We start from the raw sequence: 138196 nt of genomic DNA, 5'->3' as shown, positions 1-138196 counted from the left end.
TGGGGCGGCCAAAACCCTGGAGCCGGCCCTGGACAGGATAATGGATGGAGATGTTTTGCTCGAACCAGCAGGTACAAGGTGTTGGGTGGTAACTAACTAATAGGGTAATACATAACTTGTTTGTATCAATATATAAAAGAGAAATCACAAGAGGGACATCTTTGTCTGGCCTAAGAGGCAGCAGAAAGTCCCGCTGCTAACTGAGCTAGTCCATTGTCACGGGCGTACATGCCCTGTAACCATTGAGCCAGGGCACTAGTACCGGTCTTCGTCAACAGTAAAGATGGCCGAGCGCCTTCACCACCGAACCGAGTCTGGTCTTACTGGGTAATATTACTGAGGTCTGCAGAGCTGGGTCAGCACACGGAGAGAACACACACACACACACCACCAACTGACAACCACCACAAGTGGATAAGTTACTCAAGCAATCTACCTCCAGCCATGAGGATGGCAGCAGAAAATTGTATCTGAAACTGATGGCAGCCTCTTGTGATACAGGCAAATCTCTCATCATGGGGGAGGAATCCTGAAAGAATTTAATCTAGTTGATTAAAAAAAAAAGGTTAATAATGATTAACAGGTGTGTGGTCTGCAGCCAGGTCCTGGGGTATGATATTCCTTCAGCTACGGCTTTTGCTAATGCCTTCACTTCAAGAAAAGCCCCACAACAGCCCAAGCAGCTCCACTTACTGAATAAAGGGATATTCAAGGGTAAGACAAAATACAATTTATTTATATGTAATATATATGTTTGTATATGTAATGTGCTACCTTTTGTGTGAGAGCGTGAGAGAGATCACAGCCTCCTATGGGACAGAACTGGAACAGCTCCCCTGGTTGACATAAACCCTACATGGCTAATGCCTAAGGGTGGTTCTCCTCTAGCAACAGCCCCTACCATTTGTGCTAAGTTCTAGTCTGAAGCTTCTGTGAAGTTCAGGGTAGTCATGCTGTACAACAAAGGGATGAATATAGCTGTAACAAATACATGATCATCAACAATATTTGTAGCTTTCTTCTCTATCTGTCTTATAGTTCCCAGGCCTTAGGAGGTGAATCTGATATGCTCCGCATCCCATCTTACCTGACCTGGTCACCAATAATTCCAAGACTTGTGCTCTAAAAACTGCTGTCTGCACCCCCCTGGAATAACCATACTGAACTAGGTGGTTATTGCATTGTTGAGCTCTGAGAATGTGCTCAGGTTTATGAAACATAAAAGACAATTGTGACACCCCCAGAAGATCTTACAACCTAAGGGCCAAATTCTGACTCCACTGAAGTCAAAGGTGTTACAGCAGCAGAGAACTGGCCCTTCAGAAGAGACAGTGAGAAGACAAGAGTGGTGGGATGGAAATGAGGATGCAATATTGTGCTGTTTAACATATTCCCCCTTCTAGGAACAAACATTAATGCTCTTCTGCCATGTACATTGGCCAAACCGGACAGTCTCTACGCAAAAGAATTAATGGACACAAATCTGACATCAGGAATCATAATACTCAAAAACCAGTGGGAGAACACTTTAACCTGTCTGGCCATTCTATGACAGACCTGCGGGTGGCTATCTTAAAACAGAAAAACTTCAAAAACAGACTCCAACGAGAGACTGCTGAGCTGGAATTGATATGCAAACTAGATACAATCAACTCAGGATTAAATAAGGACTGGGAATGGCTGAGCCATTACAAACATTGAATCTATCTCCCCTTGTAAGTATTTTCACACTTGCTTCTTATCAAACTGTCTGTACTGAGCTATCTTGATTATCACTTCAAAAGTTTTTTTCTCTTACTTAATTGGCCTCTCAGAGTTGGTAAGACAACTCCCACCTGTTCATGCTCTCTGTATGTGTGTATATATATCTCCTCAATATATGTTTCACTCTATATGCATCCGAAGAAGTGGGTTGTAGCCCACGAAAGCTTATGCTCTAATAAATTTGTTAGTCTCTAAGGTGCCACAAGTACTCCTGTTCTTTTTGCGGATACAGACTAACACGGCTGCTACTCTGAAACGTAAAATTGAGGAATGATGTATCATCATTGGCTATAAACACTTACAGCCCATACTGAAGATACTATGCAGGCTTCCTGGCCTTCAGAATGTCTTCTTCTCAATAGCTGCGTGTTTGTAATTTCAGAGCAGACTGCAATGATTTTCAATGAGACACATGCTCCTATGTCACTCAGGCACTTTTGAAACCCCCACCTGAAATGATTATTCTGCTATCTGTCCACAGTGTCTTTCTGTTGAGGGGCTCCTTAACCGAGGTCTGCCAGATTGTTTCCTTTCTCTACACTTGCCTCACTGCCGTCTGAGTCACTAGGCCATTTTAAGAGGAGAGCTTTTACTTGGAATATACTTTGAAGGCATCTGCCACAGCTGAAAAGTCTCTGGTCCATTATTAAATGCTTTGCCCTGTACAATTGGTTTCCTTTCCATTAAATTAAACATGTGATTATGTTCCCTTTCGACATTTCAAATCTCTAGAGGCACCTACCAATGGATATACCAGGAGCCTGAGAGGGTTCTGGATGTCAATGAAAGTGACAGTAAGCAAGGGGCTACTGTAACCTTAAGAGCATCATTGAAAATAGCAGAAAGAAAGGGGACATTCAGAGGCAGCAATGTCTAATGGTTAGAGCAGAGCTGGGCATTGCAAGAGCTGGATTCCAGTCTTGGAGCTGTCATTGATTTGCTATGTGACCTTGGGTAAGTTTCTTCCCTTCTGTATCTCTTACTTCATCTGGACAATAGAGCTGGTTGGAAAATATCAACCAAAATGGGTTAAATCATCTCTTATGTATGGAGGCTGAAAGTCTATGGTTGCTCTTTGTGTGTGGGGAAAATACAACAAAGTGCACAATATTTATTTATTTATTATATAGCTTTAAAAAGATTGATGGAAGGGAGGGAAAGAAAGGTGACACTGTCTCTTTAAGAGCATCGGTGAAAGTGTTGCTACTGGGAGCTGCTCTGCGAGACAGCCAGCTGGGAAAGTGCTGCTGATAAAGGGAAAGGAGCTAGCTCCAGATCCTTGCGCCTGATAGTGTGTGACAGGCACAGAGACAGGGATCGAGTCAGGAGCACAGTTATCACCCTGCACAAAGACTGGGAGAGGGAGACACAGAGAAACGTGTGGTAACCAAACAGCAGGGGGCAATTAGAAAGCAACGAGTCCTTCGTTCTCGTAGACACCAGGGAACAATATGGATCTTCCCCAAGGCACTCAGGTTTCATCTAATTGCTCAGAGAGAGGCTCTTTCTAAACCCACCTGTGCTGCTTCCAGATAGGAGAAGAGTTCTTGCTCTATTTGGAAATCCCAGAGATGTGATCACAAAGTCTTGTGCACTGTGCAGGGAAGAGCATCCTTGGCACTTAGGGAGTGAATGGTGTGTGTGCATCTCAGCTCGAGGCACTGGTAGCCTTAGATACTTGGATTACTAGGAGATCAGTGCCACCTGTAACTCAGAGGGCAGAGTAAGTAGTGCAGTTACTTTCAGAAGAAGCGTAAGGTTTGCCTGGCTCTGTTCTTAACCTCCCTCTTTCTACAATAAAATGGAGAGTGGAAGATTATCCAGCACACAACAGGCGCTGATCCGGGAGAGCTGGCAGAAAGTGAGTAGCAACCTCCTGCAGCATGGCATCGTCTTGTTTACCAGGTGAGTAACAGGCTGTTATAGCAACAGGAGGCATCTATAGCAGGGTAACTCATCCAGATATGGAGTAAGCACCTGTGGCACTTGCTAGCCTGTTTCTTAACCATCCTCTCTCCCTGACCACCATCCCTGAATTAAGCAGTGGAAGCTTTCCAATCCCTGATCAGAAACACTTTCTTCTCCTTGGCAATGATTTATTTTTTTCTGGCTTCATCTTATTGCTCCTTCTGTCCATTTGTTGTGATTTGCACCTTGGAGAGAACAGGATTATGAAGAAGCTTGTTTGCATTTAAATCTAGAAGTTTGTTAAAAGGAGAACAGGGAGAGTGTATGGGGTAGAAGACTGTGTATTTTTTTGTGCCTTTGCAATAATAACCCTCATTTGTTAGCAGAAAAGATATTTCTGTTGTTTAAAGAGCTGCTCACTCCTTGTGTATATGCTCAACTTTGTGGAGTGTTTCTAAGTGGCTTCCTAATTGTTTGTGACACTGCAGTCTTCAGACACAGACAGAGACCTGGCCACTGGGGAGAGGATCAACTAATTCCAGGTTCAATCCCAGCACAGAGGAAAAGGTGCATGGGAGAGAGCAGCTGAAAATCCAACTCGCTGCCTCTTCCAAGCAAATGAGCCCCTAAATTAGGGACTAGCGGAATGGAAGGAGATAGAAAAATACCTGAAAAGTCCTTTAAAATCATGGATCTAAAAAGTTCATGACGAGCTCCCAGCTTCTTCACAGCCTGTGCAGAATGGAGTGTTGCATCTGGGAAAAAAACACGGCCCAACAGAACTGAAGAGAGAAGCTATCTAAGGGGATGTTTAAAAGTTTTGTGAAAGGGGGGCGGATGTTGCAGCTGAATGTAAAGTATCTCAGATGAGGTTGATTGTAGGAGATTAGGGAGAAAGCAAATTGGCCATTGTGTGTGTCTGTCTGTGTGAATTGCCATACAACAGAGTCCCAGGAATGGCATTAATCCATTGCATCTTCCTGACCTCTTGTTCATTTCACCAGTATGTGAGTTATACAGGGACTCTAAGCTGAAAAAGTTGGTGGAAGGAGCCTAAATAGGAAGCCAGTGATGGTCTGTGAGCTAGGGGTTTATATGACCCTGCTCACTAGGGTATCTGGCTGCAGCATTCTGGGCCTTCCTGAAGTTGGTCGAGTTGGGATTCAGGACATTTATAAAATGGGGAATTGCAAGAGTTGAGATGGCAAACAGGCACAAATAAGGATTTCAGCCAAGACAGGGTCAGGCTAAGGATGAATTCCAGCAATGGCTTGGAGCTAATGCTAGGGAGCCATAAACCTACCAGTGAGGAATGGGGATTTGGGCTAGAGTAACAGAGGCTTTTTGTAGCCAGAGATGACCTGAACTATCCCAAATTATTAATCTTCCTTTCAGGACTCTATGCTTTTCACATGATTGGTGGTGAAGTCAGGTCACCCTTTGGGTGGTGCTGGTGGAGGCTGTTGGATGGATTGGTAGGGAGGGGTCATCCTCTTGGTGAAGGTGGAGTCACTTTATGAGGAGTGTGAAAAGTCTGGGGTTTCTCTTTCTGTTGCAGGTTGTTTGATCTGGACCCTGACTTGTTGCCCCTTTTCCAGTACAATTGCAAACAGTTCTCCAGCCCTCAGGAGTGCCTCTCATCGCCCGAGTTCCTGGATCACATTAGGAAGGTAAGGGATGAAGAGGCCAATGTGATCAGTGATGCACAGTATAGAGAAAATTCCCTGAATGGGAGAAGCCCTGAGTAGCAAATTCTGCACTGGGGGGCCAGGTCTCTCTTACGTCCATTTGCCATGAAATGTCAGGCAACTCACTCCCTGAAATACAGAGACATTAGTGAAGTTCTGCCAGGGGCAAATCCCCATATGTACAGCAATGAGGGCTGGGTGCCATGTGTCCTTACGCTCTCACCGCAGTTATTGATTCAATGAAAATCAAAGGACTGGGTTCCTATTCTGAAATGTGCATGTGAATTTCGTGCTGCTTAGATGATGGACTGACCACAGTAGAGACTGAAGGTTCTCTAGTTACCTACACACAGAACAGGGACAGTCCAAGCACTTAGATATCACAGTGATAGCATGATACAAAACCCTATCTAGAGAGAGAGGCCATGGGCAAAGTTCCTGCTGTAACTAAAGGGCAGGCGTCACCAGCGATCTCCTCCTGAAGGTTCTCTTGCTGCAGCAACAGAGCCTGAGAGTCCACAGCCCCTTAAGTTACCTATCATGGGACCCATCATGAGGGACAGTGTTATACACATTCACCTCATCCTCAGACATGGAGGATAGAGATGGGGAAATAAAATATCTATATATCATCTTGGAGGATCCTGGTGTGTTTAATGCAGCATAGCAGAATTCCTTCATTCAGCGCTGAAATACAGTCACCTCAGGGGTGGAACGCTGCAGCTATTTAGTGCAGTAGACACACTACAGTGCTACACAATGGTTTGTGACAGGAAATGAAGAAAAATTCCATATTCTACTGAAACTGAAAGGAAAAATTAGGGAGGCAGAATGTAATTATCCAGGTTGGAATTTGACCAACGCTTGCCAAAAGGGTCATGGGAGCTGTAATGGTCACTTGTGGTCACATCCTCAGCTTCAGTTCTCATCCAACAAGCTACATTTCCAGCATCACAGTGTCACAGAGAGAAGAGGGCCCCCTATTGAATCACCAACACCACTTGCCATACCACCTGCTGTCCTGCTTAGCTTGTGAGATCTGGTAGGATAACAGCCTCATAAGGTGAGTGGCCCTTGAGTTTGCCTTTGCCAGAAGAAGGAGATGACGTACACAGGTGGGGAGGGCTGTGGAAAACACTGTTTTTCAACAGAATACAGGTTTTCATCAGGCTCCGCGAAGTTCTGACCAAGCTCTTTAGCATAATGGAGCAGAACAGGCCTTCACTGTACAGCAGGCTAAGAATGGCTCCATGGCTGATGATTAGAAGGCTGTTTGGAAATTTTGTTCCCAGCAGATGTTCTCTGCTAATTCTATCCTCTCTGGATTTCCCCTGCAGGTGATGCTGGTGATAGATGCTGCTGTGACCCACCTGGAGAACTTGTCCTCTCTGGAAGAATATCTCTCCAACTTGGGCAAGAAACACCAGACAGTTGGTGTGAAGGTGGATTCTTTCTCGGTGAGGCATCTTCTCTCTTCATGCTACTTCTGCCACAGCATTCTCCCAGCTTCACCCATGGTGCCATCCTGATCCACCATGAATGGCAGTGTATGATTTCCTCATTGTGCCATGAAGCTGGGTTCTAGGACTTCTGCACATATGTTGCTGGGTTATTTAACTCTGTTGCTGGGCAAGAAAACTGGCAGCCCAACCCAGTCCCAGAATCTGAAGCACCTACAAGGTGACCATTGGCGTGCTCAGGGGGAGCAATCCCACATGCTTGCTCTTTAGGTGGACTTGCGCTAGCTTGAGTTGTATTCCCTGCTCTTTCTGCCCCGCATCCTAAGCTCGATGGGCAGAGTCTTGGGGTGCCATTTGCAAGGGAATGCAGCTACATCTCAGGCTGCATTTGCCTGGCACAGGGTTACTGAACCTCAGCCCAGGACATTGCCAGATGTGTGATCAGTTGTCCCAGCTCTCACCTTCCCTCCCTCTCCCAGGTAGTGAGGCTACCCCTATCCCTCATTTCAGACCGCAGCTTCCCCCCATCCTACCAATGAGCAGGAGCAGAAACACTAGATAAATGAATTGCGATTATGGAAAGCAACAGGCATGTTAACTTGAAGATGCATAGGCTTCGTTCCTTTACCTCTCCGAGTGTGATGTCTTGTGCCACTAGCAATAGTCCTTGGCAGACTGAGCTAGAATTCCCATTGCTTGGTGGATAATTATCCCGCTCTGGGGTTTGTTTCTAGCAGCCTGGATGAGGGAGGTTCTGTGGGGAGCCAGTGTGTTTATTCCATGTCAGATCAGCTATTTATACGGAGTCACCTGGACTGCCATGTCAGTAAAGAGGGTTGGGTTTGGGATGGTGTACCATGTAGTGGAGACTTCCCAGGGTAGGATGGGCTCTGACTATCCAGTTTAGTCTGATACGCTGTGATCTTTACCTGCTGCTGTAAATAGCTTCTCAGTTTTGCCTACCTACTTTCAGATGTCATCACCAGCCTCCCCTGGTGCTAAACTAGGGAAGAGTGCAGACTTCCTGCAACTGGGAGCTAAAGTAGATTAATAATCTTGCCTAGAGTCTCACCCCCACTCCTTTCTGCTGAAAAGCTTCATTCAGCACTGGATTGTGCTCCCTTCAGAAAGGAAGCTATGAGGGAGATCATTTGAGAGCACGAGGGGAGTGGGTACAAAGCAGCGTGGAGCAAGGGAAGTCGGCAGGGAGTGAATCAGCCCACAAGAAGAGGTGGGCGGGTGGCTTGGAGACATTTTGGAAAATTGTAGGAGGATTAGAGAGATGGGGAGGAAGCAGGAGTGGGGATGTGGCACCTGTTGGGTAGGAGCTAGAGAAGCTGTGTTGTCCTGTTCTGGGCAATGCAACAGGAAAGGCTCACAAAGGAGATGAATAAATTCAGCAGGAGAAAAACTGACGACATGGCTGTCCTGAGGCTTCTGACCTCTGATCCTGGTGCCTCTGTTTGGTTTGCAGGCAGTGGGAGAGTCCTTGCTGTTCATGCTGGAGAAATGCCTTGGTACTGCCTTCAGCCCGGACGTACGAGAGGCTTGGACCAGGCTGTATGGTGCCGTTGTGAAAGCCATGAGCCGTGGCTGGGATGCACGTAAAGAGGGGGAATAGACCTAGCAAGTTTGGGCTCTGGCTTTCCTGTTCCTAACCCAGCAGCAGCTCCGAGGAGAGCGTTGACTCTCCCTTCCAACCACACCCATTCCAGGGCCATCTCGGTAGCCCTCTCTGTCTTGCTTTGATATTACCCACATCTCTGACTATGATCCCCCCCCTTAATTACAATGAGCCCTTGCATCCACTTCCAGGGGGCAGGGTAGAGCTGGGCTCAGCACACAGAGATGGAATGAGCTTGTCACAAACTGAAGCTGCCTTCCCTCAAATTCCAATAAGTTTGTCTTTCCACCTAAATATTCTCCTGGAGTCATTGCAGGTCGGTTAATCCTTGCTCTTTATTCCCTCTGCATTTGCCCTAGAATAGATCCCAGGCCCTTCCTCATGTAAGGTTAATCACAGCTGTGTGTATTTCCTAGGGAGAGGCTGAGCAGTGTAGCTTTTTGAACGTGGAACTGGGTTAATCCCAGTGTAAGGCGGCTCTTACCAGGTCTGAGCTGCTAGCTGGCTGCATTTGGAGTGACTTGGCTGGCTGATTTAACCTGAAAGCCAGCTGAAATGCAGCAGCTACCAGTGCTTTTTAAAATGTCTTCCCCTAAAGTAAATTACATAAAGTAAGTACAAATACAGACTTTGTATTAGAATTAAAGTGACAGATGCAGCTTTCTCCTGGGAGCAGCTTCCAAAAATCATCCTGGTTCTTGGCCAAAGAGAATATAGCTGGAATTCTTCCCATTTACTGATCATTTACATATTTATAGCTTCCTGGGCCCTTAGGGATAACTCCTACCCATCACTGAAATGCAGGCACTCCTGGGGTGGAATAAGACGCCCGATTAACAGCATACAACAATGCTGTGCCCCACTTTAGGACAGGAATTGAGTAAGAACCAATATCCAATTGAAAATATGGGAGGAATGTTCAGGAGGTAGAATGTAATTACTTTAATTGGAATTTGACCTGAACCCCCGGAATAAGATCCTGACTCCTGTGAAAAGTGTCCCATGGGATTTTAAATGACCCCATGTGGCTAGGAACTCGGTTTTATGTCTTATCTGAGACATTGCTCCTCCAGAAGTACAGTGCACCCTGTTTGGGGTGTTGGTACTGACTGAGGGAAGAGCACATCCTACTGAACGTCCAGCACTGCTTCCTACAGGACCTGGATTTTCCATGCAGATCTCTCATCCGAGCACGGACTAGGTACGACTCACTGTTATGTTAATATAACTGCTACCCAGTGCCCTCGTGACCCTCACCTTGTAACAAGAGCTCACGTCTGTGGTTTTGGAGCAGCTCTGTGCCAGTCGGCCAGTTAGAGAATCCTCAGTTGCATATTCTAGGGAGGCTAGTATGGGTGTCCTGGATATGAAATGCTCACTGAGTTCACTGCATCTCTGATGGCTGCAGCTTCCTTTTATCCAGAGGGATCCTCCTCTTCTCTCCTTATAGGTTTTTGGGCTCCACTCTTCTTTCCCTCTTCTGCAGACTCTGACTACGGCACCAGATCTCCCCTCTTACTACTCTCTCTCTATGTAAGCCAAGCTGGGTGGATGTGATAGCTCTCCTCTAACCTGCAACTCCTGGCTAGTTAGGGAGGGGGAAGCTGGCCCTGGATCCAGGAGACCAGCGCTGGCTGTGCCTGTATATCCCGGGAAGGGAGAGTTAGGTGCTCCCCTGTGGAATTTTGAAAGGTGATCAGTGCATATCCAATACCTTCTCTGCTGCTGTAAACCTATGAGGTCAAAGACTTGTTTGTGCGTGCTGTGGCTGGGTGGGCAGCTGCGTGTGATGAATAGATGTGTGTGGGTATGAACGACCCCCTGTCCAGCTTTCATAGTCCCTCAAGCTCACCTGCTCTCTGCCATGTTTTGTGTAATTCCTAAGAGAAATAAAGCAGCTGTTTGTGTATGCCTCCTAGCCCTGTCTGGACTGTGTTAATAGACAGTTGTATAGCAACAATGCTAGTATTAAATCACACCTGCCAGGGACTGATACAAGGTGACCTGCAAAGGATTTTTTTAAAAACGAGTCTCTGCCTTTTTGGCTTATTTATGATTTCAACATAAAAGACCGGAAAGGTTGAAAAAGAGGAGTGGGCGAGGGAGGGTTTTGTTTTATTTCTGTGTGAATCTTGGAGATAGTGCGAATGTCAAGTCTGGCCTTGCCTGGCTTTGCTGGAGGACTGCTCAGTGGCCTCAGATGTCTATTGGGAACTTTTTCCCATGTCTCTTATTGGAAGGGGCACACAGGCTGTTGAATCTTTAACAAAAACGTCCTTTCTACTAATGGCTCGTTAACCGGTGATGTTAAATAGCCCCTAATGGGATCAAAATGTTCTGAGCAGTAGACCAGTAATCCCTTCCCCTCTCAATTGTTCATCTTCTCTCACTTCCGTGATCATGCCATTGCGCTAATTCTCCAGTTGTTATCAGCTGTGTCTACGCTGGGGAACTGAACCATTGCTAACTGAAGCAGTGGGATAGCCCTGCTGGAAGCACCTACTATGCAAAATATTCACGCTAGCTATGTTGCTTCGGGTTAAGGAATACTGTGGTTTTGCCCCATCTCCCTTTTATACTGTACCTAAGCTAAAGGCTAAAAAGGCTTTTTTTTCCCCTTTACAAGTCACCTCTTAGGCCTTGCATCATGCCTGAGATCTAGGTAGATTCTACAGGTATTATACCCATTTGATTATGGGGGAAACCGAGACATGGATGTCTTGAAGCAAACCCAGCCCTGCAGGCTTCTAACCTCGTGCTTTGACCACTCTATATGCACTTTGGAGACAGGCTAAAGGAGTGTTCAGGATTGGAGAGTGCAGCAAAACAGCTCATGTGTCCTAGACCAGAGAAGGGTCATCTCTGTAGCACACGCTGGCAGTCTTGAGGGTGTTATGGCTTTCCTGTCGGATTAACCCTTTATCATAGCAGCATTTTCCAGGCCACCAGTCACACCAATGCTCTAGCCAAAGAGGCTTTCTACCCTATTCTGCTATGCCCCCCAAGGCCAAGCCTTGGCTATGTCATTTTGCATCAGGCTGCATTATGTAATTTTTCAGCCCCAGCTGTGAGAGAGTTTTACATGCAAACGACTGTAATCAGTGGAGTGGTTTCTCTGAGTGACTGAGTGCTCTGAAGTGCAGAATAACAGTACCCTAAACAATCGTGTTAGTGTCGGATGACCCTTGTTGAGCTGCCTGTTCTGCTCAGAGAGAGGGAAGTGAGCGCTGGAGAGGTTGTGATTACAAACACTGTGCAGAGAGGGCTCTTGCTCCCGCTCTAGGCCTCAACACCTATGCTAAATCTTTAATGCTAACCTTTAAATGGAAGGAGACTGGGGGGAAAGACATTTCTCCGGGGGTCTGTCTCTCTCCCCCCAGAAATCGTCCATTCTGCGATGAAACACTTAAACAAAATAATTGCTGTTATTTAAGTAGGACCTACAGTTCGTGGCGGGTGGGAGAGAACGGGACTGGGCTGTAAAGTCATCCGAGGGAGCCAGTGTTAACTAACTTGTAATGAGAGTGACTCCACAGCAACCGCAAGAGCTGTGTTTAATTTCTTATTTCCTCTCCCCACAATCCCTGGGGAGGGATGAGGCAGTCAGGGACTGTCACCAACTTCCATGCTCCCCACTTGTGGTTTGCAAACAGTTCAGCCTGGTGACCTCTCCTTCCCGCATCTGTTTTTCTTTTGGCAGGGGCACCCCAAGAGCTTCATTCTCATAATATCCACTACCTCACCTGCCCAAACAATTCCTGATTCTACCTGTCCCCACCTGTCACTCATGTCCTATCTGTCATCCCTGAAAACCTTCCCCAAAGCCACATGTACTTTCTCATGGGGATGGGGTCACTTGCATCAGATCCTCACACTACCACCAGGCTTTCCTTGCCCTATGTGCACCTTCTCATATGACCTTCTGTACCACAGTTACCCCCTTGCCCCCAAACTTCCCCCCCTAGGCCAGATCTGTCTCCTGTCTGGTGCGCCAGACCTCTTTCCCTACACCCACTTCAGGGCTGGCCATGCACACTACCTGTATTCACAGTTGCCAACTTTCACGTGGTAAATAAGCACTCCGACTTCCACAATAAGCCAAAAATCAAGCTGAATCCTATTTCAAAACAAGGTCAAAACAAGCCAATCCCTAAGAACCCCAACCCTCTATTTGACTAGATCCCCTCGGTGTGCAGTCTGGAACTGATGGGCCCACTGTGCACCCCTGACTCTCTCCCCGCTTGCCCCCCCCGCCGGGATCCGCTTTAAAAAAAAGAATCAACAAGCTACAAGCCAACCAAGCTACAAGCCAAAAACTACCCAACAAGCAACTCACAAGCCAATTAAGCCAAAACTAAGCCCAATTTCTGCATTTTTTCCGTGGGTTTGGCATATCTGCCTGTATCCTGATGGTTGTGAGCTCCACCAGCCTCCCTCCTCCACGAGCTTTGCTCCTGAGAATGCCCATGCAATGGGCAGAGTGGGGCACTAACAACTTTACGGGCTAGATGCACAGCTGCTGTGTGTAGTCTCTGGAGTTCCACCCCCCCAGGTCTGTACAGCCTGGTTCTCGAGTCAAAGCTGCTCCCCATTGCTGGAGGCTCAGGGTAATTTGTCTCTATCCTGCCTGCTTTTTATTAAAATCCGGATGACAGGAGAAGCAGGAGCTCTGATTTCCATGGCAACAGTACCGTGAGCCTGCCAGGGCAGATGGCTGCCTGCAGCAGCACACAGCTCACTGGGTAACCCCTTCCCACTGCCCGGAGCGTGGCGAGGAGTCCCAAGGAGAGCGGCGTTGGATGAGCATTAGCATGAATAGAATAGTGCTGCAGCAGCAGCCAGAGGCCCCTGTGTGCTGGGCCTTGTGCACCGTCAGTGCTTTGGGGCACAGGAGGGCTCTTACTACATAAGATGGGGTGGAAAGGCGAGAAGCAAGAAAACCCTTTGCCTGCCACATTCAACACTCTGCTCCAAGCTGTCTCTGAATGGGAGAGCCGTTAAAGGGGAAAGGCTGCCTGGCCAGGACAGCCTGAAGGGAGATAAATGTATTAAAGCCTCTCAGGCTATTTTGACTCCTGGTGGTGGTGGTAGGGCTTAATTTTCACTCCTCTACTGTCATTTCAAAAGCAGTGGTGCAGGGGCCTGTACACCTAACATCAGGCCCCTGGTGTGATGCTCACGCAGCCCCCTCGCCTCCTGCAGCCCTGCGGGAAAACTGCCCTCCCAGCAGGCAATGCTGTGGTGCCTGCTCTGCCAGCTGTTGCTGCTCCCCTCTGCTGGATCGCAGGCAGATGAGCAGCTGGTGAGTGGAGGAGGTGGCTCTGGCGGAGAAGGAGGTGCAGGCTGAGAAGCAAGATAGGGTGGGGAAGGGAGCGCACACAAGTGTACCCACACAGTATGGGAGCAAGGCTGGTTCCAGCCGGCAGAGGGCAGAGGCTGGCTCTCAAGCCAGCTTACATGACCCAGTATTTACATGGAGCCCACTGCAGGCTGCATTACCTAAGGTTTTCCTTTGCATCCAGTTAGGCTGCTGCCTTCAGCCTTTTGCTAACTGCAGCTGCGGCTGCACTGGGCTCCAGGCTGAATCTGTATGGGTGGCAGATTGAGCAGCAGATCTTCCCTGCAGCCCTGCTCTGAAGGGAAATGTGACTGTGCCTAGCTGTCGCATCTGGCAGTATTCTATACGCCTTGTGCTGTCTCTCCTCCTCCCCTAGTCTGTCCATTTCCCCACCCCACTCCCCAGGCACATCTTTTTCACCATGGCCCCTCTCACCCATCGGCTCCCTCACCAAAAATGTTTTTACTCCAACCTGGTTCCTCTGTCTCCCGGAATGCCCAGTCACCTCCTCTCCTGAAGAGTGTGGAAAGGATGTGCACAGGGAGTGCTTCCAGTTTGACATAGTGGTAGAAGATCAGGCAAAGTGGGGAACTTTCCTCCCCTCTGGCTGGAGCAGCACAGCAGATCTGTGGAGCTCGTAGCAAGGTACTTCCACCCCAGGGTTTGGAACCAGCTGGGATGTGCCCATATACGTCACTGGTACCTCTCTGAAGCTGCTGTAGTGGTCTCCAGACCCTCAGCTGTCATGAAAAGAAAAAGTCTCTAGCTGCTTTGATTGTGATGAAAACTTCAAAAATGTGAATGGAGGGGCCCCAAAGTGGAGGTGAGTCTGCAGAGAATTGGGAGCAATAGCTTTGAGAGGTGGGAACTGCTCCACTCATCTAGGAGCTAGTTGCCCAGTGTTGATAATTTAAATGTTACCATTTAATTCACCACTGTCCTTCCTCGGGTAACAAAAGAGAAGGAGGGTCACAGATCGGCACAATTTGCGTTGGGGGATGGTTCTTTTTGGTGCTACAAGTCGGTGGTATTTGGGAGATAGCAATGATCCCCCACATGCACTGCCCCCCTGAAAAAGGGGGGTGGGGCCTTCAGTTCCACAGGGCTCCTGGGGCTTAGCACAAGCCCCAGGAGCCCCGTGGAGCTGAATGGCAATGTGGTCTCATTTTGAACATCTGCACAATCGACTGTGAGCAGCCTCCTCTTCTGGTGGCTTGCCAGGATGAGTCTCTACCTCCATTGGATCTTTACCTGACCCTGTCCCACACTCTGGGAAGTTCAGTATATTACAGGAAGGACCCAACTAATCCAGTCGAGGTCTTTCCTATGGAGATCACATTCCAACCCCTTGCAGCCTGAGTCTGAGGGAACAGGTGCTGGGTCAGTCCAGCCTGCAGCCCAGGCAGGAGTCCACGAGAAGGATCAGTTTATTTGACAGGACGGGAATGTGTCACTCAGTACTGGGTCAAACGGGCTGCCAGGAAGGGGAGCTGTTTTCCTGAGCACCTCATCTCTATTAAAGGGCAGTAAATTAAACCAAGGAGGAGGAGCCACGTCTTCTTGCAGTGAGTATCGTGGAGCACTCACTGCTGTGAGAGGCCGGAGAGCAAATGCAAGCTCTGGATTTAAAAATGGGCTGGCTTATGTTTATGCACCGTAACAGCAACCCTGTGTAGGCTCTCCCAGAGCCAATGTCCTTCACATCACACCTCCCTGTCTTTCCTGCTGCGTAGGTGAGTGTAATGCAGTGTAAACAGGTGCCATTTACTGCAGGCAACGACTGGGCGAAGTCATTTTATTCAAGGCACGGTCATAGCAATAAATAACAAGAAAGGTACAGAACTCTGGCACGTTCCGATAGTGTGACAGCCAAGGGAAAGTCAGACAAGGAGCCAGAGCTCCTCAAGGACACCATGCCACTCACAGGCACTTTGCTTCCATACCAGAGAAACAGCAAAAGAGAGAGAGGCGTTGAGGTTAGTTGATCAGGTGCTGATAGCATCAAACTGGCTCCAACAGGAGAGGCAGCATAAGGAACAATCCACCTTCCCACAGAACTGGGCCAGAACAACCAGTGGGTGGAGACAGCACAGGGTGAGTTTAGAGAGGGGCACAGGTGGATGGGGGTGGTGGTGATGGCCAAGGACTAGCTGGTTGGGGTGAGGTGGGTGGAGCTGTGCAGACACCACTGTATACATGGGGATGTAGGAGGTGGGGAATGGATGGGGGTGTATATGCAAAGGGACAGATGAGTGTTTGGCTGAATGGCTGCTAGGGGTGGGGGTTATCATGGGCTATGAGATACCAACAGTGCTCCAGGCACTGAGTCCAGGAGGGGTTTGTGATGTGGCCATGTGCACACAGACAATGGGAGGGTCACCCATCGCGCCAGCATCTCTGCTTTTGGAGCTCATTCCCCCCGCCCCCCCCTTCCAAATTTGCCATCCCAAGTCCCATGCTTGAGAGCTGCTGTCCGTGGCCTCAGTGCTACTATGACTTTTCACTGCCAATGTCCCATGCCACCCATCAGCATGCTCCCTCTGGCACCCGTGGGCATGACTGAGGGCTAATGTGACACAGGAGTGGTGCCTGGGAGGCTGAAGCCTGGCCCTGAGGAGCTGAGTCCCACCCCCCTTCAACCCTCCACTACCCTCAGGGGTGCAGACAGGCTGCCTGGCTTACTATACTCACCTTGTGCTCACTGGAGAACATTTTTTAGATCCTGAGCAGTAAACACTCCCCCTCCTGCCTGTGTCCTGGCCCCCGGGGGCCGAGCTGCCCCCCCTTCCCCCCCCCCCCCCCCCCCCCCCCCGCCAGCCTTTCTAAGGGGACCAGGCCCGCTCACTTTTGCTTGGATCCTCATTTGTGCACCAGCATCATCCCCACAGCCAGCCCAGCTCTGGGAATGGGGAGTGGTAACTGCCCTGCCCATGGGCCCAGAGCCCAGTTTCTACAAGAGGGTTGTGGCATCATGGCTGCTTTGGCAGCAGCAGAGGAGCCAATATATTTTTAAATTTCCTCACCCTTTGTTTTTAAGTCACGGTTTTATTTGTTGGCTGTGGTGACAGATGGGACTCTGTAATGTGTTCAGAGGGCAGCTCGCATGCCTGCCTCCCCCCCCCCCCCCCCCCCCCCCCCGCCCAGCAACTTGGAGCAAGTTGCTGGCAGGCCTGAATTCAGCCTGCAGCCACACAGCTCAGTGAATGGTCAGCTATATAGCTACCAGGTTTGGTGCTCATGTACTCTTGGGGGAATTCTGTGCCACTGTGTGTGTGCAGAATTCATGTCCCCAGGCAATTTTTTTTTTTTTTTTTTTTGCTTCCTTGCGGAAAAATGACTTTTTGATGGGGAAGCAAAGGGAAACCATAAGTCATTGCATGCCCATACACACACAGCAGTGCCGCTGGTTCAGCTGCTAGTCCCAGGCTGGGTCAGACCCACCCCCAGAAACCTACCCTGGCTGCAGGATGCTCTGCGCCCCCCCCCCCCCCCCCCCCCCCCCCCCCCCCCACCCCGCCGCCCACACCTGAACTCTCAGCCTGCCGAGCCTCACCCCCTGCATCTGGAGCCTCCCTGCACCCTGTTGCAACATCCCTCCATCCACCCCCCCACCCCTGCAGCCAGACCACCCCACACACACACACACTCAAACCCCCACCCTGACAAGCCCCCGCCCCTTGTGACAAGCTCGCAGCACCTGGCCCTTCCCCTGCAGCGTCCCATTGCCCCTGCACTTGGAACCCCTCCGCCCCAAAACAAGCCCCTGTGCATCGAGTTTCCGCCCCACCCCACGCATCCGGATTCCTCGCTGAGCCACCTGCAACCATATTGCCCCCATACAGAACCCTCTCAATCCACACCTGGAGCCCCCCCACACTAGGCGCCTGCTGGGCTGAGCGTGCCTGCCCACACCTTGTGTGCCGGGGGTTGGGGAGGAGGGCCCCAGAGTGTTTCTGGGGCAGGCCCGGCCCTTGTGCTGTGTCAGGGTCTGGAGCAGCCTCACCATTGAATCCATGTCATGGGGATAGGGTTCGGGGGGGGGGGGCGGTGTTGCAGGGTGAGCGCCCACCTCCATGCAGCCAGTGGCCTGTGCGCCCCACTGCCATGCTGGTGCTGCCACATTTATTATTGACACATAAAAATTTGCAGAATTTTGCAAAATTTTATTGTGCGCAGAATGTTTATTTTTTTGGTGCAGAATTCCCTCAAGAGTAAGCACTAGCTGACCCCTCCCTGAGGCGCGAACTGCAGCTGAACTGAGCCCCTGGCTGAACATCCTGCAACTTCAAATGGGTTGATGACTCTCTGCACAGGTGGAGCTTGAAGGTGACAACAACCTGCCAAGTGGCCCTACAGCGAACACCCCTCCCCTTGCTTGCAGCCTGCCATGCCAACAAGTATCCAAACATTTTGAGCATGCTTTGTGTCTCTCAGCCTTGGGCAGGTGGCTCCTCCATGCATGGCAGAAGGCGTGATGCCTGTCTCACTGGGGAAACAGCATGAGCTTGGGGTGGAGGTGAGGGGGCATAAGAAGTCACTGACCCTGGATTATAAGCTGCTGCAATTGGACAGAACCATGCTTTGGATGCTGGCATTAGCACTGGCGCAGTGTTGCTGGGTACCTGTTAAACAGTTGCAGCAGCCCATGCCCGAGGTGGCTGCATTTCTGAGATAGGTGGTGAGACTGGGCAGTATAAAAGTCCTCTACCACTGTCACTAGTCTGGAACTGACTTACCTTCCCCTAGCTCTTTGCCCAGTGCAGGTCATTCAGCAGCAGCAGCAGCTGCTGGGGGGAAAGAGGGGGGTGACCATCCAGCAGCGAAGTGACAGCAAGCTTTTGTTAGCCATCTTGGGAATTTCCAGCGTGAGGCTGCTCCGTGTTCTCAAGTCCAGGTGACGGGGGCAGAGGTTGTTCCAGCCCAGAGATTTCCCAGAAGGGTTCCCCAAAGGAGCTCATTTAATCACATGCATAAGCCCCTGCATGTATACCCCCCCCCCAACTCCCAGCTGCCTCCTTAATTAAGCCCTTGGAGCCTACATGCACCTCCGGGGGTCATGCTCAAAGAGTCGGCAGTCTGGCACATGCTGCTGTACAAAGAGTTAATGCTTCAGGGCACACAACTCTCCTTTTGCTGCTTGTTTTTCCATCCTGGCCTCAGCACTCTCCCCCTGGCGCCTACCCTCTCTCTTTCTCCCTTACCCTGTGCTATGGGGAGCCAGGTGACGGGCCCCACCTCTGACGCTGAACCAAGGCAAGGAGCCCCAAAGACAAAGACAGCATTCAGCAGTCACACGCACACAGCCACAAGCAGACATGGGGGGAAGGAACAGATGACACCCAGGCCTGGCGTCAGGGCCCAGCTGAAGGGCAACTCCCCTGCCCTGCTCCTTGGGGCAGCGAGTGAGCGCCCCACAACGCTACGGGTTTGGCATCTGCACTTGAGTCTGGTTGGTGCCTGTGGCAGCCAAGGAGCTACAGGCCTTTGCTTCTGCATTGGACACAGTCATTGGTGCTCTCTGGGCATTTTCCCTTGGCAGCAGGAGAACAAGCCGGTGCCCACCCCCCAATCTCCCAAAATATGTGGATAAAAAAGGTTCACAGCTACGTCTGCCCTGGCGCAATGGGGCCACCCACTCTCCTGCACCCCTCCTTCCCAAAGGGATGCTGAACCCGAGGGAAAGGTAGGGAAAGCAAAGAGGGGTGCCTGAGGTCTGTGGCGACTGACTCTGACTCCAGGAGAAGGGGAAGCCAGGAGTTGGCAGGCAGGCTACTGAGCACGAGATGCACTAGCAATCGGCTCCAGCTGCTCAGAGCTGGAGCACAGGATGGAAGCAGGAGGCCTCCTGGGGTCTCTCCCTCTGTTCAGTTCTGTCTCCACCACTGCACCCGAGACCCCAGTATTATCTGTGTGCATGAGCAGGAGGCCACCGCCCCAGCACTGGGGCTTGGGCTCTCGCAGGCCAGAAAAGCCGCTGCTCTTCAGCAGTGTTGGATCTGGTCCTGTTAGCGGCACTGGACCCTCGCCAGAGCCTGAGAGCTGGCGGCAGGGTTGACGTGGCAGCTCAGGAAGCTTGGGGCCTACAAGATGGAGTTCCCCCCCGGTTCTCAATACTTGATGTCGGTGTTTCTGTCCAGCTGGTGTTGCCGCTGCGAGCGGCCGCTCAGTGGTAATGGACCTGGTCCTCCAGCACGGGCCCGGTTCTGAATTCACCCTCCACAGTCTCCAGCTCCGTCTCAAAGCTCTCCAGGCCGCCCTCCTCGCTGTTCTCCACCGGCTCCAGCCGGTTGCCCATTGTGCCGTAGGACTGGTGAGCTGGGGAGGCAGCCGGCGTCAGGCCCAGCTCCGGCTCCTGCAGCACCGTGGCCACGAACATCTGGGGCACAAAGCACACAATGGGCTAGAGGCGAGGATCAGAAAGAAACCCCAGTCCCACTCAGAATCCAGGCTGGATGAAAGGCGGGATTTGATTGGCCAATGAGGCTAGGGTGTGTGAGTGTATTACCCTCCATTCACAAGAGCTGCGCACCAGGAGATGAGTGGCCATGCTGGGGTAGAGGCACGTCTGGGTCGCTGTGGGAGTCTCAGTGCAGTGCTCCTGGTCTCAGGCATTAGTGGTTCGTTGCATCAGAGTGTTTTGATGCTGCATGAAGCTGACTCCCGAAACGAGGCGTCTGGTGAGTGAGGCCAGGGAGGGGGCAGGCGGCGGGCGGGGGAGTGGATATACTCACATTTGAGTTAGGGGTTGAGGAGATGCTGCTTCTTTCCGTGTCGTTGAAGGCCCCTTCTGATTGCTCGGACATCTGCAGGCAGATGGCGGGAGAATACAAAGCAGTGAGGGAGGGAGGGAGGGATCAGTCCCCAAAGTGGTGGGGCAAACCCCAGGAACACACACTCCTACAGCCCTTTGAGCCCATGGGGTTGGAGAGGGAGGGATCATGTCTGCAGCCACTGAGAGCTAGGATTAACTGAGCTGACCACGCCCATCAGCGATACCTGCCCAGAGATAGACCCACAGCTCGTTTTACAGCTCACAGAGATGGGCTGGACACCAGCAGCTGGGGAACGCTGCAGCTGCCCCTCGGCTCTGAGCTCTCACAGCCTGGATTACAGGGGGCTGCTTGCCAGGAGACTGGGGTTTGCTGGGAAGTGCAGTGAGCTCTAACTTGCACCTAGTGGCAGAATGGAGTCAAAGCACTGGCACCTCTTACAACGCAGCATCTCCTAGTGCTGCCCATGGTGTGAGCGCTGACGGGGGAGGAGGGTGGGGCCCAGAGCCTATGATCTGGAGACAAGAAGGGCCACTTTCAGCTGGGCCACTGCAACTGCAGCACAGACACACCCAAAGCTGGTGATGGTGAATGGGCAGAGGGGAGATGCTCCAGACGCAACTAAATCCTCAGGCACCTCAGTGCATATTGGCCCCTGAGAGGCAAGACACAGACAAACAGGACAAAGAGACGATGAGTCAGGTCCTGGGACCAAAGTGGCTGCTTCCCTCTCTCACCTGGTAGCTGGAGGGCTTCCTTGGCTGCAGCTTCTTCAGACACAGGCCAAAGAAAGAGAAGAGGATGCAGGATAGAAGAACCACGAAGGTAAAGAGGGTGATGGGACGGATGGGACCTAGAGCAGAGAAAAACAGCCAGCCAGCATGGGAGTCTGCATCAGAGTCCACCAGCTTCACTTCCTACCAGCCACAAGAGCTTCTGAGTACCAGCCAAAATCTCTCCCACCTCTGGCTGAGGCCCCCCTAAGTACCAGCCGAGATCTCCCCCCATCTGGCTGAGCCCTCCCCCCACACGGTGAGTACAGTCGAGCTCTCACCAACATTACCCTTACCCCATTTCTTTTCTCCCTGTCTGCCCCATTCCCCCTCCTCCTGTTCCTGATGAGAAGGTGATGGTCACTAGCTGGATGCTTGTCCCCTGGAGAAGTGAGCTCTGATGCAGATAAGGTCTAGGCCGGAGGAGTCCCTGCCCTGAGTCCACCCTACCTAGACGCAAGACAGAGAAGAAGAGCAGCCAAAACATGCAGAGGATGGGTGCCACCACCACCTGGCTGACGGCCGCCGAGTGGATGCGCTGGTTCAGCTTGGTGGGGATGTACACGTAGTAAATGTTGTAGCGATCGACCATGTGCTTCAGCAGCATGTAGAGCAAACCTGGGCCAGGAGGATGAAAGAGGGTCAGGACAGGTGCCACTGTTGGACAAAGGGGGGTGAGGCGAGAGCACCACGGCTCGGAGAGGGGATGAGGGACTGGGTCAAGGAGAACAGTCCCTGGAATTGATGCCAGTGGTGATTGGGGATTTGGCAGCTGATCCCTGCTCACTTCTCTGTACCAGGGCTGGTTCTCCAGTCACTGCATGACAGTGTGTGTGTGTGTGTGAGGTGTTTCAGCAGGAGGCCAATGAGACCAGACAGAGCTGCCTTCTAATGATCATCTCACCTCCCAAGGGAGCAAACAGACTCTCCTGGCAACATGGGTGTGGGCGAGGCTGCTTCCAGCCCCGGGGCCAGGCCCAGAGGAGATGGTGAGACAGCTGAGGGCCGGGCTGGAAGCTCACAGGACTGGCACAGCCACTCACCAAAGGGGACGATGATGGGGCAGGTGATGCTGTAGGTCATGACGACAGCAAAGATGCAGCAGGTCCAGGCGTACTCCAGCCCGAACTGGAACTCATAGGCTTGGCTCTGAGGCACAACCAACAGCACAGTTACCCTGCTGCGTCCAGCCTAGTGCTATCGTGGGTGTTACAGCACTAGCTGGAGGCCTCAGGTGAGAGCGGGGCCCCTCGCACTAGGCACTATACATACGCATAGTGAAGACAGTTCCTCTCCCAGGGAGCTCGTACCCTACATGGACAGATGGAAGGCGGAGAAAGGACGTATTGCCCCCACACCACAGATGGGGAACTGAGGCACCGAGAGATGACAGGCCTTGTCCCAGTTCACCTAGGGAGTCTGTGGCAGAGCCAGGAACTGACCCCAGATCTCTCAGCCCATTGCCTTACCCCCGGCCCCATGCTCCCCAGCACCTCTTCCAGGGCCTGGCAGCAACTCCCAGTCCTTTATGCTTCCCTTCTTCCTTTATAAGCCACCCAGACAACATGGCGCAGCCATCGCCTGCTGACCATGGAAGGGATTCTCCTTCAGAGCCGGGCGCTGCTGCTCTTCACACAGCCAGTGGGGTCACTACTGAGCGACACGATGTACTCCCTTGCCCCGCTGCCTTCCCAGACCTGCACTGATTGCTTCCTCTGCACAGCTTACCCCTGGCAGCCACAGAGGGACTGGAACTAAAGCCAAGCCTCCTGCAGCAGCCTCCAGCCAAGAGCCTGTCCCCAGAGGCACTGGGACCAGAGCTAGGGTTGCCAACTTTCGAATCGCACAAAACCGAACACCTTAGCCCCGCCTCCTTCCCCAAGGCCCTGCTCCCCCGCTCACTACGTTCCCCCTCCCTTGGTGGCTCACTCTCTCCCCCCTCACTCACTTTCGCTGGGTTGGGGCAGGGGATTGGAGCTCTGTCTGGGGGTGCAGGCTCTGGGGTGGGGCCAGAAATGAGGGATACAGAGTGCGGGAGGGGGCTCCGGGCTGGGGCATGGTGTCGGGGTGTGGGAGGGGGTGAGGGCTCTAGCTGGGGGTGTGAGCTCTGGGGTGGAGCCATGGATGAGGGGTTTGGGGTGCAGGAGGGGGCTCCAGGCTGGGGGATGGGGCAGAGGGGTTCAGGATGTGGGAGGGGGCTCTGGGCTGGGGCAGGGGGTTGGGGTGCAAGGGGGTGAGGGCTCTGTCTGGGGGTGCAGGCTCTGGGGTGGGGCTGGGGATGAGAGGCTTGGGGTGCAGGAGGAGGCTCCGGGTTTGGAGGGGCTCAGGGTTGGGGCAGGGGGTTGGGGCATGGGCTTACCTCTGGCAGCTCCCTGGCAGCAGCTCAGCAGAGGGACTAAGGCAGGCTTCCTGTCTGTCCTGGCACTGCGCTGCGCCCCGGAAGCGGCCAGCAGGTCCGGCTCCTAGCCGGAGGTGCGGCAGGCGGCTCTGCACGCTGCTCTTGCCCACAGGCACCGCCCCCGCAGCTCCCATTGGCCGCAGTTCCCAGCCAATGGGAGTACGGAGCTGGTGCTCGGGGCAGGGGCAGTGTGTGGAGCCCTGTGGCCCTCCCCGCCTAGGAGACGGACCTAATGACTGCTTCCGGGGCGCAGCGTGGAGCCAGGACAGGTAGGGACTAGCCTGTCTTAGTGCTGCAGCACCGCCACACGGACTTTTAACGGCCCGGTCGACAGTGCTGACTGGAGTCGCCAGGGTCCCTTTACGACCGGGTGTTCCAGTCAAAAACCGGACACCTGGTCACCCTAATCAGAGTCCCACCTCCTGGAGCAGCTCTAGGCCACGGCCCTGTCCCCAGAGGCACTACGACCAGAGCCCCACCTCCTGAGTACAAGAAGTTGAGTTTCTGGCCAGGACAGTGGAGACAGGATCTGCGGGTCTGAGTTCCCAGGCAGGATGTGGCAGATGGGCATTGTGTGGGTGCGGGTGTGCAGGGAGAGGAGCCACATACTCGCTTGATGTGGAGCCGCTCTGGCTCAGACTTGGCGAAGCAGAGGCGGGTTGCATAGACGATGAGGCTGGGGATGCGCAGCAGCTCCATGGCTGTCCCAATCAGGCTGGACGTGATGACGTAGTTGACAAAAAAAGCGCCGTTATCAGGGAGGAAAACGCACCTGCCCCGAGAAACAACAAGGAGGGAAGAGAATGAGACGTGCCCCAAGCAGATGGCCAGAGAAGAGCTGTGCCAGGCTGGAGGCTGCAGGACTCATGCCCGAATCCCTCCAAGCTGCTGCCCAGCAGTGCAGGGGGTGACAGCTGCAGGATTGCTGGGTCCATGAGCTTGCACCCTTCTGCTCAGGGGATCACTCAGAAATGGGGGCCAAAACTAGGGACAGAGGAATTGCATTTTGCACTGTCGGTGTTTTTTGGTTGTAGTGTTTTGGGACAAACACTACAACCAAAAAACACCGACCGTGCAAAATGCAATTCCTCTGTCCCTATACACACCCAGCTGTGCATGCAGCTCCCCCTAATCTGCACGTGTACACACATCCCCACACAAACACGGCTCCACACATGTTCAGGGCCTGCCAGTACTCACTGGAACTTGATATTTGCCTCATCCAAGAAGTGAATGTCAAAGAGCCAGTGGAAGAAAAGATCTAAACTGGATGAGAGAAGGGAGAACAGAAGCTGGTTAGACATGTGTTATACAGACAAGAGAGAATATTATGGGCAAATAGGCAAGAGTCTTTCGCTCTCTTGCACGCACATGCAGAGAGCAGGAAAAAGTCTTGCAGCACACCTTTCCCCCACCCATCTCTGGACTTCCCTTTGGCACAGGGCCTGACCTCGGTGTGGAATGTGCCCAGCCTGTTTTGTTTTGGCATTGTGCGAATAACAACAATAATGATAATAATCAAGGCTGGTCTGGGAAGGAACAGCTGGTCCACATGGTGCAAATGCTGGAAAACACTGTTCTGTCAAAGGTGGCAATTACTGAAGGATCTGGTTACAAGACCTGGAACGCTCCACAGAAAGGGTTAAACCTACGATGGAGCCGTGTCAAAATCTTACTGGAGTGGCTGCTGCTCCTGCAGAGTGCTCTTGGCTTGATGCTTTGGTCCCTTTGCACATTTCCAGCTGCGCAAAGGGCCACTAGCTGCTTGGCAATTGCCCCAGCACAGCCAGAATCCCTAGGTGGCATAAAGCTGTTGGCATCAGGGATATGACTGAAGGGTCGCTATGCTCTGATCAGTCCCAGCCGATAGAACAACCCCTTGGTGCCACAGGCAGCTGAGGGCAAGTTAGGTCAGCCCCACGGCTTCTCTAAGTTGTGCTGGGAACCAAACTGGATCCCAGCCTGCTTCAGAATAAGGACATCCCAAAGGTGATTAAAACCACCTTTGCCCCCACCCCAGGATCCTGAATTGATCACAGCTTGGCTAGACCTGAGAACAAGGCTACATACACACCTGGCTAAGGAGTTCCTTTGCAGATCAGCTGAACAAGAGACGGGTTAATACCCAGGGTCACTTGATCTAGCTCAGACTCAGGAAGGAGGGGGCTGTGCAGCTGGGGGTCCTTGGGCTGAGGGGTCACCAGGGGAGAGTTTGGGGACAGGACGGTGACAGACAATGAATGTGCTGAGAGGGGAGGAGCGAGTGCTTTCTGGCTAAAGGGCTGGACAGTTGGGCCTCAGCAGGAGTCTGTGCAAGTGCAATAGCCTGTGAGTAGCTGTGCTGCTCTTGCCATTTCTGTTTGATACACACTATCAATACATTAGACCAGGAGATTCCCCAGAGGGAGATGGTCAGTTCTCTCTCAAAGACAAACTGGGCTACTCCACACCCCCTAAAGCTATCGATTGGCGTTGGCCAAGGAGCAACACCACAGAGAATGATAAATAACCAGCTATTGATCTGTACGATATTTTTCCTCTTTAAAGAGTTACTGCTCCAGGGGATGCTGTGCTGTGGCAGTCTTTCGGAGGAGATGTAACACGGATGCCCTCTGGAATACACATGGTTATTAAAGACACGATGGCACATTGCCCAAAAGTCAGGGAGTTAATCTTGGCATCCTGGTCAGTTGGGCCATGGGCAATTCCATGCTTCTTCCCTAATTTCCTGTTACGTTTCAAATGGATACAATACACTTCACGTTCTGCCATAACTGGTGTTTAGAATTGCTGAGTGCTAAGAGCTGCTGTGTTCCACTGCAGAGGCGGCTGCATTTCAGTGGTGGGTGAAGTGATCCCTGCACACACAGTCTCTGCAAAATGCTTTGGGGTTGATCCCTCAGGATGAAGAGCTCCAGGGACATGTATATAATTCCCAGTCTGCAGGTGAATGAGGAGGGCTGTGCACATGGGTTGTACCTGGTCAGCCCCAGCGAGGGCAGGATGATCACCATGAACACCAGAAAGAAGTAACACTTGTGCATCGTGACTTGATTTTCAATCGACCTACAGAAAAAGGAAAAGATCTTTATACATTTTGGAGACAGAAGAGGAGGGAGAGATGCTTGGGGCTTGGGTCCAGTTCTGCACCAGGGAATCAGACTGTCCTCAAGGGGACACTGCTCTGTTGGAGCAGAGCGCTAACTGGGGAAGGTGGGGATTCTCTCTCTAAACTATGCAGAGGCCGATATGGGGGAACAGGGTGTGGTGAAGCCATCTGGGGAGTCCCCCACCCTCCAAATCCCACTGTCTCTCTCCAATTCTCACCACTTCCCACAACAGTATTTGCAGCTGGAAATCTGACCGTAGCTCACAAGCTGCAATGGCCAGCTTTACCACTCCCCCACGAGTCATGGTTGGCTCACCAGCTCAGGACATTCAGCGCTGGAGACTGGAGGCACACATTTTGTGCCCAGGGAGAGAAGTGTGGCACTTGCAGGGGATGCCAATGGAAGGAGCATGGCTGGGGGACACTGGGTGGCTTGGGCCACCTGTAGGGGGTGCTGCTGAGTGGGACATTGTGAGGGGAGCAGAGAGGGAACGCAGCTGGACAACCACAGCTGGATTGCTGGTTGAGGCCATGGGGAGACATTAGTGCAGCCCGAGAGCAGGTTTAAAGCGAGAGGCATAGATAAAGGGAGAAGAGAGGGGACTACAGGAGGTTCATCAGGTGGGGCAGCTTTGACACCCCCTCCGGTAGCAGGTCAGTTTTTAAAAGGTGGGCGCCTGTACCTCCATCCCCACAGGCATGGGAACGACTGCACTGGGAGCCATTCAGCCTGACTTGTCCTGGAAATTTAGTGCCTGTTTGGAACGTAGCCGAGAGCACTGGAGTGGACTGAAGCATTTGTGTGTGCAGCTGCCAGGTGACTGCTGACCAACGGAGGCGGGAACAAACAGCACAGCACCTAGCACAGTAACCTGGCTAGTGCAGACATGGGCAGATGCAGTGGTCTCTCAGGGCACGGAACTGTCTCCTCAGGGAGGGACTGGCAGCCTGTTCAGTCCAGACTGGACAACACCCTGCGGAACAGAATGTAGGGACCAATCCCACCCTGACCCCTGCAGATGGACTAAATGGTACCTACTGGGGTTTTCATTCAAATCCAGATCCCGAGTGACTCCGAGGGGGCAGGCAGGCCCCAGGGTGAAAGGTCAGAGTGTAAAGGCCGTGAGTTACCTGGTCCAGTGTGACTCAAAGAAGGCGGAATAGTACACGACGAAGGGCAGGAACACAGAGAAGGCCCAGAGCAGCAGCGTGGGGAAGAACTGGGTGAGGACGGGATTCTGGGGAGAGGAGAGACCGGAAACAAGCTCAGGACCCTGCCTGGCTGGTGGCAGAGCCCCTGGGAGGCTCGCTCCACCGCTGGAGGGGCAGCAAGGCTGAGGACAGAAGGCTTTACTGGGACAGAGCAAGCACCCAGGCCCCCAGCTACAGCTCACAGGTTACTGCGGAGGAAGGGGCTGGATTAATGGCAGCTCTGGAGCAGCCCAGCACTTGGTGCAGTCTGTAATGGTCCCACCCCACCTCCTTTGCTTCGGCACACTCACAAAGCTGCCCTGCCCCATGGGCTCCCTATGTGTGAGGTTGTGTGTGCCCCTCCCAGGGTATGGGGTCACTGCCTGGGTTGGGGGGACACACAAAACCTCACAGAGAGACAGGACCCGAGGATGCCTCCATCAGGGACACGTGGCTGCCCACCATGTGGGCTCTCCCTTTCTCCCTGCCAAGAAGACACCCATCCCACTCGTGGAGAGTGCAGAGAAGAGGCATACCCTGCTCTCCTCGGGGGGCACAGAGATAGCTCACACCCTCCCCTCCTCAGGCAAGCTCGGAGATGGGTACCCCCTAGGTGGGTCCCTGAGTCCAGCAGGCAGAGCCCCGCAGGAATAAGCTACCTTGAGGCTCTCCACCGGCCGCGTCACGTTGAACATGTCTATGGTGTTGACGATGATGGCAGGTGTGGTGAGGAAGAAGAGGAGGATGAAGAGGCAGAAATTGAGGAGGACAAATCGCACCCACCATGACGTGCCATGGACAGATAAATTCTCCCTACAAGAGAACAGAGTATCCAGCAGGTGGAGCACAGGGAAGGGCACAGCGGTGCGGGTGGCTGGGGTATCCCTCCTGGTACCCGGCTGGGAAGGGGCTCTCCCCACTTCAGCAGCCTGACCCACTGGCTCCCATGCTCGCTCTGCCCTATACCTTCCCCCCCACATAGACCCCATCCTTTCTGATTATTCTAGGGCTTCTGCTTTTGGGGTTTCCTGCTATTAGTCCCCATCCCAACACATCTCAACACAACTGTCCCCTGCACTGTCCCACCTGGAACTGGGGGCATCGCCAGGGACCAGGAGAACCAGCACAATGGAATCTCTGTGCCCCCTGCAATGGGCTCTGGATTCACCAATGCCAGAGAAAGCCCGGGAGACTTCATTTTCCCCTCCCTTGCCTGGCCTAGCTGAGACTTGCAACCTCACTGCATTGGTGTCACTGCTCAGGCCCTGCAGAGGCAGATTCTCAGCCCTTAGCACTCCCAAAGGTCTGGGAGAATTAAAGCCTTGGATCCACCTTGTGCCCTGGTGCCCCCTCCATCCAGCTGTGTGGGGATTTACCAGATGATGTCACTGGGGGCAGGGGCATAGCGGACGCCCCAGCTGTGGGACTTTACCACCGTGGTGACGGAGGATTGCTGTGGGTGCCTGCGGCAGTGGATGCGGCTGTAATCCTTCAAAATCCTACAGGAGAGAGGAGGAAGAGAAGACCTTGGCTCATGGGACAGATTCCTACTCCCATATATGAGAAGAGCCGGGGAGGCGGGTGGGAGGGAGAAGGGGTTCAGGATCTCTGCCACCCTAAACGTTCTTCCCACAATCACAGGCTGTGGCCCTCAGCCATACTCAGATCATACTCTGCTGATATGATGGACAGAGTCCAGCTGAGACTAAACAACCATTTGGGTTTAGCTTACTGAAAATCAGAGTCCACACGGAACCATGGAAATACTCGGAGCGCCCCTTGATAGCCTCAAAGCACCAGGGCCACTGACAATCCCACCCCAGAGCTGGGATGGGCACCCCTGTTGGCTCTGAAGCAGGAACGGACTAACCATTCCTGATCCCAAACCCAGCAGGGGAAAGTGCTAGAGAAGCCAAAGCTGCTTGTTATTTTTATATTGACACCCCAGAGCTGTGTGAATTTCAGGTTGATTTTCCATGGGGAGGGGGTAATGTGTAAGCTGCCCAGAGGGCCGTTCTAGCTAGCAGGGCCTCGGCCCGGCTCTCGCTGAGGCCAGCACTCACACTGCTGTCATCCTCTCATCCTGGAAAGTGACGAAGGCTATGTCAAGACGCTTGAGCGAGATGCGGTTGCGCTCAGCATTGAACTCATCGGTCAGTTTCTCCTCCAGCTCCCCGTAGTACTGCTCAGCATCCACCTGCAGGGGAGAGGAAAGATCACTTTAAAAGGAGCTCTCCTCCCAGAGAGATGGGGACTGACATCCCAGCAGACCACTGGGGATGAAATCTGGGGGCTGCCACATCAACACCTGGACTGGCTGTTGGGGGGCAGTCATGGAGCAAGCTACCAGTGGGAATGAGAGGAGCTGGGTGCCTACGAGACATCAGCCAGTGAATGATGCAAGGGGCACATAGGGAGAGCTGGCCCTTACACTGTGTAACTGTCAGGTGAAAATGCACCTATGGATTTTAAACCTGACTCTATCCGGTTGTATCCCTCTCCCAACACCCTTCAGGTGTTCCCTGTCTTCTTAGGCCCCCATCCTGAATGGAGCTGTTCTGTGTGGGCGGAGTCTGTGGTGGTGCACACAGGGGTCTGCCAGTGAGGAGCAACTTGCAGGATCAGGGCCTTTGAGTGTGAGAGCCTATGTTTTTCTGTGGGCACATACAGCACCTAGCACAACGGGACCCCGATACTAATCGTGGCCTTTGTGTACTGGAGGAAGAGATATTAAGAAGTAGAGTTCAACAGCTGACAAATGCTAACCCAGGATGCACAGTTGCAGTGAGTCAGCTGTGGTGGGGAGGTGCCCGGGGTGGGTGTGAAAGTGAGAGTGACTGTACGTCATTCCAGTCTCTCCAGGCAGACACGCTGCTTGCAAAAGAACAACACTAAGATCTGTGTCAAGGAGACAGCTGTCTGGGTTGGAACAACAGCTGCAAGTGACGGTTTGTGCTTCTAGCGGGCAGTAGCAGGTGAGTGTTTCCTACATACACAATTCAGGTTCCGGTGAGTCAGCGTGGGTGCCTGATTCTGGGTTGTTTGTTGATCTGTGGAAACCTCCCTCTGGCCCTGAGGGTTCCCCTGGCCCATCTCAGCCAGTGTGAGATGCTGGAGCTCATTCTCCTGAGCCTCCATCCCCCAGTATGTATGGTGGGAAGGAGACTGGAGAGCAGCACCATTTAGTGGCTGTCACAGAAGCAGAGCAGTGCGGGGAGGGGAAGCTGTAAGAGAATCTCTGATCAGGTGCCTGGGGGTTGCTGGGGGCGAGTGTTATCCAGCCCCACCCCGCACCCCTCTGAGCTCTTACCTGTTCAAAGTTGCAGCTGCGGCAGCAGAAGATCCGGGCGCAGGGATGAGTTTTGATCATGATTTTCCCCTCTTTCTGTGCCTTGGTGGTGAAGTAAAGTCGTCCCTTCATCGCCTTGCGCCTGCCAGGAATGGGATCAGAGAAGACACTTCATGAGGCCTCCCAGAAAAGAGAGCTCCCCTAATTTGTTGGAAAGGAGCCTTTTTTCCATATACAGCCAGATGCTCCCTGTGTCTTCCATAACATGCCCCCTACAGCACACCAGGCCAGGAATACCCCAGACGTACCAATGTGGACAGGGACAGAGGGGGAAGCCCGATATGCCCATCCTGCTGGGCACGCTCCTCCTGGCATGGGAGCCTGGTGCCATGCTAACACTAGGAGGGGACAGTGCTCACTAGCACTAGAGAGACCTCAGGTACCCCAGGCACAGCCTGCCAGACAGGCAAGGCCACCAGGAACCTCAAATAAAGAAGCCACAAATGCTAAGGGAGGCCAAGGTATGAGATTTTCCCCTGCCATCACCTGGGACTCCTGAGGCCATGTGGACAATGTGAGTATGCTCCCCCAGCTTACAGGACAGTTCTTTTACAGGGTAAAGTAGATCCAGGCAGGATGATGGCTCCGGAGAGCCTGCAGAGGCAGTGTGCATGCAGACTCTTGAGCCCATCAGTGGGTGATGTGCAGGCACCATGGGATAGCTCCATGGGACTCCTAAGGAGTTCAAGGCCCCAGGGCCCCAGTGCAGACTCACCTCTCTCCATCCAGCTTCATCAGCTTGCGAACATCAAAGCAGAACTGGACATTGGTGACAGTACAGCTGGGATAGGCCTCGCTGCGGGGCACATACACAGACAGATATGTGAGACCCTCCTCCCCAGGAGACTGAAAAGACTCGCTTCTCCCAGCCCCACTGGCTCCTCATCCCCACCTCCACAAGGAAGGGAGAGCTGGGATTGCTGAGGGGGACAGCCTCCTGGCCCCAGGCACTTACCACCCCAGGAGGTGAGTCCTCCTGGGCAATGTTGGATGAGAAGAGGGAGGATGGCTGCATTTTCTGTACCTGCCTTTGCCATGGCAGCCAGCAGGGGGCAGAACCACCTTCTTCATTACCCGAGACCTTTGGCTGCCGGCAACATCACCTGCTTTCCACACTGATGTTCCTCTAATGTTTTCACCCCTCACCCAGACCATGGGCATCCCGACCTATCTCCCTCCAGTGAGTCGGCAAGAATCAACAGAACCAGGGGCAGGGAAGCTCATAGAGATGGGCACAGATCAAGCAGCTACCTGCGGTTCTACTCACTGAAAATGCTTGATGACAAGGGAGGAGTCTGTGATCTCCTTGGGAATCCGGGTGACCATCAGTGTCCGTGCGACCTGGGAGAGGAGAAGAGGAGCTGAGACAGAGGGATCGGGGAGCAGAACCATACTTTGTCTTGAATTCACAACACCCCCGGCTCTGCAGCACCTCACATTCTCCCTGGAAGGAAGGTCAGTATCATTTCTTCCATTGCACAGATGGAGAAAACTGATGCACAGAGACTTGTACAAGATCATCCTGTAAATTGGTGGCAATGCTGGGATCCGGGAGTCCTGATTCCCAGTCCCCAGCCAGTTCACTACAATCCCTCCAAGAGGTGGGAACAGAACCAGGAGTCCTGACTTCTAGTTCCAGGCTCTAATTACTCAAGCACACACCCTCCCAGTGCTGGGAATAGCCTCTGACCCCTAGGCCCCTGCTGTAACCACTAGACACTACCACCTCTTACACTGCTTGGACATGGGTTGAGCTCAGTCCCTCGATAGCAACACAAACAAGTTTCAACTTGATGGGGGCAGAAATGGTGCATAAGCTGAGGGTTTCTTTCATTTTAAGGAGAACGGGAGAAATTTGGCAGAAACCAACCTTCTCTTTCCCAGTTAACCCAACTCCAGGCCATTTGTAAAGATCTAGTGTATTCTAACTGTGGTTCCGTCAAAAGCACAGATGGCAAAGAACATGCAAAGTTGTGCAGGGTCTCCCCTTGGGTTGGGAGGGGCAGAAGAGGACTAGGGGCAGCTTACCTTCTCATCCTCCTTGTATTCGAGCTGGACAGAGTGATGAGCCATACAGAGGATGGTGATAATGAAATAGATGAGAGCGAAGATACTGTGCAGCCATAGGAGACGGTCTCTGTGCAAGAAAAAGGAAGAGATCTGCAACTTAACAAAGCAGCACCCCTATTGGAGATCAGTCAAACCCACTGCAGTCCCATCCTCCGCTCCACCTGGAGAGTAAGCTATCAGCCCATCATGGTGCAAACCAAAAGCACATAGCATCCAGGCTCATAGCTACTGCAGTCCCAGCCTCTTCCAGCACAAGGTGCTGTAAGGAATGGGTGCAGGAGGGCGAGCTGCTGGGAGTTCAGTTATTGCAGGCCTAGTTTCTTCCAATAGGGAACACCAGAGGGAATGCTGCAGGAGCACTAGCTGAGCTGCTGGAGGAATGAGGCAGGAGAAGTTGTAAACTCAAGCTGCTCCTGACCAAACCCATCCCAGCAGGAGGTGCCGTACTGAATGGTGTAGGAGTGCTGGCTGGGGAGGTGCTAGCTCCAAGCTACGGCAGTTCCAGCAGGAGGTGCTATAGTGCACGGCGTAGGAGTGCTGGCTCCCATCTCTTCTTGTACAGCTGTCTACGTCTGGCCATCAGGTGCTCACTCGTCTTTGCAGATCTTTATGAACCATGTAAAAGTAAACCCTGTCCCTGGTCCCAGGGGCCAGTCCCCACATTGCTGATGGCCTAACCCTGTGCCCCTGGCAGCCATCCCCACAAGCGGCAGAGAGTGCAGCTGCAAGGTGTGGGGGGAACGTACTGTGTTGGGACGTTGGTGATGGTCGTCCGGCCAAAGTGAGCTGGACTGCTTCCTGGAAGAGAAGAGGGGAAGCATGGAGGTTATGGGAGCGCCGCGCATCTCAAGAGGTTCAGGCCCAGAATACAAACAGCTCCCCTGTGACAGATGCCTGAGTCCCCTCCTGGCTCCTTCCTCTCTGCTGCTTCCCTGGGGTTTCTCCTGGCCTCCTCCTGCAAGCCCCAAAGCTTCTTTGGTCTCCTCCATTTCCTATACCCCACAGCTGGCCACCAACCCACACCCCGTGGGGCCAATCTCCCAGGCATGACCCCTTGCACTGGACCAATCTTCCAGGCACCACACCTTATTCAGAATTCCATCTTCCTGGCTAACTGACAGCATCATCGTTCCCCCATCCCGCTTGGTGCATGATGCCCACCCATGTGCTGTGGGGATGTGTGCTCTGCCACTGGGATCACCCAGTGGGCTTGGAGAATTACCTACCCAAGAGGTCCCCAGAGAAGTTGACAGGCAGAATGACGGCCACAGAGAGCACACAGACGATCATGACCAGCACCAGGATGTGGCGCTGGAAAGAGAGGTAGGTGGTGGCGTCGATTCCACACTTGCTCTGGAGCTCCTCATCCCTTACCGACACAGAGGCGGATGGTGTGTTAGTGCAGGTGATGTGAGATCGCCTCTCCCCGCTCAGGGGGCACGCCCCCTGCACTCTCCAGTGGAAAGCACCAGCCCCAAATACTGTAGGGCTCAAACTCAGGCCATCCCTCCTGACAGCAGATACGGGATTCAGGAGGGGAGTGCTCTGAGTCTCTCCCTGGAGGATGGCATTTTGGCACCTGTGGAATGGGACATCTGGGACGTCTAGAGGGTTGCAGACTGGTCCCCAAGGGAAGGGATGGGAGGGAGCCCCATCATTTGGGACATTTAACCTGGGCTTGGACAAAGCCCTGGAACATACACTGAAAGGAACAATCCTGCACTAGCCCCTGGAGGCACCTAACCGGACGGCCCCATTTCTAACTCCCACACAATAGGTTGTCCCTGACATTCCATGGACCGGATCCCTGGATGGACACAAGAAGGAATGGTGATCTCCCAGCATTTGGAGAGTCCAGCCAGTGAACCACCAACAAATCTGGATGCTTTTCTGAACTAGCCAACTCTGCTAAATGGGAGGTGGAAATCCCCTGGGTCTGGTCTCTCTCAGGGGAGTTCCAGCCCTTTCTGATCCCCACTGGCCATGAGAACAGACTTTTTGGGCAGTCCTTCACTCTTCTGGACCTGATCAGAACCAAGGGCACCACAAAAATGAGGGTGGGAGGGGAGAAGTCTGTCAAACTTTTTCTGAACTTCAGATATGTTGTGGGCCTCCTGAATGGCCCTCAAGATGGGAGGGGAGCACTCACCAGAACCAGGGCAGAGGGGAGATGGGACAGCACACAAGGGACAGCAGGGTGTAATGAACAAAAAGCCCGTATTCCCCTCCCCCTCCAGGGGAGGTGCTTTCTGATCAAGGAATGCAAAGCAGATACAGCAGCACTGGGATATTCACTGGTGATGGGTGGTACCCAGGTGGTGTCTTGGATACACAGAAAGGCAGAGAGAGGCCAAGTAGCTGCCATCCAATGCAGACAGGAAAGGACATGTACTTACTTCATTTGGTAGATGGAAATGAGCCAGGAGCAGAATCCCTGGAAGGGAAGATAAACAAGATCAGCTGGTTGAGAGCAAACCAAGGTACCAGAAATGGAGTGTGGCCTCAGAGTGCTTAACATTGTGGGGAACTGGGGACCAGCCGTGTCGTGACTGTGGCCAAGTGGGGCATTTGGGGGCTGGCCGCATGGCAACTATTGCTAAACTAACAGAGCTGCTGCTCTGCACTCAGTGACCAGCTCTGACAGCACAACTAGTGTCAACGAGGACAGAACACGGAGGTGATCACCTCTGTTTTTCTGAAAATGCCACGGGACCTTTAGCGTCCAGGTAGCAGCCAGCAGACGGACTGGAGAAGACGTTTGAGGAGCGCAGAGAGGAGCCAACAAATAAATGCACCAGGCCACATTCCTTCTGGGGGAAATCCATGGGCACTGCCTAGAATAAAGATGACTCTGGGGGGACATGATCACAGCCTACAGAAGCCGTCAGGGTGACAGTACAAGTGAATGAAGGGAATTATTAACGCTCTCAGGAGATGGCAGGACAAGGAGGGATGGCCCTGAAGTGATGGAAGGAAAAGTCTAAGCTGGAGATTAGGGAATTTGTCTTCACAGCAAGAGCAGCCACGGCAGAGGCTAGGACGGGGAAGCCCCATCACTGCAGAGATCCGAGAGCGGGTTTGAGAAGTACGGTAGGTGGGGATGACAGGGGCCTGAATCCTGCAGAATCCAAGGACAGACTCAAGCAGCTTTCCTTTCCACCAGCTGGCATGGCAGTCCTCAGCTCCAGGGCTCCTCTGAAGGACAGGCCCTTCGACAGCACAGCAGTCCCCTTCCCAGCACTGCACAAGGGCATTAGCCCTGGAGAGGAGCTTACCTCCCTGGGGCAATTCTCCCTCCGCAGGATACAGGCCACTCCCATGGGATTTCATTTGACTTGACCCCATGGAGGAAAGAGTCCTTCACACAGTGACTCCTGAAATGTACATGCCCCCTCCCCTCCCAATGACAAGTGAACAGGGTCACTAGTCAGAGGGAAACTGCCAGAAACAGGAGAATTCATGGTAAACGGCCAGGACCTGCTGTGGAGAAGAGGTGATGCCAGGAATGTCACCAGAGCCATGGCCAAAGCCACTTTAGGGGTTCATCTTTTTGTTAGCCAGAGCTTAAATTTTTCTGTATGACAAACATGCTGAGAGAGCGAGAGCAGGGCAATGGAGAGATGGAGGAGAGGGAATGAGAGAGAGAGAGACAGGCTGCATCTACCCTGGGAAATTTAGGAAAATCTTCCATGGAGGGAGTGTGACGGTGCACCCCATACGGCTTCATGGAAATATGCTTATTAATGTGTATATATATGACAATAACTGGAATATGTTTTATGCTACATATGCCATGTAACATATCTCTGTAAAGGTTATGATCTACTGAATCTATCATCCTATTTGTATGCATATGTCATTGTTGTATTTGAAGTTATGAATATTGACTGTGTACTTGCTTGATTCCTAAGTAGCCTTAGTAAACCATTTGGTCAGCTTCTTGAGAAAGGAATGCGCAAATTAAGTGCCCAATCAAGAAACACTTAAAGGACAATGAATCTTGGGTGCCACAAGTACTCCTGTTCTTTTTGCGGATACAGACTAACACGGCTGCTACTCTGAAACTTGGAAAGCTCCAATCCACATAAGAAGTTTACCTGAGGACGTTCAGGGTAGCATGTAAACAATGGCTGCTGTCTGTAAAAACTGAGTCATACATGGACATGTGACTTGCCCATGTGACTCCAAAACTCCATCTTGGAGCTGGACTTTGCATAGGAGAGAGGAGGGGGTCTCCACCCACAAGAGAAAGTCTACTTAAATCCCTGGGAGACCCCTCCATTTTGTCTTCAGCTGGCTAAAGAGAGAGCCTCTCCACCCCCAAGGATACCTGAAAGAAACTGAAACAAAGGACAGTAACTACAGGGGGTGTGAGTGATTGCTGGACCCAGACTAGAAGGAGACTAGTCTGTAAAAGGAAGCTTACTGGAATTCCTCTAAAGGTGAGGTTTTTATCTGTACTTAGTTTTCTTATTGTATTAGACTCAGACTTGCGTGTTTTATTTTATTTTACTTGGTAATTCACTTTGTTCTGTCTATTACTACTTGGAACCACTTAAATCCTACTTTCTGTATTTAATAAAATCACTTTTTACTTATTAATTAACCCAGAGTATGTATTAATACCTGGGGGGGGGGGCAAACAGCTGTGCATATCTCTCTATCAGTATTATAGAGGGCGAACAATTTATGAGTTTACCCTGTATAAGCTTTATACAGGGTAAAACGGATTTATTTGGGGTTTAAACCCCATTGGGAGTTGGGCATCTGAGTGTTAAAGACAGGAACACTTCTTAAGTTGCTTTCAGTTAAGTCTTCAGCTTCGGGGCACGTGCTTCAGACCCTGGGTCTGTGTTGGAGCAGACTGGCGTGTCTGGCTCAACAAGACAGGGTGCTGGAGTCCCAAGCTGGCAGGGAAAGCAGGGGCAGAAGTAGTCTTGGCACATTAGTTGGCAGCCCCCAGCGGGTTTCTGTGATCCAACCCGTCACAGGAAGTACTGACATAGACAGTACTCAGGAATTGCTACCACCATGTGGTCTAACCCTGTTGGGAACGGATCTAGAAAACACAATGGCAAAAGCACCATTGTGCTGTCTACTCTAGCACTCCCACTGCTGACACCAACAACAGCTCCCCTGGTGCTAGAGCAATGGTGGGGGGCAGATTTCCCAAGCATTGACACTCACTATAAGAGCACTACAAAAATGCCGCTTCCCAGGAAAACAAAGAGCAGCTCCTGGCTCCACCATTGGTTCATATTAAACAGGAAACTTCAGACTGGTGACCTAATCTAATTTTAAACCTGGGCTCCCTGTAGTAGAGAGAGCTCCTCTTTGCACAGGATGGAGCAAATTTCCCTCCCACATCCCACTGAGACTCACCACATCTTTGTTATCGACATCCGGCGGGCTGGTCTCCGACGGTGATTTCTCCTTCTCACTCTGCTCCCCGTAGAACAGCGACGTCAAGCTTTCGGGAAGAGGGAGGAGGAGAGAGAGGGCAAGAAAGGGGGCACAGGATGGAGAGAAGGGGAGAGAAAGAAGAGAGGGAATGAGGGAGAAGCCCAAGAGAGGGAGCAAGAAGGACAGGGAAAAAACCCAAGATTCTGATCAGACCCACTTCAAAGTGACATTTCCCCCCATAGCAAGCAACCCCTTTCTGAGAAATCAGCCAACCCAGAACAGCACTTGTACATTTCTAGCCCAGCAGCTGGGAGGGATTTTTCAGCTCAATAGCTGCATGGAGTCAGCTCTCATCAGACAGTTTGTTAAGATGGTGAATCAGCAGGTGGCAAAAGGATTCTATACATGCAGCAACTGCACACCAAGAACCTGCCACCCCCAACAGTTCCCCCAGGAAATAACTGCACCGCCCCTGCGAATGGCACAGATTCAGTTTCACGGGAACAGTGGTTACACACACACAGCCCTTGTCTAGGACATATTGAACTGTATTGATGCACACTGCATACAGGAGAAATGAGACACCAAGTCAGTCAATAATGATAATATTGTAATGAATATTACAGAATCAGACCTGTTTCACTGTGGGTCATAGTCCCTATAGTGCTGGCAGCTAATGGAGTGTCATCATTAGCTGTGGGGGGAGGGATAGCTCAGTGGTTTGAGCATTGGCCTGCTAAACCCAGGGTTGTGAGTTCAATCCTTGAGGGGGCCACTTAGGGATCTGGGGCAAAATCAGTATTTGGTATCAGTATTTCCTGCTAGTGAAGGCAGGGGGCTGGACTCGATGACCTTTCAAGGTCCCTTCCAGTTCTAGGAGATAGGATATCTCCATTAATTTACTTTTACTAGCTGAAGTGCTAGGGCTCTATGCTTTTGGAGTGGGAGCATCCCAATTCTCTCCTTGCTCATGCTGTTAAGTTCTGAATGGCCATGGATTTGTTATGATACAATAACACTCTGTCCTCTAGCTCCATTTGTTCAAGGTTCTCTTTATGGTTCACAAACACTGCTCACACTTCACAAAACCCATGTGAGGTCACTACCTTCAGGACAAGTTAAAGGAGGCTCCTCAGAACCAGGGGCAGTGCGGGGAAAATATTAACTATTCAACACTTCTCCCTGTACTGGCTCCTTTCCAGGAAAATCCCCTTTGGTTTACACTTGTGACTCCCTGGAAGTAATGAAGAGAGAATATCCCACCAGATCAAAGTAAAAACAAGATCCCACTAGCGCTTGAGGCTCCACTGTCTGGTTGTTTCCCCGCTTCTCTTCTGTTATCGCAGATACTTTGGTTAAAGAAGAGTTCCCCACTCTTTGCTCCAGCGCGGTCATAACTGCATGTTTGTGACATCATTATGGCAGTGTCTGCAACATCACTGATTCACCACCATGACATCACTTGCACTAGTCTGGTAGAAGAGGAAGAACTTGGGGAGCGACAAACTCTTAAAGGGACAGTGTCAAGTCATTTGTGCTGGAATTTAGATTGTGTGAGAAAAATGTTTTTCAAAACTTAATAATAAAATTACAATAATACAGTAATACCTAGCTCTTAGTGCTTTTCATCAGTAGATTTCAAAGCACTTTACAAATGAGGTGAATGTCAGTATCCTTATTAACAGCAAGGTTTCCATTAACTGAATGGAAACACATTTTTGTTTAGCTTTAAAGCCTTCCTGGCAGTTTGGGAAGCCACAAACCCAGCAGCCTTGGGCTAGTGCCTGGCGACTAGCAAGGGAAAGTGTCAAGAATGAGGAAGTGAAAGTGACCAGGCTAAAGTCACTGCCCAGGAGGAGTGAAATTCAGGGAGTAAAGCAAATAGGGGATCACTGGGGAAAAGTGACTTGGATTTTTACAGTTCTGTCAGTTTTAAACATGCCACGTGACATTCTAGTACCAGATTTTTAATCATGTCTGCTGTTTTAAATCTTGACTGTCCCTTTAATCTCTCCAACAAGTGAAAACATCACTGACACATTTCCAGATTTAGAACCAAAGCCGGCGCTTGAGAAAAATCAAAGAAAACCGAGGCTCAGAAGAGGATTCTGGAAAGAATTCCCTAGAGTCAGCCCCATACCTCTCAGAGACACCCTTCCCTACCCCCTCCAGAAATAACAGCCATGGGAAAGAAAGAGGAACTGCTGCAGGGGTGGGGAGCAGGATGGCTGTGAGGTGCTGAGGAACATGGCACCTGTCGGGAGGATGCCTGATATTTTGGTCTGGTTTCATGCTGCCAGTCAATGCAGGTTTGGACTTGTAAATGGGGAACAACATCTCTCAGAATCCCAACATTCTTTTAATCAATAACAAATATAGGGTCTGATTTTTTTTTTATTGTGTTGATCACATTTTTCTCTGAGTCCTGTCCTAATGCCCAGCTGGGTTCTAAACCCCTGGAAATCTGCAGGCCAGGAGAATGCTGATGTCCTCCTCCACCCAACCGGACTAGAGCACCAGGAGAACCTCAGTGCTGTACCAGAAACACGTAGCACTCTCTCCCCTCCTGCTGCCAGACCACACTCTGTGCTGAGGCAGTCTCCTGCCCCTTTGGTGGGAGATCTGGCTCCAACCCCTGTGGGAAAGCAGCTGCTGTTTCTCTTTCTTTCCCAGGAAGGCATTTTTCTTGTTACCAAAACCACATTCACCAGATCACCATTATCATTACTCGTAGGAATTCCATGTGCTTGGAGGGATTCGGCTGGTTCAGAAGTGGGGGAGAGGAGACAATTAGAAGTATCAGTAACCATCCAGGAGACTATATCATTCCCTGCTTATCCTCCCAGTTTTATCTCCCCAGTTGACTATCAACCGCTGGCCTGCAGCCCATTGCGCCTGCATTCCCCCCAAACGCTCATCCCCACTCAACTCCACCTCAGACTATGAGTAAGATAATGACAACAAGATGCCAGGTGCCATGAACCCCCCAATCATCACCTACCACCCACACCCTCCAGCTCTATTTCTAAACAACCTTCACCCCCACACCCTTCCATCCTCTCATCCCAAGCAACCCATCTCCCAAACCCACACCTACAAACTCCCCGTCTCTCCTCCTCTCTGGTCATATCATAGTACACAGATTTCATTCAGATACATGCTCTGCGCCCTTCTGACACTTGCGCCCTCTTTGCCAGAAGGCCAGAGCATTAAGCCACATGCCCGCATTTAGCTAGTTCCATAACCCTCAAGGACCCCTTTGCTGACGATAGATCCTTCTCCCATTTCCATCAGTAGCTGTTCTGCGACAGCGTTCAGCAGGCATCAGATCAGGTCCTTAGATCCTTGACATCCCTGGTCAGGACCTTTAGCCAAGGGATGGTGCAACTGCTGAGAGGGAGGTGGAGGATGGGGTCCCCTCACCGTTAGTGGCTGGTGTGTTAGCTCAATAATTGCTGCACATGCTAACGGACTCGTGAGCGGTTTGTTATTTAACCTTTTGGTGCAATGTTCCCTATTTCTTCCTGGTTTTCCAAGAAAGAAAAGAGGAAGGAACATGTTTCTTAGCTTTGAACCTACAAGTGAAAGCTAACGCAGCCCTGGCGCTGACTCTGATACACCCGCCAGTGTCACTCTAGAGAACCTGGCCCAGCCAGCGCACGGACAGCCCTGCCACTTCCACTGCTACAGAACTGAACTTGCCTTCAATCCGCCTGCAGCATGGAGACAGGAGAGAGCTCCAGAGCTTACCAGAAGCAGCATTTCCCCCCGAAACGTGTCCATATTATAAAACCCAGCAGCACAATGGGCACTAACTGGCCTCCATCTTGAAAGGCTCAGCGGAGAGGCTGACTGGGCCATGGAGGCTGAACTGCCCTCCCATCCCTAGCCAGTGTTCCTCCAGGGCAGGGATGAGGGAGCCTGTGAGAGAAGCTTGCCCTGCTGCCACCCATGCTGTGCCTCTCCGTGGGGATGAACTGAGATGCTCAGCCCTCACAGCTGCCAGTCTGGCACCGTCCAACAGCCCTGACATTGACTCTGCTGGGTTTGTTTTGGGATAAGGGCAGGGAATAGACACTGCACCTCCTCTCCCTGCTCTGTCACAAACACTTGGGGGGGGGGCGCTACCAGCCCCTAGGAAGGGAGCTCAGTCCTTACCTGTCATTATCCATCAGCAGGGCCAGGCGCCCATAGTCCCAAGCTGCTTTCCGAAGGCAGGAGAAGACCAGGAGGAGAAGCTGCAGCAGGAGAGAGAAAGCAAAGGGTTGATGTACCAGCCACCTGATTTCTAGAGGCCTCTCCATTCAGAGAGGCTGCCCTCCACAGGTGGGCCCAGTCATGACAGCAGAACCAGTCAAAGCTCCTCTCAAAGCCAAATTGAGGTCCTGCTCCAGTGACTCCGCTGCAACTGGCTCCTGGTGACTGCACTCACACACCCCAGCGGAGACCCACATAGTCCAGAGTACTACACTCCCACACCCATCCACACAAGGTGAATATACCCACACACAGGCACACAACCGAGGTGACCATACACACATAGAAAGGCAGAGACCCATATAGCCAGAGCAAGCCCCCCCTCATCTCTCTCTCTCTCTCTCTCACACACACACACACACACACACACACACACACACACACACACACACAAACACACACACACAGAACAAGAGCCACACACAAAGAAACTACCTCCCACCCTGTAGTCAGAGCTGTATGCCCAGCATTGTCACACAATACAACCCTTCCACACCTTCCCAGGCCCAGTTGTACACCCACCGTGGGCACAACACACACTGGAACCCACCCAGATGCCTACAGGCAGAATCGGATACCTGCTGCAGGCTCACATAACACACACACGTCCATGATTATGACATTCGTCTCTCCTCAGGGACTCCACCTGCACACACATGGCCTCGTTGGCACCAGCAAAATCAGGGCCCATAGTTCACCACCTGGCCAGCTCCATTAGCAAGAGCTGCAGTGGAGACAGGGCTCAGGCATTCTGACCACTGTGTCATCTGACCATGCTGAATAGGTGATATGGTGTCACACTTCAAAGTCCTGTGTGCGGTTCTAGTCACGCTGAGTCACTCCCACCCCTGAGGCCCACCTCTTTCCTTCCCCAGCTCACTTGAGGCACTGCCGAAAGACTGGGCAGACACTGGGAGCTGGGGACAGGGGGTAGGGCACCCTGGCACGGCCCCCTCCTCGCCTCACTCACCAGCCAGAGGATGAAGTTGATGGCGAGCACGGTGGGCACGCCGCCGAATGGCAGCCCCTGCAGGACCGTGCTCCGGGAGCGAGCGCTGAAGCACTGCTCCTCTGTGCTGTTCGCCAGTGGGTCCAGGAAGCTGAGGACATCCAGGGAGACGGGGCTGGCACCCCCGGGCGCAGGCTCAGCCAAGTACATGCTGTCCATCTTTGCCTCCACACAGACCCTGCAAAACACCTGGGCAGAGTCCATCAGGGGCAGGATGGAGTTGGGGAGAGGTGGAGCGTTAGCGGGCAGGAGTTCACAGCTACTGCAGTCCTGGCCTTCCCCAGCAGGTGGAGCTGGCTGTGAGCACAGCTATTAGAGCCCCAGCCTCTCTCAGGATGCGGCACCACAGAGAGGAGTGTAGGGCAGGTAGCTGTCAGAGTGAGCTCCTAGCTAGTGCAGTCCCAGCCTTGCCCAGCAGCTGGCGCTGTAGGGATCAGCACAGGAACACAGGATGGGAGAGCTCCCAGCTACACAATTCCCAGCCTCTCTCAGCAGGCGGTGCTGTAGGAAATGGGGCAGGGTTCTGCTGGTGGGCTGCTCACAACTTCTCCAGTCTTAGCCACTAACAGCAGGAGGTGCCATGGGGAATGGGACAGAGGGCTGGCTGCAGGGAAGCTCTCATCTGCTCCAAGCCCTGTCGCAGGGCTACACTCCATAAGACTACACACGATTGTTGTCATTTGGCTTTTCAGATGCCGTCTCATTTTTACTCATACCTGACCAAGGTCCCTCGCTGCCTTCCCCACTCAGTCCTGGCGGCTGGAATCAGTCACTGCCATCACGGTGCGGCCAGTGTGCAGGAGCGAGGCACTGAACCGTTCGCCTGAGCTGCTATGACTAAGAGAGACACTGATATTAGGAGAGGGGCAGACAGGGCTCTGCTCACCTTGTTCCCACACCACCTTAGTTTCACCTTTTGTGGCAACCCAATAAATTACACCTTGACCCCCCTCTACCAATACCCAGAATCTTTGACACTACAGATACGAAAGTCCTGTTGGATCCTCCAGTCCATCTTCTTGCCGGCATATGACTGTTCACTCCGGGATATTTCCTTGGCTTTACTACAGTCCAGGTGTCAATGTCCCAAGCAATGGGGCTCCCACTGCTTCCCCTGGGAGATGACGTGACAGCCTCACAGAACTCGCTGTTAGGAAATATTTATTGCTATTCACCTTCAATGACTTCAACCCTTTAGCAATCCCCTGCTCTCCTTGGGGCTTCCACCCTTCAAACACCTGTGAGCCGCTACCCACCACTAGGTCATTGCTTAGCCAAGCCAAACATACCAAGCTCTTGTAATCTTTCCTCATAAACCAGCCCCTCCATCTCTTTCATTGCTCTCCTCTGACATCCTCCCAACTTGCTGATATTTTTCTGGCCCTGAGGTGCCTGGGATTGATCTCATAGCAGCCATAGAGACAGAGTTCATTGCTTCCCTGCTCCTGGAGGCACTGTCAGAAACGGGGCAGAGGCACTGGCTGTAGGGTGACCAGATAGAAAGGGTGAAAAATCAGGACAGGGGGTGGGGGGTAACAGGTACCTATATAAGAAAAAGCCCCAAATATCAGAACTGTCCCTATAAAATTGGGACATCTGGTCACCCTAACTGGCAGTGGGGTTGCTCACAGCTACTCAAATCCTGGCCTTGCCCAGCACTTGTTTCCCTGCACTGCAAGCCCAGAATTATTTTTCCAAGTGTTCTCGCCTCAGGACTTGTCTTCACTAGGAAATGCTGTGTTAAAACAAAACGACACATTGCCAACCACAACTAACAGGTCAGCATGGACCTAGCTGTGGTTGGCAACGTGTGAGCTGCCTTTGCTCTTCACAATAGTGTTTAAACACAGGAAGGCTTCCTATTGCCAACAGGCCTCAACGGCCCTCCAGAAGTTGGGTCAGCTGGACTCCATCACATCAGACTTATCCAACAGTTGAGCTATTTTAGCATTGTTCTGACTCCATTCGTTTTCCCTGGTAACCAGAGGAGACCTCCTGGTCTGAGCCTCACAGCTAATCCCCAAAGCAGCTTTTTTGGAAAACAGGCACTGTGTTAGCAGCTCCCTGCAGGCACTGGTTTTCTGCCTATTTCCTCTGGCTCTGTCAATCTCGCTGTGATTTCACACTCTTTCCTTCTAAGCCCTCAGCTGATCCCAACTGCTCCTGGCCATTTACTGCATTTAATTAACCCAAGTTGCTCTATACCAGTGGCTCTCAACCTTTCCAGGCTACTGTTCCCCTTTCAGGAGTCGGATTTGTCTTGCGTACCCCAAGTTTCACCTCACTTAAAAACTACTTGCTTACAAAATCAGATATAAAAATACGAAAGTGTCACAGTGCGCTATTACTGAAAAACTGCTGACTTTCTCATTTTTACCATATACTTATAAAATAAATAAACTGGAATATAAACATTGTACTTACATTTCACTGTACAGTACATAGAGCAGTATAAACAAGCCATTGTCTGTATGAAATTTTCGTTTGTACTGACTTTGCTAGTGCTTTTTATGTAGCCTGTTGTAAAACTAGACAAATATCTAAATGAGTTGATGTACCCCCTGGAAGACTTCTCAGTGCCCTCAGGGGTACACGTACCCCCAGTTGAGAACCACTGCCCTATAACTCCCTCCTCAGCCTCTGTCAAGGCTACATTCTGACTCCCCATAAAAATGGACTTTGGGGTAGGAATTTCCCTCTGGTTTTCTACAGTAAAGACTGATGCCAAAAAATCTACTTCTCTGCCACACACCCATTCTCTTTAACTGCCCCCTCCCCTGCATGGCTTGCCAAAGCATGTCTCAGTGCAGCCTCGCTGCTGCTAACATACATGAAAGATGGGCTATTAATTACCTAGATAGTGACTGAGACCCAATGCGGCCCCTCCAAAAGGAAGGGGGGGTCCTTCCCCCACATGCCCTCCAGACCAAATGGACAGTCCTGATTCTGGCTGAGCCAGGGCTGGTTTTGATGGGCTCCTGAGACAGCTGAGTCCAGCCCTCCTCAGCCGGAGGGATGGAGTTTGTAAGAATATAGGCCCACATTAGATTTGGATTTAGCACTTGCGATAGGCCCACAGCATGTGCGCATAAAGAATGAAATCAAGAGAAAGAAAAAAGTTGTTTGCGTTAAACTCATAGTGACCCCAATAATACCAATGTCGTGTTATTTAAGGTTTGGGCTAAGCAACAGAAATAAAGAAAACACGGTTAACTTGGCACCAGGGGTAGTAAATCATTGGCTAGAAATGTTAGTTGGGGAAAAATATGGCAAAGTAAGATAAGGGGGAAAACCCTGAGGAGAGCAGAGTGCAGCCCTAAACTGCTTCATCTGATTCGAGCTAAGGTCCAGCAACGACATCTCTTGCTTGTTATAGTGTATAATGTTTGCTAGGGGTCCTTTGTCAGAGTTTTTCCTTATGCCTCGAGCCACACCATGATGGGAAGGTGTCTCCCAGGTCTGAACCTGTTGCATTTTGGCCAATGCTTATAAACTCTTTTGTTGCTAGGATAGGGAATACAGGTGTGTATATATATGCTTATAGTTGTATTTTGGTTGCAATGAACATCAAATGGCCTTTGGACTAATAGGAATGCCTGTGTGGAAACTGAGTCATGGTAAACCTTAATAAACATATTAGGAAAATTCTCAGTCTGGCGCCTGTTGTTTGGGCGGGGGGAGGGAAGAAATCTAGGAGGTACAGCATCTCCGACAAAAGGTAGGTGAGAAAACCAAGATGAGTAGCTTGTGTGAGTCACTTTTTGATCCTGTCCCAAGCTAGAGGATAGGAGAGTCTCTCAGTAATAACATCACGTTTCTACAGCCTCTTTCATCCTGAAAGTTCCCAAACTGCTCTTGCCCGACAGAGATCACTCACTCTTCCCTGAAATGCATCCACTTCTGAGGTGTAACATTTAACAGCACACAGCAACAGCACACAGCAAGTTGTGGAAGAACCACCCTGTATGCCAGGGATCTCAAATGTTTTCATTGCAAGGGCCATATCTTCATTGACAGACACCCATTCGCCATCACCCGGCCCCGCCTCCAGTCCCACCAGGGATCAGCTAACAGCTCTGAGGCAGCTACAGAGATTGCCTTAGTAGGAAAGCTGCATTAGAAAAGTGTTACATGTATTATTCACCTTTAAGAGTGTGACTTAGCAGCTAGAAACAAGGAGCAGCAGCCAGCACCAGTTTGGGGACCACTGTTGTCTGCTGCTGGAACTGCTGTGTAAATTCAGCGAGGCAGAATAGAATTACCCAAATTGGGCTCTGGGATTAAAATTCCTAGTTTTACTAAGTGCCATGAAATCTTTAGTGGGCACGGACAGCCAAGGCCGCAGCTTCATTTTTCATATAAAAGATGGCACCTCCATTGGCACAGTGCCATGCTTAGGGTGACCAGATGTCCCGATTTTATAGGGACAGTCCCGATTTTTGGGTCTTTTTCGTATATAGGCTCCTATTACCCCCCACCCCCTGTCCCGATTTTTCACATTTGCTATCTGGTCACCCTAGCCATGCTTCACAGAGGGTCAGGAGTGACCCGGGTAGAAGAGGGCTCTCTCCAAAGCTCCCATCTCTGCAATACCTGGAGGGGGAACAGTCTGCATCATTATTATTAAACAGAGAAGTGCTAGGGGCTACCTTAGCTAAAGGCAAACTAGGCAGCTGCCTAGGGGCAGGAGAGGCTGGGCTAAAGCTGAGTGGCACTGCGACCCCATGCGCCAGGGATGCAGTGATAAAGTGGGGGGCCAAGTGCCAGGTCACAGAACCACTCACTCAGATTTGGTCCAACCGGTCCCATCATGATGGAAGGGCAGCCAAGCAAAACCTGAATGGGTGGCACTGTGACCTGGCACTTGGCCCCCCACTTTCTCACTGCACCCCCCACTGACAAGTCTAACATGCCTCCCACCCCCAGCTGAGAACCTCTGTCCTAGAGGGCATGAGAGGGCAGCATGCTGAAGTTTTGCCTAGGGCAGCAGATCGGCTTGAGCAGCCTTTGGCAGTGCTACATAACTCAGCATACCAGGTAGTGCATAATGGCCTTTCTGTGCATTGGAGGAGTGGCAGCAGAGGGAACCAAGATTCCAGATTCAGCAACAGGTCAAATAATAAAAAATACTGTCTGGAGACAGAGGGGCCAGAGTCTCCCACCAGGAATCTGCTGCTCCAGAAATCAAGCACAGTGAAACCTGTATTTCTAGCCACCAGCTCTCCCTGACCACCTGTACGAAGGGCTAACAAAAATCTCAAGCCCTATGAGATTTGCAAGCTCCTCTGCATTAATGCACTCTGCAGCATGTGGCCGTGTACCTGACAAGTGTTCAGGCTCCCCCGTCCCATCCAGCTGTGCAAGTTACAATCAACCTTTTTTGGGTGGCTGAGGAGCAGAAGCTGCTTCAAGATCAGGGGGAACTTTTCTAAATGCGATGAATGTTAATTACAACTCTTAACTTGTTTCAATAGAGAGGGGGCTAAGGGGTGGATCTAGTGAGGGACCCCCAGAAGGCTATGGGGTACAGTGCTTAGTGAGAGGGTTGGGGGGTAGTGCTAAGCCAGGGGTCCCAAAGGATCCAAAGATGACAGTGCCCAGTGAGAGGGACCCAGGGATATGTGTGAGAACCAGTAAGAATTCTCTAAAGGCCTGTTTGTCGTGCCATGCTAAGTGGCCACCTGCCAACATGGATTCCCTATAGAATCATAGAAATGGAAGGGACCTCGAGAGGTCATATAGTCCAGTCCCCTTCACTGAGGCAGGACTAAGTAATATCTAGCCCATCCCTGACAGGTGTTTGTCTATCCTGTTCTTACAAATGTCCAAAGGCAGGGATTCTATAACCTCCTTAGGTAATTTGTTCCATGCATTAGGAAGTTTTTCCTAAAATTTAATCTAAATCGCTCTTGCTGCAATTTAACCCCATTACTTCTTGTCCTATCCTCAGTGCAGGAGAACAATATATCACCCTCCTCTTTAAAACAACCTTTTATGCACTTGAAGATTATCATGTCCCTCCTTAGCCTGCACTTCTCCAAACTTCAACAGACCCAATTTTTTCAATCTTCCCTCATAGGTCATGTTTTCTAGACCTTTAATCATATTTGTTGCTCTCATCTGGACTTTCTCCAGTTTGTCCGCACCAATCTGAAGTGTGGTGCTGAGAACTGGACACAATACTCCAGTTGAGTCCTTATCAGTGCTAAGCAGAGTGGAAGAATTACTTTTTGTGTCTGCTAATACTTCCCAGAATGATGTTTGCTTTTTCTGCAATAGTGTTATATTGTTGACTCATATTTAGTTTGTGATCCATGATAACCCACAGATCCTTTACTGCAGTACTCCTTCCTAGGCAGTCATTTCCCATTTTGTGTGTGTGGAATTGACTATTCCTTCTTAAGTCTAGTACATCACACTTGTCCTTATTGAATTTCATCCTATTTATTTCAGACCAATTCTCTAGTTTGTCAAGATCATTTTCAATTCTAATCCTGCCCTCCAAAGCACTTGCCAACCCCTCCCAGCCTGGTATCACACACAAACTTTATCAGTGTGCTCTCTTTGCCATTAACCAAATCATTTATAAAGATATTGAATAGAACCAGGTCCAGGAGAGATCCCAGCGAGACCCCATTCAATATGCCCTGTGAGTTTGACTGGGAACCATTGATAACTATTCTTTGAGTAGGATTTTCCAACCAGTTGTGCACCCACCTCATAGTAGGCTCGTCTATTTCCCTAATTTGCTTATCAGAAGCACGGTGGCTCTGAGCACATTTTAGGGTTGCTATTCAGCTGGTTCCCTCCTGTGCAACTCTCACTGGCTTGATGGTCACAAGAAGAATGACACAACATCCCCTTCCCCCTCCTGGCAGCAACAGGTGACATCTAGGGCCCAAGCCCAGTCCTGGAAACACAGGATCTGGTTTGGGTCTGTGGTTTTCTCCAGTATCAGTAGAGGGTGAAGTGGTGTCACTGCGGCACTGTGCTTAGTATCTGTGCATTCAGAGGCAAGGCCCTGGGATCCAACTAAACCTGCTGCTGTAGGGATGAGAGAGGATCTAGCCTAGAGAACAGGGCCTGATAGGGTTGGCAGGCTGTATGGAACCTTATGGGGTGCGCTATCGTGGTGCCGCAGCCTAAAGTCAATATGGTTCCACCCCCAATGCCACCTTTTAATGCCTCCAGTCACTGGTGTCTTGGCACCATGGGGCTGGACTTTGCAGCTTGTGGCATGCAGGGTCCTGCACTGTTTTAAAATGATGGCTCCGTAGGTAGCTCTGAGCACCTCATTCCATGAACACTGAGCATGTAGCCAGCACTGGCCACATCTACTGGCATCCTGCTCCTTTCCATGCCCCGTCTCTCCCTGAGAGATTGGGGAGAGGAAAGCCAGGGAGCAATGCTTGGATCTGGTGCAGCAAATCCTGGATCCCTAGGACAGGCTGACTGGGGCTCGGTTCTGTACCATGAACTGTTATTCTTAGTGAGGAGAAGGGAAGGTGCCTCACGACTGTTTTGCTGGGCACGCTTGTTCCCTACCTCCACCCCTCGTGATGTCGCACCCCTATCCGCTGCACCGGGCCATGCCAATTTCCCTGCAAACTGCTAGTCTCGTTTCAACCTTCCTGAAGTGTCCAGTGTGCTACAGCAATGTAACGTGCTGCAGATGTGCCAAGCACTAATATCCTGATTACTCTTAATGCTAGAGCCAGGTGAAATGCCCCTGAGTCTGTTCACAAGCAGTTTGGTAAACTGGGTCTCACTGCTGGTCAGTGTTGGTTTCATACCCTTCTTTTTATTTATATTGCAACCAAGATCAGGGCTCTGTTGTGTTAGGCACTGTACAAACACCCAATAAGAGACAGTCTCTGCCCCAGTGAGTTTACAGACTAAACAGACATGACAGACAAAGGGTGAAAGTGAAAACAGGGACGCAGAGAGAGATTAAGGTAACCCAGCAGCTCAACCAGGAATAGAACCAAGACTGCCCAAATCCCAGTCAAGTGTGCCACCCTCTAGACCACACTTCCCTCTGGAATTTGGCCTTATGTTATGGGTCTGATCCAAGCAACAATGAAGGTGAAAACCAAGACAACCAGCTGTGCTCAGCACTGTGCAACGAGGATGGGGCTTTCCTTGACCTGATGGACCTGTCCATGGGACTAAGCACATGCTTGATGCGTATGGTGCTCTACTCCCCTGGGACCAGATATGATTGGTTTTGCTACAAAACCAAATGAGAATCTCTCTGCAAACAAAATCTGCCTCTCTACAGGAGCAGCAACATGTTCTGATGGAAGAGCCTCAAAGAAAGTATGTGTATGTGTGCAAAACGCGTTGGCTTCCACCTTCAAACCTGGAACTCACCAAGCCTTAAGCAGTTTGGGGTTTGGTTGGGAAAAGTTCCTGTGGATCTAGTTAGCATGCTGACTCACGGGGACACGGAAAGTGCCCCAGAAGCTTCAGTCCCCAGGAGAGGTCAAGGATTCAGACCTTATATCTTATCCAACACAGTGCCACCTAGCACTATGTTGGGGTATTGTGTCCTGTACTCACCCCCACCTCCTCCTACTGGGTTACCCCCACTACTCCCTGCAGAACTGCATCTCCTACCATCACAGTGGGACAGTGGAGTCAGTACCAACTCAATGCCTGTGACTGAGTCACCCGCGCTGCTCCCTGCAGCACCTTGGGTTCTCCTTGGGTTCTCCAGTACTGACTTGGCCTGATCCTGCTTAAAATGTGAAGTCTGACAAGATCCCAGCCCAAGGTGGGATGGCTGCAGGCCATTAATTTGGCCTCCCATCAGGGGAGGTTCTATGTCATCTTCTTGGACTGGCAGGAATCTTTCCCAAGGCTGTGTCTACATGGCTGCCTCCCATTCCTTGCTTGTCTCCTCCTTCCCTTACCAAGTCAGGGTGAATGATACGGTGAGCCCCAGGGAGATGACAGAGGCTCTGGAAATGGGATTCCATGTGCATAGGATAAGTGGTCCCATGGAAAAGGAATGAGCAGGTGCATATGAGTGCGAGCAAGTTAAGCACTTTGAAAAGTGAACTGGGGACAAGGGAATTTACTGCAGCCCTCTTCTCAGCCTGCCAGTGCCCCAGCCCATTGGTCTCTAAGAGAAAAAAGCCCCCACAGAAGGCTGGCGAGGCATGAGTGGAGCAGATGAAGGCACAGGGCCAGTGAGGGTTAGGCACTTCCCTGTAGAGCTGCACTCAATCTGTTCATCTGCTGGGTGCATGTCTCCCTCCCTCCCTTCCCCAGGTAAACAACAGAACTGTCACCATCTGGCATTTTCAGCTGCTAAATAATTCATCTCCCTTTTGTTAACAAGGAGAGAAAGTCTCTGATGGATGGAGCTGCTGGATCTTTCGCAAATAAACAAGGAGGCTCCTAGCAACCTGCAACTCCTGTCCTACCTCTGACCCGCTTTCCTGGAGCTAGAGCCCATGACTGTTTCCATGGATCACTTGATCATTACCTGTTCTGTTCATTCCCTCTGAAGCGCCTGGCAGCGGCCGCTGAGCATGTCAGAAGACAGGATACTGGGCTAGATGGACCTTTAGTCTGACCCAGTATGGCTGTTCTTATGTTATATTCCTTATGAGCACTACTTACTCTTCCTGCCACAGGGGAGAGCCGGTGAGCAAAGGACACAGCTACTCGGGGGATGGGGGGATGCTGTCTTTTCCGACTAGGTGCCTGATGCTGCCCCCTTCCCCACTAGCTATCTAGAGAAGCAGATTATAGCTTTGCTGATCCTCGTCCAGCCAGGAGCAGATTCTTCCTGTACATGCTTCATTTCATTTCCCTCTAAGTTTTCCTATCCACATGCCTCCCAAAGGCAAACCTCCTGTGTGCCCCCCAAATTCAACTCCATGTATATCCCAAACCAACTCCTGCCCCAGCTCCCTGAGCTTAACTCTCTTTTTTATTGCTGCACTTTATAGATTGTAAGAAATTTTAGGAATAGAAAGAGAGCACCCCTGCCCAGCACCCAGGCCCTCCCTCTAGTTCAGCTCCATTCCACCCTCCTCCCATCCAGGCCCATGACCCTGCCCCTCTGCAACTCAATCGCAGCCCCAACTCAGCCTCATTACAATCCCTCCAGTCCCATCACACAGCCCAGAGCCCTGAGCTGGCTCCAGTGCATTATCCAGAACTTTTAAATCAACCTCAATCCCACCCTAGACATCTCCTTCTCCAGATACCAGTACACCAGGCACCTTTCCAGCTAAGGTGTTCCAAAACAAACATCCTGGTTTCCTTACAGTTAATGCTGCAGAAGTTATTAACACTGATGCAAACTACATAACTACAGGCATACTATGAGAATAACCAGCTGAAGGTAATTTACATAAATATTCTATGATTCTTGCTTCATACGTTTGGTCAGCAATATATTGTGGTAATTTCACCTTACACATTCCAATGACAACCTTAGCTCTGTCCTGCAAGACATGCTTATGAACTCTTTCAATGGAGAGGTCACTAATTATATACCTTATTTACAGAGTCATAATCATATTAACGATACATATGTTGAAAGGATTCTTAATTCTGACCCACAAAATGTTCTTAAGGTTACTACTGGAAAGCATAGGTTAATTTCCACGTCATTATCATTGTGAAATACTCTGGTATTCTAAAACACTGTGCTAACACCACAGTATGCAGCAGTATTGTGGGCCACGACTGCAGCATATTAAATCATTTCTTTATAAGGGAGAGCTGGGTTGAGTTAAATGCCTTTTAGACACTGATTTACCCCTTTCCAAGCTGTTCAGTTGAATAACACAAGTATAAATAACCAAGAAGAATACAGCTCTCTGTACCCCAAAACTAGCTTGCCCAACTTCCCTTAATAGGATAAAGGATTTTGGTTTAAACTCTTATCTCTTATTTTGGATGTGTTTAGGAGTCCGCCTCCCTAAATTTCCCCTGAAATGTTCAGCTGGATGCATGGTTATGCTTCCCTTCTGTTCTAAACTGTTGTGTAATATTGTTGTGTGCTGTAAAACAACTTGTGTGTTCTGTGCCAGAGGTGGCTGCATTTCAATGTTGTATGCAGGGATTACTGTGTACAGAGAATTTGTAAACGTCTTTGGGATGAAAGGCCACACAGATTATACTAAGAAGTGAGCATATTCTAATAGAACAAGCCAGAGACATGAAATCAGGAGACCAGGTTCTATTCCCAGCTGTGCCACTGACTCACTGTATGACCCTGGGCAAATCACTTCCCCACTCTGTGCCTCGGTTTCCCCATCTGTAAAATGGGGATAACTCTAATCTACAACGTGGGTTTGTGCCCTAATGTCTATAAAGTTCTTTGATAACCTTCTATTATTATTTATTATTTGTATTGTCATAGCACTTAGGAACCCCAACCAAGTAACAGGGCCCCCCATGCTAGGCGCTGTACAGACATGGACCAAAGACAATGGTCCCTGCCCCAGAGAGCTCACAATCTGCATGTCAGGCAGAGCACAACAGGTGGATGAAACAGCTGAATGAGCTGGGGGCGGGGGCTGGTTGATGAGGTTACAATAAAAAAGAGTTTAGCAGAAAAGCAAAAGTCACAGTGCGTTGCTTGCCTAACCAAGATGACAAGCGAGAGATCCTAAAGACGGCAAAGAAATATATACACAATAAAATAAGAAATTGTATCCAATTTATAGATAAATCTGTGACCTGCCCTGAGTTTTTCTCACTTAATACAGATATTTGTGTTTGGACAAAATGTTCCTCCTTCAGATCTTGTGTCCTTCCTACATTAATAACAACACGTTGTACAGGACATTGAGACCCTCCAAAGGAGGTCACTACAGCCAAGAAAAGAATTAAGTAAATTTACAGCTAGCATGGGTAGAATCATGCATAATTCATCATTCATTTGGCATATTTTGTTTTTTTCCTGTCTACAAACTGTCCATGAATGGCCTGCGATTCTCTTAGATGTGTTATTCAAAGTGATGTGCCAGACAATTTCTGCAAATTTCTGGACATGTTTGTTTCTGGTGTCTGACTGGATGAGCGTAACATGCAGAATCAGATGTCCCATTATAAATATGAAATTTGCTTTACGTGAACGTTGTCCTTTCTCTTGAACATCCCTGCCAGCAAACTCACTTGCTAGGGTATTCATGGAAAGTGAAATGCACAAAGACCATGAACACAGCAAAGCAAATCCTTTGTAAAATTCATATGAATAGTCAGCCACTTTGGGGGACAGTATTTGCCTAGAGCTGATCATAATCCTTATCTATGTCCCAGTGGGGCTTTCAGCTTTGTTTTGCAGATAAGAAAACAGAGGCACAAAGAGGCTAAGAGGGATTGGCTCATGGTGGTCACAGAGAGCCAACCGAAGACGTGGGATTAGAACCCAGCAGCCCTGATTCCCAGTTCTATGCTTTGGCTACTAGATCACACTGCTTCCTGAGCTACACTTTCCCTGCTCTCTTCTCCCCTCTGCCCTTCCTAGGTATGTGCTGGAGGAATTCTCTCCAGCTTGCAGGAGTGGAACGTGGGGAGAGATGTATTGTCAAATCAATACCCCTTAAACCCCCCCTCTCCCCACCCCCAAACTGGGAAGAGTTGATAAAGCTCAGACCTATGACTTTGTGTGATCAGTGGAAGGTCAGTGGTGACCCTAGAGGGGTAGGCAAGGAAAACTGAGCTGGTTACATTGACTCAGCACCACAGACAGGGATCAATAACAAGCTCAGGCTGGAACAGGTACGTCAATATCCCAGTGCTGAGCTCAGCACAAATGTGGGAGATGTGGCTTTACCAGAGGAGGGCACAGTGACCTCTAAAGTGCTTCAACTCAGTCTGGCAGGAAGGCGCAAACACACCATGCCCTGCCCAGGGCACTCCCAATTTCGCACTTGGGCAAAGGGGAGCGCAATGGGGGAACAGGATACCCAAAGCAGGACCCACTAAAACTACACTGTGGGGCTGGGGCAGTGGTGCAAGTAGAATTCATTTCTTACTGGTACGCTGCCACCAGTTAAAGGGGGGGGGCACGTGAGTGCCCCACATGACTCCTCATGTGACCCCACCGTGCTCCCAGCCCAGGGCCCCGCGCTCTCCACCTCCCCATGATCCATCCCACGTTACCTGGGGGGGGGCCTCTGTCCTCCTCCCACTGCGCCGGAGACTTCTGAACCGCAGGGCGCTCCGGAACCCCAGTGGCAAAAGAAGCAGAACCTCGGGTGGCACCACAACGGCAACTCCTCCAGCGCGGCTGTACCACTCCCAGCCCACCCCCCCCAGCCCTGTCCTCTGGTGGGGCTGCTGTACAGACCCCGGACAGGAGACACAGGCACGCAGCTGCGTGAAAGGGTTGGGGGTGGTACAGCCGCGCCGGAGGAGTTGCCAGCATGGGGCCGCCCGGCAGCCCCACATTATGCTCCTCCTGTGACTTTCTGGTGTGGTGTACTGGCTATAAATAGCTTACTGGTATGGCGTACCATACCGTACCACTCAACTTGCACCACTGGGCAGGGAGTAGAGTCTTTACTCATTCTGTCTCCCTATGAAGTTCACCCTCACTCACAGGCGCCAACTTTTGTTGGCGCCGGTGGGTGCTCGTGTTCCCCCCCCCGCCCCAGGCCCTGACCCGACTCCGCCCCCTCCCTGCCCCTATTGGACCCTCCCCAAATCCCCACCCTGACCCCGCCTCTTCCCTGAGCGCGCTGCGTTCCTCCTCCTCCCCCCTCCCTCCCAGCAGTTTCGCGGCGCAAGCACTGGGAGGGAGGGGACAGAAGCAGGATGCAGTGGCGCGCTCAGGGGAGGAGACGGAGGTGAGCTGGGGCGGGGAGGCGGGGCAGGGAGCTGCTGGTGGGTGCAGAGCACCCACCAATTTTTCCCCATGGGTGCTCCAGCCCCGGAGCACCCATGGAGTCGGCGCCTATGCCCTCACTCCTCGGGGTAAAGCCCTATCTTCAGTAGTGAGGGGAGGAAGCCCTATCTCCAGTGGCAAGGGGTGTGTATGTGTGAAGGGGCAAATCCCTCTGCTAGACGTTGAGGTGTGTGTGGGCAGAGGGAGGGAGCTGTGTATCCCTTGCAGAAGCTGGAGCTGCTCCACTCCAACATTTCCTTTGGCTTCAGCCCAGCTCCCTGTCTCCCACCTCTCCTGGGGCCCTGGCCCCTCCTGCAAGTTTCCCCCAGACATGCCCCCCTCCCCAATTCCTCAGCTGCCCCATTTCCCTACTTCAGACCAACTGCCTTCCCAACTGCCCTGGAGTTTTCCAGAATCTTCCTGATCCTTCCTCCTCTTAGTAATGGGACATCACTCCCCTCACAGCACTGCCCCAAGTGTTTGCCTGTTGTTTAAACCAGCTTTACCTTAGAAAAGAATATTTAAAGGGAAACACATTGCCCTTCCTTACAGCCCCCTTCCCCTCTCACGCCATCACCCACCACAAATCCATATTAAAAAATCAGGGCTGGCTAACACCCTCCCACCCCCATCCCATTTCCCGGCTCCCATCCTTCGTACAGAGTTGTCTTTTCAAATCACATATTCTGGCCCAGAACAACTGCTGTCCCTGAGGCCATTCAGGAAACAGGCCCTGGAGACTAAGGAGGGGAACAACCTATTCTGCCACAGAGGATCTGCTGAGGGTGCATCCTGTTGCTCTGGACTGAACAAGAAAAGTCAGGAGTGTAAAGATGAGGTAAAGAGCAAAGTTGAACATGGACAGTGAGTGGACGGCGCATGCTGTCCGGGATTTGGTTCCTGCAAAATAACAAAGCTGATCCCAAAACACAGGATGCAATGGATAGTGACTGTAATGTGATGTGTAAATGTATATAAAGGCAGGGGAATGTACTGAATGTGGGAATGTACTGAGAAGCTCTGATGTAAACCGCTGACAGCCCCAGAAGCTGACCTGGTGCCAGGGACACTATCCAATAAGCAATGCTATTGAGGAAGTGTGACATTCTATACCTTGGGGGAGCGTGCTGTAACCCCCATATTTCTCATTTTCATATAATCATGATCTTACATAGAAAGCATGCCTTGTAAGGTATCAGGGGAAAGGTTATGATCTCCTGAAAGTCATTTCTCTATCCATATATGTATATCATTAATGCATATGAAGTTATGAGAATTGTGTAGTATGGTTGTCACTAAAACATGCTGTAAGTCGGGGGAATCAGCCAGATATTAGCTCCCCAGAGGCAACAGCAAGGAAAGTAACCAACGCCCAGGCGGGGTGTCAAACAACCCATCAACAGCCATTGTCCAGCAAGGGAGCTACAATGCAATGACTCACCTGCATGAGGCCACACCAGGGGAATTGCTCAACCTTGCTTGGAGAGACTCACCTCTCCTGACTCTGAAGATGGAGGGGAGGAAAGCCAAGAGGGAGGAAAGGACATGATAAAAGGAAGAGACATTTGCCATGCTCTTCCTCTCTCTTCCTCTTTCTTCCTCCTACATCTACAGACACCACACCAAGCGACTGAAGCGCTGATCAAAGGGGAGAGCCTGGCTGAGGAGCAACCAGCCAGCCTCTGGTGAGAAGCATCTAAGTTTGTAAGGGCATTGAAAGTGTTAAAATCAGCTTAGAAAGCGTTTTGTTTTTATTTCATTTGACCAAATCTGACTTGTATGATTTGACTTATAATCACTATCTTTGTAGTTAATAAATCTGTTTGTTTATTCTACCTGAAGCAGTGTGTTTGGTTTGAAGCGTGTCAAAAACTCCCCTTGGGATAACAAACCTGGTACATATTAATTTCTTTGTTAAACTGATGAACTTACATAAGCTTGCAGCGTCTAGCAGGCATAACTGGACACTGCAAGGCGGAGGTTCCTAGGGTTGTGTCTGGGACCAGAGATATTGGCTAATGTCATTTGGTTGCACAATCCAAGGAGCAGTTTACATGCCAGAGGCTGTGCATGAACAGCCCAGGAGTGGGGGGTTCTCACAGCAGAGCAGGGTCAGGTTGTCTCCCAGAGTCAAGGATTGGAGTGACATAGCAGATCACCGGTCCAGATAACACCAGAGGGGAACATCACAGGAAGCCCCTTCAACCTCAGCTGCATGCTGCTCTTTGCCCCCAAGAACATCAACTCAGCACTAGGCAGTGTTTGGCATTCTGCTCATTTTCTTTCATGATCCAGGCATCACAGTGCCAAGGAGTGGTCAGGAGGGTAAATTTCTGCATTCCCAGCAGTGCCAGCTGGGTCTCCAGCAGAGGGAGTTACTGGTGCAAGAAAAGCTTCCTCCCATATTTTCCTACTCAACCTTACCAAGCCCCCCTACCCCCACCTCCCTGAGCCCACATCTTAGTGCTGGGATGGCAAGCTCCTTGAGACTGATATCCCAGAGTCTCTACCTCACTCTGATTATCCCTACTGGAATCTGTTTGGGAAACTTTTCCTTTGCTCACAGCCATTTGGAGTGGGCTTTAATCCCATCAGATCCCAGATGTGAGCAGAAAATCTGCCTCTCCATCAATGAGATCAGATCTGGGACCAATCACCAGGCCAGCAGATTCGGGAAATGAGCCTCCTCTCACATCCCATAGCCCCTACACAGTGTGAGCTTCTGTGACGTGAACATAGCCTATGGATCTAGTCATTACCTTGCTAATGGGCTAGGGAAATTAAGCCATGTGTGAAAATCACTACCTCCAAGTCCTGAAAAGAGATCAGACCCCAGTGATTTGGGATATGTTGCCTTCTGCATTAGGACTACATGGCATTCCTCTCTCAAAGAACTACACAGTGCCCATCAGACCCAGATTCCACATGCAACTGTCCCACCAAGAAATGCTTTGATTGAAATGGTGCCTATAGCCCCTGACCAGAGACCTAACACAAAACTACTAATGTCCTCTCCTGCTGTCCCCTATAATCAGGGGAGTCGGCCAGCAATCTGCAATCAAGAGACCCTGCTGGAATGTCTCTCTCAATTGTCTGAAGGGCTGGGGATCCCCCTGGGACCTTAGGATCACCAGGGGTCTGTTGTACACAGATACGGCCCCAGCTCCACCCTTGACTCAAATCTTCTATTTGCACCTACGGTCTCTAACCATGGTGCCTACCTCTCCTGTCTGGCAATCTGACCCTACCACCTTTCCAGCCTTGCTGCAGCTGCGCCTCTACCGACATCTTAGCCAGACCTTCCACTCCTCTCACTTCTGCTATGGCAGCTTCCTTCTCTATGGCCTCCCAAGACTCCAGCTCTCCAGACTCCAGCACCTGCACAGTGCTGCTACCACCTTCTCCAATGCACAAGGAGGAGCAGTCCCATTGCCTCCCTCTCACCGAGCACTGCTGGCTCCAGGAGCATTTCAGGGGATGATTCAAATCTGCCGTCTTTGTTTTTAAAAGCTCCAGGGCTATGGCTCAGAGGACCTCCAGGCCTGTCCCTCTTTTTACTCCCCTGCTCACTTTCTCTGTCATTCTACTACCAGGCTCCTCATTGTCCCTCTGTACAGTGCTACCAGGTTGGTGAGACAGCATTACCCTCTGCAGCTCCCAGAATCTGCAACAGCCTCCCCATATTTCTCCACCCGATCCATGGTCCACCTCTTTTCTCTCTGGCCTCTTAGCGTCACCCTGCCCTGCTGATTATTTGGTACCTAATTCCATAAGGTAGTTGGTCTGAAAGATACTGTGCAAAGGAACGTGGCATCAGTCCATTCTTCACAAGACCAGCCTGCCAGCTACACCTCTACCCCGAAATAACGCTGTCCTCGGGGGCCAAAAAATCTTACTGCGTTATATCGAACTTGTTTTGATCTGCCGGAGTGCGCAGCCCCTCCCCCCCGGAGCACTGCTTTACCGCGTTATATCCGAATTCGTGTTATATCGGGGTAGAGGTGTACTTCTCTCTGTCAACACAGGCCCTTGCATGTCTCTTGCTCTTAAACTTACTTCAGGGCAATGCTACCAATGTTACCATCTAACCGACAGGAAGAGGAACAGGTAATGTCACAGCTGGAGTGGATGCAACCAGGGACATGCAAACAGCTGTGCAAACCTGACCTCTTAAGTTGAGTCTGTTGTGTCCAGAACTATATTGTCAAAGTCCCAGCAGCAGGAAAAGTATCTTGCCATGTGGGAGCTGCAGTCTCAAACCCTTGCTGGTAGCAGCCTCCTTGGTGAGAAGGGAGAACAGCAAAATGAAAACCCAACGGAAAGGAGGTGGCATGAGAGGAGGGCTACAAACCTATTTAGACAAGTCAGCGAAAAACCTGCAGCCTGAGATCTTGCTGGGACCAGCCTCTGCTTTTCCAAAGGAGAGAGCAGGGTAAGAAGCACTCCATCTGACAGGAGCTCAGCCCATGCGGATCCCATACTGGAGTTAGTCACTCAGTGTGATCAAATCTCCTGAACCCAGCAGCAGGGAATGACAAGCACATTCCAGTTTACAAATGGGGGAAAATCATCCATTGTCTTCAGTGAAGTTACATCAGGAATGAGTTTGACCCATGGAGTTTAGTGCTGGTGAAAGGTGCCAGTTTGACAACCTGTAAGACTAAAGTTCCTCTGCTTATCCACATGGCACGACCAGGATGGCCAGTGGTATGGCATGGGGTCCCTGAACAGCCATCAGTGGCTAAATGAAACTGAAGCTCAAATAGTGCGGCAGGGAAGGGAGGAAATAATGGTGTTGAAATTTGTTTCCTCTCCTCTTTCACCTTTCCCTTCCTCCTATTGTCTTTTCATGGGTGTAGGCATACAAGGGGTGGGTGATGTGGCTATTTAGATCCAAACGGTGTGGCCAGTAAGGATTTTACTATGTGCAGCTCAGGATTACGGTCATCCAATCAGAACTGGTCCTTCAATCTTGACACAAACCTTTTTCTTGTGTGCAAACAAAAGGAAAGTATCAGCCTCTCTCTGAAGCCAAGCATCTCTGGATGTGAGGCTGTCCTCTCAGGCTACAGCTCAGGCCCCCTGGGGGGGGGGACGGAGGAGGGGTAAGGTGCAAGAGGGTTCCGTCTAGTCCTTGGAGATTAAAGAGGAGTCAGTTTCCTTTGCTGCTGAGGACTTGGCAAAACTCAAGAGCCAGTTTTACTGAGGACAAATAAAAGGGATGAAAGGGATGACTCCCTCTCTCCTCCACCCCATTGTATGATCAACTTCTGGAACTCACAGCCACAGGAAGGCAGAGTGTGAGATGCTGGATTGTTTTCTTCTAAAGGGCTGGATAATTTTGTGACCAATAACAACATTAAATGAGTGAGATAAATGATATTTTTCAAGTGCCCTACCATGGTGCTCAGGGCACCCACCTCATCAATGACAGCATGAGTTAACACTAGCACACACTGCCCTGTTGCACTGGAAATGAACGCCACAAATGTAGAGGGTCAGCTGCTGGAGAAAAGGGAGAAGGAAATGTGATAAATACAGGGCTGATCAGGCCAGACTGAAAACATTCTGAAGGGGAGAAAGAGGGTTCAGATTTGATTTTAGAAGTGTGAAGGGGAGGAGTGAGATGTGTGCAGAGGGAAGCAAGTCCCACTGGATGCAGCCCTCCACCAGCCATGGCCCAATTGCCTGTGACCCAAGCTGCCCCTCAGCCATTCCTGAAAGCTAGTTCTGGGGAGCCAAAGGAGGGGAACCAAGTCTCATGCTTTGCAGTGGAAACTGATCCCTCGTCAGACTCAAGACGAACCTCACCCATGACATCTCAGTTTAACTCTGCATAACTGGCCAAGAATGCCCAAGAGCTCTAGGGAGCTTTACAAACATTCACAAATTCAGGGGACTCACCCCATCTTTCAATCTGCAGAACAAATGAGAGACTCTCTTCCCCATGCACACGACAACTCCCACTTCCTGCTCAACCCCCCCAAATCCCTCAGGACCTCCCTCCAGTCACCCTCCCCCCCTCACTTACTTCTCCCAAGGTTTCATTCTGCAGCTCACCAAGGAGGGTGCTGTAGTTTGAGAATCACAGAAGGGGTGCAGAGGGGAGCAGGGACTGCTGTCTGCTTTCCCGTTACTGGCCAGCGCAGGCTGGAGCCGAAGTAGGAGGTTGATCAGAATCTTGCGCTGCTAATTTTGAAGATTCTGACCCCAAACCAATGCACAGACAGCTCCTCATCAGGGTCCCCCAATGGAAACAGCCCCACACTAGCAACCAACCAGAGGGCTGCCCCAATTTACGATTAAAAGATGCTTCTCAAAGGCACCACTGCCTCCAACCCCCATGCATGCACAGCCCTCATTTTAAATGGAGGGACAACAGGGGAAGCCTGAGTGATTTTCCTGCTCTCAAGAGAGGCATGTCAGGCCCATGTTTAGGAAACCCTGCTACAGAGTCACATGAACCCAGGGGCAGAGCCCCGAGATTTGCTTTCTGAAACCAACAAGCCACACAAAGGCAAAAGTCTCCTGTAATGTCACATACCGGCTGAGGTGGCTGGAAGGGGTCACACCGCGGGCTAGCGACGGAGTCACTCCGAGGACAGCAGCAGCTGCTTCTGGAGGGGTGGTGAAAGGTTTTGTCAATTCCTCCCTTCCCCCCACACCTCCTGCTAAACTTCCCACGAGCAGCCTGGGAGCTGGGAAACTCTCCTCCACGCAGCAGCTGTGGCCAGAAGTCTCTGGAGACGCAAGACGAGAGATGGGTCTCAGGACATTGGGGCCATTACGGCATGTGTGTGGGCTCTGATGCATGAAGAATTGGCAGCCTGCCCCTACTTCTCTCCTCCCTCCTGCATCTCTGGGGATGCCGGGGACGGCCCTGCACTGGCTGACAGAGGGGGGGTTGGATGGGCTAGATGTCTCAGGGCATCCTTCCCAGCTCTCATTTCTATGCTTAATTTTGCTCTGGGGGGCCATGGCTACACCAAGATCCTCCAGGTGGAATCAGCATCCTCCCTCAGCCTAGTTCAGTCTTCTCTACCGCCAAGCGCTAGCAGCGTTGCGCTGTCTTGGTGCCACACGAAGCAGGGACGCTCAACATCTAGAGTGACAGACACAGTGGGAGAGAGGACCCGACAAGCCTCCCTCCCCCCACCCCGCCACTGCAGTCATTCATCAAATTCATACGATTCAGCACTAGCTATTTAGTCACTCCTGCTGCAGGGAGGCTGTTGGCTTGGGCTAGCGAGGGCACAGCTTGCGAGAGGGGAGGAAGGGAGGTGGAACGGTCTCCTGTCCTGCCCCCTGGGGTATGTTATAAGCAGCTGGTTACCTGCCAGGCTCAGAGCCAGCAAGGGTCAGAGCAGTGTCACCGCAGAGCATGGAAGGGCTCTTCCCTACTGCATGGGGTTTGATTGGCATCGGCTGTAGCTTCTCCAGAAAAACGTTTCAGTAAGAGACTGGTACAATACTACAAGACCTTGCCCCCCACTGGGAAGCAGGAGCATGGCGTAGTGTCTGAGCACAGGCCTGGGAGCTGCTAGGTTCTAATCCCAGCTCTGCCACTGAGTCACTGTGTGGTGAGCCTTAGGGGAGGACTTTTCCTCTCTGTGCCTCAATTCCTCATCTGTAAAACGGGGATCATGGCACTGAGCCAACTCACAAGAGGGATTGGGAGGCTGCGTGGAAAGTGCTTTGAAAATAGGAAGTTGTTTGTGAAGCATGAAGGGATATTAGAGGAGAGCATGTTTGGCCAGAGAGGAAGTTCGCAAAGGAGACCACTCCTGGGGTAAAAAAAAAAAATCACCTTTTAACTTTGCTCTTTATAAATTTTGCCTCTTATCCCAGGCTCTCAAAGCATTTTATGAACACTAATTACCTATGCCTCATAACCCCTCCCCCCATGCATGGTACAGCATCCTCATTTTACACTGGCCTATGCTTTTCACCTTCATTCCTCTCTAGAACTGGTATGTAGTGTGTTAAACAGCTGTCTCATCCCACCCCAGAGGTGGCTGTATCTTCGCGGATGATAAAGTGATCCCTGTATATAAAGTTTGTTGAGATCTTCATATGAATAGTTTGGTGCTTATTCCACAACCCTGCACACACCCTCAAGGTTTACCATTATCTCACTGTGCAGGGTACATGCAGGTGTGTCTATACCCCTGCCATTCCAGGAGTTGCAGCCTTAGCATCTTTGTGAAATGTAATTCATATTGAGGTGGTAGTGAGGATGAGGAGGGATGGGGAGCTGCCTTTGTAAGAAGCAGATAGGAATTCAACTACACACATTTCAGATCCCTTAAAAGAATGGTGCTACTGAGACTGGAGGAAATGTTCTGTAGTGGCTATTGCGTCTGTATCACCACTGCCCTCTTCTGGATGTAATGTCAGACAGGCATGTGTGTGCATGTGTAAGAGAGACTATTGGCAGAAGCCCAGCAGAGAGCATATAAATCCGATATTACTGTTCCTTATGGACCATACAATCAGCTAGGGCCAGTGTATTCAGGGCTAATGGTTTTCTCATAGCTAGGCTGGCAATCAAGATATTTGTATGTGTTTAGTAGAGCTGACAAATTTTTCAAAAAGGAAGTTTTGGGTTGAACACTGTCCTTTTTTCTCAGCTGGAAGTTTTCATGGAGAGCAGTTGACATGCTCAGATTTTTTGTTTTTGTGAAATTTTTCATAATATTTTTAATTGCAATCTCTGTCCTGATCCTTACTGAAATGGTTTTCCACAAGTTCTGTTTACTGAAAACTCGGGTGTGCGCATACAACAATGTCAACATTTGAAAGCTGCTGTTAAAAAAAAATCCAACCCACATTTTGACAAAAAAGTAAAAAAAAAAAAAATTGCAAAATAAAAAACCCCCAGGAAAGAATATGGGTCTGTTGTCAACTCTGCAATGAAAACAATGGACTTTTCCACAAAAGTTACTAGCTGGAGTTGAAAAATGGATTTAGCAAGTGCCCTTGTTACAGAAACACAAACCTTCTGGAGGCAACATGTCAAGCAGGCAGCTGGGATTCTGTTCTCTGTGTGTTGCACTTCTCCACACAAGAAGTTTGTCTGCCAGGGAGCGGTTTGAGAGGATTCAGGATGGAGGGTCAGGCCACGCTCTGAGCTCTCTCTCATGGAGACTTTAAGAAAAGCAGCTAAGAGCACATGTCATCTACAACATGGATCTGCCGGGCTGAAAGTGCCTGTTTGTCGCAGTGTGTTGAAAACAGAACGTGGTGCTTCTCCCCAACTCTTCCTCCAAGTGTAGGTAAGCAGGCGGAGTAGTTGCAATTCCTCAGCAGGGAGCGTACAAGCACTAGGAAAGGGGAACCTTGGCAGAGCGGAAGTGTAGCTCCTCCCTTCCCACCAGGCCCTGGCCTCCAAACCTCATACATCCATTGCCCGTGCTCATTGTGTGAAGCTGTCCTGCTCTAACTCCAGTCTCCCTTTGGTCTGTATTTCGATATCCTGCTGTGCACACACTGTGCCTTTACAGTAATAATATTTAGCACTTAGGCTGCACTTTACATTAGCAAAGCACCAAACAAACGTTAACTAATTAGACTGTAAGATCCCCAAGGCAAGGACCAGTTGCTTGTTGGGTGTCATTCACCCTACTGCCTCAGCAACATTTAACACTCATCTGTAGTGTTAAAAAGGCTGGTGACAATCACTACTCCTACAGCTAGGGAAACTAAAGGGTTGAAGTGACTTCCCAAGTTACATAGGAAATCAGTGGCAGGGCTGGGAACAGAACCGAGGATTCCTGCTTTGTAGTCCAATGCTTGCCTATTGGGTTATCCTGCCTTCCCCTCCACCACACCACAGCAGCCAAGGGTAAAGGATCTCCCTAATACCTAGAAATGCTTCAAAACATCCTGCGTTCACAGAGAGTCAGACAACGCCCACCCCCTTCACCTCTCCTTGGCCAGCGTCTGGCCTGCTCTATCGGCTGAGCTCCTTCCCACTCATAGCCATACACACTCAGAGACACAAGCATTGAAATGAAGAAGAGTCTGGGAAGAGTCTCTCTTTCGCTGTGCAACAGGCACCAGGTAGAAATATAACCCCTCTGTGGGGAATCCAGCTACCTCAAGAGTCAGTGAGAGCCTGTGGGAACCTTACTGTAGAATACTTGGGTGTTTTCAATAAGGGTTGGTGGGATTCTGGAGTGTCGTGGGGTGGCGGGGAGGGCTAGGACACTCACTTTCTCTCCACGCCCCTTGCTGAAGTGGTAGGAGCCCATCTAGGGAGCTGTGCCATGTGGGGAGGAGAATGGAAGCGTGTCCCCTCTCAAATACTGTATGACAGCCAGAGCTCAAAACAGGCCAGCTGACACCGGTGTTTGGCCAGCCCTCTTGGTAGTGCTGAAGAAAACTGGGGTGTTCTCTTGTTGTAGGGTAGGGGAACCTCACTGCAGTATACAGGCAAGAAAAGGGAGTACCTGGTGTCCCCTCGCATGTGCTTCGCCAGATACATGGGGAAAAAAGCACAGTACAAAGTAAAATACAGAATTGCTCAACCTCCAAACACAGATAACACAGCTCCTACCAGGCCTTTACAGCTCTGCTCCCCACTGAGCTGTGATGGCGTCTGAGGCATGGTTAGCTTAGCAGTGCGTACAGGCCCCAGCGCATGCCCTGCTGGGACAAAGAGACCCAGGGGACAAGTGTGAGCATGGTCATGATTCAGATATAGGGAAGAGTCGGCCAGCTGAACGACACGCACTGGGAATGAATGGTACAACTCCGGGAAGGCGACCCCTCTCACCCTCACCTGTCCCGGCCCCACTCACCCCCAGCAGCCTTCGCTTTGAATTGAGTTTAGTCCTGGCTTGACAACCCTGGTGCCTAAGGGTTTCTGTATATCCCCAGAGGAGGGGCAGGAGCAGAGCTAGCCTCCTGCTCACCTTGTCCTGGGAGGGCCCCTCTAGGGCAAGAGAACAGTTTGTCCTCCACAGCCCATTCCAGGGTTGGCCCCTGTGCAGAAATGGCCCACCGGGGGCCAGCTGCTCTGCAGTGTGGATTCTTGTCCCACTAGGAAGCACTAAACCCATTTCACACAGGGCACCAAACAGCCGCCCAGTGGCAAAGACGGTCAAACTCTGGCTATGTCGGACCCAAATGGATACCAGGCTCTGCGTCTCCCACTCACAAGTCCCTGCAGCACCGTGTGCCTTCGGCAGCTGTTATCGAACAGAAACAATGCACTGGGCAATGCCCGAGTCACTGATGGCAGCGCTGTCTCCTGGCCACAGAGTCAAGGAGGGATCTGAAGCAGTACAGTGAGCAATGCTATGGGACACCTAAGGTTTTGTAACCTAAATCTCCTAGGCCAGTGAGGCCATAACTCACTCACTGCTGCCCCCTCTCAACTCCCTGCTCTGCCCCCTCCCAGTGGAATACCAGTGTCATCTGCTCTGTGTGGCAGCAATCAGAAGGGAGAGAGAGTGCTGCACGTAGGAGGATGAACTTCGTCACAGGGGGCTGGAACCAGCATTGCTATCGCAATTATTCTGCCCCTTGCACAGAGACCCAGACCTGCCAGATCTGGAGACTCAGTTGGGGCAACAGAGCAGTAGGGGGGAGCCCTGCAGGTCTGAGCTGGGAAGCAGGACACAAGGGGAGCAAGCTCTGAGAGGAGGGTGCTTCACCTCCCATGCACTTTGTTGATTTCAGCCACTGATCGCTGCTGGCTGGCTGTGTGGGCGGGCGGACCGCGTGGGCGGATTAGAGAGTGTCAGGCAGAACACACTGCCATTCCCAGCTCCACTCAACACCCACACAGGCAAGAAGACTAAATACAGACAGACAAACACACAGTGACCACCCTTCCCCCAAACCACAGAAAGGCCAGGGAACGTGCCCGGGAAGCTATGTCTTGATTCCAGGCCCACGGAGAAGAGGTGTGAAAGCCCTGGGGAATAAACACATAGGGAGCAATTGAGCATGTCACCTACCTTTGCCCACCTCTCCCACAGCCATCTCTGCATGGAACACCCTACCCGAGCTGATCTCTCTCCCGATTGCCCAGGGCGCTGCACTACCTGCTGCTTCTTTAAATTTCACCGGGAGTCCCACTTCTTTTGCAATGCCTACCAGAATAGCCACTGCCCACCCCACCTTTTTGCAGCTCCAAAAGCTTCTTCCTGTGGCATTGCAAGGCACAGGGGTTAAGAGATAGGATGGGATTAACTGTGGCTGCTCATTTGCATGCCCAAAATGTTTTCCCAGCAGCCAGCAGTTGCTTGGCGATGGTGGAAGCAAAGGATCTGGAACAAAGGGGGAAGTTTGGCCCATGCCCATGTGTTCACCGAGCTCTTTGCCAGAGGGTACTTGCCAAAGTTGGCTCTGAGGATGCTTCTCTCCTGCCCATAAATAGCCTCTGAGTATGGAGTTGGTTAATACCAGATCCAGTGATGAGTCACCACACCCCTAGTCTGAAAGGGAGGGTGTGGGAGCTGTTAGATCAGATAAAGCATCAGCATGGATGGAAACAACAAGGAGTCTGGTGGCACCTTAAAGACTAACAGATTTATTTGGGCATAAGCTTTCGTAAAAACCTCACTTCTTGGATGGATTATCCAGAGATGACACCAGTGGTTTGCAGGGCTAGCCACATCCAGCTTCCCCCACCCTCAGGTATTAGCCAGGTAGCAATCAAGCCATCACTGTGTGTTAACAGTGCATCAAAGAACAGAAAAAAGCTCTGGTGTCATTTATCATAAGCTTTGTAATGGAGCTGTTTGGAAAGGAAGGGCGAGTTCGCAGAGCGGGTGATGCAGGAAGAGGCATCATGGCAGCTGTGGGCCTCCTGCACTCCAGAGAGCCAATTCCTGAGGTGTCCCGTCAATTCTCACTGGCCTCAGATGGAGTGAAGGGCATCTGACACTCTCAGGCCTGGTCCCAGAACTGACTTTGGGGAGGTACGTGATGGTAGCGTTCAGTGAAGGAGGAAGTCCAGTAGGCTCACAGGGGCAGCAGGGCAGCTCCCAAATTCCTGGGTCTCTGAAAAGAGCCTCTCTCCCAAAGTTGCCCAGGACACCCTGTTTCCAGACAGGCTGGCTGTGCCCCAAGAGTAGTCCCTAGGGGGAGCTGTGCTGCAGGGAGAGGTGCAGGTGTCCCAGTACTGGCACTCTCCTATCTAAGTCAGTACTAACCCCTGGTTCCCCAGCATGGGGCTAGGAGGTGCAGTGCTGTAGGCATGGTGTTGGGGAGGGACCCTCCTCCCAGTCAGTACTGACTCCAGTGCCCCAGGGTGGTGTTAGGGGGTGCTGTGCTGCAGAGAATGGTGTGAATGACTCAGCAGGGGGTAATACTCCAATGCCCCAGTAGTGCTAGGGGGTACTTTACTGTGCTGCAGGGAGAGATGTTAGTGGATTCAGTAGGTAGCATTCTTCCCTCCAGGGATCGGGGGAGCTGCTCCAATGAAGATGCTCTCTTGAAGGCAGACTAAAACCAGCACCCTGAGCGCAGTGGGCATTAATGATTGCACTGCATTCTCCCAGGCATTGGGGAGCCAGCCCCAGAGTCAGGTCAAATCCAAGGGAGGCAGTTGCATTCTGTCCACTCCTTCAGCCACGCAGTGATCCCAACTGCTCACTGCTTAACATGCCTGGCGAACAAACTCCCTTTTGAGAAAGCATCTGGTGTGTTTCTCTTTTTAGAGACTGTGGACAAGGCAGCCAGCTGGGGCCCCCTCGGAGGCACACATCAGCCAGCCCACACAGCCTTCGGGGGGACTCAGAAGACAGACTCCACTGGTAAATAACATGGCTTCTTCTAGGCACACAGAGAGCTGCAGACATGTGGCTCTGAAGAGCACTCCGTGTTCCAGCCTCTTCCCAGCATGCTAATGCGAGTGCGGAGAATACAGACTGTCCTGATCACTCCAGGGGAATTCCCCAGCCCACAACACACAGCTGAGCAAATCCTTAACCACTTACCCATAGGCAGGCACCATGCATTTGCCAGCCTTTTCCCCGGGGAACAGCCATGCTGGGGGCAGCTGTGGCATCAGGTGGAAGATGCTAGTTCACAGGGCTGGGAATTTTCAGCACATCTCAAGCCAATGCCAGGTGAGCAAGTTGTAATGTGTCTGCAGGCACCTTAAGTCCTCCTCCCCCACGCTCTTTGATGATCCCGTTCAGGGGGCCAGGACTCAGGGATTGCCCCTTCTGCAGATTGTGTTGCTCAGAAGGAGGCAGTTAGGTAGGCAGGGAGAGGCAGAGTGAGCTTCCTACCCTGCATGGTCCCAGCTCGCTTAGGACCTGGGGCCTAAAGGCACTCAACACTTTGCAGGATCAGGGCCTCCTTGTGTCAGAGCCAGAGCTGCCGAGCTCTGCTTTGCTTCTCCTCCAATCACGTGGCCACAGCACTATCCGGTTAGCTGCTGCTCCCAGCTACTTGCAGGTGTTTCAGAGCCTATTAACGTGACTGAGAAAACACGGGAGATAGACTGTTTCCTTTATGTCAGGGCAGAAATGGCCAGGTCTTCGCACGTGTACAGGCCAGGCTGGGAGGAGAGGGAGGCACCAGGAGAGACAGAGACAGAAAGAAAATGGGCTGGCAGGGAGAACTGGCATCACTTTACGGATTAGGCCAGAGAGCTGGGCACATCCTGGATTATTAAGGGGGAGTGAAGGGGGATGGGCCAATGTGCAAGAAATCAACCCTGAAAATAGTGGGGGAAGCTTCAGGTCGGAGCAGGTGACTTTAGGGGGCAGTCAGCCCAGCCCACCTTAGCCTGAGGTCTCTGGGCTTGGGAGGCATTGGGAGCCCTTAGGATGGTCCATATTCAGTCTCTGGCACCAGGGACCCTCTTGTACAAGGGGACATGGGAGGGGCACTCTGGGGCTGGAGAAGAGAAGGGTGTCAATCTCACAGATGGGAAATGTGGGGGGTGGGGAGGATTAGAAAGCTCTACATGCCCCTTGCCAATCCCATTTGGTGAAATCCTGCCTAGCTCAGCATGTGCTGAAGTGCTGCCAGCGCACCACTCAGGGTAACAAGATTCAGGCCCTTCTGCCCAGCTGCATCCCACACATGCTCCACATCATTAATGCTGCAGTGGAAAAGAAAAGAAAAGAAAAGAACATTGCAGCAGAGGGCAAAAGAGTCACTTCGAATCTCCTCCCGTTACTCATCTCAGGTGAGCCTTGGACACCAGGACAGCTTGGAACTACCCGAGGCCAGGCTTGCCAGGTCACATACTCTGCAGTGCCAATGCTAGGACACTATGTCTGGGCCGGCAGGGGAGACAGTTCACAAAAGGAATTTTAATATACACCTGGGGGGGCCTGATGTATGCTGTTCAGTAGGGGGGCAGCGCTGGCACAGTCACAAAGACAGCACCAGCCAGTCCACCCGTGGAGCTGCCCAGCTAACGTGTTCTCACAGAAACCCAATCTGCCTCTCGCGCCTTCCCAGGTGCCAAAACCGCCAAACGACCCCTATTCAACTGCCCAAATCCCCATTGATCCCTGGGCAACTTCCACAACAAAGCTCTGCGTTGTCAGTACAGAAATGGGCATCACTCTGAAAACGGACTATGTTGGGACAAGGGAAAGGAAATGGAGTATCAAAACAAATAACTCCGACGCCCCTGTTGTGATGGTTTTATTCCCATGTGATTCACTATAAATTCCTTCTTTAAAATTTAAGTGAAGATGCTGCAGCACACTCAGCTTGCAGCAGAATCTGCCACAGGACTGTGTGGCAGTTTGTCAGAGTACAGGCCTTGGCTGCATCAGAGGGCTCAGCAGCTCCCGACATGGGAGCTCCAGCCCTGTCATTGCAGAGGGAGAGCCAGGGAGTAAGGAGAGAGATGGTTTCCTACAGTGCGATGCAAACTGTTGAGACAAGAGGCCCTGAGGTTACACGCACTTGTCTCTTCTGTTGCAAGGAGGTGCCCAGGAGAGGAGTGAACTATCGCGCTTGTAAGACACCCTTAGCCTGGAATACAGGTATCTGAACATTAGTTAGTCAGAAAGAGCTGTTAGACAAGCCCTTACTCTGTACCCAACCCAGCTCTTATGGAAGCCAGTGAGAGCTGCATCAGGCTGTTAGCACCCAGCACCTTGGCTCCCAGCTCTGTTGTAAGCCCCCCTACTTCAGAGAGCAGCCCTGCTCTCTGCTCCACTCTGGAGGCTGTGTTCCCCTTCCGACTTCTCCTACCTCCATCCTGGATGGATTCAAAGCAACCGACTGGCTCAGACCGCCTAGTAATCTCCATTTGCTGCCTTTGCAGAGTCACTGTAAGCACAATGGGCAGCCGTGTGTAAGCCTAGGCCCCCTCTAGTGCTGAGGCAGGAGCATCTCACACAGTCAGCTGCAGGTGACAGCGGGGAAGAGCAGCCTGACGCTAATACTTGGGACATCGCTGTGCACTCTTGCTGGAAGATCTTCCAGTCCCAGGCACCCATCCTCTGGGACACCTCAGACCCAGGTTCACAAGATCACAAAGGCAAAGTCTAGAGACTTTTGGGAGCTCAGCATCCACTCAAGTATTTTATACAAGAACGTCCCCCATCACCTATGGGAGATCCTGAGGCAGAGCCCAAGTGCGACGGAAAAGAATGTTCCACACCTGCTGCAAGTTCATAGGGTCAGAGGCAGGAAACAGGCCCAGCACAGAACCGGAGATAATGGTTTATGGAGTGTTTGGCACTGAAAGGGAAAGCAACATCAGAACTACAATGACTGGACAGCAAGAGACTCACTGCAATGAGTCTGGGAGGGGACAGCAGCTTTGGGGCAACTACCACTTGAAACCTTAGAGGAGAACTGTCAAAAGCCAGAGTTGGGAAGCTGAGCGCTTCTGAAATCCACCCCAGTGCATAGGGACTGATCATGGTGATTCAGTAAGGGGCACTCTTGCACTGGAATCAGTACTGACCCCAGCGCCCCTCCATGCTGCTCGGGGACACCATGCTCATGGAGGCGCTCTCTATCAGAGGTGTGATACTGACCTCCAAACCACTTGTGCTCATTAAAGATCTCCTGGTACTTTTCACAAGAGTCGTCTGGGCTAAATTCCAACTTGGGATATTACATTTCACCCCGTTTCAGATGGATGCCATTCTCCTTCCTGCTCAAAAAGTTATTGTCTTGCCGAGTGCTGTCAAACGGCTGCCACTGCCCAGCTCACAGAAGGCTGCATTCAGTGGCAAGCTAAGCGCTTTGGGATTCAATACTCCCTCTCTCTAATGCTGGAAGGTGACAAATACACTTCAAGGTTACTGAGTTAGTGAGGACCTCTGGACTGGGAGAGGGAGGGGACTAGGCAAGCCACTCACCCCAATGTTACATTATTAAACTATTATGCAGTGTCTTGGAATCTAGAAACCACTTCTTATACTGCAGATAACCCTCCCCTCCCCTGCCCCACTGTGGGTAGCTTCACCGCACCCTAGACTCAGGAAGAGGCTCCTGCCAACCACAGAAAATCTCAGGCTTAGTCCGGCAGCCACACCAGTCCACCTTGCGTTAGGGGCCATACACGGTTCTCTTGTGGATTCTGTATCTCAAGACCACACACTTTAAGAATCTACTTGATGACACTATCACTGCTAAGCCTTTTCATCCCTCACCCACCCCCAATTAGTAAGAGTTTGCATAATTTGGGGCATACAAAATCAAGGTGGAAAAGCTCTAAATACATGAAATGCAAGTATTTAACATTTGCAATGTCAATCATTAACAATACGTATTTGAATGAGAGTGATGTATGAGGAGGGGCCTTGGGATATAGCACGGACCTCACTTTCATTTGATACAGGGGCTACTCTTTTTAATGTGAAAAATATTCAAGTTATAAATATATATATATATATTCAACAAAATCATTATAACAATTTTAACCAAATGCTGCAGTGGGTCAAGTGCGGGGAGGGGGTGTTTAGATCCGAAACACTTTTCTACACACTTGCCTGAAGATGCGCTCATTTTACATTTTCTGTAAGTGCTTCAGTTATGAGTGGTAAGGAGCTGAGCGTTGGTGCTGATGTGGTACTTTTGCCAATGTTTGCTGCCCATGATTTCAGCTGTACTTCTGACATGGTGGCACAATTTGATTGTCCATAGCCTGCAGCCAGGAATTTGGTTGTCTGTTCGATGGCAGCAGGCATTGCTGCACTGATGCCACTTGCAGAGAAAGGGTGTATCCAGCTGGCAGACTCTTCAACACAGTGCCTTTGTGAAGGACAAAATAGGAAGCTACCGTATCAGGCTGAAAGTACATGGGCAGCTAACAGTCTTGGTACAATGTTGTGGTAAGCAACAGAGAGTCCTGTGGCACCTTTAAGACTAACAGATGTATTGGAGCATAAGCTTTCGTGGGTGAATGCCCACTTCGTCGGATTCACAATAATAAGCATCCACAATAGCATGGATGCTTATTACAGCTCTTTCTTGGGGCATCCTTAATCACTAAAGATGTTAGGCCCCATTCAAGGCAATGGTGCAAGAGTAAGACAAATATGTCGGTGTCATCTGATAATACTGATATTCCCACCAGTTTCTCTTTTGCAACCGTCACCATTTGTTGGACAGGGATGCTGTCAGGTTCTTCATGTGAGGAGGCCGTGTCTTCTCAGTTGATCACCCCACCTTCCCAGTTGATTTAAACTGGAGTATTGTCTCCGACTGTGATGACTGGCTTGTGCTTTGGAATGTGTCATTGGTGAAGCTTCTTGCCTCGAATGAGTTCTGTACAAATGATGTCAATCAGCTGTTTCTTATTGTCAGTTACCATCAAGACAACTTTCTGTGGAGGCAGCTGTGTACTTGTGCTCAACTAATGCACTCTGCGTACTTCTGTAGTTCTGCTAGATCTTGTGACACACTTTGTGCTGAAGTCTTGGTACATGTCAAAGAAAAGATATACATCACCTACTGCTTGTGTTCAGGGTAGAATCTGAAGTTGGTCACAACGTCCTTGATGATACCACTTGCTGGCCAGCGTAATACCCAAAGAACTCCAGAACCCTCAATGGCCATGCAGGTGACTTCTTGTGGAGTATGTCTATTAACATCTGCTTCCTTAGCCTTGGCAATTCTCATGTTGCCAGAGTCAGTAAACACTGACGTTGGTACAGGAGCCTACTCATGTGACAAAATATTCTTGATGTCAACCTCTCGTGAACTTGCTTGTAGGCCCATCACTCTTGAATAAACATTATTGTTAACTACCTTTGTTGCACCAATCTGTCCATACTTTGCTGTCACTGCCAATGTCTCTACTAACCTTGATATTGTGTCATGGAACCCTGTGGGACAGCTACATTCAAATTCTTGCATTTGGTGAATTCCAATTATACCTGTGTCATCTACATTGACTGATGGTGGTGCCACTTTACCAATGACAACATTTACTATTGCCTGTGGGGGCTTATGGCGGGGGGGGTCTTAGGGATCAATGCACAGCGTTAGCTTCTTACTAGTGGCTTCCCTGTGACCCTTGCAGCTGCAGAAATCCTTTATTTCATTCCTTCTTTGTGGATCTCTTGTACTTGTGCCTCCTGGTTGCCATTTATGTTTGCAATGTCTTCCACCAGCTACAGTAGCTGCATATGTGGAGGCTAACAACCCAATCTCAAGAGTCTCTGGTTTCAGGGTGATCTCAGTGATTCCACCATGGCTGCAGCCATTCTTCATGAAGGTGGTTTCAACGTACATATCACTGCATATACCATTCCATATTCCTGGATCATGGTGCATGAAGAAAACAGCTGACCATGTCTTTGGTTTATATGCTGTTAGTGTCTATAACTGTCCAATATTTGAAAATTAATTCTCAAGAATGAATATATAAGAATTTAAGTGGCAGGCTCAGAGTACAAGAAGAATAAGCCTTGTGTCTCGGTTCCGGGAGGATGAGGGGGCGTGCAAGCAAGGTACACTGCTAATACAGACACAACATATGCGCTTCCTCGCTAATTATGTTCCATAAGAAAATATTAGTTTGAAGTTTTCATTAAAAATAATTGAAATTCAATTAAAGGGGTTTCACTGTCACTTGGCTTGTGAATCAGGAAGGGGTGGTAGTAAGTGCTCATATTTCAAAATGCTCAACAGTGACAACGGTGTCATCAGGCAGTTTCTTCACATTTAGGGTCTTGAAATTCAGAATACACACACACTATACGGACACTAACACAAAATACTGCCATAAACTTGCATTTGGCTACAGGCCTAGCTTTTTCAGAGCACGATGGACAGTTGGTTTGGTCTGCAGCCCTCCTCCAGTCAGGGTGCCACTGCAATCTCACAGCCCTTCCCCCCCACTGCAGACTACAAGCCAGCCACTTCAATGAACCACTCCCCACTTCCCTCCGCCCCACCCCCATAGGAGTTTAGTCTAAAGAAACACCCAGGGCATCAGGCAAAAGACTAACAGAGAGACATATAAAGAAAGAAGAGACTCAGAGAAGCCCTGTGAGGAGGGTGTGGGGAGGTGACAAAGGTGTTTTCACGTTGCTCAGGAAAGCTATTCCCCCAAATCCCACTCCCTTTAGTCCTATACAGCCATCTATTAATGATGGGAACTGCCTACAGAGATGGCCAGTGCTCAGTAGGAACTAAATTTCTTTGGAGCTCTGGTGTGCCTAGGGTGACCTGATGTCCCGATTTTATAGGGACAGTCTCGATATTCAGGGCTTTGTCTTATATAGACGCCTATAACCCCCATCCTGATTTTTCACACTTGCTCTTTGGTCAACCTAGGTGGGCCAAGGTGTGGAAACCCCTCTCCCACCAGGGGATAAATGGGATAGGGATGCCTTGAGATGCAGCTGTGTCCCCAAATGCACCAGGACTGCCACACTTGCTATTCATATTCCTCGTGGGCAATACATTTCTGTCACTGATTAAGCAAATGGTGAGCTGTGCGTCCTCTGTACAGGATGTTTCCTTTGGCCCAGGCAGCAGGCCAAGCACCTGACACAGGGCTGCAGAGCAGGTTCATTTTTAACTCTTTCCTACACACCAACAGATGCGGCATTGGACAAAACTCAAAACAGTAAAAATAAACCTTGGGTGCTCCTGGTCCAGAGGATTTATCTGGAGTATGCCCCGTTCTCTCTCTCACACACGCAGGCCTCAGGCCAGTCCCTGACACATAGTTACAGAAATCCAGTTACACAGGTTAGTCCCATTAACCCTGGAACAGAGACATCACCCTGCTGACACAGCTGCTCCCTCTGCCTCCCACAGCTGGATCAAAATGGGACAAAGGGAATTGAAAGACTTTATAATCTGCCAGGGCCCAAGATCAGGATTAGGTGATTTCCTATGCGAAAACTAGAGCTGAGTCTAAACCCAAATTCCAGCTCCAAATGCCCTCAGACTTTGGGGAAGCTCAGGTCTAGAGATAGGGGCTGGAACTATGGGTGCGGTTGCACCCACTGGCTTGAAGAGGATTCCATTATATACAGGGTTTACAGTTTGTTTCAATGTCTCTCAGCACCTCCACTATACAAATTGTTCCATCATCCCTGGGTCTAGGGCAAATGATGCAGCTTTGGCCTCTCTCTCATTGCAATTGACAATATCCCAAGCACCAACCAAGCCTAGAGCTGCCCTCTCTGCCTTGCTCACTTGGTTCATATTTTAGCAACATGGGCCATCATTGCACCCTGAACTCAGATCTTGGAAAGCAAGAGAAGGGAGAAATGATCTTCAGCTACTGGTGTTAAAACAAACGTTTATAATTCGTGGAGTCTGCCCAGATTTGGGGACTGACAGACTCCTAAACCAAACAGACACACAAAGCTGAAAATGTTAGCACCTTTTAGTGTTCAGCGCACTGGTCTGGGAGCCAGGAATTCCTGAGGTTAGTCTCATCTCTGCCACTGATTCACCAGATGGTCTTGAGCCAGTCAAGCCATCTTTCTGTGCTTCAGTTCCTCTCCATCCCCACGTGCCACCTGTAAAATGCTGGCTCTGCTGCTGCACAAGTAGGACGTAGGAAGAGACACAGCATGGAAACAGTGCCTTATAGTGAGGCTCTCAGAAGAGTTTTTGCATCTCTACTGTTTTCTGCAAAATTTAACGGGTTTTTTAAATGAAAACCACCATCACCAAAATAAGGGTGAACTCTTGGCCTCATTGATGCCAATAGCAAAACTTCTGCTGAATTTCAATGTGGCCAGGATTTCACCTCCAGCCCTTTTGATTGTGAAGAAAAACTCCTGATTGTGATTCAGCGAGACAGCACCGCACCGAGTCTGCAGCCAGAGAGCCAGAAGCAGCAGTTCTTGGGAGGTGTAATTGCAATGGCGAGTTAATTCTGAAACCTAACAGCTATGCCAGACATTTCAACGCTTAAGTATTTCACTGCAGATCATGTCAGTAGAAACACCCAGCGAGTGCACTGTCTCCACTGTGGCTGGACTGATTTGAAAGACCCCCCTCGAGAAAAAGGCAGTAAAATGTTAAAAATGCAAGTAACCGAACATTTTATTCACTCATTTTTTGATTCTTAACATAAAAGGATGTGAGGAAAGAACATGAAAAGAAAAGAAAGACCTTGGGGAGGTGTTGGGGGTGGGGAGGAGAGAAAGAACAAGTAAATTTGATAGAAACCATTCAGTAACAATACAGTATCCTGGATTAATCAGCTTAATGAGTGTTTAAGATAAGAGAACAGAACAACAAAACACAAGCCCTCAATAGTGGTGTAACAGGCTCCCTTCTCTGCCCTTTGGACCACCACAAACTCTCTGGATGGGTCCTCTTCACCAGGTCACCAGGACAGTCTCGTGCAGCAACATACAATTAGAAGTCAACTTCTCCCTTCCGGGAACAGAGTACAAAATCTCACCATCCTGGGATCCTTGTTCCCTAGCCCCTGCCAGCCTCCCTCATTGCAGTGCCTTCCTCCCTGTCTTTTAACTGTTCCTGGCTGATTGTTCTCATTAGCTGTCAGCTTCCTGCCTACTTAAGCCATTGAGCACCCATTCCCCCAATTAAATCCACTCCAGGGGGTAGATAGCTAGTACCTCAGCATATATTTACACTGCAATTAAACACCCACAGCTGGTCTGTATCAGCTGACTCAGGCTTGCGGGGCTGTAAAATTGAGGTGTAGATAGTCAGGGTAGGCTGTAGCACACTCTGTCCTCACCGGGTCCCAGAGCCCAGGCTCCAGCCTGCACTTAAACATCTACACTGCAATTTTACAGCCCAAGCCAGCTGACATGGGCCAGCTGTTGGTGTTTAATTGCAGTGTAGACATACCCTGGGTAACCAGAGTGCTGAGTCAGCTCTAAGCGCCTAGCACTCTGTCACATGTGCAATCAGAACTGCCCAAGGCACAAACCCACACTCACATTGCAGTTCAAAAAGTTTGGTTATTTCCTCACTTCTTGACATTATATTTCCCTCCTGCCCAGCTCTGCCCTCTCAGGTTCTGATAGAAAACAGAAGCTGAAGCACTGACACACTCCAGGAAACGTTGCTCTCAGTTAGGGTGACCAGACAGCAAATGTGAAAATCAGGACAGTGTTGGGGGGGTAATAGGAGCCTATATAAGAAAAAGACCCAAAAATCAGGACTGTCCCTATAAAATCGGGACATCTGGTCACCCTACTCTCAGTGGATTCCCAATGCAGCTGGAGGCAGAAAAATCTAGAAATCTCTCAAAAGGAGTCTGAGATTTTGAACCCAAGGTCTGAGAGAACTGCATAAACATCCAAACTTCAGGCCATGCCTACGAACTGCACCATGAGAGTCACCTGCTGGAGATCCTGCGTTGGTCATAAAACTGACAAGACAAAGCATTTGGTGGCTGATGGCCAGTAGAGGAGCAGCCCATAGGGTTATATTGTCCTCTCTCATCCAGGCAGTTCAGAGCACCTTAATCTCCCTACAGCCAACCTAAACCACACAAGAGAAGAGGCAGCTTTTGGCAGGAACCCTGCCACCCACACCCAGGGCAGGGAAATTCCCTCTGTGATGATGCTGTGCCCTTCCTTCGTTGCTTCGATTACGTCCATTGCAGCAGCCTCCAATATCTGCCTCAGCCTGACATTCCTGGCTCCTGCCTCACCAGCCCTTTAATGTCACACTGATGTTGGCTTTTCTTTGAAGGATTTCTCTGTATGTTCAACACAAGGATAATACACACCTATGTGCTGCATAGCAGAGGGCTGCCATGGGATAGTCTAAGAGAGCAGCAAGGTCAGGCACTTAGAGGGGCACTTTTTAGTAGTAGTAAATTGTATGGTGGTAGCACTCTGAGGCCCCAGCTGGGACTGTGCTGGACTAACTATCCCTATCCTGAAGGACTTACAGTCTGATTTAAGATCCACACACAGATTTTGTGCCCATATAATTATTTGGATGGGGTGAGACGAAGTTATACCAGTATAAAGGTGCTTATACCAGTATCAGTTATTCCCATAAGGGAAAGGGAATAAGCACCGGTATAACTGCATCCGCACTAGGAGGGTTGTTTGCCTTTACCTGTACCGGTGCAGTTAAAGCAGTACAATGTGTGTGTGTAGACAAGCTCTAAGATGAGACACAGCAACGGAGTGTGACAAACACAGGAGGATGAGTAACAGTGATCCCAGGTCTGTGTAACTACCAGTTACACCGGGGAGGCAATGTGATTTAGGAGCTACAGCACTGGACTGGGAGTGAGGAGACCCGGGGTCTAATCCTGGCTCTGCAAGTAACCTGCCACTTCACCTTGGTGGCTCTGGTCCCCTCCCGCTCTGTGTGTCTTGGCCCTTTAGATTCTGCTCTGAAGAGCTTGTCCCTTGCTATGTTTACGTACAGCACCTTGCACAATGGGACCCCGATCTTGGCTGGAGCCTCTAGGAACTACTGAAATAGAGAGAAAGTGTTCCTACAGGCATAATTAGCTAGGGGAGGGATTCAGTTATAAACTAATAAATAATGTTACCACCTGCTAACAGTATTTTGTCACTGTCAAACTACTAATGAGAGCTACATGTGAACTGATGACTCAGGACTAGATTTTTAAAGGTATTTAGGCACCCACAGATGCAGGTAGGCACCTGGTGGGATTTTTAAAGGCACCTAACTCCCATTGGTTTCACACAGAGATGGGCATCTAGGTACCTCTGAAAAATCACACTGGGTGCCTACCTGCACCTCAAGGCACCTAAATGCCTTTACAAATCTGGTCCTTAGTCCTGATGGATTCCACATTCCATTATCAGACCCACTTTCCACTTCCCAAACACCTTCTAGACCTTTCAACTGAAAACATTATCCACACAGAGTTTAACAAGCAATGGATTCAAGGCTATTTCTTCATTTATCGAATGTCACAAGTAAATTTATTCTAGACTTTTTGAACTGGGGAATTACAAACAACTTAGAACAAACGTGAATCGCAGTCTTGTAATAATCTAAAACCAAACCTGCTTTTCCTCAGGCCTCTCTCATAGGTGATGCAATGTTTTCCTCAAAGTGGAGGTACAAGACATTAGTTTAATTGCTGTAAATGTGTTTAACGTAAAGAAGCGCTGCTTCTAGGAGGGCAAGACTGATGAATGTAGAATGCAATATTGTTTATATCATTTGTATGGAATAGCTAGCTCTTACATCACAAGAATACTGATATTTTCATAAGAGTTAATGTGACTGACTGATTAGTTTAATATCAATTAAATCCAGTTGTGGGTGTTAGAAAGTTGTCTCTATCTTTGTTAAAATAGCACAATGAAAAGAGGGATGTGTTTTCTAGAAGAAATGGGGTAATAGTCAAAAACACTGACAATCCCTCCTTCTATGAGAGGGGGAAGACAGTGTCAAATCTGGTTTAGTTTAACTGAAACTGGAAGCTCGTGGAGCAAAAACCTGTCATGTTTTATTTGTCTGTAAAGCACCATGCACACCTCTGGCTCTGTATACGTAATAACTAACAGTGATCACCAGGGCTGTTATTACAATCTCTCGTCTTTGTATGCTTCCAGCTGTTGGTGACGCCTGAACTGGGGATTAGTTAATGTTTGTGACAATCTTTGAAGATGAGAACATGCTACCAAAGTGTCAAGTTTTATTATGTAAAATGAAGGGTTTACATGCATTCAGATATTGTTACACTGTAGCTGCAGGAAGGCCAAGATATTGCTACATAAACAAGGCAAAGAATCATAATTGCAGAGAGGCTGAAAGAGAGTGTTTTGGCTGCCGATGAGACCATGAAATGTTGGATTTTTGCATTGCTTTGCAGGAGGGTGTCTGCTGGACCAAGTTAAGACAGTTCCTTCCTGAGAGATTTCCTCATGTCCACCCACCCACTCACTCACTCTTCCACCCCTGTACTATGCCAGTTTAGACATGGTAGCCGGAGGAGGGTCAGGATAGCAATGGGCCAGCAGGGCTCTCCCTGTCCCCATCCCACAATTCAGTAGGCTGTAACCATCCATTGTACAGCCTTCTGCTCCGGTCTGACTCTTTTTCCTGTATTTTTTCCAATAACAATAAAAGCTATGCACTTTCCCACAGCACCTCTCAGGCCACACAACACATACCTAGGAATCACTCAACCCCCACAGAAATTCAGCCTAGTCTGGAGTGGAACATCATCATTCAGCCCCTGTATGTTTCTAGGAGGGGAATAACTTCCCCAGCGGAGTCCCTGGAGGGTGGAGCTATTCATGCTTGTTCTCTGAGCTTTATTTTAGGTAGAATCCTCCCCCACCTGTCCCCCCAGTCACAGAGTGGAATTGCCAAGTTTGCAGGGAGAACCTGTATCTAGACACTAACACCATTCCCTACTGGAACTGTCTGGAATGTAAGAACACAAGGACATTGATCAGTCAGTGAGATTTTCATCAAACAGTTAAAAGGAGATACCCACACAGACAGAACCTTGGCCAGACAAGGCTGTGCTCCCTCAATAATAATCTATTAGCAAATGATCGTATATTATAAATACACAGTGTTACATAGCCATTCGTTACACTGAACGAGGTAGCAAGCAAGGGAAACAGCGATGTTACGTATCTGTGGACGGCTTTGGATGAAGTCATAAGCCATGAGTGAGCAGCTCGGCCAGAGCATTAGATCATCCCAACCCCACAGCTACTTTCAGTTGGAGTCATCAGTTTCTCAGTACCCAGTGTTTTTATGTGAAGTGAGGTAGAATAGTCTTTTTTTTATTGCCAGCATGAAGCATTTCCTGGCATGTCCAATATCACCAGGCACAGCTCCAGGAAGGAGGATTGTGAAGCCCTGATGATGTGGGAAACTGACAACAAGCCATGGAATGATATAGTGGAGGCAGCATGATATTTTATCTCCCATCAAGGGAAGGAGGCGGCACACTTAAGTGTACAGGGACTCAGATTGGGAGTCAAGAGAATGGAGCTCTATTCCTGGCTCTATCATTGACTTATTGTGGGATTTCAGAGAAGTCCCTTCATGGGGCTATGCCTCAGTTTTTACATCTGCTCACCTGCCTTTAGCAAGTGCTTTGGAATCTATGGCTGAAAAGCTCTATAAGTATAACTATTATCAACACCACTCTATGGAAAAGAAAAGTAGAGATAAGAGTGTAATTATGCAAAAATCACCCCCGTCACTATAACGATCTGCATCCCGGATACAACCCCTGCTTTCTTGGAGTGGTAAACATGGCACTAGGATAAGGAGTAGCAAGAAATCACAGAAGTTGCCATCAGAGTGCCTTCAATGAACTCATTAAGAATGGGTATGTGTATAAATGACAGCCACATTGTACAGGGAGAGCTTTAGCAGGAGAAATTAACATGTTCTGTCAGCACTTTGGGGTTTTTCTACCTAACTTATCCAGCTGAAAAGAATTCCAGCCCCTTTCCAACACCCAAAGATCCACAGGGATGCTTCCCCACCTACAGTCAGGATCTTCCAACCAAACGTTAGGGGGGACACACAGATTCTCTCTCCCTTCCTTTCTTTTTCCTTTTGTTAGGGCTTGATTTTTTGTTTTAAATGCACCTTGTTCCACCAGGTCCTTCTGACCCTGTGCAGGCTGTCATGGAATGAGATATCAGATTCTGTTCCACACGATCTAATAGTCTGAGCCCAATTTTGGCCCGTTTTCTCCACTAACTGTGTAGGAGCTAAAAACAACACGCATAGGAGAAAACACATCCACTGAGCAAAAGGAACATCCCCGCTCCAAATGAAACAATATCCTCTCCCTCAATCTCCTCCACTTTTCCTAGTCCAGATCCCTCTCACCTCTTCTTGGGCAAGAAATGATAATATTGCATATTTCAGCCACTACCCCAGGAAACAGTGGGATAAATTAAAGGCAGCCTGCCCTTTGGAGCTGCTCCTTTGAAATCCTCTCTCTACTCATGCATTGAATGGCTGCTGCTGATCGTCCCCCTTTGCTCAGGCTGAGGGGAGAGATGAAAAGATGTTGTTCCCTACCTGCAAGAGGGCAGCTGAGATCTCAGTCCTTCTCACCATCAACAGCAGCAGAAAGCCAGCCCCACCTGCTAAGGGACCGTCTGCGAACTACCAGCTGCACAGCTCTGCCCCTCCCTCCCTCCCGGATCAGCAGCACTCCCCAGCTAACCGGACCTGGCAAGGAACCTGGATTAACTACATCAGCCTATGAAAACACCCCGGCGGGGCACCACAACAAACCCACGCAGGGACAGTCTGCAAAGTACCAGCTGCAAATATAAAGGGCTCCTCCCTTTATAGCAACAGCAATAGAAACCCCAGACCAGACCAGCTCCCCTTTCTCTCCCCGCCGTGGTGGTTTTGTATGTGTGCAATGATCCGCGCTGTGCAATGATTTCCCACCCCTCCCCCAGGGACCCATGGCCATCAGAGCTGCTTCCCTGTTTTGACATGAGCAGAAAAGGGGCACAACCCCTTTGGTGCAAACAATCGGCCGCAGGGAGCTCTCGGGGGCTCTTCCCCCTCAGCTCCTCCCTTCTGCAATAATGCAGCAGAAACAATCCAGCCCTACAACTCGCCCCCGCCTCCAGCCTACCCAGCTAAGGGACTGTCTGCAAATTACCAAACGCACAGACGAACACTGAAGAATGTTGAGGAGATTGGGGCCTACATTTCTGTAAGCGGCCTCTGGGTCAGTCTGTGACCACGTTTGAAAATCTGGCTGCATTTCAACATCCAGAGATGAGTCGCTGAGAAGGGCAAATCTCACACAAGCTAAACAGCTACAGATTCCTACACAGACCTGTCACGCCAGAGCCCAAAGCTAGAGAAAGATGTGTACCAGATACAGAAGCACGGACCAGAGGCTAAAAGTGTAAAAGGGAGGGTGAGAAATATGTATCCCCATATGATCAGGAATGAATTTTCACCACAGACGTGATGAGGGAAACCTGTTCTGTTTCTGGTCTAATTCTGATACTGTGTCCCTCACTGTATTATCTGAATTTATAGACTGTTCTATCAGATACACCCATAAAGAGAATAGCCCAGCCTTGCAAAAAAAGGAGAGAGATGGCATCACTACAGGGCAACCTGTCACTAGAGCAGTAATTCACAGAAGACCATACACCAGACAGTGTGAAGGTCCATCCTGGGCAGACCAGACAGATACCCGAAGGGGTCTGTCTCTTTCACACTTGGGCAGCACTCATGAAGCTTGTCTTGCCACTGAAGCGTCATTGAATTGAATTGCATGTACAGTATCTAAGGAACTTCCAAGGCATTTAGACTCTGTATTTCTGCATCATAAGCAAAACAACCTTCCCCCTGCAGTAAAATGTAATGAAGAGATTGGAGGAGGAGGATTCCAGTTATGAAGATCCATAGCCCATAAAGGGGTTTGGAGCCTGGGTTCTGGTTAAGGTCCATCTCCCTTATTTATATTTATCTATTTCAGTTTATAAAATGCACTTATTCTAGGCTCTAGGCCAGGGGTGGCCAAACATTCTGACCCTTCGAGCCGCATACAACAATCTTCAGAAGTTCAAGAGCCGGGGTGCGCCTGTCGGGGCTCGGGGCTTCAGCCCTCAGGGGAAGAAGGTGTTGGGGCTTCAGCCCCATGGGAGGCACCTGTCTTGGCTCGGTGCTTCAGCCCTGCTCCTGCTGAAACCCTGAGCCCCAGCAGGCATGCTTCATGGGGTTGAAGCCCCAAGACCTACCCTCCGTGCTGGGCAAGCCCTAGCCCCACCGCCCTGCTGCAGGGCAGAAGCCCCGAGCTCCCTGCCCCCAGTCTGGTAGGCGGAGAATGGTGGGGAGTTTGGGGGGCTCCATGAGCTGCACTTTAACTGTAAAAGAGCCGCATGTGGCTCGCGAGCCACAGTTTGGCCACCCCTGCTCTAGGCACATGTGCAATAAACCTTTTCCTCCCAAAACTTACAAAATAAAGTGTGATCAACTGGAAACTCACCTGTCCAGTCTGTCAGGGATAAGAACTTTCAGCCCCCATGTATATACTCCTCAGGCACCTTAGTGAATAGCTCAACCTGCAGCATTCCCTGAACATCATATGTGGGGTCTGTTGAAATAAGTGGGGTGAGAGCGAGTTCCAGTGATAAAGGCCTTTTTTTTTTTAAATCAAGGGGCTATTAACTCAAGTGTTTTCAGCTGCTGTGGTATCCCCTGGGGAGAACGGAGGTTTCAAAGGTATCCAGGACTCAAAGCATTTAGGCTCAGATCCTCAAAGGTATTTAGGTGCCTAACTAGAGCCTTGCTATCCGACAGGGCCCGACTACAGGTATCGGGTTTGGGTTGAATAGGACTGGCCACACTCAAGTCACGTTCAGGTTGGCTGTGCTCAGCTCGGGTTCAGATATGAGTCAGGCTTTAAAATGAGGCCTGAGCAGACCTCTACACCTAACTCCCATGGAAGTTAGGCACCTAAATATCTTTGAGGGTAAGGGCCTTAATGCTTTATCAGTCAAAAACAATCTCTTGATTTGCACCTGAAAACAAACCGGTGCAGATAATGGAGCACAGGTGCATTGTGTTCCACACAAGAAACAACAGACTGTCACCTTGTCCAAGGTAAGATGCTCATCAAGGGACCAGTTTTGTTCCCACTGAAGTCAATGGGAGTTTTGTCACTGATGTCAATGGAGGAGGCCCCAAGTTAAGGCCTCACTCTTCGAGCTCCCTCTTGCCAAAAGAGTAAAGGACAAAATGTAGCACCTTCTCCACAGCCCGAGATATCAGGTCTCTGGTAACATGGTCATTCCTCCACAGCAAACGTGCCTATTTCTCCATGTCATCCCTAGGAGAAGCAGTTCAATACACTTTACTCACAGTTCTGTTCATTGTCAGTCCCCGGTCAGGTCAACCTCGCACAAGAGGTCCAGTTCCAGAGCCCGAGAGTGAGACTGCTCTGAGAAGGGGAGCTTCTCTCTCTGCCCTGCAATCCTGACTGAATACAGGGGAAGGATTCTCACACGCCCCGCCTCCCAGGGCAGCCCCTCTACCAGAATTGCCATCATGGTAATGTGTCTGAGCTACAAGGGTCCTGGGACAGCTTGGAGTCAATGGCCTACGGGCGAAAGGCTCCCTGTGCTATTCCCAATCCCCGGCTTTTGCTTTTTCAATCCTTACCTACATGGGGCCAAACTTTCAAAGAGTCCTTTACCCAGTGGCAGTGGAGCCTGCAGGCAGCTGCTTTTCTGCTCTCTGAAATGGTGTCTGTTTTCAAAAACCCTGTGGCTGAAATTAAGCAATTTGAAAGTTAGGCCCGACAGGAGCCAGGTCCACAGTCTGAGCGTGCACAGACAGCACAGAGGTTCTGCAATGGGGCCTGCCCTCTCTATGCCCTTCCCTCTCTCTTGCACTCCTTTGCCCAATCCTGGCAGGCCTGAAAAGAGTACAAAGGCATCACTCAGCTAATCTCTGCTCTGCTGAGCAGGTCATAAAGAACAGGCTGGACACAGTGCCATATACTTAAATAAACCCTCACTAGAAACTGAGCCCTGATCCCAGTCTGGGGGCTTCTAGAGCTGCCACAATACAAAAAATAAATCATCATAATTTTAGACAAGAAAGTTTTTGAAATGTCTCTCACTTCTTGCACTGTCGTCTCCTTCAGCGCCTGTAATAGATAAAAACAAGGGAAAAGTCATTAAACGCTTGAACTTACTCGAGCATAGCACAGAGCTGGTGTCAGTCCCACGGTACCTTCCAGGCCCAGGGAGCTTGACTTTCTCCTGCCTTGCAGCATGTGACATCCTTTACCTCTGTACAGAGTGGCCATGAAATGCTCCTGTTCTGACCCAGTTTTGCACCTGCTTTGCACAGATATAAATAGTGACACTGAGTGCACATCAGGGGAGAACCAGGTTCATGGATTCTGCGTGAGAATTAGTTACATTTTCAAGTTACTGGCCAAGATTGTCAAAAGTGAATAGTGATTTTGGGAACCTCGGTGTTTGGGTCACCACCTGGAGATGCCTTAAGGGCCCCTGATTTTCAGAAAGTGCATGTGATGACGACGCAGGAAAGGAAACAGAACACCAGGTTTGTTGGTAGCCAGAGAGCTTTACAAGCCTCCTGCAAAAAGCCTCTCAGGAAAAAACCTTTCCTGGGGTTTTTATTCTTCTCCTTACTTTGTTTACAACTTATCTGAGTGGTTACATTCTTGCCCATTCAGAAGGCAGGCAGTATACATGAGCATGAGATTACAAACCCATCTCTTAAGCGCCTGAACAGCAGCTGCAAAGGTGATGTCAGGCTGCCAATAAGTTTTCCAAACATAGGCGCTAGAACAAGGTCACTCCCGCCTCATTGCCAAGGGAACAGTTTGCCGTTCTTCAAGGCTTATGATTAGGGAGCAACACATTCCTACAAGTGCAGACCACTGGGCCTCTGAAAGTCAAGATCCTTTGGAGGCTTCTCAAGGTTGGACTCCTGAAAACTAAGGCACTCAAAACCACTAATCATTTTGCAAAATCTTGGTCTTATATCTTGACATTAGCTCTAAACCGGCACATTCTCTATCGCATCCCCCATTCCACATGAATAGAACTCCAGCTCACCCTCCCCACCCATAAAGCCCCCTCTGGGATCAGAGCCACATGAAAGGCAGGAAGACCTAGCTGGGCTGGAGAGAATCCCTAGAGGGATTTGCTCCTTCCTGACTCTGGCCCAGATCATGCATGTCTCTAGATTGGGGTGGGCAAAATACAGCCTGCAGGCCAGATCTGGCCCGTCTAACATTTCTGTCCAGCCTGACAGGCTCTTTGGCTGCCCCCTCACAATCTCCAGGGCGGCCGCTAAAAGTCCCGCAGCACAGTGGGGCGCTCAGGCAGGCTGCCGGCCTTGAGTGGCCCCATGCCACTCCTGGAAGTGGCCGGCTGCTGCTGGCATGTTGCTGCACGCCCCTGACGGGCGGGAGGCGACTCCGTGCACTGCCCCTGCCTCCAGCACCATCCTCACAGCTCCCATTGGCCAGTGCTGCGGGGATGGTGCTTGCAGGCACGGGCAGCGCACGGAGACCCGCTGCCCCCCTCCTGCCAAGGGGTGTTCAGAGACATGCCATGGTGCTAGCAGCCAGCCACTTCCGGGAGTGGCGTGGGGCCACAGCATGCAGGCAGCCTGCCTGAGTCCTGTTGTGCCACCGGCCGGGAGCCACCTGTGGTAAGCGCCTCCTGGCCAGAGCCTGCATTTCGCACTCCCACCCTCACCCCAACCTCCTGCCCCAGGTCAGAACCCCCTCCCGCACCAAAACTCCCTCCCAGACCCTGCACCCCTTCCTGCACCTCAGTCCCCTGCCCCAGCCCAGAACCCCCTCCTTCACCAAACTCGCTCTCAGAGCCCACACCCCTCACCCTCTCCTGCAGCCCAACACTCTGCCCCAGCTCCCTCCCATACCCAAACTACCTTCCAGACCCCACACCCCCTCCATTAATAGAGTAGAAATGTGCGGCCCGTGACGACTTACCAAAATTCGTGGAGTGCGAAAATTATTGCCCACCCCGCTCTAAATCCTAGAGAAGAAAATCATTAATTGCTCTTGTAAATGAGGCCTGAAGCTGCAGGCTGCAGCAGGCTGTGACTTTGGCCAACGTGCGCACCCCAGGCTGAGACTCATGACGGCAAGGAAAGCAGAACAAATATTGTACACGTGACAGAAGAACTACTGCCCCCCTGGTGCCCAGGAAGGACTCAATGTGCTATAGGGCTCAACTCCCAGCTCCACGGTCAGAGGAGCCTCCTGCCCTCCTTTGCTATCACAGTCATTTTGCATTGTGTAAGGACACAGCCCCCCAGGATGCCTGAGCAGATCCATGGGCAGGACAAAACCAATCACTGGAATAAACCACTGGGACCTGTATAGCATAGCAGCAGGTGCCCAACCTGCTATGCTGTGAAACTATCTGCCCCCCTGCTCATTCCCTTATGCTGGGGCTCTGTGCACCCTTGTAATTTCAAAGCAATTTGCAAAAATCACATGCCACTCAGGCCACATGGCCAGGCCCCAACATGTTGTATTAAAATGTGCTAACTAGTTACAAGGTGCTACTTGATCATTACAGTCCAGCTCTGCTCTGACAAGGGACTGTAAAATGGCAACACAAGGCTCCATGTTTATGGTTTCTCAATGGCAACAAGTGAAACCTGCTTAGTTTACAAGTAAATGGATGGCCTCTCGAAATACCAGCCTTGCCAACTCTGGCTGGGCTCTGAGAACCAAGCTGGGTTCTCTCCTGCCCATGCATCATCAATAGTAATGATAAAATTCTACAGGCCAATAGCCCTGTGCATCCAAAACCACCCACAGGCAAAACGGCATGTGGCTGCAGTTAACTGGCTGATACTAGCGGTCTCTCTAATGGTCCTCCTGCCCCTTCCCCCATCCTCCTGAGATTAAACAGCCACAGCATTGCTGCTTGTCCCTTGGCCATCCCATCTCCATCCTAGACCCCTGTCTGTTCCCCACTTTCTTCCTACTAACCACCCAAATCTTGCCTGATTCATTGTCTTTCCACATTCTTCTCCCTACTTCAACTGCTGCCTCTGATGAACCTCAGCATCTGTTCCAACATCCAAGGGAGGTCTCACTGAAGACCTCCACATGTACCTGCAGGCCTGCACCTGCTTCAAACACCCCAGTTTTGGGGCACAAAGTGTGCCCACACAATTCTGAAAATAGGTGCAGTGTCCCTATCGATGAGGCCATACCCCCTGCTCACTAATTTGCACATACCTGTCCTTTGACACACACATGCTCTGAGCATGCCCAATGTCCTCTCTGCATGTGCATCTCTTTCTTATGCTCCTGCAGGTGCATGTATATGGGGATTTGTGCCCATTCAAGCTGTGGAAAATGTGTTCCTCTCTCCTCTGTGTCTGTTTAAAACAAATTATATACTTCCCTGTGAGCAGCCTGCCTGGAGATTGCTAATACTTCATGACATGGAGGCCAGAGATCCAACCCAATCCTTCCCTACCTTTTTTATGGCAAAAGCCCTGTCCTTCAACTCCTGACAGATTAGAAGAAGTTCCAGGCTGAGCATCTGACCTACTGACTAGGTAAATGATATTTGTGTTGATGCTTCCAGCAGTGAAAGACTAACTGCAGGGATGTCTGAAAATGATAGTACAGTAGTTTTAATGAGAATATTAGTGGATTATGTGGGGAATAGCTAGACTAGCAGTATGACTGGGGAGAACCAGCAAGAAAGATGCATGTCATGCAATGAACTTTATTATAATCCAGGACAAGCTCACAGATATGCATTCAAAATGTGTCTCAGGACATCCCCTGCCTTCCATGGAGTGCTCAGTGAACATGAGATCCTGAAGACTTCCACTGCTAGAACACATGTGGCAGGCAGCATGGGTAACCACACAGCACCATCCTTTACTCTAAGGATTAACTAAAGGTCAGTCTGATATAGGAAGTGTTCATCTCATCAAAGACACCTGTGCTAAATATCAGACAGATAATGTCTCTATTTATAGAATATGTTCAAAAAGACAAAGGGACAAAGAAGCTGGTTACTTTGACAAGGTTTTCACCTTAAATATAATTTATCTTCTACCTGTATAGAACCTTTATTCCTAAAGGATCACTTCACCCATGACTGGAATGCAAGTACCTCTCAAATGGGAGGCAACAGCTGTTTAACAGTACTCAGTTACATATACAACCGCCTAGAACAGGAAGTGAAGAAGAATTCTGTATCCAACTGAAACTACACAGGAGATTTTGATAGGCAGAGCATATTTGGCCTTATAAAATTATAATACAGTATACCATAATAATGGCACAAACCATCATGAAACATGATTGTAAATGGCTGGGTTACTATAGAATACTGTAGTGTTTTATAGGCTATTCAGATTGGATTTGACATGGACACCAGGATTAACACCATATTCTCCAAAACATCCTCAGATATATAATTACTACAGGCGGTCAGGGCTTTTTTTAACATCTTCAGACACTCTGCTGTGTACAAAATTTGGACCTGGAATTTACCACTGGTGCAGCCTCATTCACGAGAGCACTGGTGAAAGCTATAGTAGTCCTGTAGCTGTAGTAACCAGGGCACAGGCATTAATAACCACTCTCTCTGAGCAGGGTAAGATGCCTGCACACTGTCTGCAGTACACTCCCATCAATGGAGCTGCGCCAGTGGTCAATTACATGTCTGATTTTTCCTAGTGTAGAAAAGCCCATAACTTGAGCAAATCCCGTATCTCTCAGCTTTGTGTCAGGTCAGTTATAGGCCTGGTCTACACTTCAAAGTTAACTCAATGCAAGGCAGCCTGCACTGACCATGTTGTGCATGTGTCTACACACTTATATTGGTCTCCCACTGCTTTAAGCACCCTGTTATGCCAACATAGTAACACCACCTCCCCAAGCAGTTTAAAGCCACCGTCAATGTACTTAAGTCAATATAATGCATGTATAGACACTGCATTAAGTAAGTTGACTAACTGTCCTCCAACAGCTGTCCCACAATGCCCCATACTGACCACTCTGGTCACCATTGTCAACTCCACTGCCCAGGAGTTACAGAGATCTGAAGCCCTCCCTCCCCTTTAAAGCCCTGCGATTTTTTGAAATTCCTTTTTCTGATTGCCTGGCTTGGCAAGCGCACCTAGCAACTCTCCATTGTAGAGTGCAACTGCCCAGCTGACCATGCTCCAGCCAGGTTCCTGCCTGGAGTAGAAAGGAGATATTGGATCTTCTAGGCCTGTGGGGAGAAGACGCTAGGCAGGCACAGCTCTGAAACAGCCATAGAAATGTTGACATCTACAAGCAGATTGTTCAGGGATGCAGGAGAAGGGGTATGACAGTGACCAGCAGCAGCGCTGCGTGAAAGCAAAGGAGCTGAGGCAGACGTACCAGAAGGTCAGCGAGGCCAACAAGTGATCCGGTGCTGAGCCGCAGACCTGCTGCTTTTACAAAGAGATGCATGACATACTCAGTGGAGATCCCACCACCACCCTACACAGCACTGTGGATACCTCCGAGGAGCCCCAGTCACAGACCCCTGCCATGAACAGCAAGGAGGAGGAGGTGGTGTACATGGAAGAGGAGGAGGTGGAGAATGGGGGACAGGCAACCAGGGAATCCAACTGTGCAGAGAGCTAGGACCTGTTTTTGATTCCATCACAGTCCAGCCAGTCAAACATGGGCAAGCCCAGTGCAGGGGAAGGAACCTTGGGTAAGTGTGTAGATGCATTTTCAGTTACAGGGATGGAACTCCCAAAGTAGCAGAACACATCTTTTGACTTTTCATTGCTTTACTCAGGCTAGAAGAGGTAGTGGTACAACCAAGAGAGGGAGAGTTGCTATCAGCTTTTCATTCCCCTCTAGAATTAGGGATGGGAGGGCATGCAGAACAGTTTATGTACACAGGGAAATCCTTTGAATCCTCCTGAAAGATCTCAATGAAACTTTCATGGAGGTACTCTGCAATCCTCTGTTGAAGGTTTCTAGGAATGGCTGCCTTATTTCTTCCTCCATGGTTGGACACTTTCCAACACCACTCAGTGATAACTTCAGCAGGCACCATTGCAGTACACAGGCTAGCAGCATACGGCATCAGAATGCCAGCAGCAGCTGTGCTCTCTCTGCCTTTGTGACCCTCAGGAGTGAGATATCAGCTAAAATCATCACCACCTGTGGAAAACAGTGTCAGTATTGAGTGACATTGGCCTATACTACTACTAGTTTCCTGCAACCAAGCAATTCCTTCCTCATTTCCCCAATCCCCAGTGGACCATACTCACCAATGCTGGTGCAGTGACTGGCGCTGTGTACAAGCAATCCCAAGCAGAAGTGAGAACGTAGTGCTTAAAACTTTAGGGGAACAAGGGGAGTAAGTTAAACATCTTAAGTTTAGCTTTCCTTAGTGAGTAGACTGACAATGGTACCTCTGGGTGTTTTATCTGCAGCTGCTGCTATTGGGTCCTTCAGGGTCTCCCCCTCCACACCTGCAGAATGGCTGAACCAGACGAGGAGGAGGAGGAGGAAGAGGACTCGGGATGACATGTTCAAAGAGATCCTGCAAACCAGTGCTGCATCAGACTGAGCACAGGACCTGGAGGATGAACATTGTGAACAGCCTGGAAAAGGAAAGAGCAGAGAGGAGAAAGGCCTGGGAGTCCCAGCAGGAAAAGGAGAGGGGAGATGCACCAGGACATAATGCAGCTTCTCAGGCAGCAAACACAGATGCTGCAGACTCTGGTGGACTTGCGGGTTCAACAATCCCAAGCTCGCTTCCCTCTGCAGCTCACTGAGAACTCAATATCAGGACTCCCGACACCCCCTTCCACATTCCACATGGCATCAAGGGTCACTGCACTATGCCTATCACTCCACCTCAGGGGACATTAAAGACAATCACAGCTTGTCATGCTCTGACCCATGAAAGCCACAGTTGGTGTATAGGTAGCTGAAATGCACAGGAATGTTCTTTCCCCTTCATAAATTCAGTTCTCTTAATCTATTAAGTTTTATTAAGTTTTTGATGTATTTGCACATTTTTTGCACTGGTTTCATTATAGAACAAAGTTATGTTATTTGAACATAATTCATCTTTATTAGTTCACAACATATACTGCCACGTACTCAGCAGTTCTGAAAGCAACCAATTATCTGTTACTGCACAGTGTCACACAATTCACAGGATAAATGAATAGGTGCACTGACAATGTTATATTCCTGCATGTACAGCACTTGCCACACAGTTCCTACCAGGCCAAAAAGAGCAGGGTCAGGTAGAGCACACTATAACAACACACACTGCTCTAGCTCACTGTTAAAATGGTCTTTCAAAACCTCTCTGAGCCATATATCTCCATGCTGAGCTCTTCTAATAGCCCTTGTGTCTGGCTGTTCAAATTCAGCAGACGGCCGCTCCTCCTCAGCCTTCCACCCCGATGGAAACTTTCCCCCCTTTGCTTCACAGATATTATGAAGGACTCAGCAGGCAGCTATAATCATTGGGATATTTTTCTCACTGAGGCCTAATCTTGTGAGTAGACAATGCCAGCGACCCTTCAAATGACCAAAAGCACATTCAACTGTCATTCTGCACCTGCTGAGCTGGTAGTTGAATCATTACTTGGTGCTGTCGACATGGTCAGTGTACACCTTCATGAGCCAGGGGATCAAGAGCTAGGCTGGGTCACATTGCCAATGATAATCTGCCAGTCGGAAGAGAAAGTCCCTGCTTATAACTTTCTGAACAGTCCTGGTTCTTAAAGATATGAGCATCATGCACCTTTCCTGCCTACTGCAAGGTGGTCTGGTGCCATAATGAGGATATGTGTGTTGTCTAGCGCTCCACTGCAGTTCGGGAACCCCATAGCTGCAAAGCCATACACTATGTCCTGCACATTGCTGAGAGACATGGTCCTGCATAGCAGGAGGCAATTAATGGCCCTGCACACTTGCATGACAATGGCTCCTGCGGTGGATTTTCTGACTCCAAATTGATTCTGACTGACTGGTAGCAATCTGGTGTTGCAAATTAGAACATAAGAACCTAAGAACGGCCATATTGGGTCAGACCAAATGTCCATCTAGCCCAGTATCCTGTCTTCCGACAGTGGCCAATGCCAGGTGCTTCAAAGGGAATGAACAGAACAGGTAATCATCAAATGATCTACAGCTTCTACAGTGCAATCACCACTCACTTCTCCGCTGTCAGTGCAGCTCTCATTTTGGTGTCCCTGCGCTGGAGGGCTGGGCAAGCTCAGCACACAGATCCAGGAATGTGGCCTTGTGCGTCCGAAAGTTCTGCAGCCACTGCTCCTCATCCCAAACCTGTATTATGATGTGATCCCACCAGTCCGTGCTTGTTTTTTATACCCCGTTTTGTCATTGTGCATTTGATTTTTCCTTCCTAAATAAATTACTTTTATAATAATACTTAGTCAGCACTAGATCTCAAAGCCGTAAGCATCGTTTTAGATATGGGGAGACTGAGGTACAGAGACTTACCCACAGACGCTGAGCTGGGACTAGAACCTATGTCTCTAGAGTCCCAGTCCCATCTACTAGCTACAAGGTCACACTCCCTCCTTTACAAGTCACCTTGTATGTTTTCTGACTCACATAGTACAGTGTTGGGCATGACATAAGACGCCACCTAGAACAAAGCAGAAATCTTCCTGTGCTCTGTCTCTTCATTATTAAAGGGAGATAGTGTGGGGGAGCTCTTCAAGGGTTGAGATCAGAGTTTGGCTCTAAGCCTGTGGTGCTTTTCATTCAAGTCAGTACCCTGCAATGACAAAGAACAGCAAATCAGTTTCTGACAGAAAGATATTCACAAAGCGTTAAACAAATAAACCCAGACCCAAGGAAGGCTGGGAAAGTCACCTAGCAATGGTGTAAAGGTGGATACAGTAGTTCTTTGCACGCCACAGGGGAAGATTTAGTGAGCATTGTAGGGTGATTGACACTGAGTGGTAGTTCCCTCATGATTTACTCAGGCTATATTAATATGTCGCCAGAGGGCTACAGTTTAGAAACTGAACAGAAATATACATTGGTAGGTGAAAGTGGCAGTCAGTTGAGCAGCAGGACTCTGGCGCAGGCGCGCCGCCGAAAGCTGCCTGCCTGCCGTGCTTGGGGTGGCAAAAAACATAGAGCCGCCCCTGGGCTCACTATGAGTACCTTACCCCCAGTGCAGCTGAGCTGGAGGGAAAGAGCCAGGAGAGGGGGCTATATTAACCATTTCTACATCAAGCCAGCGGTAAAGGGCTCGATAATCTCTAAATCGCAGGAAATAGGCTATTCAAAGGTCACAGGGGACTGGCTCAGGAGAGAGCCAGGGGTTGCATGTGAGCAGCAAGACAGAGGCTGCAGCCCGGGAACTGGCTACTGTACTGAGGGAAGACCAGGTAGCAGGCAGCCTGAGAGCAGGGAGTGGAAGGCTGAGAGCTGGGCTGGCACAAGGCCAGCAGCTGCTACAGCAAGTTAGAGGGCAGCAGTCTGAGCACAGGGGGCATGGGACAACTGGGGTGTCAGGAGGATAGTGCGTTCAGGCTCCAGTGACATAATGCACAAAAGAACTGAGCTCTGGCTGGTGGAGGTGCTTCACTGCCTCCAGGAGAGGGGTGGACTGGAGGATGTATCCCTGGCTTGCATGAGGCCTGAGGTATCCACTGGATACTGTTACCTTTATATTCCTGGGTTGGACTGCCCCCGGGTTGATATTGGGTTGGTCTGTGCTGAAACTGTTAAAGTAATTGTGCCAAGGGTCTTTGTACCTTTTGGTTTCTGGCAGCCCTAGTAAAGTAATCCCCCTGACTTGGAATGTGTCTCTGGGTACCCGGTGAGGGCTACAGCTTGTAGAATCCACATACCACAGCAGTCACCACAGCACCCTGCAGTAGAGTCAGTTACAGTATTTGTATCCCCATTGTACAGATGGAGAAACTGAGACACAGAGGAGGGAAGTACCTTGCATAAGGCCATACAGCAAGTCTGTGTCAGAGCTCCGATTTGAATTCAGGATTTCTGGTTAAAACTCTAAGCTCAGTGCACTACATCACACTGTGTCTCATTTCTTATTGCAACACTTGCAACAATAGATCAATCCAGCCTGACAGGGCTGCGGGATTCCTCTCCCCACTGTTCTTTCTGGCCAGTACCACAGAGGGGTGAGTAAACCATATCTTCAAACCCTACAACCATCTAGTTTGGAAAAGTAACATAATCTGGTAGTTCACTGTTAAATCCTCTGTTAAACTGAACAGAAGGTTGGATGCTCACATATCAGCCAGATAGGAGGGACTCTGGAGTTAACCATGGAATAATCACTCAGGCAGAAGTATTGTCTATAATCCATTTACAGTAAACAGTTACTCAAAGAGGTCTCCAGAAGCCAGGTGTGGATTTAATTGGCTTGATGTCTCATCCACCAAAGAGCACTGCAAATCTCTTCCCAAGACATCAACCCCTGTCATACTCAGGTTATGAAAGGCCACGTAAAGTGATGAAATGAAGCAAAAGTTTGTAGAGATCTAGGACCAAATTCAGGCCTGGTGTAATTGGTGCAAATCCCTTTTTTGTGAGTAGGAATTGCACCTGTTTACATTAAAGTTGAATTTGGTCCCATGTGCTTTATTATCAGTCTCCCTATCAGTGAGGTTTTATCCTGGTTCAGTTCAGTAGCTTCATTGGCCAATAGCAAACTTCTTATCTGGAGCTCTTTAAAGAGGTCTGTGTGAGGGACACTGTGCTTCAGATCTGTATAACGCCTGATGCTGGAGTCCATCCAGTGTGGCAATGCCTCCTTTCCCTTGGTTACTTGTTATGTGGAAGTTTGGGATTATCTGATAGGAGTGGAGCCAGCTGTGGGAAACTGTTCTTTTCTGTATGGCTGTGGTGTGTAATTGTACCAAAGCCTAGCTGCATTGCTCATCAGATCTCTCACTGTTTCGATCACAGAATCACAGAACTTAGAAACAGAAAAAAGATCTTTTAGATCTTCTAATCCATGGGTTCTCAGTCTGGGGATTGTGACCCAATAGATGTCAGGAGGCTGAGTACCCTGTCTTTCCCATATTGTTATGTGGGAGGAGGGATTCCCAGCTAGATAGAAGAGGGAGTTGTCCCAGTATGGGAAAGGTTTAGACCCGCTGATCTAATCAATTTCCCAGCCTATGAATGATTGTTGCTTGTTGTAAATTTACTAGGGCAGGGGCAGGCAAACTTTTTGGCAAAATTGTATGGAGGGCTGGTTAGGGGAGGCTGTCTCTCCCCAAACACCCAGGCATGGCCTGGCCCCTGCCTCCTATCTGACCCCCCCCCCCCGTGCTTCTCGCCCCCTGACGGCTCCCCCAATACTCCTGCCCCATCCACCACCCCCTGCTCCCTGTCCCCTGACCACCCCCAGACCCCCCACCCCTGATGCCTCATCCAACCCCCCTTCTCATTCCTGACTTGCCCCCCGGGACTCCTGCCCCATCCAACCACCCCTTCTCCCTGTCCCCTGACTGCCCCTGGAACCCCTGCTCCTGACTGCCCCCCACTGCCCCATCCAACCCCCCCTCTCCTTCCTGATTGCCCCCCCCAGGACCCCTGCCCCCATTCAACCCCCCTGTTCCCCACCCTCTGACCGCCCCGACCCCTATCCACAGCCCCACCCCCTGACCACCTTCCCCCCAACTCCCCTGCCCCCTTACCGCTCTGCCTGGAGCACCGGTGGCTGGCGGCACTACAGCCGCGCTTCCCAGAGCACCGGGTCAGGCGGCGGCTCTGCAACTGCGCTGCCCAGCCACCCAGAGCATTGCACTGGTGGCACAGTGAGCTGAGGCTGCGGGGGAAGGGGAACGGAGAGGAGGGGACTAGCCACCCGGGCCAGAAGCTCAGGGGCCGGGCAGGAGGGTCCTGCGGGCCGTAGTTTGCCCACCTCTGTACTAGGGCTTTGTCCAATCTCATTGTAAATGCCTCAAACAATGGGGCTTCCAGCACTTCCCTTTGGAGATGATTCCACAGCTTAAGAGAGTTCACCAGAAACATATTCTTAGAGTAAGTTGAACTAACTCTGGATTGACTATTTCATCTCTCTAAGCCAGCAGGTAAGAGTTGATTCTGGGCTGAAGCCCAGCCCCTTCCTAAAACCTATGGCCTGGAAACGCTGCACACTTCATTTTTACCAATACTTCCCTTTGGTCTGATATTTTTCCCCTTCCATGAGATGACAGAATGGCAAAATATTTTGGGGAAAGTGAGCATATCCTGTCTGGGCAGGAGAGAAGAGGTTATCTATGTCCATCTATATTCTGTCTCTCATCATGATAGCCGAGTGCCTCACAAACCAACGTAGTAACACAAGAAGGTCTCTATATCTCTCTCTTTGTGTATTTCATAAGGAGGTTTTCTGTGTGTGGTTTTTATATACTGCAGAGTATGACTGCCGTCTTACCCATTACAGCACTGTCTGTCCCGGAGGGCCAAGACCAGCTTTTAAAATCAACTCGATGGAGATATTCATGCTGGCTGTGTTTTTAGGTGTGAGCTCATTTCCTGACTGGTTTCAGAGTAGCAGCCGTGTTAGTCTGTATCCGCAAAAAGAACAGGAGTACTTGTGGCACCTTAGAGACTAACAAATTTATTAGAGCATAAGCTTTCGTGGGCTACAGCCCACTTCTTCATTTCCTGACTGTGACTTGTGCAGTGTCCACTGGCGGGGGTTGTGGGGAGTTTTAGCTGAACAAGCAGCACCATCTATGGGCTTCATCTGGGATTTCAAACAGTCGATTTTAAAATCCCAAAGAGGGAGTGCCTCTTTCTATTCCCATTTTCCATGTTCCAAGCAATGGGTCTCTCTCCCCTAATCCATCTCACTACCAGGGAGTCTTTCCAGACATTTAACCTGTATTTTCCCTTCTTAATATCATCCTATTTCTTCTAGTTATACTTTCTAGGTCCACTCTAAATAATTAATCTCTCTCCTTGATGTTTGCACCCTTTGAATCCTTTTGGATTTATGTCCCCCCTTTAATCCCTAATGTAACTGTTCCCGTAATACTGAGGAGTTGGGATAAAGTGATATGTACAAGCAGCACATAGACTGGTTTTATTAATTTTCCCAGCTACCTTTATCCCTCAAAAATCTTCCTATAGGCCAGGGATTGGCAACCTTTGGCAGGCGGCCCGTCAGGGAAATCTGCTGGCGGGCCGGGTCGGTTTGTTTACCTGCAGCGTCCGCAGGTTCGGCCGATTGCAGCTCCCACTGGCCGTGGTTCGCTGTTCCAGGCCAATGAGGGCTGTGGGAAGTGGCGGCCAGCACATCCCTCGGCCTGCTCCGCTTCGCGCAGCCCGCATAGGCCTGGAGCGGTGAACTGCCGCCAGTGGGAGCTGTGATCAGCCGAACCTGCGGACGCTGCAGGTAAACAAATCGTCCCGGCCCACCAGTGGATTTCCCTGACGGGCCACGTGCCAAAAGTTGCCGATCCCTACTATAGGTTGAAGCCTAGGGTTGGGGAAAAAATGAAAAATAACTAGAGTTCCCCCTTTCTCCAGTGTATCTGAAGCACAGAGCTCCTGACAGCAATACAGTGAATCTAGCTTGGGCTTACTCACAGGGGTAATAAGGATGTTATTTGTTTTAAATTAAACAGGTGTGATGGCTCCTGTGTTCAGTCATCAGCTACCGTAAAACACTAAGAAACTGTTTTTTTCTCTTTGCCTGAGGCAGGAAAACAGCCTATCAATTTTCTGCTCCACTAAATGCTTCCAAACTCTCCCTGGAAGGGCACACCCCTCTCAGTGAATAGCACAGACTTGAGACCGGGCTATAACCTTGTTGGGGGACCTGGCTACTACACAGTTAGAGTTGGACAGCCCAAGCCTTTAGGACAGGTCAGAGACATACTTAAGATCCTGTCTACATTGCAAAATGGATCTGTGCTTTAGCAGTGTTGGGAATTCTGACCCTCAGCATGTTTGCACTTGCAATGTGGACATGCTCTTGGTCTCTCATTAGTTCACATGCAGATTAAACAATGTTTAGGCACCAGAAATTATTTAAAAATGGTCAAAAGGCTGCCCATCCTCAGGAAGACTCAGAAAGAGATAGTCATCTATTCTATATTCATTCTGAAACTGAGGAGATCCCTGTCCCCTAGCACCAAAGACCCAAGTGGCTCATTCAGGGGAGACAGCATTACAGGATCTGTGTGTGCACCTCTCCACTTACCTCTCCATCCAACACATATGGGAATACTGATGTTATGACATTGCATTCCCTCAGGCAGAAACACAGGATTGCACATCTCAGGGAACAGGGAAGTAGGAGCCCCGCTCTGGGAATTTTGCCACCAGAGATCCTGGAAATAGACTACCAAGACCATACAACTAAGGGAAACAGGCCCAGCTGCCTCAAAAATTCCAAAACTGAAAGCCTGATTCTGCCACTCTTACTTCTACTGAGCAGCACTTTAATTTGTCCCTGTGACGGGTTGGATCACAGAAACCCCCTTGGGAGCTGCCACCCGATGTGCCAAGACTACCCCTGCTTCTGTTTTCCCTGCCAGTTCAGGACTCCAGCACCCCGTCTTGCTGAATTAGACACGCCAGTCCACTTCAACACAGACCCAGGGTCTGAATCACTTGTCCCGAAGCTGCAAGTTTACCTAAAAACAGCTCACAGGAGTGTGCTTGTCTTTAGCACTCAGATGCCCAACTCCCAATGGGGTCTAAATCCAGATAAATCCGTTTTACCCTGCATAAAGCTTATGCAGGGCAAACTCATAAATTGTTCGCCCTCTATAACACTGATAGAGAGATATGCACAGCTGTTTGCTCCCCCAGGTATTAATACATACTCTGAGTAAATTACTAAATAAAAAGTGATTTTATTAAATACAGACAGTAGGATTTAAGTGGTTCAAAGTAGTAACAGACAGAACAAAGTAAGTCACAAGCAAAATAAAATAAAATGCGCAAATCTATGCCTAATCAAACTAAATACAGATAATCTCACCCTCAGAGATGCTTCAGTAAGTTTCTCTCAGACTGGACACCTTCCAGGCCTGGGCACAATTCTTTCCCCTGGTACAGCTCTTGTTCCACCTTAGGTGTTATCTAGGGGATTCTCCATGATGGCTCCTCCCCCTCTCTGTTCTCTTCCACCCCTTTATATATCTTTTGCATAAGGCGGGAACTCTTTGTCCCTCTGGGTTTTCACCCCCCCTCACTGGAAAAGCACCAGGTTAAAGATGGATTCCAGTTCAGGTGACATGATCACATGTCACTGCAAGACTTCATTACTCACTTGCCAGCACACACATATACAGGAAGACTCACAGGTAAACACAGTCATCTGCAGACAATGGTCCTTGTTAATGGGAGTCATCAAGATTCCAAACCATCATTAATGGCCCACACTTTACATAATTACAATAGGCCCTCAGAGTTATGTTTTATATTTCTAGTTTTAGATACAAGAGTGGTACATTTCTACAAATAGGATGATCACACTCAGTAGATTATGAGCTTTGTAATGATACCTTACAAGAGACCTTTTGCACGAAGCATATCCCATTTGCATTATAGTCACTTATCAAATTTTTATAAAACTATCCCAGTTACATTATATTCACTTATTATCATGTTTTTATAAAACCATATAGACTGCACAACGTCACAGTCCCATTAAAGCAAATGGGTTTATTTGCAGAATAAGATGATATTCAACCTAAGTAAGGGCAGCAGAATCAGGCCCTGGATTCCCTAGATAGCACTTACTTTCTTTTCCCAGAGTCCTGCTGAGACTGGTGAATTCATTACACAAAGCACTCAGACACACTATAGTTTTTCAGACACAAAAATAAGCATGGAGTACAATGTTCATCTTACTGCCACTGATCACACTTACTGCCTTGTCACCATGGATTGTGTTCTCCTCAATGCTCACTAGTTTATCTGAGTTATGCCTGATCAATGTTTGTGTGGAAGATCCCCAAGTAGAGCCAGGTTGATACAGGAAGTGGTGCTGATGACTCTGTAAGTAGCAACATTGCCCCTGAGTCAGTACTGAAACATTGCCAAGCCTGGCAGCTAGGGAGTGCTTTGCGGTGGGAGTTACTTGGCTTCAGATGAGAGGTTAACTTGAAGTCCTAATTGCTTGTTGCCTTAAATCCTAAATCACTTGTGCACTTTTCAAAAGAGTTAGTAGATTAATCTTTGTATTCTGCCCAAATTTCAATTTGGGTAGCTATACTCAGCCTTCCTAAATTCCCCTGCAGCTTTAATTACTTAATGGTGCTGTGACAATTTACACCAGCTGAGGATTCTCCCCCTCCCCCAATTCTTCATTTCCAGTCTTAAATCATTGTATCTTTGTATGCTGTTAAACAGCTGCCATGTTCTACCCCAGAGGTGGCAGCCCTTTGGTAATGAGGGAAGTGATCCCTGCATAGGTATGCACTTTGGGAGCCTTTAAGATGGCAGAAGCTATATAATGTAAGATATTTAGTCTAACAACATATGTTCAGTTAGAATCATTGATATATGCACTGTTTAGCAGATATATATAATATAAGCATGTGCAGTACTCACATATATAATAACAATAATATTTTACATTTCAACAGCACTCAAAGTAGTTTACAAACTTACATTCCTACACCACCATTGAAATACAGTCAATCTCTAGGGTAGAGAGTGACAGCCAGGTGAAACTAGAAGCAACAAGCATTATCCCACAGGACACATTGCAGCGGCAGTCTATTTTATAGCACTGGTTTAGAAATTTGTTCTGTTCTCCATGGTGAAATGTGTCATATTTCATATCGGACTTCACTCCTTCCCAGACTGAGAGGTTTCTTTCTCTAGGGAGTGGCAGTTTCTTCAAGGAAGAGCCCCAGGGAAACAGCAAAAGGGAAGGAACATTTTATCTTTAGTAACTGGTCATTTCCATTTTGGAGGCAGCAAAAGAAGAACCATCTGTTGGGCGGTGACTATTCAACACATGAGCAGTGACTCGACTATGAATATGAGAACGTATTATTGTTATTTATTATTTATAGGGTGCCCTAGATGTGCATGACACTTAAAAATCCTTGGGCTGTACGATATAAATTCGATCAAGAATGCAACACAAAATAGCAACAGACCACCATGGTACGTGGGTGTGAGGATGTGGGGGCGGCAGCAGTAAACACAAGTAGGAGTGGACAGCTCTTGGAGATGGTGATTGTTCCTGTTGACAGCAGGTTGTTTGAGCTGATCACTTTCACACATTCCTTGCTATTTATGTAGGTTTTTAATCTGCTTCTGTAATTAATATTTACATTTATTATTTTACATTCTATACTCACTGAAGTGCTCTGTTCCTGCAGAACTCTACATGGAAATGACCAAGCATTAAAGGAACATTAAACAGCTACTGGCTCTAACTACAATATTCTTCCATGAGCAGTGGGACTGCTGCCTTCTCAGGAGCTTTTAATGCCCAAAAGCTTAAAAAGAATCAGGTTTAAACAAAATGATTCACAGAAATCAGATTGATGTGGTTAGGCACCTTTGCTGTTAGCCTGCATGGGCTTTAGTTCGGATACTATGATAAATTCTTGTTGAGTTCACTGGGAGCTGGATCAGGTCCTAAGTGAACCTACCTTAGGTGCATAGAGCCTGATCCTGAAAGATGCTGAGCTCCCTCAAGTCCCAATGAAGAAAATGAGAATTGGGGGCATTTCACACCTTGCAGAAGGTGCTCAGAACTTTGCAGGATTGAGCCTTTGGTTATGTTCTCTGCTGTTGGCCTCTTTTTGATTTGCCCCCACTCTCTTTTGCAGGGCTGCTTGAGAATTTTCTCTTATAGACCTTCCTGCCTGGGCTTTCAGCCATCTGTTTGCAACTAAGTTAAGGCATGGGCACCTTTCCCTTCATGTGGGGCTCCTTTTCCACCTGTCTCCATGGGAGATTTTCCTTCCAATATTATCTATTTTAAGCAGATATTTATTGGCTTGCTGAAGTTTATTTGATCATAGAAAGTTGGTGTTTCCCAACATCAGCAGCCGGCAGCAAATGAGTCAAATGTTAATTTCTGCAACAGCTTTCATGACACATAAGAGCACATGCTAAATTGTTACTTGGTACATTTGTTTTTAACAGGCCTGATATTTCCTTGCTCTATCTAGCTACCTAACCAGGTACTTACATGGCCTTCACCAACACAGTATCCAAACACCCCTCCTTACTTAAAATATGATACTAGTCTTTTGCTCTTCCTTTTCTGCCACCAAAAATGGGCTTAGGGCATTTCTTGAAGATGAATGACTGAGTGAATTAGGGTACTATTATGGGAAAGGCTGAGTGAAGAGATGGGACTTATATATGACTCTGAATGTGACAAGGCTAGTGGGCATTCTTATTTCTTGTGGCAAGAGTTCCAAGTTTTTGGTCTGGCTCCTGTGAAGGTTCCATCTCCCATGGTCACAAGCCTTCCCCTATTAGTCCGCAGCAACATCATTAAGTGAAGTGTTGTGGGAGGTCCTTGGTTGCCGCAAGACAGACAGTTTCTCAGGTAGCCAGGTCCAATTTCATATGGGGCTTTGCAAATCAAGACAGATAATATTTTTAAACTTGACTTGGCCTGTGTACACTAGGTGCCATGTCCTGTTTAAAATCATGTTAGTTAAAATGTGATAGTGAATACATTTTAAAACACAACCACTTTTCCTTATCTAGATCTGACTTTAGAGTTCATGCTTCTTGGTCCATTTGATTTTTGGCTTTTCTAATGAGAATGACAACATCCTGATCTTCTGCATAAATTAGTATTTAGACACTTCTTTAAAAGGAGATTTTGCCTGATAGACTCAGACCACCCACAGAGCCATTACAGCCTGTTCTGTAAATCTTTATCAAGTCACAGATTATTGACCCTTTTTTGCCTTGCTCAATCTGCTAAGTGTTATAAATCCATGTGCTAAAGTTCCTTAGGACACTGTCACTGGACAAGGTTAGCACAAGCAGATGCGAAAGAATATGGTTCTGAATGAAAAGTAACTGTTTTTTCATTTTCCTTTCCCCCTATTCACTACATGGATTAATGACCTGAATATGTCTGACATACAAAGACATGTCTGAAATACAGCAGGTTAAGAATGTGTCTTTAGGCGCAAACTTTCCAGTTAGACACCTTAAAATTAGCCCAGACTGATTTTTGGCATGCAACAAAGAGTGAAAACATAATGTGTTCCCTCACAGATATATTATATGCCAAATTTTAGCCCACAGCATATTTTTACAGCTGAGTTATAAGCCCTGGAAAAGACAAGACATAATGAGACATCAACAAACAAACAAACCAGACAAAAGCTTGGCCCACACAGATGGGAACACGCTGCTGTCATTTAGTGTATTTCCACATTAAAGCTAATGATGGAGAAGGAGGAGGATGAAGATTGGCTGGATCAGGGAACTACCTATACTTCATCTCTAGGCCACAGATTCAAATACAGCACAAGTCTGATAATATCAGAAAGTCATGACCTTCTATCAACTGTTTAGTTGCCCTAATGTGAGCAAGTTGATCTCCGTCCTTTCCCTTATTGACGGTGTCCTCATCACTAAAGCCACCAGCACAATTTGTACAGCATGACTGGCAACCTAGGTCAAAAAACAGGAACATAATGTTATGTTCCCGAGTTCATCCCGCCTGCCTTTCAGCACTGCTCAATGGCCAGCAGCTCTCAATTATAGACAGGAGCTTAATTTTAGTCTCTGATTTTAGGAAGTCTTGGCCCTTGTTGACAATTTCAGTACAGTAGCTAAGGACTGAACAAAGCCCTGGTACTGAATTCCCCTCTGCCCCATAATGTTGGTGGCTCCATCAATATAGGTTTGAGGTCTCTTGGTGAGTGGTGTGGGGTAATCTTGCCATTCTGATACCCATTCTTTACTTTATTTCATGGCTAAACAGAAGACATCAGGTTTTGTCTGCCACATTTGATTAGCATTCAATTTTACCTAACACAACGAAACAGAAAACCCTCCAGATATTATGGATGTCCAGATTTTGAAAAGTAATTGACTGGAAAAAAATCAACTGGAAGGATATAAGGTTTATTTGGACCTTAAGTGAAAATTTGAAACAAGCACCACTGAACATACTACAGACGGGATCCATTTAATCCAAACTATAGAATCAAATAACATGTATTAAATTACTCCCTTCTGTGAAATATAACCAATGGGCTGTCTCCTGAATGCAAACCTAATGGGACTGTTTGAAGCTATGCACATTTTTATTGGAAAAATATAAAAGAAAACATAATTTGGGCTGTGATTTAGTGAGAGTTCACTGATGATCTCTGTTAGATGTGAAGCCAGAGAGCATGAAACATGGAATAGACTGGTACTGCATTTTATTTTGCTTAACATGGGCCAAGCATAGTGGATTAGATGTCTCAGGGAACAGACTATAGAGCAGGGGTGGACAAACTTTTTGGCCCAAAGGCCACATCTGGATATGGAAATTGTATGGCAGGCCATGAATGCTCACACAATTGGGGGTTGAGGTGCAGGAGGGGGGAGGGCTCCAGCTGTGAGTGCAGGCTCTGAGGTGGGACCAGAAATGAGAAGTTCAGGGTGCAGGAAGGGGCTCCGGACTGGGACAGAGAGATTCAGAGGGTGGGAGGGGGATCAGGGCTGGGGCAGGGGGGTTGGGGCATGGGGGAGGGGGGTTGCAGGCTCTGGGCGGTGCTTACCTCAAGCAGCTCCCAGAAGCAGCAGCATGTCCCCCTTTCTGGATCCTATGCGGGGGCATGGCACTGGGCAGCTCTGCGTCCTGCCCCGTCCGCAGGCGCCACCCCCGCAGCTCCCATTAGCCGCGATTCCCGGCCAATGGGAGCTGTGGGGGTGGCTCTTGGGGTGGGGGCAGCATGCGGAGCCCCCTGGCTGCCCCATGCATAGGAGTGGATGGGGGACATGCCACTGCTTCCGGGAGCCGCGCAGAGCTACAGCATGCGCAGAGTGGGCAAGCCCCTGACCCTGCTCCCCGGCAGAAGCTCAAGGGCCGGATTAAAATGTCTGAAGGGCCGGATGCGACCCCTGGGCTATAATTTGCCCACCCCTGCTATAGAGACTTTCATCTACTATGGTCAAGTGTAGCCCAGGTTAGTGGTGACCAAAAGATGCAATCAAATGATGGCTGTTTGATAGATTGTGTGGAATTCCCAGTCTACTTCCTAGTAGACAACTGTCCACATCAGAGAAATCACCTTCGCACTTGGCACTAATTGATCCTGTCTCAGGAGAGAGTTTAAAGGGTCAGTGGACCATGGAGATCAAACTCCCTCCAAGTCGGGGTGAGACACTGGGGGCTGGCTCTGGAGTGGTGTGTGGGAGAAGTTCACAGTGCCATTCTCCAAGAAGTACCAGTGCAATGGGTAATAATAATACCTAGCCCTTTTATATAGTGCTTTTCATACAGAGATCACAAAGCCTTTATGAAGGAGGTAAATGTTATTATCCCTGTTTTTACAGATGTGGAAACTGAGGCATGGAGTGGTCAAGTGATTTATCTAAAGGCATCCAGCAAGCCAGCAGCAGAGCTGTGAAAAGAACCCATGTCTCCTGTACACTAGCCCACACTGCCTCTCTAAAAGAGAAAATGGGAGACTTACATTTCTCTGTCAATCAGTCTAGCTTCTTTCACCAGTATGACATTGGGGGCGGGGGAAGGGAGAGAATAATACTAATTCCTGAAGTAAATATTGATGTCATTTGTTTTAATACAGATCCACAAATTAACCGTTGCTCTTGTTATTTCAGTGAGTGGACAAGCTAATTTGTCTAGCTTTTCTCAAATCTCTGTCTCTCACACACACAAACACAGACTCAAATTCCTCCCTGATACAACTCCACTGAAGTCAATGGAATTATACGAGAATTAATCCTGACCCCTCCTCCCCAATCTCCCACTGCACAAACACAATAATGTGAACAGAGAAAAACAATTTATACCATATTTTAAATATGAAGTCAGTATTTTGCTAGTCACAAAATTGTGAGCATCAAAGTCTGGAAGAGCATGTTAATGAAAGCAGCAGGCATAACTTAGCCACTGTACCACTCCAGTGGGAAAAGCTGCTCACTTTCTCTTATACATTTCATTAATAAACTGTAGCTTGTGGTGCTACCAGTATAGGAAGAATTAATGTCTTTCATGTTATTCAGTCCCTTCAGTCAATGATCCTCCATTACATGAAAAGGTTTCAATGTATTTTTTCTGTTATTTTGATGTAAGCTGTTAAAATAAGAAGAAAACACTGATTGTTTAACAGTAGAAGGTAGGCCGGTATATTCCTTCTTTTAAGGCTCACTCTAGTTTAAAATCAATAAGCCAAGGAAATATTAAAAGATTTTGTTTATTTGGGATCATGACAGGGAGATCATTAGGATGGGAGTGAAGGCTGGGTGAATGCTGCCCAGTTTTCCCCACATTTCTGCTGAAGTGCATCTCAGTCATGTCTCATTTCAGCTCCATTGTGCACAGGCCTGGCTTCCTCTGGCTTTTGTTATCCTAAATGGTTTTTTCTCTGATATGTTGAATCATGAAAGTGAGCTGAGAAAAAAACATTATTTATGCAACAAAACAAAAAAGCATTAAATAAAAAAATCTGTCACTAACCCCCACAGTGTGTGTGTGGGGGGGGGGGGAGTTCTTTGTCTCACAATGTGTATCTCCTTAGAAGCTGAGACACAGGAGTACACCCTAGTCCTGCCCTGCCATGCACTCCACTTAGATGTGAGTGATGGGCCTCCCTGGCAAAAGCAGAGCCTGCTAATGAGTCTGAATCACAGGATGGTTCTTATGAAAGGGATCAATCCTAGGACCAGTTTGCAGCCACCAACCTGTATTTTCTTTCTCCTGTGACCAGTTCAGAATTTGAATCTTGGTCTCCAGAGGTTCAAAGCACTAAGTCAGGGAGCCTCCTTGTGCCCCTTTCAAAAGGCAGACATTTATTTGACAACCTGTGAGCGTTTGTCAATGTCTTGTGTGTGGGTGTTTGTGTGTGTGTGTGTGTGCACGTATTTTGGAGAGAGAGAGCGTGCATGTGTATTGTGTGTGTGTGTGTGGGGGGGGGAGAGTGTGCTAGTTACTCAGCACTTATGGACGTGGAGTAATTAAAGCTCTGTGCACAGGTTCTCTGGGACCCGTTTAGCATACAGCACAGTGCACTTTACCCCCCTCCCTTCAATGCTCACTAGTTGACTAGGGTGCCAGAGGTCCGGAGGCTGCCAGCCAAGAGAGAGAGAGAGAGAGAGAGAACCCCTCCCAAACTTTCCAGCCTTCACAAAACTGTTCCTCGGGGCTGCTGCTCTTCCAAGGAGTGGCTAGTCGGCAGCAGGCGAGACGTTTCCATCCCCCCCCCCCTTCTGAGGCACCTGCTGGAGCAGCAGTTTCCAGCCGGCCGGGCTGCAGCGGGCAGGACCTGCTCTGGGCTCTGGGTAAGTGAGCTCAGATTCCTCTTCCTTCCCGTCTCCTGCCCCACTGCCAGCAGCTCCACGGTGCTACAACTGGTGGAACTGATGGGCTTTCAGAGAGCCCAGGCTCCAGGGCGCACAGGGACACCTTCCCACTACGTACGGGGTGCTGGTAGGGTGGGAGGGATCCCAGGTGCCGGGGCCCGGCGGCACACAATACTCTGGCTGGTGCTGCAGGGACAGCTGCCTCCAGTGCCACTGCTCCCAGGAGGGCTCCTGCCGGAGGCACTGAAGGGACAGCTCCCTATTTCTCCCGAGGCTCCTGCCTATTCAGCACAGGGCGGTTCCTGCTGGGGGTGCTGAAGGGACAGCGCCCCATTGAGCCGCCTGCGGCTGTTGGGAGAGGGCTGCTAAGGGAAAAGCTCCCCGAGCCTCTGCTCCTTCACATCGCGGCTGCTGCTAAGCCAGCGGCTGGCCTCGAAGGGACACCAGCTTCTTCCCAGCTCCCTTGGACGCCGGCCACAGCAGCTCCGGGCAGCCAGGTAACAAGAGCAACAACTATGCACTCCTAAAAACCAGCAGGCAAGGGGATTTCAAGGTTATTCCGTGTGCCAGCCAGCCAGCAAGCCAGACGAGCTCGGAGAGGGGGGTGAGCTGATCTGGAGACTGCCCAGCGGTCCCGCCAGAACCAGGATGGGGCTGCCAGTGTTGGCACCAAAGAAAGTTCCCAGTGGCTACTAAATCGTTAAAGTTTAAGGGACAAATGTGCTTCCGATTTAAGTTCCAGGCTGAAGTTTCCTTACAATGGTGGATAAGGTCCAGCCGGGGAGTGTAAAAAGCAGGCACCGCTGGAACAGGCGGCTCCCTGCTTCATTTATTTGTCCTAGGTCCTTGTACCCTTGTACATTTTAAATGTGTCTGGCACGGATGGAAAAAGGAAGAGCTAAACGTAGTCATCGCTGCGTTGGGGGAGCTGACATGGACCTGCCGAGATGGCTGCTGTTTGGTACCTTTGGTTTTTAGGGGATTTTGTTTGCTTGTTGGTGTAATCATGTGCATTGACTATACAATAACGACAGCCAGACACACACGCACAGCGCTCTGTTGCTGTTACAGAGTTCCTCGCACAACGCCGAAGGTTGCAGCTGGGGCAGCACTTAGCAGTTGTTTTGTGCATTTCCTGATTTTGCGCATGTAGGGACAACAGTCATTGAGGTAATCTGCAGATCTGTGGCTTCAACGGATAAATTAGAGTTTGGGATTTGATCCGTGTTGCAGGGGAGTAGAGCAACCACCCTTTCTCTCTTCCCTTCTTCCCCCACCTTCCTTCGGACATGCAACACAGAAATTGACCCTGCCTGTAACAGGAACTCCTGTAGTAGAGAAAAGGGGAGCCGCGGAGCGAGCTTGGTGCTGATGCAGCCGGCAGACAGAGGCTCCAGACACCGCAGCCTCTGGAATCTCAGTGGCAATGCCGCCTGCAAGCTCCCTGAAGCCAGGCACGGGGGCTGTGACAGTAACAGCTCGGAAGTGAGGAGCGATCGTTCCCCAAGGAGCTTGTCTCTGTCACACGCCACTGAACTGGTGGGGGTTTCATTGCAGTGAGTGTGGCAGACGGGAGGGCGGGGTGGGGGAGCGCAGCAGAGAGGGCATTGCCAGGAGCAAACAGGGGAGCCGGGGGGATGGGGAACCTGGAAGGAAATGGACGCATCAAGTATCCGTCCGAGGCGGTGATGTTTGTTCTCTTCTTGCTCTCCCTGCAGGAATGTAATCCACAATGCTAGTTCTCAGGGTGCTCAATGTTGTTGCTCCAGCCTACTTCCTGTGCATCTCCTTAGTGACCTTCGTCCTCCAGCTCTTTCTCTTCATCCCCAGCATGTTCAAAGACCCTTCCACCACCCCACTTTTCTCTCCTGCTCTGCTGCATGGGGCCCTCTTCCTCTTCCTCTCAGCTAATGCCCTGGGGAACTACATCCTTGTGATACAGAACTCCCCTGAGGACCTTGGCAAGTGCCTGAACTCGGGCGGAGGAGCCGAAGTGGTGGCGGACCGGCCGGACGGAAGCAGGTCCCCTTGCTCAGCCTTGCCCAGCACCCACTTCTGTAGACTGTGTGCCAGAGTCACCCAAAGGCATGACCACCACTGTTTCTTCACAGGGAACTGCATCGGGAGCAGGAACATGCGGAACTTCGTCATGTTCTGCCTCTACACCTCCTTGGCTTGTCTCGACTCCCTGGTGGCAGGGGTGGCTTACATTTCTGCAGTGCTCTCTATGTCCTTTGCAAACCCACTGGCCTTCCTCACCCTCCTGCCTCACTCCATCAGCCAGTTCTTCTCAGGTAAGCGGCCTCTCTCCCAGAGAAAGAACATGGTCTCCCTTTGCCCCAATGCGTCACTTGGGTCCTGCTCTTTTCCAGGCAACTTTGTGAGGGGCGGAGGGCGGGGAAAGGGAAGGGAGGGGTTCCTGTGCTCACGGATCTCTTCATTGAGGCTTGGTGTACATTTCCTGCAGGACTTTAGCACCGTGATCAAAGGCCCTATTGAAATCGAGGCTGGCTGGACCCCAGCCAGGTTCCAGACACAGCCCTCTTCATAATTTATTAGGTTCTAAAAAAACCCAAACCCAGCGCCTAAGACAGAGCGTCAGTGAGCAGGGCTGGTGGGCACAGAGAGAGTCCAGTGCAACTAGGCAGCAGGAGAAAGAATTTCACTCATTATCCTAAAGCAGAGGGGTGCTTCCGTGGGTGGCTGGGGCTGGTTCTCAAGTTCTTCAGAGGGGGGAACCATATCCTAATAGAGATTGAGTGGGGGACACTTCCCCTTCCATTTGCCATCACCTGGTCACTCCTCCACTCCCATTAGACACACACCCAGCCCCACCGCCTTTCCCATTCGCCACCATCCAGCCCCATCTCCCCATCAATTCGCCATCACCCTGCCCCATCTCCCCATCATAAAACACACACCCAGCCCCACCTCCTTTCCCATTAGACATCACCCAGCCCAGTCACCCCTCTCATTAGACACAAGCCCAGACCCACTTCCTTTCCCCTCCCAATAAACACACCTCGCCCCACATCCCCTCCCTGTGGCAAGTACAGCAGCTGCTCGCATGGAAAATCAGTGTTAGGAAATTATGTTAGCTTCTTTTAATGCTATCTAGCAGGTGGAAACAAAGAAGAGAATTAGTATGATGTGACCAACCAGCTCTCCACAGATCTCCAGATAGTTCTTTGCAGACCACAGTTTGAGAGCCACCATTGATCTCTGAAAGCGCCCCACGCCAAAAGCAAATGTATTCAGAGGAATAATCTCTTGCTGCTGACCCTGCCTTTTTATGCCTTTCAAGGTGCCCTTTCCCCATCCGCATCTTTTCCTGCTCCTCATCAATTCTCCCTCTACTCCTCTAACTTCTTTTCCTGATCCTTCTCCCACAAATCTGCCTCAGCACCTCTAGTTCTGTCCCGCCTCATCTCACCATGCCCCTGAGCCCCTCCAAATGCACCAAGTCTAAATTTGAGACAAAACCCTAGAATGAAGGGCATTTGAAAAGTTGCTACACAGAAAGCTTAGAGACTAGTGGTACTCTGAAAGTGACTAAGTAAAAATGTCATTCTTTTAACCATCAGACCTGCAGCCTTTGTGTATCAGAATCAGATCTCCTCACTTTACTGACTAAAACAGGACTTCTGCTCTGACCCCTGCAGAGCCACTCAGCTCAGAGAGAGGATCAGGATTGTATTCTGGGGTCATGAATCAACAGGACTGTTACTATGTTTTGATTACAGAATTTTGCTAATGATACATGAGCCAGAAGGAACCCAGCTTGATTTTCAGATTCCAGACTGAGAAGGCTGGCATTTAAAAACAAACAAGCAGAAATTTACTTAGAAAAGTATCCAATTTTGGCATGGTAGTCACTGAAAGACAATAGACATGGAACCCTGCCATGAGATTTTGATGGAGTCACTTTTCCAAGTAGAACCACATTTTAAATAACATTGGATAAACTTCTTCAGAATGAATAACGCCAGACTTGATGCTCTCCTCTTCTAAGCTATGCTTGACACAGCAAAATGGAGTGGGGGGAAGAGGTGAGGAGTCTACCAGGGTGCTGGTTATGACTCTTTGATTCTGTGGGCTGATCTGCATCAACCCTGGCATATGTTAGAGCAAAACCCTGGGCTTCACTAATTTATGCCACTAGTGTATGGACCCTAAGGGACCATGTATTAACTGAGGATCAGTGCAGCAGAGCAGAACTCCACCACACTCCAACACATCCTTTTCCTCCTCTGACATGCTCTCTATGCTGGCAGCAGGTGACCACTGGAATAGGAGATGGATCTGTTAGTTTTATGCCAGCTGGATTAATTCTCAGCTGGCTAGTTGTGGCCAGAATCTGTGTTCAGGAGGCACAAAGGAGCCAGCATGGATATCAGAATTTGTCCCAGTATCTATAAATTCAGCATCATGATTCAGCATTTCTGGCATAAATAATGTGCAGCAATAAGAGTGAGATCACATCAGGTTCACAAGGAACAGAAGTAAATTTGGGTTTAAAATGGTCTCTGGTAATGACGGGCAAATGAGGGGTATTTTTGTAAATGTCTGTCAGATTGGATTTACTGACAAAACTATAGACTACTGTTTATTTGGATAACCTAAGAATAAGATGAACAAACCTTATGTCCATTAAGTATGGCTCAGGGAAGCTTTATACTTGCAAAAAGAGACAAAGGATTCCTGTTCTCACAACATGGTGACTTTCTGCATCATGGCCTCAAATAAATCTTGCAGGCTTGTTGCAAAGTCCCCAGCTCCCAACAGAGCATTATCAGGAAAAATGAACCAATCTCTATCACTCTTGTGCTTCCAATAAATGCTGAGAAGCCCATGCTTGTATCTGACCTTCCTATTCAATATTTCAAGTTACCCTCACCAACCAAATTAGTATGAGGATTCTTCACCTCCTTAAGGGGATCTGTTCTCCCCTTGCCATGTTGTGCATGATGTCTACTGGGATCTGACAATAAAAGAATGCTGATATTGAATTTAAAAAGCAATGTTTAATGGTTCAAGTGTTCAGGACTGAAAAGCCAGATGCTGTAATCTGTTTGAAAAAAATCGTGTGAATGTTCTCTCCTAGCCAAGTCCAAAACTTGAAGTGAAGTCAAAGTGTAATTTTGTGGCAGCCAACAGCTAGACTATTAATTACAGCATTTCAAGATGGAGAAGCTGGAATTCATAGATTTTAAGGCCAGAAGGGACTATTAGGTCATCTACTCTGAACTCCTGTATAACACAATTCCAATAACTGGAGGAGCCATGAGCTACTTACAGCTAGCCACCCAGCCCTGTTCTGGTGACTCCTGGTGAGAGAGGGTGAGGCAGGACTGGCTATAAGACTAGTCAGCACTCCTGCATGGTTCCCTTTGGTGACTTCTGCTGAGAGAGGCTTGGATTAGAGTAACTTGAGTTGTCCCCCCTGCACCATTCCTACATTCTTCTCTTCAGGCGGGAAAGGTAACATTAGAGAAGTTCTTTTAAAAGACCTGTAAGGAATTAGTTATGATACATTTCATAGTTATATAAGTACTAAAAATATTGGCAGATCCTGACCGGGTGCAAATTGGCCTATATACTGATATCATACTATATATAGAGAGATATATAGGGCCAGAATTATAGCTGCTGTAAATTTTCACAGCTCCATTGACTTCAATGGAATTAGGCCAATTTGCACCAGCTGAGGATCTGCCCATATTTTTTAGTACTTATATGTGTATAAAATTATATATAACTTTTTCAAAACAATGATTAGAAGTACCTGTCAGATTCAATGTTTCCATAAGTCTTTTAGCGTGCTGTAGCCATGTACACAAGAGATGCTACTGTGCTGCAAGCTAGTGCATTGTAGATTCAGACCCTGCTTTGCTGTGCAAAAACATCCCGTGTAGACAAGCCCTATGTCATTTAGGCACTTTTGAAAATGTTACTAACAATGATTAAAATACATTTTATATTTTGTGGAATTTTCACAAAAATTCCTTTAAGCCCTGATCCTACATATTAACAGTATAAACACTAGTCTACTCTAACCTCTACCATTTTAATATTTTCCCCAACAGTGTTAGTTGCATTGATTATCATGAATGAAATACTTCAATTAGAATAATTAGAATGATTAATTCTCTTTTTCCTTCTAGCTCTCCAGTTGTATAATTGTTATAGAATATAATTCAGTTTCCAGGACTCTTCAGGTTGAATATTTCTGGAGGGCTAACATACTAATATGTGGGGTGTGTATAAAATGCTGTTTCTTTTTTCTCTTCCCCCTCTCCCGGCTCTGGAACTGCAGGAGCTCTCCTTAGCTCTGAAATGTTTGTCATTCTCATGCTGTACCTCTGGCTTGGAATTGGACTTGCCTGTGCTGGCTTCTGTTCCCACCAGATACTGTTGATCTTACGAGGGCAAACTCGCTACCAGGTGCGGAAGGGGATGGTGGTAAGAGCCCGGCCCTGGAGGAAGAACCTGCAGGATGTCTTTGGGAAGAGGTGGCTAATAGGACTTCTCATTCCTATACTAAATGTGGGAAGTGACTATCACAGGCATAAAGACAAGTAATTCTCCACAACACACACACACAGATATACCACTACTTTCTCATACTCTGCTGCAAGACGGCAAAGTTGGGATATTCCATCTCTCAGTACTGCAGACTCTGTGGGGAAGGGATTGGCTAGCAAACTGAACAGAAATAAGGGATTGTCTTTCTGTTCTGTTCTTGTACAGTGCCTAGCACAATGGGGTCCACATCCATGACTAGGGCTCCTAGCCGCTATGTTAATACAAATAATAAATATTAATAAGGAGATCACAAACCATGTAGATGAAGAGATACTGCCGCTTTGTAGACACATCACTGCACCTGTGTACATGGCAACAGGCTCTGTACTATTAGAAAAATAATATTCAAATCCTCCTTTAGGCTCCTTTCTCACTCTTTTATCTCCCCCCTCTCTCTTGCTCTCTCTCTCTTATCTAACCTATGCCTTCTCCCACAACTGGCAGCAGGATCCTTCTCCATTTAGCTGATAGCCCATGCTATCATGACTAGATTGTAAGCAAAGTATATGTTCCTGTGGGGGGTTTCCAAGTTGGAGCTTTATGAAGCATAAAGTGACCTGAGACAGAAAGAAGCATTTAACAATAAAACTTTAGTGCAGCCAAACCCTCTAGGAAGAGGCTGCTAGGAAGGCAGAGAGAGTCTAGTCTCTATAGACTAGAAATTAGGATGGAAAGGACTTATTAGGTCTCTTGATCTCCAATTATTCTTGATCTCTTCCCTTCGTAGGTGTATGAAGGGCTAGCAGCTAATAGACTGACCATGAGGCCTATCAGGATTGCAGCTCTATTGGCTGCTTCTCAGAGTATTTCTTCTTCAACTCCCCACCCCCAACCCTTGCCTTATGACACAGTCCATGGCACAATTGTCTATCCCGCTCCAAGGACCAGCAAGCGGATCTAATAATGGACCTTGGATCAAATAAGGCAGAGATACAAGGAAAGAAAACTGTGAGCATGAATGGAAAAGATGCATTTGAGAGTTGGGCTGTGTGTGAGTGATTGTGTGACAGAGGTAGGCTGGGGGTGACTTGCGTGAGTGAGTGACAGAAAGTGCATGCACACAGACTGGGCTGGCAGGAGAGTGTAAGTGGCAGCATTTAAATGTACATCCTGATGTAGCACACAGTCAAAGATGGTTCGTCCATGTTGAGTGGTGTTCAGAGTTCAGACCTCACTGGAAGACAGTGGGGTTCTCCAAAGACCGTGACACTTTGCTATCATTTTGTAGTAGTATTAAAAATTAACAAAATTATTACCTCAAACATTCCTGCCATACCTTTACCATAGGCTCTTCAGAGGTTCTCAAACTGGGGGGACGTGGAATGTGTTCTGGGGGGGCATGAGAAGCTTTAGGGAAAAAATTACTGTGCATATTCAGAGCTGGGTGGCCGGAGAGTGGTGGCCATACCCAGGGCCGCCAAGAGCAGGTTCGGGCCCCGGTGACAATTTTTTTTCGGGCCCCCCAGCAAGGGCAGACCGGCTAAACAGGGCCGATGAGCGGGGGGGAAGCTGGGGAAGCTGGGCCCCCAGGCCCCCTTCCGGACTGCCAGGCCCCGTTAATTTGTACCGGCTTCCCCTCCCCTCTCGTCAGCCCTGGCCATACCATATCATGCCATCCTTACTTCTGCGCTACTGCTGGCAGCAGTGCTGTCTTCAGAGCTGGCTGCCTGGCCAGCAGCTGCCACTCTCCACTCTGCCTTCAGAGCTGGAAAGTCAAAGAGCGGCAGCTGCTGGCCAGGTGCTGGTGGAGGGGAGGTCAAGTAAATTACAACAGACACAAAGAAGAGGGGTGCGATCAAGTTTGAGAACGAATGCTTTAGGACATTTCCTCTAGCCCAGGTATAGTGGGGTACATTCATCATGGTGTATCTCCAACAAAGAAGTTAACGGAGTTACTATTGGGATTAATCAGCCCAGTATGTCCTGCTGCAGCAAACCCCATCATATCAGTGCTGAGACACCATGCTGATAGGTGCCTTAAAAAAAGACACTACCACATTTCAAAAATTATCACAGTGCTTTATTCCCAGGGGCTTATTATAATGAGAAGAAGCCTCTGTTATGGTCATCTTTGCATTAGCCAGTGGCCTGGATGGGAATCTACTACTTCTCTTAATAGACTGGAAGGACCGCTGTTAAGCAGTGAAAGCTGTATTTCTTCCTTGAACACCACTCTTAATCTATCCTGGGGGAGGAGCATAATACCTGCTATCAAAGTTGTGTTTCTCCCATAGCAGTGCACAGCAGTCATTCCTACAGACAGACAGCTCTATCATGATCCCAGAGTGTACAGAAATAACAGACACAGTACATTGTGATGAGCTGCGTGACCTTGAGAATATACTGCAGAAATAACTAGTTGTGTAGGTAGAACACACATAAACAATATTCTTTCCACATCAAATGTGTGTTCGCATGAACACACCAGTATTTACATGTATAGTATGCTGTATTTTCACTAACAGACAACAATAAAGTGTTTTGATTTTTTAAGTTATCTTCTGGATGTTGTGCTCTTTAACTGCTCTTTTGTTCTATTTGTGTGTGTGGACATGTATGCGTATAACAGTATATTTAGCCACCTTATATGTACAGTAGGAAGAAATTAGGAGTCAGGTCTCCTGGGTTCTTTTCCTGGCTCTGCCACTAATTCACTGTGTGACCTTGGGCAAGCCACTTCATCTCTCTACTTTAGTCACCCCATCTGAAAATGGATCTAATAACATAGGAGGGTTGTGAGGTTTAATTTGTGTTTGTAAAGTGTTAGGAGGTCCTCAGATGAAATGTTCTAGAGAAGTGTTACTATTATTATTATCCACAGATAGCTTGTCTGAGTGAATTACTACCTACTAGTACCCATACAACAGAAAAGTTCACCTTGACACTATCTCAACTAGGAAATGAATTAATTGTTTCTAACAGTCCCCTTGTATTGGATTGTGAGGAAGCACTTTGCACTGTATGCCTGACCTTAGAAGTATTCCCAGCATTATTCTTATTCCACAGTCTAGCTATCCAACTTCCTCTTCTCATCACTGATTCTATTTGTTATTCCTAAAGGGGACAGGCTTGCAAGACTTCAGCCAGTAGCTTTTTTTGTGTCAGCACAAATTATGAAATTATGTTGTGGAATTCTCATCCTCTGCCTGTGCCATTTTATTGGCACTGTCGGTTTGGTCAACTCCTGCTATTCACTGCCTGCAGACATGCTACCTCAGACTGTCATCTCATCAGGTATCACATACTAAGAAGGGTGGGGCCAGCTCAGTACTTGGAAGGGGGAAACTTCCGAGGAAAACCCAGATATTACACAAAGTAATGCTAGTGATTCAGTAAAAATCACTATTCTCTCCAAATCAGTAACCAGTGCCCCAGCCTGGTGCTAGAGACAGCTATGCTGACGGAAGATCCTGACCATTTCAGTCATAAAAAATTTCCACATTTTTAGCAAGTGTTAATCCTGGTATCACAGCCAAATTGCAGTATGGGGAACTGTATTGTGACTCCCTAAAATTCCTCCTGAAATTTCAGTTATTCCTCACTTCCTGACCTAAGTTGATGTGTTGTGTTAATGTGGGCTGTTAAATAGCTTTTCTGAACCATGCTACAGATGCCTGCATTTCAGCGGTAGTTAAGTGACTTCTGCTTGTATATCTTCTTGCAATTAATGTCTTTTGGGATGAAAGGCACTATAGAAATGTAACATTATTGTGCTATTGTATGTTGGCTTATCTCTCTGCTCTCCTCCCAACTCTGTGAACTGCAACATCCAAAATCTAAGAGTGGTGAGTCCCTTGGGAGCAGCAGTTGTCAGAGCTTCTCACTTATCCAAACACCCAGACATCTCTTCTATATGGTACCTAAGGGTTCATCAAAATCCCAGACGGAAAAGAACCCAAATTTTAACAACTCCAACCAGAACCTTTGCTCCTGGTTGAGACTTGACAAATTAGGTCCAAGCCCAACAGCAACATAGTTACTTCCAACAAATTCTCAGGAAATCACTTTGATGGTTCTAAAGTTTGATAAAAGTAAAGGAAAAAACTCTTCCCATTTTCAGCTTTTGGAAAGCTTTTTCTTAATGTTCAGAATAACAACAATTACAATAATAAAAACACATTTTGCAAGGTGATGGTCTCTAACAGGGGCTAACTGCTTCTACTATTTTGAAAACTAAATATTAAGGGCTTAGTCATGTTTGAAAGCCCAGCATTGTGCTGAGAGTGGTGTGAAGGTGGAGTGCACCATAAGGTTCTCCAAGGGGTAGGGGGTATTAGATGCTGCTCTCTGAGTCCAGTCAGGTGTGCTCTATTGGCTGGTACAGGGTTAGGGAAGCTGATTCATGGCCCCATCTCTTACACCTTCTTTGTTGGTTGTGAACATGCATAGGGACCAGGCACATTCTGGCCCTTAATACGGTTTAAGATACTGAACTTTGAAAAGTGGCTATTTCAAAAAATGGTGATTTTGCTGAAGTCTGAAAAAGTCCTAGAAGTGACAGTAGAGACCAAACCAAATGAAAGCTCGCAGTGCAATGTCACTGCCAGAGAAGAGAAGCAGCCATCTTCTGCACTTGGCCACCATAAGCTGGAAGTGAGGACAGCACATAGCAAGAAAAAATTTGGCCTTGCTTAGGCCGACAAAAACATCTGCACAGATGCAGTGTTACTAACAGGGGTAGATAAAGTGACAGATTCACGAGAATAAAAAGGGAGCATGAATAACTGGTTTTGAGTCTGGTTGTCTGTAATTATAAGTTTCTTGCTGGAGTTGCTTTATTGATAAGTAGAAATTATGAGCTTTTTTGCTGTTGGTAGGGAAACAGTCAGCCCATTAGGGGTTTCTTTGAGTTTTGCTTTGTTTTGAGTTACCTATAAAAGAGTTTAGTTAGTGTGGAGAAGCTTGGGATAAGTTCTTTTAAGAGGATTTCTATGAGCTTGGAGCCTGACTGCTACCTCCCCAGTGGCTAGGAGGAAGGCCGGCCACCAGAACCCTGCTGCTGAACACTCAACACCATCTCAGACTTTGGATAATTATATTTTGGGGTGCTCTAAACTATTGTGATTTTAGAGGCACTCAATAAAAACAAGGATTTTTAGGTGGAAGCACTCTTGTGTGTGCCAATCAGACGGAGGTGCTGTATCCCCCATTGATTTATTTCCTGACACCACCTGGAAAACAGAGACTAGTTACCATAGCTTTGAGTTCAGGTAATCCTGGGTAACATCTCACCCTGCCAGGAAAACCGAGTCCCAACTTCAAACCACAGGTCCAATTTCAAACCTCCCAACCTTCAATCCCAGCCCAAACACCAGATCCAATCTATGACAGGCTGTCTGAGTTAAGCCTACCGCCATTTCAGATAGTCCCATGCCTGTCAGGTTAGCCATGAAATCTTGAGCTGATTCAGAAAATCATCTACATGGACGGTGAAATTGGCAAGTACAATCAGCCTGGCAAATCTTCTAGTCGTGCAGCAAGAAATTCATTAGCTTAAGTAGGGACTTTGCTGCACAGTGGGGCAATCTGCACACTAGAATCATCTTAGCTCAATCATGGGACTCACATACAAGATGGAAATGCTGTATCAGACCAAGTGTTTGAGTAGGAGACCCCCTGCATTTTAGGCTGGTTGCAAACACCACAGCCACCAAATCTCTCATTTGCTCACATTGTATTGAATGTGACATTCTGTATTCCTATTTCCACCCCTTTTTCAAACTATGATAAATTTTGTACAAATTATGCCTTGTAAGGTTTCTCCTGAAAACTCATGATTTGCTGATCATTATTGTCCTGGTAAAATATGTGTGGCAACATATTAAAAGTTATAAGATTCCACTGTATGATGTTACTAAGACATATTCTAAATCTGGGAAAGCAGCCACAAACCAGTTCCTCAGAGATAAAAGACAAATTGATGCCTCATCAGGTGTCAACAGAATCAAATGGACTACCACTTGTTTAAGTGGCCATTCTTTGGCAGGAAAAAGGGTCTGAGTGAGAAATGGCAAAAAAAAATCTGGAGGTTCCCATCCCCATATACTTTCTGTCTCCTGAACCCCAGCAGGAGATGATTCTCAAAGAAGAGGGAAAGTGTAAGAATGTGGGACAGACACCCTAAGATATCTCTCCCTTCATCTCTACTCATGGCATCGACAGCACTTAAAGGACAAAGGAAGCATCATTGGACTGTGTAGGGATCCTGGCAGAAATAAATTCAGCCAGTAAAACTGCTAGAACATGTGGTGAGAGAGACTTTTGCTTTGAATTCACTTAGCTTGTTAAGTTAGGTATTAGATGTGTTTCACCTTTTATTTCTTTGTAAACAATTCTGACTTTTATGCCTCATTACTTGTAATCACTTAAAATCAATCTTTCTCTAGTTAATAAACTTGTTTTATTCTTTTATCTAGACCATTGTGTTTGTACTGAAGTGTTTGGGAAACTCCATTTGAGATAACAGGATTTGTGCATATAATTTTCTATTAATAAATGACAGACTTTCTATGAGCTTGTATTATCTAGAAGGAGAGACCCGGCAGTACAAGATGCACATTTCTGGGGGAAGTCTGGGACTGGGAATTTGCTGGCATTGCTCTGCAGTGTAATTCAAGAATGGCTGGCTATAGCACTCATACAGTATAGCTGGGAGTAATTTACATGCTGGAGGCTATGTGTGAGTAGACCAGGAGTGGTTGCTCTTACAGTGAAGCAGTGTAAAAGACACACCAGGCTGGAGAATTGAGGTGACACAGCTGTTCAACAGTCTAGATTGTAACCTGGGTAATGTTACAACTTGGCTGGTAATGTCACAACTTGACTGGTAACAACTACAATCCAGCATCATTATCTAACCAGATCTTATTATCTTCTGGGAGAGAGGAGTTTAAGGGGGAAGACGGGTATTGTGTTGATGGGGAAGGAGAGCAAAGGAGTGGAAAACCTGGCAAACTTAGCAGCGGTGCCAAGACTGACCTAGAGATGATAGGATGAAAATGGACAAATTAAATATGAGGTTCCAGTTAAATATGGCAGCATTTTGGGATGCATAAGAAGATGGATAACAATGCAGGAAGTTGGGAAATGATAACCCCTGTCTATATAACTCTGACGCAACCACATCTGGGATGGGGGGGGGACACAGATAGCTCAGTGGTTTGAGCATTGGCCTGCTAAACCCAGGGTTGTGAGTTCAATCCTTGAGGGGGCCACTTAGAGATCTGGGGCAAAATCAGTACTTGGTCCTGCTAGTGAAGGCAGGGGGCTGGACTCTATTACCTTTCAAGGTCCCTTCCAGTTCTAGGAGATGGGATATCTCCATAAATTTAATTTAATATTACATACCTCAGACAAACTGGAGGGATTTCAAAGAGGAACAACAAATAATTAAGGAGATGAGAGATGGATTTACCAAAAATGATTTAAAAAACTATATCTGTTTATTTTGGATAAATTAAAACAGAGGGGGGTTGTGAAAAGGATATGAAAACCATCTATAAGTATTTGACAGGAGTAGGAGGAATTATTTGGATGGGATCAGCAGGTATAATTAGGAGTGATGGGATCAATGTAAGAAAGTAAAATATAGGTTAAATTTCAGAAAATACTTCCAGACAGTGAGATCTGTTAGACAGTGAAATAATCTTCCTATGGAAGAGGCTGAAGCTCCATCACTTGGGAGATTTAAAACTAGAATGGCTAAAGCACTAAAGGCAGGGAACAATCCTGCATTGGTGAGAGGATGGGGTGGGGAGATGGACTAGATAAGACCTCATATTTTTTCCTATCTCTAATTTCTATGAAGAAACAAAGATATTTGCACTAGTGCCAGATATAACAACTGGGAAACAAACTTAAACTGAGAAAGGGCCAGATGCTGAAGGCATTTAGCTAGCATTTCTTTATACACGGCGATGCCTACAAAACACTTGGCAAGAGGAGTTAAGCTGCTGGTGAGCTAATATTGTCTCATTATTTCTATATATTCCCCCATCTGTCTATCTGTATCAATCTGCGGTATTTTGTCTTATACCTAGATGTAAGCTCCTTGGGACAGGGACCATCTTTTTGTTTTGTTTGTACAGCACCTAACAGAATGGTCTTGGACTTGGACACCTGGTATAAGACTGAGGCTCCTCAGTGCTAAAGTAATAAAAATACAATAATAAATAACATAATAAAATGAAAAGGGATGTCAAGTGAGTAAAAAAATTAATCGTGATTAATCGCATTGTTAAACAATAATAGAATACTATTTATTTAAATATTTTTGGATGTTTTCTACATTTTCAAATATATTGATTTCAGTTACAACACAGAATACAAAGTATACAGTGCTCACTTTATATTTATTTTTGATCACAAATATTTGCATGGTAAAAAAGAAACAAAAAAATAGTATGTTTCAATTCACCTAATACAAGTACTGTAGTGCAATCTCTTTATTGTGAAAGTTGAACTTACAAATGTAAAATTATGTACAAAAAAATAACTGCACTCAAAAATAAAACAATGTAAAACTTTAGAGCCTATAAGCCCACTCAGTCCTACTTCTTGTTCAGCCAATCGCTCAGACAAATAATTTTGTTTATATTTATGGGAGATAATGCTGCCTGTTTCGTGTTTACAAGTGTTCGCATGGCACTATTGTAGCCAGCGTCACAAGATATTTATGTGCCAGATGCGCTAAAGATTCATATGTCCCTTCATGCTTCAACTACCAGGGGACATGCGTTCATGCTGATGACGGGTTCTGCTCGATAACAAACCAAAGCAGTGCGGACCAACACATGTTCATTTTCATCTTATGAGTCAGATGCCACCAACAGAAGGTTGATTTTCTTTTTCAGCGGTTCAGGTTCTGTAGTTTCTGCATCAGAGTGTTGCTCTTTTAAGACTTCTGAAAGCGTGGTCCACATCTCGTCCCTCTCAGATTTTGGAAGGCACTTCAGATTCTTAAACCTTGGGTCAAGGTCTGTAATTATCTTTAGAAATCTCACGTTGGTACCTTCTTGTGTTTTGTCAAATCTGCAGTGAAAGTGTTCTTAAAATGAACAACATGTGCTGGGTCATCAACCAAGACTGCCATAACATGAAATATATTGCAGAATGCCATTAAAACAGAGCAGGGAACATACAATTCTCCCCCAAAGAGTTCAGTCACAAATTTAATTAACACATTTTTTTTTTAAATGAGTGTCATCAGCATGAAAGCATGTCCTCTGGAATGGTGGCCAAAGCATGAGGGGTATAAAAATGTTTAGCATGCCTGGCATGTAAATACCTTGCAATGCTGGCTACAACAGTGCCATGCGAACATCTGTTCTCACTTTCAGGTGATGTAAAAAAGAAGTGGGCAGCATTAGCGCCCATAAATGTAAACCAACTTGTTTGTCTGAATGATTGGCTGAACAAGAAGTAGAACTGAGTGGACTTGTAGGCTCTAAAGTTTTATATTGTTTTGTTTTTGAGTGAAGTTATGTAACAAAAAAAATCTACATTTGTAAGTTGCACTTTCACAATAGAGAGATTGCACTACAGTACTTGTATGAGGTGAACTGAAAAATACTTTTTTTTTTATCATTTTTACAGTGCAAATATTTGTAATGAAAAATAATAATATAAAGTGAGCACTGTATTTGTATTGTATTGTAATTGAAATCAATATATTTGAAAATGTAGAAAAACATCCAAAAATATTTAATACATTTAAATTGGTATTCTATTGTTTAACAGTGTGATAAAAACTGCAATTAATCATGATTACATTTTTTTTAATTTTTCATTTTTTTAGTTAAGCGCATGAGTTAACTGCGATTAATCGACAGCCCTAAAAATAAAATAATAACAATAAAATACACCAGTGACCACATTCTGCCCTGACTTACACTTTGTGCCATCTCAGCTGGTGAGTGCAGAATGAGGCCAACTAATTAGTTGATAAAGTGAATAAAGTACCAAAGCTTGAAAAAACAATTAACTGGGCAAACAGAAAAAGTTGTATAAAAAATTGATAACTGAAAGGAGGTATTAGATATAAATAGAGTTCTCTGGCCTCCCCCAATCCTGCATCTGTAGCATTATTTCCACATAGTAATTATATATATTCACAAGGGGGAATTAACTATCTGTGGAAAAAGGAAAGGATTCATGTATCTCTAAAGCTCTTTCCAGTACAATGACCAGACACAATAATTTTCAGTGTCTCAATATAGCCAGCAGAGGGCACATCCAAACAATCTCTTGTTCTTAAAGAGACAAAGTGGGTGAGGTAATATCTTTTATTGGACCAACTTCTTTTCGTATAAGAGACAAGCTTTTGAGCTACACTCAAAAGCCTGTCTCTTTCGCCAACAGAAGTTTGTCCGGTAAAATATATTATTTCACCCTCCTTGTATATCTGATATCCTGGGACCAACATGGCTACAACAACTCTGTTGTTCTTACTCTTCTTTTGTCCTTCCAGCTCAGCCTGGGTAGAATGGTCACAGAAAGCTGTGCCTCCACATCAGTGGGAATAGAACAAAGTTATTTCCTATTTAACTTATGTTTTTTCCCTTTCAAAATAAACTATTGCGGCCTGATTTTCAGAGGTGCCCACAACTCCACTTAAAGTCAGTGGAAGATATACCCATCTAGCACCACTGAAAATCAGGCCCTTTATATAGAACATACAAATAAATATATTAAACTTCAGATGGAATAAGAGAGCCAATCTAAGACTAAACTCCAGTTCTGGAATGGTTTTAAAATGCTGGACAAAAACACCTTTCTGATTGGCTCAGCATGATGTCATAGCACCAAAAATAGATCATTCTGATTACCTTTGTTAGTAATACTCAGGAAATGTCAGGGGAAAACATTTGAAGGTTTTAAATAATTAGTGTTTCCTAATAGCAGTAAATGCCTCAAATATTTTGTGGGGACTGAGACGTGCCTTGCAGTATACCCCAGAACTATACAAAGAAATAGAATGCGTACAGTGGGCACAGTGAGTAGCAATGCCTTTGGTGGTAAAATGCAGTGTCACAGTATAGTAAAAGTAGTGAAATGCAGAGCTGTACTGCAACCCTAATCTGTCTCATTGTCAGCAGCAGAGAAGCAACAGGAATCCGTGAAAACTCATGCTGCTGCTGATCTTCTAAATACAAGGCCTCAATATAGACAGAGGCCAGAGTTCAGATCACACTTCATATCCCCTCATTTGAGATGATGTTTCCACAATACGGACAGACCACAGGGACTAGGTTGGTAAAATCTCATAACATTTCACCTCTAGGTGGGAGGCATGGATCAGCGTTCACGTCACACTCCCCATCAGTGCCCGGCCTGGGCTGGGGAAGCTAACGATCCAACCAGCGTACCAAATTTGGTGATTAATCCTGGTCACGTGCCTCCTGAGGCACATTGCGCATAGGCTTAGAAGAAGACCTCTAGGTCTTTACTTCAAATCTCACTCAACTGAAAATTGCAGAAAGTGACATGTTGAGTTGACTACATGAAATTGATTGGTCTTAGGCCAATTCCTAATTGGGACAGGTTTTTGCATTACAAAATCCATCATCAAAATTGGCCCATTGTTGACAGTTGCAGCAGAGAGATGTATGATTGAATGGATCAGGGAGACATGAACTCTCCTTTCAACCCTGTGAGGTGAGGCATGTTGGTGGACTTTGCACGAAAACCGCCTCTGTTGTAGCTGTTTGGTGATTATGCAGAAGACTTCAGTCTCCTGGACTTGTCAACCTGTCACTTTTCATACAAGGTAACGTGTATTTTTAAAATATATGAACAAGCTAAACTTGTCACTTGCGAAGGTTGAATGGAATACAGAGGAATATAAAAACTTGCTTGGGTTAAAAAGAAGCAAAGGATTCTTTAAATAGCTCATGGCAAAGTATTACATTATCTCCGAAGTACTGAGGCAGAATCGACTATCCCATACTCCTACTCTCTCTCATCCCTTGTCAAATGCAGGGAAATATTTATTCTTTTTAAACACTGCAGGTCACTGTGAAAAGATCACATGGAAAATGGATTCTTTATAAACTGCCTGGGATAGAACTGGAGCCTCTCTCAGTAACTGGACACAATCAAAGAGGAGGAAGCTGGCGTTCTACTAGCTCAATTACATGCAGAACAAGAGCTGTCTTTTCTGCTCAGGAGATGGAATTTGCTTACTGAAACTCCAGAGGAAACATAATTGGGGCACAGTCTACATTTCCAATCAAAGCCTAAACCTAAGGATTATGCTGAAGTCAAGGTGCTGGGAGGCTGTATGGATTCTTACTGCCTACAGGCGGTCCCTGAGGCATTAAGAGGATTAGTCTACAGCTAAGAGGAAGGTTCAAAAAAGTTCTTAGTGCTACTTCACAGGAAAATAATCCTTTAAGTTAAGAAGCTAGCTGTTGGATTTCTCTCTTCCTCCCCCCCACCCCCACATTAATTTAGGGTGGGATTTTCAATAGCATCTAAATGACTTAGAAACATAAGCCCCACTTACAGAGGGACTTGTGCTCCTAAGTCACTTAGACACTTTTGAAAATTCCACACAGCGAATGCAGTAACAAAAATTGCACTGCTAGCTCAGGGAACTGTAGATACTTGAGCTGTCTAGATATCAAATTATGTTTAAAAAATGTCTTCTGTTCCCTGTCTCTCTCTACCCTCAGGACCCCAAACCATCTATGTTTCTCTAAGATAATTTTACAAACTAGATACATATAAAACAAACATGGCAGAAGACTCAGAGTCAGAAAGACATTTTGTACCCATTTCTGAAAATAGGCTCGATCCCATCCAGGCAAATGTTTAATCATATGCTTAACTTTAAGTAGGTGAATACTCCCATTGACTGTAGCTGAAATAGTCACTTGCTTAATTTTAATCACATTCTTAATTTAGATCAGACTACAGCACTCAGCATCTTGCAGGACCAAGCTCAATATGCTTTTCGTATTAACATCTTGTGACTTCCTTCAGATATATGAAAACACAGCAAATATAATACATCTTGAGGTTTTTATGACTCCATATGACTTTCATTTGCTGTATCCCTATGATGTCATGAAAAGGGGTGTGTGTGGAGGTGAAGTAATGTGTATGGGAATGGTAAGGCAGGCTCTGTCTACACTAGGGAAACTTTCTAACATGATTTCCACTTCACTAATGTTAGCAATGGCAGGCTGTTTAGAAAATTTCCTATTGTTGGCAGGGCTGTGGAATTTACAGTCATCTAAATAAAATTTTCTCTTTTGTTTTTTAAAGCAGAAATGAATCAGGCTTCTTGTTGGGTGGTGGGATCACAGAGGCAACTCAACCACTCATTGGACAGTTGATTTTGTTTCATTTGGATAATGTTATGGTTACAAATAGTGTTGAGATGCCCAGGTATTTATTCAGGCTTTTAAGGTGGTCTAATATCACAGCTATGACAACACAGGCATGACACATAATAAACAATAATTTAGCACTTGTCAGATGAGCTGCTTGAAGTGCTTTATGAAGGTAAGTATCATTATCCCCATTTTCCAGATAGGGAAACTAAGGCACTGAAATGTGAAGTGACCTGCCCAAGGTGAAGCAAAGAATCGAACCCAGACATCCTCCATTGTAGTCATAAGCAATAACATAAATTATTAGCAGCAGGATGTTTGTACCAAGGGCCTTTGAGCTGGGCTGTGAGGTATAGGACTAAAACCCAAGAATTTAAGCCACTCATACACTCTGAGAAGGGCAGGTACTCAGTACAGCCTCTCCATCTAGATGCATTGTGACTTTTGTCTTTTTTTAAATCAGAAGGGAAAAAAACTTTATTTTTTAAAAAATATTTGTTTAGATTTACTCCCTGTTTTCTTAAGATAGACTAACCCCTTCTAAATGATTTAAGACTGTAGCTCCCCCGCCCCCTGGTTACTTTAAAGTCTATTTTCATGTATCCTTGTGAGCAAATTCCTCTGTGATTGCTATTCCAGCACTGCTCGGTGCTCAGTATTCTTTTCCCTCTGCCTTCTTCGGTGCTTTTTTCCCCTTCTTTGTTAACAGCTGCCACCCACTCACCGTATTCATTGGATTTTCTGCATTTCCCCCCCCCCACACACACTTTCATCCTCTCAAATTGCTGAGATTTTAAGTATGAACCATATGGCCACTAGCTCCTCTCTCAAAATTCTCTCATTTTATCTCTCACCTAATGTTATTGTTTAGAATGTGGGAAAGAAATGGAAAATTGCAGGTGCACTGAGAACAGCAGGGGATTTAAAAAAACACCAGATTTATTTATAATTTCAAGAACATTGTGCACAATCAATAGCAATTACTGAAACAAGATTGAGCAGACATTATTACATGCCATAATATCAAATATAAACCAAGATCTTGTACAGATTAAAAAGAAAGACCTCAACAATCTTGGAGAAGAAATAGAAAATCAAAGCATATATTAGGAGTCTAGAAGTTATTACAACCTAATGACATGAGGTAAAATATTACCTATCTGAACATAATTGGCTATTTCAATCGCATGGGATTATGAGTGATCAGATTAAAGTAGTTCTAAAGATTAGATACCCATAGAGAGGGGTGGATTAGAAATGTTTAGACTAATTTGTGTAGTAATAGTGGGTAGGAGTGCAATTGGAAACTTCACCGGGGAAACTGAACCCTGTTCCTATGATGTCCATATTCTATAAAGAAAGGGAACTAAAATTATTGCAGTGGGCCATTCATTGAAAATGAGGGACCCACACATGATTATCACACCAGAGGCACGCTATGGTATTAAAGCAAATTTAAACCCTCCCAAAGTTAAGACATTTTTGAGAACAATCAGTCCTGTAGGTCTTGTCCCTATATTGAGGTCAGATGCATGTGATGACCTGAGATTTAAAAGAAAGAAATGATACTGAATCCTTGCAAAGCTCCCGGCTGTTTGCTTAGATGTTATCTCAGCAAATTAGCTGTTAGTGCAGTCAGTCTAGTAATCACATAGGTTCTTGTAGCACATGCTGATTTATGGATAGAGAGCCCGTGATACTGACTGGAACAGGAAAGAGACATGAGCCAAATCCTGGAATTTTTATTTATTTATTGGTAGAAGTTCATCTATTCCTGTTGCTTCCATTGACAGGCTTGTGTGTGACACTGTAATTAACTCTGCAGCAGTTGGTTCTGATGGCTCAGAGGGGTAGGAATAGAAGTGGAAAACAAGCAAAGGGAACAGGGGAATTAAAAAAAAAAAGGAGACAGACAGAGAAATCCAGTTTTCAAGAAGAAGCTTTTAGGAACAGAGGGAAGAGAAAATACAGGTGGAGGAAACAAAGATTTTCAGAGTGTAGACATTTTCAGAGTGTCTACTCAAACTATCAACTATAAGCATCTCTTTAAATCTAATTTTTCTGCCTGTATTACTACTAACCTCAGAAACTGCAACCTGATGGTTGGTAGCAGCATAAAAATAAGACAACTGACTGGCATAATGGGGCAGCAGCGCAGCTCTCTGTTCCCTCCTAACTTCATTGCTCCAAATCTGTCTGGGGGAAAATGAACAAGGTAAGAATGTGAACATGCACGGTGCTCTTCTCTTTGCACCTCAGCCTTTCAGGAAAATAGGCCTATTGGCCTTACCTACAATGCAAATATCTGGAACTCCTAGAAAGCCAGTTTCCACTGGTGCATGGACTTTCACACCTCCGTTTAGACTGTACTTGCTGTAAGCAAGACTAACCACTTTAAGTCACTCTTCATTGTTACAACCAGTGTAGACAGCAGTAAAATAGTCCCACAATGCAATTAATCTTCCTACTCCCACTATAGTGCATTGCCCACTATTTAGGTGTTATATCTGGTTGAGTTTTTACATTCTAATAAAGCACGTTCAAGTTTCCCAGAAGTCCTTTATTTGTGCAATTAGTGCTGCACACAACTTACTTATTTGTGATTGCTGTGTTAGCAACCCACTTTGGAGCACTCTCAGAAAAAGCCATTGTACAAGCATGCTGCAAGCTAGCACAGAACCAATGGTTGAGTTTTAGTGAATATTCAGGATGATGAAGAGATCTGGTCCCAGCTGAATTCTGTTATCAAAAACCCTGATATATGATCATGTCTGAACACCTTGCCGAGCAGAGAAAATAAAAGGGACAAAGTTGTAGTATAATTTAAGGACTGGGATGCCATGCAAGCAGTCACTCTGGGACAGGAAGCACATATGTGTGTGTAGTGAGCCGGGGTGGCACCCCTCCGTCTCCGACAGGGCCGAGCTTCCTCCAGTCCCAGCTTGGGCGGAGCCACCGGGTCCGGGGCCCGCCCCTCCGAGGTCACGGCCCCGACCCGGAAGTATAAAAGCCCGCCAGCAGAGCTCAGTGAGAGCTAGACCGCCAGAGAGAGCAGACGTCCCGGGCCGAGCTCCCGCTTGGGAGACAGCCGCCGGCCGCGAGCCGCCCGCTAACGCCCCGCGCCGGTCAAGCCTCCCTCTTGCCAGGTACCCCGAGGAGGACTGGCCCAGCTTGCCCCGGACCAGCTGCCCCGAGGAGGAGTCAAGTCGGCCCCGTGCCAGCTATCCTGGGGAAGAGTTGCTGGACCGGCCCCCAAGCCCCGCACCCGAGGAGCCGATGCTGCTGGATTGGCCCGAACCCGGCACCGCCGCCGAGGTAAGCCCCGAGGGGGAACAAGGAAGTAGCCCGGGGGTAGCCGACCCCGGTCAGGCTGCAGAGGCCTGTGAGCCGATGTCAGTGTGTTTCGGTCAGGATACCCCACTGACCGGCAGCGACAGTAATCGCTGCTAGGGCCCTGGGCTGGGACACAGTGGAGTGGGTGGGCCTGCGTCCCCCCCTGCCACCCCCACTTACGGGTGGTAGGCTTCCCCCTCACCCAACGCTCAGGTAGGAACCTGGGCTGGATTAAACTGCCTGTTTGCTCAACCCCTGCCCCAAAAGGGCTTGAGCTGTGACTGTGTGTGCCCCGCCCTGACCCAGGGCCTGGGCCCCTTAACTGCGTGTTTGCTCAACCCCTGCCCCAAAAGGGCTTGAGCTGTGACTGTTTGTGCCCCGCCCTGACCCAGGGCCTGGGCCTGCTTGGACTGTTCCTTAGCACTCAGCCCCTGCCTAAGGGCCTGAACTCCTGAACTGTGGGCCGCTCAGCCCCTGCGTGAAGGGACCTGAGGTTGGACGGTCTGCACTTTAGTGAGCCGGTGTGGCACCTCTCCACCTCGGAGGGTAGAGCCCCGGCACAACCCTACTACAGTGTGCAATGCCTGATCTTTTGTTAGTCAAGCACAATGGTCTTCTTAACCCTGAATTAGTACCCAACTGACCTGAAATGATCTGGAATAGCTGGCACCCACATGCAATCACCACTCCCTTTTCCATGGTAAGCAGAGTTCTCGCCCTCATGATCTGGTCCAGCTAGTCTTCCTCCTCAATGGGAGGTTCTTCTGTCATGTTGCTCATCCAAAGTCTCAAGAATAACTCTGTCTTGCTAGTTCTGACCCAAAAGCTGCACTCCATCCACTGAGCTGCATCTTGGAATAATGCACAGATCTAGCTACTATGGGGATGGGGAAGAGCACAACTTCTCACCAATTTGCAGCATGAATTTTATTAAACTGATGGCTTTTTTTCTTTAGCTCTCTGCACATACTGTTAGAGCCATCACCTCTCTTGAGCCACAGGAGTCATTTGGAAATTGATTTGTAGGGCTGCTATCAGAAAATTGTTTCGGATCAGAACTTGCTGTTTGCTCATTCAACCCATCCTCTGTTCTGAGAATACAGAAATAGCCGCATTCCCCAGGGTGTTGTGTGAGGAAGGGTCAACATCTCATAACTCCCTTGAGGCAGCAAAAAGCCTTGCCAACTTTCCCACAAGCCACTGCTTTTGGGAGTTGTGTCCGGAACTGCAGTATAGGTACCTAAAGGGTTAGGCAACTGCAACCCTCAACTAGAGTTCTGTATGTGGATGTAGGTAGAGCTGCACCCAAAACAGATAGCCAATGTGATGCTCTGCACCACTGCTACTTACACCAGTGCTATCCCAGTTACTAATAGTTCAGTTCTCTAGTGTTGATGCAACTTTTGAAACTGAAACACAAAGCTTGTTTTGCTGCCAAGGAGCTGCTAACCAGTCATTACAAAGCACGTACAGCTTTTTTAACTCATCCAATTCAGTCCAGTATCAAAACATGTTAAAAACATAACAAATGGAAAGGGACAAAGGTATCCCCAGCCACTCCTCTTTTCAAAAATGTATGTGTGAC

The 138196-nt window shown here is 48.6% G+C and overlaps 3 protein-coding genes across 4 annotated transcripts; 2 read left to right on the top strand and 1 right to left on the bottom strand.

Annotated features, from left to right (window-relative positions):
- The first annotated feature begins 3565 nt into the window (after positions 1-3565).
- NGB (neuroglobin) lies at positions 3566-8441 on the top strand. The gene is made up of 4 exons (XM_024192730.1): positions 3566-3669; positions 5231-5342; positions 6698-6817; positions 8295-8441. The coding sequence occupies exons 1-4, from the start codon at positions 3566-3568 to the stop codon at positions 8439-8441; spliced, it is 483 nt and encodes a 160-aa protein (XP_024048498.1).
- A 9688-nt stretch (positions 8442-18129) lies between these two features.
- On the bottom strand, positions 18130-86432 carry TMEM63C (transmembrane protein 63C). 2 transcript variants are annotated; one of them, XM_026651462.2, is made up of 24 exons: positions 86374-86432; positions 44828-44942; positions 44073-44300; positions 43004-43083; positions 38825-38912; positions 35839-35876; positions 34669-34811; positions 34189-34240; positions 33401-33509; positions 32640-32713; positions 32088-32168; positions 31334-31454; positions 30087-30220; positions 29400-29522; positions 28683-28836; positions 27964-28070; positions 26703-26789; positions 24924-24989; positions 24333-24495; positions 22369-22474; positions 21776-21943; positions 21290-21405; positions 20514-20585; positions 18130-20158 (listed from the first exon to the last, which is right to left on the bottom strand). In XM_026651462.2, the coding sequence occupies exons 3-24, from the start codon at positions 44268-44270 to the stop codon at positions 19946-19948; spliced, it is 2493 nt and encodes an 830-aa protein (XP_026507247.1). In that variant the 5' UTR covers positions 44271-44300; positions 44828-44942; positions 86374-86432; the 3' UTR covers positions 18130-19945. The 2 variants fall into 2 exon arrangements, with proteins under 2 accessions (XP_026507247.1, XP_026507248.1); XM_026651463.2 differs by having other exon boundaries at positions 44073-44289.
- Positions 86433-115088: 28656 nt separating this feature from the next.
- On the top strand, positions 115089-119938 carry ZDHHC22 (zinc finger DHHC-type containing 22). The gene is made up of 2 exons (XM_024192727.1): positions 115089-115650; positions 119673-119938. The coding sequence occupies exons 1-2, from the start codon at positions 115089-115091 to the stop codon at positions 119936-119938; spliced, it is 828 nt and encodes a 275-aa protein (XP_024048495.1).
- The last annotated feature ends 18258 nt before the right edge of the window (positions 119939-138196 follow it).

The sequence above is a fragment of the Terrapene carolina genome, unplaced genomic scaffold, assembly GCF_002925995.2.
Source record: "Terrapene carolina triunguis isolate 2854851 unplaced genomic scaffold, T_m_triunguis-2.0 Scaffold96, whole genome shotgun sequence".
Lineage (NCBI taxonomy): Eukaryota > Metazoa > Chordata > Testudines > Emydidae > Terrapene > Terrapene triunguis.
The sequence above is the reverse complement of the archived record's forward strand: the minus strand, read 5'-3'. Positions and strand labels throughout refer to the sequence as shown.

What these genes read in the sequence shown, in the direction of transcription:
- NGB (XM_024192730.1), top strand. Translation starts at nt 3,566, where the DNA reads ATGGAGAGTGGAAGATTATCCAGCACACAACAGGCGCTGATCCGGGAG. An exon ending in GGCATCGTCTTGTTTACCAG is followed by an intron (nt 3,670 to 5,230) that starts GTGAGTAACAGG and finishes TTTCTGTTGCAG; the next exon opens with GTTGTTTGATCTGGACCCTG. An exon ending in TCCTGGATCACATTAGGAAG is followed by an intron (nt 5,343 to 6,697) that starts GTAAGGGATGAA and finishes TTTCCCCTGCAG; the next exon opens with GTGATGCTGGTGATAGATGC.
- TMEM63C (XM_026651462.2), bottom strand. Translation starts at nt 44,270, where the DNA reads ATGGACAGCATGTACTTGGCTGAGCCTGCGCCCGGGGGTGCCAGCCCC. An exon ending in ATGTCGATAACAAAGATGTG is followed by an intron (nt 35,877 to 38,824) that starts GTGAGTCTCAGT and finishes CTTCCCTTCCAG; the next exon opens with GGATTCTGCTCCTGGCTCAT. An exon ending in CTTGTCATCAAGCATTTTCA is followed by an intron (nt 32,169 to 32,639) that starts GTGAGTAGAACC and finishes TGTGCCCCGCAG; the next exon opens with CGAGGCCTATCCCAGCTGTA.
- ZDHHC22 (XM_024192727.1), top strand. Translation starts at nt 115,089, where the DNA reads ATGCTAGTTCTCAGGGTGCTCAATGTTGTTGCTCCAGCCTACTTCCTG. An exon ending in CATCAGCCAGTTCTTCTCAG is followed by an intron (nt 115,651 to 119,672) that starts GTAAGCGGCCTC and finishes CTGGAACTGCAG; the next exon opens with GAGCTCTCCTTAGCTCTGAA.